Source organism: Callospermophilus lateralis, chromosome 8 (genome assembly GCF_048772815.1).
Source record: "Callospermophilus lateralis isolate mCalLat2 chromosome 8, mCalLat2.hap1, whole genome shotgun sequence".
NCBI classification, from domain to species: domain Eukaryota; kingdom Metazoa; phylum Chordata; class Mammalia; order Rodentia; family Sciuridae; genus Callospermophilus; species Callospermophilus lateralis.
Genome location: NC_135312.1, coordinates 102,063,768 through 102,207,946, shown reverse-complemented (window position 1 = coordinate 102,207,946; position 144,179 = coordinate 102,063,768). Strand labels below are relative to the sequence as shown.

The following is a 144,179-nucleotide window of genomic DNA, read 5'->3' as shown; positions in this document are numbered from 1 at the left end:
CTGAAGTTTGAATTAGCAGTCTGTTTTCTGAATGCATCTAGTAGCTATCTCTTACCCTTTGGAAAGTTGTAGCTACAGCAGCAGTTATATTCCAGGCTGAGAACTCTCTCCTCTCTACTTAAAACTGCCAAAATAATTAAATCCTAGCTCTGGTGTTTGGCATATGAAATTTTTATCTTCCAACTTGTGTGGGTCAATGTTATGCCCTAAGAATGTTAGCCTCCTTTTTCACAAAAAAAGCTAATTTAATTCAACAACAGTTAACAACTAAAGGAATATATTTGTATGACAGTGATAAAATGTGGGGCTTTTCTACTAGATTTCTGAGCAGCTTTGGCAATGCCAGCTCTGCGCTCATAGGTCCTCTTCACTAAGGGGACTGAATTCACTGTACTGCCACTTGGTGCCATGATGCCAGTCACCTGTTCCTAAAACTGGGACCCAGTGAGGTTATACTAGCAGGGACAAACAAGGTAATGCTTTTATCTAATGTATTGACTCAAAAAAAACCCACCACTGTTTACACTAGTTAAAACTCAAGATGTAATTCAAACTGAAATCAGTAGCTTTTGTTGTTGTTGTTGTTGTTGGATAGCAAATGAAGAGGCTATCCAACAATTGTTATTAACAATCAATCCCAAAACATAATGGCTTAAAATTACTACTCTTCATTTATGTCACATATCTCCAAATTGGCAATATGAACTGAGCTCAGCCAAGTGTCTTTTCAGGGCTAATCACATGGCTGCGGCTATATCAGCTGAGCACTGGTTGGACCAAGATGGCCTCAGCTGGGATAACTCTTCTCTCCCCACATGGTATCTCATCTCCCAGAGGCTACATCAGCCTATGCACAGGTGGTGGAGCCTTGAAAGACTGTGTTACAGGGAACATTTAAAAAATCTAGACAGGGCATTCCTACCACTTTTTGTTTACCAGGACAACCTAGATCAGAGGTGATAAAATAAAGACTACTTCTGAATGACAATCAATTGAAAAGTGCATGGATAAAGAATGAGTAAGAATAGTGGCCATTTTTGCAATGTGCCATATTTCTCTTGGTCAGGAAGATTGATTCCATGTCAACACCTAAAAAAAAACCCTGATTTTGGTTGGGAGTAATAACTTAGCTAATATCCCATTTAGGTAAAGGATTCCTTATGAAGTGTGGGGCAAGTATGAGGCAGAGAAATACCTACATGTTGATTTCTGTTTTGTCATCAGATTTTACTTATAAGTCATGGACTATTTTGTTGTTACAGTTTTACTGAGGAAAATAAGATAGATTTCCAAAATGTAGAATCATGGAATTCTATGCCTCAGTCAGCATTTAATAGAAATTTTCTTGAAACGAAGGACAAGAGAGAGAGAGAGAGAGATAATCAAGAGTGTTCTAGTAAATTAACTTTCTCATATCAAAGTCTGTCAATTTTATGATTCATTCAGATAGCACTTTTTTGGGTATAATAACTAAACTGTTGTTTTCATCTACTGCATTTCCTTCTATTATTCTACATTCTTTTCCTTATTATTTTGTTCAAGCAGGATACTGTACTGAATTGAACCATGAAATGAACTGTATTGAATAACATTAACAATAGAAATGTTCTGGGGTGTCATCTGCATTTTCATTTCTAGCTGTTCAATTTTCTCTACAGTTATCACTTTGGTAATAATGTAATGTTTTTCACTGGATATCAAATCATAGAAGAAGACAATTAAAATGTGTTAGCTTACCAGCATCAGTAAAAACAGTGGGCCCTAAACAGATCTTCCATTTGAAATATTTTGCATTACAACATCTGTTAACTCTTCTAGGCATATTGCTATTGATGTCAAGGATCATTCTTCAGTCTGAAAACACACCTTTGAGCATTTCTGGAAGTCAGTAAAGAAATAATCCAAGCAGTTATCAGGGGAAGAGAAAAGAAAGGAAGATTCCTGGTGTCTTCAAGGAAGAGCCATCTGGATATTGTGGCTAGTCTTGTTTTCTTCTAAGTTTATTTCCTGTCCTTCCTCTGACTGGAACTATTTTAGAGATCTAACGCCTATATAACTATATTCCAGGCTCCCTTGATAATTTATTAGGTCCAGTATATATACTATCATGAAGTTCAAGGCACAAAGAAAGGAAAAACCAGGGTATTGCTCCCTTTCTGTTTTGTGGTTGAGCTTCTGTTGTACTGCCTCTGCTCATAGACCAGTCCCAAGTGGGCAGGCCATTGTGGTTGACATTTATACTGAGGGATCTTGGTGCTCGGGTCATAAAAACACTTGCTACCTCTAGAGGTAGTAGCTGCATGTGATAGCTAATGTTCTAACTCTTCCTAACCTTTCAGGTATTCTATTTTTTTTTTAATTAACTGTTTTCTATTAATTTCCCAGAGTAGTTTTTATTATTCCACTGGCTGTTCCACTGGACTTCAATTAATAGAGGGGGATATGAAAATAATATAAACCAAAGATAATGGTGACTTGGAATAGGGTGTGAAAGTGATTAGATTCAGGGTTTTATTTATAGGTTGAATGTGGCATAGTAATAAACATGTGGTCTTTGTCTCAACATATAGCTCCTAATGATATCAGGATTTCCTGAGTGACAAGAATGTCTTTTGTATGCTAATGAGATAACTAGTTTTGGGGGACACTTAGTTTCAATATGGGGACTGGTCATCAAAGAGACCATTCCTTTAGAATGTTGGAATTTTCAGTCCTACCCCCTGATCTCTGTGGATAAGAGAGGGCCTAAACTTTGAGTTCAATCACCAATAGCCAATAATCTAATCAATCATTCCCACATAATGAAACATCCACAGAAACCTCTCATCTATGAGAGCTTCTGGATTGATGAGCATATCAAAGAAGGAGCTGGTAACACAGCAAACCTGGAGAGGACATGGAAGGTCTGTATCTGCTTCCCTTCCTTGTCCTATTCATCTCTTTCATTTGCTTGATCTTAAAGTATACATTTATGTAGTCAATAAGATTTCTGGGTAAATTTTATGAGTGCTATGAGAGAAATGGGAAGTCAAAGATGACTGGTTATCTTTGCCTGAAAAGTTAAAAAATAATCAAATTACCATGAACTAAAATGAGAAGTGTGAACTGAAAGCAAGAACACAGTGAGGAGATCAGGAGTTCAGTTTTAGACATGTATGTTTAAGATATGTATAAAACATTAGATTGAAACTCTCAAATTACTATACACACAAAAACACACACCAATGTGCATCTGGAGTTCAAAAGAAAGGTACAGACTAGAGATATAAATTTAGGAATGAACAGCATTTATGGTTGTCTACTTAATGCTATCAAATTGGATGAGATCATCCCCAAAAGTGAATATTTGTAAGAAAGAATATACTTCCAAAAGTGAATGAGGGGTCCGTTGATTACACCCTCAATTTTTTTAAAACCTTATAATTTAGTGCTGTACAACAGAAATTCCCGAAATGATAAAATATTCTATATCTATACTATCTGGCATAGTAGCTATGTTCATTTTCTATTTCTCTCATAACAAATCATCTTACATTTGATGCTTAAAATTTATTATCTTACAGTTCTAAAGGTCAGAAGTCCAACTCAGTGGGCTATAACCAAGATGTCAGCGCGGTTATATTCCTTTCTAGAGTTTCCAGAGGAGAATGTTTCTTTGCTTATTCCATTTTGGAGACACCACATGTGTTACTTGGTTCCTGGTTTCTTTCTTGCATCTTCAAAATCGGTCAGGTGAGTTGCATACTCATAGCTTAATATTTTGATCTTTTCTTCTGTCTTCATTTTCCATTTTAAGAACCTTTTGATCTCATTGGGCACACCTTGATAATCTAGGTAAGTTTGTCATCTCACTGTTTTCAACCTTAATCACATCTACAGTCCCTTTGCCATGCAAGGTAGTTTACTCACAGGTGCCAGAAATTAGAATGTGGATATCTTTGGGAGTTCATTACTTTGCATGCCATAGAGTGGTCACTATTACTCTATGGTGAATGGGCACTTGAAATATGGCCAGTGCAAATGAAGAATGACATTTTAATTTGATTTAATTTTAACTAATTGAAATTGAAATACCCATATATGGATAGTTGTTACTTTATGGAAAGATCTGGAAGAAAAAGAAAGTGAAGAGAAGGAAGACTTCAGCATAGTTGTAGTTCTGGCCATATTAGCTAGTAATGGCACCAACAGAATTAGCTTTAAGATATCTTATGATAAAGCAAAATGACAAAAATACACTACAAACCAAGAAAGAGGAAAATTTTGGATTCAAGAAATAGTGGTAAGGAAACAGGCCAGAAAAATGTTCACCTAATTCTAAATAAGTATTGAAGTTTTACTCCAAAATATGTATCATTTTTAGAGGTAAATTCATAAAACAGAAGTTACACAATGTACTGAAAACTATAATGCATCAGAACTCAAATGATAAATTATTGATGCTGATAGATAAATGAATTAAGATACTTTGTCTCAAATTCAAGCATAACAAATCCAATAGCAGAAATAACATATATAATTTATAATTCACCAGAAAGAAGTAACCAAGTTGAAGATAGAGGAATTTTATCAAAATGACATAAAAATACGAACAATGAAATGATAACACAAGATGGCAGCAAAAAGTTTAAACATATTCTGATAATTACAAGTTTAGCATCTTTTTTTCTGAAATGTTAGAGTTAGAAGGGTTCAAAGTTTAGAATTTTTTCAGTTTGGAATATTTGCATAGAATTTACCAGTTGAGTATCCCTAATATGAGAATTTGAAATTCCAAATATGCCAACATCTAAACTTTTTGAGTGCAGGCCTATATTGATTAGATAGATTCCTTTATCAGAGACAAAGAATAATTGTTAACCTTCTGTAAGAATCACTTTTTTTAAATGACACAAATGTAAAAGTTAAAAAGGGAAATTAGAAGCCAGACAGCACACAGAATGAAATTTTAGCAGAAGTGAGAGCTGTTCTCCGAGTAGAACTTTCAATTCATAATGCAGGTGGGGGTCAGAAAAGTTTAAGTCAACATTTCATTTAATGGTCTTCAATTGTAGTTTCCCCAAGAAGCCTACCACAAGGAAAAGAAAATCAACTTTTCTTTTTCTTTCTTTCTTTCTTCTTCTTCTTTTTTTTTTTTTTTTGTATGTGTAATATGCTGGGTGCTACCTGTCCCATCAATCTTCTAAAACAAAGCCTATGAATTCATATGCCTTTTTCATATATTCCAGAAATTGAAATGTTTTTCTTTCAAGAAATGCCAGGTACTCATATACTATAAGTTTCTGTGTCATCTGTCAATATTAACCAAATTAGTCTTCCATTTATAATGAAGAAAATGACTCTCAAGCATTTGTAAAAAATGAATTCACAAAAAAGGAAACACAACTGACTTGTTATTTTGGTCAGAGGTTTTTAATATGCTATTTATTCTGAAAATGAATGTATCTACATGCACACACACACACACACACACACACACAATTTGTTAACCACAACCAGAAGAAAGATCAGAAATGCAAAAAAATAAAAATAAATAAATAAAACAATAAAAGCTGAAGAATTAAAGAATGGTCCTAGTATTAAGCAAAGTAAAATGTGTTATGATTTTGAGTGGTCAGCAGAGTATAATAATAATGAATATGTTTGAAGTTGATAATTTCAGAAGACCATGGCATTGGGCCTATTGAGAAGGAATGGGAAATGTAACACATTACTTAGGTGGGGAATGAACAATATCAGTAAGAAAAATTACAGTTTGTTGGTATTTGAATTTGAACCAGCAAAACATTTGACTAAGCACAGATACATTAATGTAGATTTTTTTGTTGACATTATAATAATGAAGGTATCTACATGGAAATTTGAGGTGAGAAGAAAATGATATGGTACGGTAATCCTGTCTTCCTGGTAGATACTGGGTAGTTAAAATACTTGTCTAAAGTTATTGCCATGAGAAAGGATCACTTTAAAAAATTATTTAAAATTACTAAAGTCACCAGAGTTAAAAATACAATACAAATGTAAAAATGACGAAGCCAAGAAGAAATAGTGAGTAATGTGAAGAAACCCTGATCATTCAAAGGGAAGAGAAAATACATAATACGTAAAGTTGTTAATCTAGAAAATAGAGGTATAATTAATTTATTCAGAGTTGAAGAGATAACCAGCAGAACACCACAAAATGGAAGTGGTAGAGTGGTTGCCTCTGGGAGATGTGATTATGGCTATTATAGTATTTTGCGCTGTCAAAATCTGCTTTTAAGAAAGCAGAGACACAAAGAGAACAACTTTTTATTTGAAATTTGCATCCTAAGGGAATTTTAAGAAATTAACGTATCCACAAAAAAATAATAGCTGCTATTTGAAAAGATAGCTTTCTTAAAGGTTAAAATAGTCATAGCTGTCTATTTTTTTTTTCTAGTTTTGATTTTCTCTGTAATCTGAGTTATTTAGAAGAGTGGTTATTTCAAAATGGTAGATTTGTTTTTTTCCTGTCTTTTACCTATTAAGTTTAAGTTATTGTGCCCAGAAAATGTCATGTATAGAAGTTTTTCTTTAGAGAAATTTTAGAGATTTTCTTTGTATCTGAAGAGATTTTTTTATAACTGTTCCATGGGAGTTTTAAAACAATGTAAATCATCCTTGTCATAGATATAAATAGTTTTAAAGCCTTGCTGTGTTAGAATACCATAGAATGCTATAAAACTGTATTGTTTTAGGCTATAAACAATGGTTTCTTAAAACAGTTATGTTAAACCTTGACCCTTGTGGCTTTGCTATTTCTCCCCCTCCATCTATATATTTCAAAGGCATGTTATTTGCAACACCAAAGACCAGATTTAATAAAATAAAATATTTTAGTCATTTAGGTTTCACCTTGAATTTTATCTTCTTGAATATAAATGCTGCTAATTATACAGCCTTTCATTTTTACCAATCACTGGATATATTTTCCTAATCTACTATAATTGTAAAATAAAAGGAAGAGGGAGAAACACAGAATGAGGGGTTAAAACCCTCCCCGGATTGTTCTTTCATAAAAGCAGTGAGAACACTCACAAAACTTAAAATCAACTTTTTTAGAACTCTGAAACCTAACCAAAAGCTTCCAAAAATCTAAGGTTATTTTAGCTTAGACAAATCATGGCATCTTGGTAACAACGGTGAGGTTTGTGGTGTTTAAAACTGTTCCATGCCCATTCCCCTCTCACCGTGGTAGCCTTGAAAACAGTCACGGCCACAGTAGCTGTGAAAAGTGCTAGCCTGGCAGTTTATAGAGGGGGAAAGGAATTTGGACCTCCCGCAGATCCTCATCCTGCTCTGCTGTTACACTTGAACTGTGTGGGAGCTACCTGACATTCTCTGTTCTCAGGGCTCATTTTTTACTTGACCTGATTTAGAGCTTTCTGTGTGAGAACATCCATATCCCAAGTGTGTGTCTAAAACAATCATAGGTAATTGTTTAAACACAGTTTCCTGAGTGAGATACTGCTGAAGACTAATAAGAGGCTGAAAAAGAAACCTGAAAGGCAAAAAAATAGGGAAAGAGGAATTGAGAAGGCTTTGAAAAGCTATAAACATGGTTGGGAACCTAGCAGGCCACATGCATGTTCAGGATTGTGAACATGTGAGGGAAACACCAGAGAAGGCCCTAACTCTCACATCTGGTTGACTTCCAGCTACTGCACAATCAGGAAGTGAGGATCAAGGTACAGTTGTAAACTGTCTGCTGAAGTGTTAAAAGATGTGTTCGAACGTGAACAGAGACCTTCAGCAAAGGCTGAGAGGCTTTTATGGTTCAAGTTACTTAAGGAGATCTCTGTCCGATCACTAGCTGATGACTAAATTAACCAAGTAGACATTGAAGTGGTTGAACATGGAAGAGAATATAGATTTAACAGAATTAGTTCAGGAAGGTCACAAATGAAAGGAAAGTCACAAAATAAAAGAAACAATAATAAACAGCAATAGCAAAATCCCTGGGGGTGATGGAAGTCTGATTTCCATCTCATTTCTAGGGTTGTCACAGCATATTAAAGGACTTTTTTTTTAAAATAAAAAATATAAGGCACAAAAAGAAATGAGATAGAAGTATCTTGCATATACAAATAAATAACTGTCCTCCAGAAAAATGACTGGACTTGTAAAGCATTGGACTTACTAGTTAAAAATTTAAAATCAGCTATTTTAAATATCTTCTACAACTAAAGAATGTCTACTACCCAGATCCCATTCTGGTGGTAACCATGCTGTTCAATATGATAAATATTAGTAACAAGTGGTATTTCAATTTAAAGTAATTTAAATTGAAAAAAATTAAAATTCAATTCCTTAATGCACTAACAAAATTTCAAGTACCAGTCATATATAGCTAGTGGCTACTATATTAGACATCACAAATATAGAAAATTTACATAAATGCAGAAAATTCTACAGGGCAGAGCTCTTCTATAATATTTAACTTAAAGGTATGCAAAAGGGAGACTTATTCACTATCCATGGGAGTGTAAAGTGTCCAACAGAATTAATTCAGGATGGTCACAAATGAAAGGAAAGTCACAAAATAAAAGAAACAATAGTAAACAGCAATAGCAAAATCTCTGGGGGTGATGGAAGTCTGATTTCCATCTCATTTCTAGGGTTTTCACAGCATATTAAAGGACTCTTTTTTTTAATAAAAAATATAAGACTCAAAAGAAATGAGATAGAAGAAAGAACGGCAATATCTATCCAAGTTAAAATGACTTAAGTACTTTTTATAGTGAACTATAACCATATTTGTATATATGTATAAAAATATAGTGTAAGGACACATGCAGTGTTATATATGTAATAGCAAATGATTGCAAATACCAAATTGACATTGATGAAAAATAATTAGCTAATTTAGATTATAAAACAGTATGAATGGTATCATATCATATATGAGTGTGTGTAGGAGTGTGTGTGTGTGTGTGTGTGTGTATGTGTGTGTGGTGTTAGATCTCTGTAACTGGAACAAGTAAGCTTTTTAAGGATATTCACTGTTATGGTTTGAGGTATCTCCCAAAAGCTCTTGTTTGAGACAATGCAGGAAGGTTCAGAGGAGGAATAATTGGATTGTAAAAGAGTCTTAACCCAATCAGTGAATTAATCCCCTGATAGGTATTAACTGAGTGGTAACTGAGGGAGTAGGATGTGGCTGGAGGAGTTGGGAATTGGGGAGTGGCTTTGGAGTATATATTTGTATCTGGCAAGTGGTGACCTCTCTCTCTGCTGACTGATCATCATGTGAGCTGCTTCCCTCTGACACACTCTTCTGCAATGATATCCTCCCTCACCTCAAGACCCAAGGAATGGAGCCTGCTCTCTATGAATTGAAACTGTGAGCCCCTAAATAAACTTTCCTTATTTATAATTGTTCTGGTTGGTTCTTTTAGTCACAGCAGTGAAAAAGCTGACTAAAACACCCACTGAAATTTTAATGATATAATGTTCAACCTTAGAGAGAATTAAAGTTTAAAAGAGAATGTCATGTTTTGCTCTTTTTCTGTGATGTTAGAATTTTATTTCTTTTATTACAAAAAGAAGAAGAAGAAAGGTTTAAAGAAGCTATCATAGTGGAAGCAATGCCCTCCGAATTTCCCCATCATTTTAGAAATTTTTGGTTTTCGATTAACACTGTCATGAATACACGCTTTTCCTCATGCATGCTTTTCCTCAAACATGATCACATTTAGATACAGACCAATAGATAATAAAGAATTGCACGTATTTGAGAAAAAAACATAACATACATAAACATACATTTTCTAATGCAATACTAAATACAAAGAATTGAAATAAAATTCAGTTTTCAGTTTGATAATACATATACTGAAACTACAGCAGAATGAGTTGCTATCTAATTCTTTACTTTTATCTATTGTGTGTGCTATTAGCTTTGAGCTTGATCAATCTCTTGGGGGCTCTTGATAACATATTTATGCAGAACCACTTTAATATATATATAAGAATATAGAAAATAAATCTGGATAATTGCTTTTGTAAAGGTGAAAATATACATATTCTGGTTGGAATCTTAAGTCAACTGGTAGAAAAAGTGAACTTTTCATTGTAATATAAGAAGTTACCGCTGAAGCACTAGAAATGTATCTGAGGCCTACTGTTGTGGCCCACACCTGTAGTCACAGCAACCCGGGAAGCTGAGGCAGGAGGATAGCGAGTTAAAAGCAGCCTCACAACAAATGGTGGTGGGAGAACTAGAAATCCATATGCAACAAAATGAAATTAAACCCCTATCTCTCACCTCGAACAAGACTCAGCCTTCTTGGTCCTGAATGATGTTTTAAACTAAACATTAAAATTAGCATATTTGCAATGCATTTTGTGGACATTGTTGAATTTACCTCATTCATTATATTTTAACAAACAAGAGGATGGATATATTATCATCTAAAACATTTTTCTTGCTTTATGGAGAATTGAATCTGACTCATACAACCTCTCATAGGCATTTCTGACAAAGAGTGCCAGAGGAAAATTGACACCAGAAATCTGAAATTCCAGAAACTTATTCAAACTTGTTCTTGGCATTCTAAGATTATATATCAAAGATGCCATCTTTAAAAAATTACCGTCATGTGACAATTAATGATGGGGACTATTATGAGAAATGCCTTGTTGGTCATTTTCAACACTGAGCTAACATCACAGTGTGTACTTATAAACTGAGATGGTATAGTTCCATTACTACGTGCTGCCTCTTGAAGCAACCAAGAAATGATGCAGTAAACACAGGATGGATGAGGCTGATGTCAGCATAGCATGACGTACTCTTTCAGGATAAGCATTTTTTTCTAATTTAAAATTATAACTGTCTTCTATTAATTTCCCAGAGTAGTTTCTATTATCCTACTGGACATCTCTTAATAGGTAGGAGTAGGAGCACACTCTAAAATAATGTTGAAATGTATGGTATATACCTAACTTGGTAACATAGTCACTATCATTATCAAGTGCCATACACTATTATGTGCTATCCACTATTTTTATGTGCTATATTTTTATGCAACTGGCAGTGCAGTAAGCCATTTCAGACCAGTTTCACCAGGAATTTGTGAGTAATACATTGTACTATGATGATGTTAAGTTGGCTATGATGTCACTAGGTAATAGAATTTTTTCATCTCCACTATAATCTTATGGGAACACCATTATATATGTGGTCTGTCATTGACTGAAATGTTGTTATGTAGCACATGACTATACAACATAAAGTGACTTTGTGAAACTACACATTAGTTAAAAGAAACACAAAGACACTTTTAATGTGTTTAAAAAGCACCAGAATTAAAACATCAAAGATTACCTAGATGTCAAGAAGTCCTGTTAAAAATAAGTGACTTAGGAGCTGGGGGTGTGGCTCAGCACTAGAATGCTTACCTAGCACGTGAGAGGCGCTGGGTTTGATCCTCAGCACCACATAAATAAATAAATAAATAGACAGACAAATAAATAAATAAATAAATAAATAAATAAATAAATAAAGGAATCTTGTCAATCTACAACTTAAAAAATATTTTAAAAAATAAGTGATTTAGTGATTTATATTATCCGGTAAACCTGGAACTAGGACAAGAGCATTTTTTTTTTTTGATTGCTCACCAGAACCATGTGTTACCAAGTCATTTAACTTTTCCCTTACATCACTTGTAATATAATAGAGACTGAATAATTGAATTCTTAATGTTTACATCAGCTGTACCATTGTATGAATTGAAGCTCTCGTCTCCTCCTTCTCACTATATATTTTAAACTAATTTCTTAGATAATTGTGAATTCATATGTAGTTGTACACAGTAATACAGAAAGATCCCCTGTACTTTCTTCTATTTCCAACAACAGTGACATCTTAACAAAATTATAGCACAATATTAGAATTAGAATATTGGCATTAATTGAATTGACATGAAGAATGGCTTACCATAGTTTGATTTCTTAATGTTAATTAGGAAAAGATATTAACAATGTTTGAGAAATTATTGTATTTTTGTTTTATATGCTTTATTTCATTTGTTTTTAATTATAGGTCACTTTGAAACAGGCTCAGCTAAAAATGTAAAAGTCAGATTTGAAGTTTTCCTTTTAGCCCTTATTCTTTCTACTCAGCATGTTGCCCATGAAACAAATCTGAAAGATCTTTATCCTTCTTTAGACAGCATTAAACCATGTCACATATATCATGGGAAATATAGGTGCATTTTATGCATCTGATTTCATCAGAAAAACTTTGCTTACACAGCTTTGCAGAGCCTCAGATTTAGAAAGATTTAAAATACTTCCAGGTCTAGGTCACTCAGCCAGTAAACTATAGCAGGATTAAATTTGTAGTGTCTGTCTTCCTGTCTTCTGGACTCTCTCCTTTCTTTTTCACCTTTTACACAAAATCCTCATTCTCTGGATGATAAATGATGGCAGGACATGGAAGAAGAAAAAGCAAGAATGATTTGAAAGGAAGCATTTATATTTTCCAAGGGAAGAAAAATAATGTCAAAAATCAAATCTGCTCGGACCAATCACTTATTTATATAAATCAAACAAAACCACATGCACTTTCTTTTGAAAATAAAATGCAAAATTGAAAATAATGCTTTTTCTACTATCTGCTTGGTACATTCTAGGATACTAAGCACTGAGAACAGCCCAGGCCTAAACCCTTTGAACCTTGCATCCATTATGAGAGGAAGCTTAGGCTATATGGATAAATAATGTGTAAGAATTCTAGCTGAAGGTTCTAACTTTCTTAACAAGACTCCTAAAGCACAAGAAGTAAAATCAAGAATCAATAAATGGGATGGATTCAAGCTAACAAGCTTCTTCTCATTGAAGGAATCAAAAACCCCTATCTCTCACCATGCACAAAACTTAACTCAAAATGGATCAAGAACCTAGGAATTAAACCAGAGACACTGCATCTAATAGAAGAAAAAGTAGGCGTTAATCATCATGTGGGATTAGGTTCCAACTCTTCCTTCTTTGCCTTCTAAATGAAATGATTCTATTCCCATTAACCCCTGTTTTCTTTCTTTTTTTTTTTTTTTTTGTTATCTCTATTTGCCACTTCACTGATTCCTGTCTGAGAAAACACAATATTATGACTGCAGAAATTGTATTTAGCTGTCCTAACAGAGAAATTCCAGAAAGGAAGATGGAAATAAGCAAAATGAAAAGAGAACGCAGTTAAGCAGAAGTCCATCACTGAGTTTAAAAATGTCAAACCCAGAGACTCAAAAACTGACAGGATCTTTGAAAAAATGTGGGTTTGTTGAGCCATTATAGATGCTACTCAGATAAAGAACCAATCCTGGAACAAGATGCTGAAACTTCCAGTAATAAAGCTAGACAGGAGTGGACCATGGCTTCAGGACCTGGAGCAGCTGGACTAGATAGGCTGCTGGACCAAGAACCAAGAGTATTTTTATTGCCAAATGTGGGTGAGGCAGACACAAGCTGTTCCCAGTGCAACTACACTGGCTCTAAGAGGGCGGAGCACTACCAAGTGGGAAAGATTTAGGATAGAAGGGCAAGTCCTTAAGGTGAAGTAATTGCTGCTTCTGGATTGACTGGGATTGTAAAAAAGGATGTGACGTTTTGGGCATGGTGACAGTATTTGAGGTAAGGTATGGTTTTAATAGACATTCTTGAATGTGAAAAGACCTTGTGTTATTAACCTCCCTCTTTTTTCCTTTTCTCCATCCTTTGGCTATTGCAGTTAAATTTAGCACATCTCAGAATTCTTCTCTTCACAAAATCAAGCTCCAATATTTACTATTTGTGAAACTTTGTTTACTTAACTACTTTTTATTTTAGTTTCATTTCTATGGCATAAGAGTAATAATAGGAGCAAATAGATTGTGTTGTTTAAGTAGAAAGCAAGATAAGTCAGTGGTAAGCACATTTTTAGCCCTCAGGAAATGTTAGCTTATTGTACCATAATTACTTTTATTAACATGAAAAAGTAGAAGACCGACTCGGTGGTGCATACCTGTAATCTCAGTGGTTTGGGAGGCCAATGCAGGAGGATCATGAGTTCAAAGCCAGCCTCAGAAATTTAGTGAGACCTGATCTCTAAATAAAATATTAAAAAGGGACTGGGGATGTGGCTTAGTGGTTAAGTGTCCCTCAATTCAATTCCTGGTACCAAAAAAAAAAAAAAAAAATGAGTGGCATCAGATGATCTTCCCAACAAAGGCAAGCACATAGGGAAATGGGACATATGATAATTACCTTATGGTGTATCCTCAGGCATGTTATCTTCCAGTAAAATAGGTTTAAGGTAGATCTGGGAGTATCATTGGTAGTGTAACAGAGATACAAGTAACATTGGCATCACACTTCTGAAGGAATCTGATTGGATTAACTTCATTATAATGCAAATCCTCTGTGTTTTTCAAGCCAGACAAAGTTACAGTATCTCTGTGTTCATTCAGTTGAGGTCTGTTTTCTTTTGTCATACCAGCCCAAAGACAGAATCATTTGTGCTTTTAGGTGACTGGGGGCCTAGCAGGTTTCTAGAGGGTTGTTTTTTGTTTGTTTGTTTTTTTAACATTCTTTCTGAAAATAGGCATGTTTCAGTAAAAGGGAACATATTCTCCTTATCATAGAAGAGATAAGGAATCTGACCCTCCACTGTCTTTGCCACTTATCAGTCATCATGAAAATTACCCCACTCTGTGTTGTAGCTGCTATTGCTTGGTCTCCATTTAGGAAACAGTTAAATCCTGAGTTGCCAGTCATTCACTATCATGCATATGTTAGTGGCATTGTGTTGCCATGCCTGATAGGAGCAACTTACAGGAGAAAAGGTCTCTTTTGGCTTACAATTTTGGAGGTTTGATCTGTGATCAGCAGGCTCCACAGCAGAAACATCATGGTAGAAATTTGAAGCAGAGGAATTCTGCTCAGCTCATAGCAGCCATAAGGAGAGAGAGAAAGAGGGAGGGAGGGAAGGAAGGAAGGAGGGAGGGAGAGAAAGAAGGAGAGACTGAGAGAGAAGGAGAGATAGAGAGAGACTGTCAGGAAGTGGCCAGGGACAGATACAGTCCACAAGACCATGCTCTCAGAGACTTAGCTTCTCCAGTCACTTGCCTATAGTTACCACTCCACTAGTCCATTAATCTATCAATGGATCAATACAGCAAGTAGATTAGTTCACTGATTAGGCCATGTTGTGGTTTGGATGTGGTATCCCCCAAAAGCTCACGTGTGAGACCATGAAAGAAGTTCAGAGGAGAAATGATTGGTTTATAGTCTCAACCCAGTCATGGAATGATTCCTGATGGGATTAACTGAGTGGTAACTTGAGGCAGGTGGGTGGGGCTGGAGGAAGTGGTTCATTGAGAGCATGGTTATGGGGTATATATTTTGTATCTCCAGAGTGCAGACTCTGATTCCTGTTCACTGTGTTATGAGCTGCTTCCCTCTGCCACCTTCTTCCTTCATGATGTTCAGCCTCACCTAGAACCATCAGAAATGGAGCTGGCCTTCTGTGGACAACAACCTCTGAAACCATGAGCCCTCAAATAAGCCTTTCCTCCCCTATAGTTGTTCTGGTCAGATCCTTTAGTTACTGCAGCGAAAAAGCTGACTACAATAGGCCAGAACCCTAATCATTGCCTGAACCCCCACCTCTGAATCTTATTGTGTGGGGATCATGCTTTCAATATGAGCTTTTGGAGGAACATTCCAGATCCAAAACATGACAATGCATTTCTCTTTGGCACCAACATCCATCTACTTCACATCCTTGTTAATTTCAACCATCGCTCAAATGTAGAAGCTTTTGGATACAAGGCGTTTAATTCTCATATCAGTATTACTTTGGCTTCTGTTCCCTAACCCACCCTATGTCTACTTGTTTTCTAAGTTCCTTCCCTATGTCACCACTCCATGATAAATGAACTCCTGAGATCATCAAATGTTTTTCAAAATATTTTTTATAACCTGGATTATGCAAAAAGAAAAAAACATTATTTTTCTTGGAAGATCCAGGTTAACTTCTTTTCTTCAAACAACGCTCTGTATTTTCCCACTAACCTAGTGTTGTAAGGGAGGATCTAAACACTGTATGCACTTCATGCTCATTTTCAGACCCTGTTTTTTTTTTTTTTTTTTTTTGTTGTTGTTTTGTTTTTGCTTTCTCATAAAAATTGCATCTTCTTCATGGTTCATGACAATAAATTGTACTGTCTTTATCTATATTTGGGCTTAGCAACAATCCAAGCACTATCTTTACAAATGATGTTTAACTCTGCGGCAGATGATATGGTGTTTTTCCAGAACCATTAGGATTTATGCTGTAGAAATACTAAAAGCATTTACAAGAAATTTTATATAACCTATTTCCCACCACAAAAAAAGGATCACATTTTAAAGTTTGAAAATGGATATGAAATGTTATCCCATTTGCAAGGTAACAAGTTAGGCTACCTATCTATCTATTATTTATCTACCTGCCCATATATCTATTAACAGACTTCTGGTTGTGAGAACAGACCATGTGTTTATACAGCATCTCAGCAATGCCCCAACTCCTAATTGGGCAACACAATGAAGTCCATATTCCATTTATGCATGCATAGGATACACTATAGGACAGACCCTAAAACTATGAAAGTCAAATTTCTACAGAGCAGTTAGCACATTTGTCCTCCCTCCTTTCTGAAGACTTTGCTCTGCAATGTAAACAAGTCTCCAGGAAAGGATTAGATAGTCCCTAACTTTTCTTCATTATTTTGGCTCCATGGGCATTTCATTTTTAATGATGCTATTCGACTCTTCTTTACTCAGAAAGCCTAGATCAGACATAAATGAAAAATATTAGTTTTTTCACAACCTGTGGTCCAGCTGGTCAGACTGCTTTCATAGAAACTGGGTTTACTGTAGGCTACGTTTCTCCAGAAAGAAGCTACTCAAGTTTGTTTCCTTCCAAGCCATATGTTAAAGGTTGAAGTACTATACACAAGGGTAGACAATCCTGCTTCTTAGACACAAAGATAGTTATTTGCAGATATGGGATGTGTGGAATGCAATAATTTCTAATTTATTTTGGAGAAGATATTTCAGCATTGCCCATACTTCCTCAGAACTTTACAATGTACTTGTTCTTGATTCTTCATATTGTTTATCTCCCAACTTCAGGAGTTCATGTGGTTAACCAAAGCCATATTTAGTTAATGTGCCACTTCTTACACATTTGGTTCCATTGCACAATATTATCTACATATTGGGCTAATATGATGTTATGTAAATGTTCAGACATTGGATCTATTTAGAGTATGCTAAGAAACAATGACCTAAGAGTTCACATAGTCTGTAGCAAGAACATAAAAGTGCATTGATGTTTATTCCAAATGACTGCAAATTTATTCTGATCCTCTTTCTCAATGGAAATGGAAATTAAACATTTTCCAGATCAATGGTCACACACTGTGTATGGGAGCCCATGCTAATTATTCCACATCCATCTCAGCAAACAGAATTCATCTGATTGACTAGTGAATTAATTTGGGATATATTAGGACATCATGCCTGTGTCTTTTAAGCCTTTAAATGTGGTACTGATCTTTGCCATTTTTTTTTTCCGAAATGCAATATTGTATTTGATTTACTAACTTGACCAGTGGGGAGGGGAATGGTGACAGTTTCAGAGGCTTCCATGTGGCCTTTTTCATTTTAACATGTTCTACCAATCAGGACAGGAACACATGAGGAAATTAAAACAATAACTCTGTATATCAATACAAATTATACATTAAGGGTCAGGACCAGAAAAGTGGCCACTGGGTAGTTCTGGGGACCCAGTGGACTCACTGTGTGACAATATGTAACAATATTGCATTCATTATATGCTCTACATACTTGAGCACCAATGTCAGCATAGACCCACTGTTCAACAGTCCTTAAAATGTTTTTGTATTCCCCTCTTCCTAGTGTATGGTTTGCCTGAGGAAATATTGGGAGGATCATTTTCCTACATACTTACCCATTTGCATGGTAAGGTTTGTTTTCTTCCTCCTGAGGCCCCAGTTTGCCCTTCAGCTCTTACGTTTCAAATATGAAAACTGGTTTAGGTATACAAACTGGAAAGCACTGAAATGTTTTCTGTCCTGGTGCCACTCAGCCTCCTTCATTGATTTATTTTGTTTATATGGTGTTATAGTTTGAATATGCGATGTTATCCCCAAAGAACATGGGCAATGAAGAAATGTTCCGAGGTAAAATGATTAGATTATGAGATTTGTAAGGTAAGCAGTGGTTTAATCCATTTCATGTATTAATAATTTGAATGAATTACTGGGTGGTAACTGCAAGCAAGTGGGGCATGGCTGAAGGAAGCAGATCACTGGGGGCTTTCCTTTGGGTGTATTTAACTCAGCTTCTCTCTCTCTCTCTCTCTCTCTCTCTCTCTCTTTCTGGCGACCTGAGTGAGTTTTCTCCAGTATGCACTTCTGCCATGATATTCTGGTTCACCTCAGGTCCACAGCCATGGAATGAGACCTCTGAAACCATGGAATGAGACCTCTGAAACCATGAAACCAAAATAAACTTTTGCTCCTGTAAGTTGTTCTTGTCAGGTATTCTGGTCATTGATCAAAAGCTAACTAATAGATGAATTAAGTAACTCTTGTTCCTAGGAAAGATATGCTTGCTTAACCATTTCCATGAAACCCTGTGGTTCAGAATCCCTGATTTCCCTGTCAAAATGTTAATTGTATTAATCTTAACCACTTCCTTTTTATATATATTTATTTTTTAGTTGTAGTTGGACACAATACCTTTATTTTACTTATTTACTTTTATGTGGTGCTGATGATTGAACCCAGGGTCTCGCACATGTGAGGCAAGCACTCTACCGCTGAGCCACAACCCCAGCCCACCTTCTTTTTATATGAAGGAACACCACCTGGAATTTTTAAATTTGGGGATTCTGGCATTCTCAACTGTATTATTAAACCCAGTTCTATAACAGAATATTCTGCTATTTTTACTCATGTACAGAGGAAAGATCACTGTTTATTGTTTCAATGATACTGTGCCACTCTCATGAGAACATAATGTATCACTATAAGAGAAGTGTCCTCTATGTATAGCCACAGAATATGGTCAGTTGGTAGAATTTCTAACCTTACATCAATATCCACTCTAGCACTCCACTATTTGCCATTGTAGTTATTCAATACAATAGGCCATTTTTATCTCAAACTTCTAAGCACCAGCCAACTAGCCTATGTGCACCACCTCTTCAAGTCCTTGCCAGGTTATTAGAGCATGTTGTATAGGAGAATATTACCATATTAATAGATTTCCTCTTTATTTATGTTTCTGTTCCACCTGACCTCCAAACTCCCAATGATATTCTGGTTTACCAGCATATCATACAGCATCTACAGAATTCATTCAGTCTCATAACATGATTTTCTGGTTCCTGCTGATATATGTGGGCTAGATCACAGAATTCCGTTGGGACATAGTCCATTTCCTCTCTTCCAGTCCCAGCAGTTCACTGGCCAGTTAAGGTTGTGGCTTGATGTTACTTACTGGTCTGGTGGTAAGGAAGTGAGGTGGAGCTAGTTATTTAGGTGGGGCTGCTCTCTAAAGACTGCTGCCTTATCTTCAGGCAGAGAAAATGGATAGTCTGTAGCAGGAAATGGGACTTTTTGAAATAGACCTAGAGAGTTCAAGAAAATCTGGGGCTTTGACCTTTTTTAATCCACGGCACCATCCACACCTAAGAGTCTCCCTCATTTCCAACCACAGCTGGACAATGCAGGTGATGCATTGGCTTTCTTAGTGGCTCTGCTGGTGGCCCTGATCCTCTGCTTTGTAAAAGACAAAAGTTACTTTAAATATGCTGTCAAGGAGGACCTCTGACTTTCACAGTTTGCTCTTGATCTGTGATTAATTACCCTCAGCCTTTCAGTGTCTTTCCCCAATGCATCAATTATGCTCAGCAAGAGCCATCTGATTCCATTGTCTTTATAATTAGTACTTCCACCAGTCTCTCCAAAGCCTGATAAATTGTAGCAGTCTGTGCAGTTTCATTTTCTGGTGTTTCATTCCAAGAGGGGAAAGTTTAGTAACTGTTGCTCACATCAAATCATCAAATTTCATTATATCTCCTTGTTTTATACCTTTCTTCTTCACTAGACAATATTCAAAATGCGTTGCAAGTCCTTAGTTCAGTGCTTGACACAATGTAGTTACTCTATTTATTGAATATGTAAACATTAGATTTATTTTATGCTCTGTGTGATGATTTTTCACTAAGTCCAATAATTGGTTGCTTGTTAAAATAATGCAAACAGAATGAAGCTAATTCTAATATACTAAAACTGGATTCTATCTGCTGGAGCGAATCAGATTCATAATAAGAAATAGATTGCAGCTAAGCTAATTGTTATCATTTATCTAAAATTGGCTTGTCAGCTCAGTCTGATGTGTTGGGGTCTAATCTAAGTGGCTCCAGACAGTACCTCCTGTTTTGAGGCTTTTTGGAAATAGACACCAGGATTCTTGACAGAGATCTCTCCACATGTAATGAAAGAAACCCCAGTTGTTGTTCTAGGTTAATTTAAAAATCAACTGTGTAAATAGTTGTAGCAATGCTCTTAATTTCAGTGAGAAGTTATCCTCTTTACATACCTTCACAAACACACATGTATATTTTTTTATTAAAATGGAGTCCATTATGACTTAGAGTAGATACCTGCAAAATTCCAGGAGTACTGCCTTAACTAGTGGAACATAATGGGATCAGTTTCACAGCCACCCTTATCCCCTCACCCAAATCTCTGCCTTTCATTCCCAGTGCAATTTCTTTCAAGCTTGTTTTACAGGCTAACACAGAGGGAATGCCTTTGTAGCTTGTTTGCATGCTTGGGGTAAATGTCAAGGACTCCGAGTATGTTTCCTTCTTCCAGAGAAAGAAGGAACAAGAAAGATTGGAGCCTTGTGAAAAAAACTCTGAAGTTTCCACATATGCCACTTGCCAGCATGCAAAAAGCAAAGCTTTCAATTGCCTAAAGGATATCCAGGCTTGCTTCCTGTCATTCCTCCACCACTGGTTTCTAGCCCTGAATCCAAGAGCACTGCTGAATGCACAAAGAATTCTGTTTTGTTTTGTTTCCATTTCTGTTCTTGCTTCAGCTCCCCTGATGTTACTCCAGCTCAGCAGTCAGCTGCTCAATGAGAGCCTGTCTCTTCATCATGCAATTTCCTACTCTCCATTCTCCACTCCCAAGATCCAACAAAAGGAATTCATTAAAGGAGTTAAGTGTTTGGTTATTATCAAAGGGGGGGGGGGGCAAATGTAGCTATTTTTAACCACAGTGATCTTTCACAACAGCCATTAAAGTGACCTTTTTCCTTGTTAACTGCAATCCTAAAGAATCACATACAATTTCTATTGGTCACCTCAGATGCCACTATAGGACGGGTAACTGTGGGTTTTGTTGCTATTTAAAAAACATGGACAATGGCAAACATTTTCACAATAAAACATTTCAAAGTGTGCACGCACACACACACACACATATCAAGGACAGATATGTAAGTATTTGAAGAACTCAGCGTTTTCTTTGTTCTTTGCTCATTTATGTGCCACATGTGAAGTGACTGAATTTTTTGGGAAGTCCTGAATGTTAAAGCAAATATGATTGACATATGATGATCAACTTTCCTGGAGATCAAGTTAAAGAAACTTCTTCTACTACCTTTATCAAGTGCTGTAGGTAACAGAGTAAAATCCTTTAATCTAAGAGTAGTCAAAAGTTCTAATAGCTTGTAAGGCAAAGAAAGAAACCCTAGGCCTCAAATGCATCCATTTTTGACAAATGGATTAGTATATAGAAAAGTTACTTTATTCTTTTATAAAATTGCATTTCAATTTTAAACTTTTAAAAACAAATTCAACAGAGTTGAATGATTACATTTCACATCCAAGAATTGAAAAAGCGTAAAGAAAAAATAATAAAGCTGATTGGGCTGATTTTTTTTTAAAATCTAAGTGTTTATTTATAAAAATAAAATTGAATGCAATTTGCAATGTTTCTCTCTGTGAATTATGAGGGAAGACTGAGCATGTTTCTTAGTTGTATTGTTGAATGAGAGATAATCTGCCTATTATTAGTGAATGAATGTTGGGTCTTAAACATAACATCACAACATAACATCAAGATTGATAATCAAAATTAAAATTTAATTTGGTTAACTATCACATGCTATTCTTTTAGGCTGTGGCAATAGCTTTTGCTTTAGTGTCTGTCAACAGTTGTGCCTGTCTGGGAACTAACTCTGATACATAGGGATGGGGCTCCTCCATTAATGTCCAACCTGTTTTCTCTGCTCCAGTTGATTGGGTCTGTTGGGGACACTTCATTTAAGCTGTGGCAATCAGATGATCCCTGGAATTTAACAAGCTGAACTGATAAAAACAGAGGTTGGGAATTTCTGGTAGCTCAGTTTCACTATGCTAGTGCACCCAAGATCTGTGAATTCTCTCAGGAGAACCTGCTCTGATACATGTTTTGCCTGTAGTACAGACAGAGAGACAGTACAAAATGCATTCAATTTTATTTTTATAAGCAAATACAATTTGGTGTTTTACTTTGGCGAAATTTGCCAGCATATTCCTAAAACATATGTTAATTAGTTTAATTTAGCTCCAGTTGGTGTCTATTCCTTGTAACCATATACTTAAGTAACGCCTGACTTCTATTTTCATCATGCATATACATTTGTTTTCACATTGTAAACATTAATGTTACTTTTCACTTCTCCTGTTTACTAAAGTAGGTAGAACAAGTACTTTTCTCTAAAAATTTGTACTCAGATTAAAATGTTTGCACTAATCATAAGAAACAAAAATTTCAAGTCTTTTCAAACAAAAAATTTCATACTTAGTATTATAGTTTAACAAAAAAAATTGCTGAGAGAATATGCCCTTAATCTAAATATAAAAGGTATTCCGTCAAAATCTAATATATTTTTAAAAATTCGGTTATTATATTTTAAGTCGATTTATTCTTAGAAAGTTCATTTCTGCTGCTCAGTATACTCCATTAATTTTTGATAAATCGGTGTTCTAACTAAGGAAAATATTGTAAAGGACAGTTGTTAAAGGTCACAGTATAATAAAGATCAGCTCAACATTTTAAATATTGTTACTTGTCCAACTTAGGGCTTTTAACAATAGATTTCCTTAAAATGTTGATAATTCATCATTCTTTTTTAAATGTTCAACCTCTTGCCACTGTACAAATGAAGAATAATAACAGCTTCCATAGCAACCCTTATGTAATGTCAAAATAGCTTCTTACAGATGACGAATCAAGTTAGTGATGCCACATCTCATTTACTACTATCACAAAAAAAAGACACTTATTGAAAAATTCATTTTACTCTTGAATAAAATAGCAGTTATTTTTGTCCTTTGCTCCCTTGCAATATTACCAGCTTCCCTGGGTCATGGCACAAGTCTCCCAAACACATATATTCAGTCTTATGGTCATGATAAGTTCTTCATAAATATTTGTTGAATGAAAATTCACCTCCCTGAGAGGCTAATGATGAACAGATGCAGGCAAAAGCAAGATGGTAGCACGAGGAAGAACAGAAAAGGTAAAAAATCATTAGTTGGAGCAGAGGGAATAAAAGAAAAATATAGTTGTCAGTTTGAATGGACAGAGTGGATATAATTGAGCCTCTGATAAAATAGATGAGAAGGAAAAGGGTGACCTACAAGCTTATTTCTTACTTGAGTTTACAACTGTCATTTTAGTGGAAATAAAATATGTCTCCCTTTCATTGATAAAGAATATCAATCTTACAGGGTTTTTATAACATTAGAGGCAATTTCATAGGTTTTTAAGTCTGAGGAAGTATCGTAATGGAAATCCACTATTTTTCAAGTTGAAGTATAAGCAGAGTGTTTGTCTGCTAATAATCTCTGTCTTTAATTTTGTTTGTTCTATTTGGCATAGGCTCACACTAGATTAAAATCCTAGCAATTCTGAAACTAAAACACAGCTCATGTCTATACTTATCACAGTTTGCACAATTTTACCAATGACTCTCTAATTCCTGGAGCTTTCAGATAGAAACATTTTCTTTTTTTCTCTTCTGTTTCTATTATTCTTCTTAACATTTTTCCTTCCTATATATCGCTAATTAGCTAGGAAGAAAATAATAAGGACGCTTGGGACAAAAAAGCCAGGCATTATATATTTTAAAAGGTAATTTAGCCTGATGATTAAAGAATATGTGGGAAACACTCATCCAATGGGGACCTATTGGGCAAGTTACCCAGCTGGGCAAAACTACGGTTATTTCATATTGAAAACAATCTAATGCCAAAGGCACATTCACCATTTTACTCTAAAAATTGCCATATCTGCAGGGTAAGATGGTGCTCGCCTGCAATCCCAGTGGCTGGGGAGGTTGAGGCATGAGGATCACGAGTTCAAAGCCAGCCTCAGCAAAAGTGAGGCACTAAGCAACTCAGTGAGACCCTGTCTCTAAATAAAATACAAAATAGGGCTGCGGATATGGCTCAGTGGTCCAGTGCCCCTGAGTTCAATCCCTGGAATATTGCCCCCAAAAGAAATTGCTATATCTGAATTGAATTATAGATTTGAATTATAAAATCTTCATTTAATTTTCTGTCACTCACTGTTCATTACGAATTGCAGTCTTAAACTGTCACTTCTCCAAGTGTTTTCCTTGGAATATTGAAACCAGTCAATGCTCCCTAGAACAGGAAGTACCTCATGAGGGTGAGCTTTTGAAGCTCTGCCTGTTGCATCTGGATCTTGAAGATGAATAAAGCTCACAGTAACATTAAAAGCTCTGAAAAATAGTGCAATAAAAAAGTTTAATTTAGCCATCAAATTATTTTATATGTAATTCCCTGAGAACTAACATTTTATGAAATATATTTTGAAAAAATAAGATTTAGTTGGCAAGTCTGATATATCTCTAATAATTAACACAATATTTTTCTTTAGATCCATCATCTCCTCTGGGTCAACGTTTCTAGCCAGAAAAATGACATAGACATATGGACATTAAATTTATGTAAAATTCAAAATTTGCATATTATTTAAGTGTTATGCTTAAAATACACCATTGGGCACCATGCTGAGGAAGCCTGAACCTTTTGATTCACTTACAAATTAAGCTTTCTTTTGGCATTTCTGCCATGAGGTGTATTTCAGTGTAATAACTTAAGTTTTACAGATTTTACCCCCACCTTTCCTTAATGAATGTCAGCCTTTCACCTTTCTCATGGCCCCTCTGAGTAATCTGAAAGGAAAAGGATATTATCAGAAAACTAAGAACCAGGAAACCAAGGTCGCTTCCTCCCTGACCCTATTAAGTATTCTAAAATATAGTTTTTAGAATAAAAGTTATAGGTGTATTTATTTTGTGAATAAATTGTTGATATATTAGAATTTCCTTATTCTGTTATATTACTGATATTCAAAAGCATACTACTGAATTAGTTTAACAGTCTCTAAAACATTTCTTAGTGTTCTACTTTAGCCAAAAATAAGAAATGCAGACTGTCCTTAGCCAGTATGCAGACTATTTCAAATATATGTCTAAGGATGTGATGCTTTTAGCTTTTCTATTATTTTCCTTTCTCTTCCATGTAAGTTAGGATGATGTAAGGATATAAATAAATGTTGCTTTACAATCTACTTTAAATCTAAGTCTAGAAGTTCTTACTGAATCAAAAGGCTTTTTGGAAATTATCAAATTTCAAGATAATGATTAGGAAAGTGTTTCTGTATTAGTAATAAAGCTTGAAACTTTATTTCAAACATTTTTTTTCCTTTGGTTTCTTTTTCCCTAAACTCTTATTGTTTGATGGTTTTTGTTCTTTGTGGCTTTTAAATTTCATTCCTTTTTTTATAATACTTAGCATAGTAAAATAAGAAATCAGCACATTATAAATCTAATGGATATATCTATTTAAAATAATATTAATATCACTTGGTTGCAATCTTGATCTTAAAAATTTGATTTTTTCATATGTCATTAGAGATGAAAAAATGGAAATGAAAAAATTCTTGATTTTTTAAGTGTAATTTAATTAATATTTGACAAAGTACTATAAATGCCATTATTCTCAATTTATATCTAATTTTTAGAGGCCAAAATATTTCCTAGAGTCACATAACTAAAAGGTAATAAGGTTAAACCTTGAACCCAGGTTTTCTTATTTAAAAATAGCCAATAATTTTTATTTTTTAATAATTTAAAAATAACTGCTCATGGTAGCTCATACCTGTAGGCCCAGTTACTTGGGAAGCTGAAGCAGGAGGCTAGTTTGAGCTCAGGAGTTGGAGGCCAGCCTGGGCAATTTAAAGATACCCCACCTCTACAAATATAATAATAATGAATAAAATTAATAATTATTATTAATAATAATATAATTTAAAGTCATCAGCATGGCAAGTATTTGGGTGAGCTTGTCAAAATAAATAAGAATAAAAATCTTTTTGAGAAACAAATTCCTTATATTAAAGTCATAGCAACTACAGCCATTCCTGGTTTAAAGATGGGGTATGTGCTGAGGAATGTGTTGTTAAGCTGTTTTATCATTGTGCACACATCCTAAGTGTACCTAGAGAGTGTAGGTCAGTCACTTGTCTGGTCTCAGGATGCTCTGGTAATTTTTAAATACATTTTACACACATACTATAAACACTTGGCATACTGCTTGACAGTAAACTTTTTTCCTAAGTAATAGGAGTATACCTTATAATAATGATGGAAAAGCATGGTATACTAAACACCTAAAGCAGAAACATAGTTTTCTGGTCTTATTATCCAGTATCATATGCTCTACATAATTTTAGGTGCTAGGCTTTCATGAGTGGCAGAGCAGGAGGTGTGTTCATATCAGCATGACCACAGTCATTTGAGAAAGGCGCGTCTTATGATGCTGTGAGGGCCGTACTGTCCAGGAGAAAGGAGCTTCTTCGCCACTTCACTACAGTCTTCTGGAACCACTGTTACATGTGTGGTCTGTTGCTGACCAAAGTGTCATTTTTTGTTTTCAGTTTGCACAGTACGAAGAGTTAGTCTTCTGTTTACTTTGGTGTCCCTTACCTGTTTTCCCTTGCTTATCATCCCTGTCCTAGAATTTCCATCCATGGCATTCCATAGAGAAAAATGCCCTATATTTTTAATGCCCCCCCCCCCCGCCATCTTTTTAAAAGTAAATCTATTCTCTAACCTCAAATGTGAAAGACCTTAAGTGGCTGGCCTAGTTTGGATTCTTGTTTCTTGTATAGTTGCTGAATTCACACCTGCTGCTTCTCCATCTGCTACAATTTTAGATCAGTAAGACCTTCTTGAAATATGTGGAAAATGTCAAACATATTCCCAAAAAAGTGCTGTCTTCTTTAAGTGGATGGTGTCCTGAGATGACTGAAGCTTTCTTTTCTAAAAGATTAACACCCACCTATTTTTTTTCCCCCATTGACCTTTTTTTAAAGAATCAAGGCAACTTGGTCATGGTTTAAAGAACTATTAGATAGCAATTCGAAAGTAAATATCAGTGTACTTAATGGTAAGCGCTTCAAAGGTCATCTATCCTATTTTTAGAATATATTACTCATATACTTGAACAATATGACAACTTTTATCAATGCTTTTTTATTTAGTGAATGTACAAATGAATTTCTTCCTACCTCAATATTAACATATCCTATACAAGAAATTTTATATTTAAGAGCAACATCTAATGGCTTGAGTTACTCATTAAGAGGTTTCTTCTGAGCAAGAGTCTACCAGGAAGTGTTCTGTGAGGGCCCCCAAAATGTGTTCATTAAGGAACTTGATGATCTTGTATTTCAGTATGTAGATGGTTCTTAATATTTTCTTTATTTTTTGTGCTTCACATTTAGGCATGGAATTTTGTGTTCATTTGCTTATTTATATGTAACTTTTATTGTACTTTTTAAGATTGCCTAAAGATGCAATTTCATTTCCACAGGTGTAGGGAAGTTATGGGGGTAAAAATGAATATAGTGGCTCAAAGGAGCAAGAAGTAGTAAATACTGAACCCATTAGAAAGGAGAATAGCCAACGTTCAGGAGCACTGTCATGCTTCCCATTCATGTCAGTTTTTCATGTTAATATTTTGTATTCCTGGGCTCAGTAGGTAGAGTGCTTGCCTTGCATGCACTAGGCCCTGGGTTTGATCCCCAGCCACCACATACACACACACAGACACTCAAAAAATTGTATTCCTTGGAGACATGTACTGGAATACTGTCATGAAGTAGCATGAAATTTTCCAATAATAGTTTTTATAAAAATAAAGCATCAATGGGTGAAAGTTTGTTTTAATTCTATTCAAAATGTGCAATGTTAGCTGTTTGCCTGTTTATGAAGCAAAGGCATTAAGATACTTATAAAGGTAGGTCATTCTCTGATTCTTTACTAATCCAGTTTCTGGTCACACCATGGTAGGGCTTCTTATCACTATGAAGGGCTGAAAGGGGGACAAAGGTTGAATCAATCCTCTGGAATGCTCTTGGCATTATTGTTTAATGGTCCCTGAGGTTGTGAACTACACAGATTGGTTTTTCTCCCAACACCTATGTTAAATCCTAAATCTTGACTTGGTCTCACTCCAATTTTGTTTTTTACCATTTAGCAATCTAGGCTATTTTGAGCTGTTCTGATTTTGCTGTCATTTAGGGAATGTTAGTAGAGCAATCCCTTTCACAGCTCCTTTCTGAACCTAACATGATAAACAAATCCACCACAAGGAACACTAGCTCACTGGGCAGTTAAGATGTCATCTAGAAACCTGACCATTTTCAAATGTGTGCTTTGAAGATGTTTAGAATGCACCACGTCAATCAATTTGCTCCCTGTAATGTATATGTTAGATGACTTTGATTTTTGCTGCCAAAACAGAGAGTAAATTAAAGTGTGCATTTTATCTTAAAGAATGTGAGGCCTAAGTACATGACAAAATAGCATTTTGTTATATTTCTGCTTCACCTTGGCTGAAGATATGCATGAAAAATTTTCACTCTGAACAAATTCTCAAAGGCTACATTAATCATTCTTAATTTTTTTTTAAAAAAAATTTCCAAAGTATCAGGAGTATAGGAAGAGATTTCCTTATTATTTTGCCAAATGTTTGTGAGAAAAGGCTGATATTTTTGACTACTCTCACTGATATGGTGATAAGACATTTCAAGGAGAGCTAATTGCTTAACCTCTTAAGAACCATCATCTTTTATTCTGTAGCCTGACTAGGGTCTTGCCAATTCACTGAAGGCTCCAGAATCCCAAGGCTGGGCCCTTCCCTGTGAATAGTCCGTGTTCCCATGTTTATGTTTCTGCTCATCAGCACACTTCTGGCCAATTGATGTTGGATCCTTCTTGCCCTGTCTTTTGTGAGTGGCTTCCTGTCTATTGTCTATATCTAGACTTCTTCCATTTTCAAACATAAGTAAATTCCACAATGCTTTACCTCCCAACATGTCTCATACTACAAGTGTCTAAGTCTTCTATTCCTGAATATTATGTGATAGAGTCACAATTTGTACAGACCACTAGAATGGTCCTTTTCTTAAGGAAAAGTATGGTCATGCTTTTAATTCTGTCATTGTGTAGGTAGCCCTTGGGACTTGGGATAACTGCTTTAGAAAATGTAGAAGAACTGACAAATTGAAATATCCATTCCTGTGTTTTCCCTTTACTAAAGGGAAAGACAGTGTAGTTGGTTCAGGTCCTCCATTATTATCATGCCCAGGACTCTCAATATCCCTTCCTTAGGAAAGATCCTGTTTATGATTATGTCTTTGACTAGAGGTAGTTGTTTTGGAAAGGTGGCATTTGACCATGCTATGTTTTAAGAGATGTTTGGTAATATGTTCTATTCAATATGAAAAGGGAAAATTAAGTGGCTCTTCTGCACCTCTAAAAAACAATGATAATGACCACAAACAACAACAGTAACAAAATGTGTTCTGCTTATAGATACTGAAAACTATGTAATCTTTGTGTTACTTACTCTCATATAGATTTGACTGCAAGAAACTTAAATTTAAATGTAGTATTTATTATTATTATTATTATTTACTATATTTTTATAGTCTTCTTTACTATGACTTTTCAATTGAAAATAAATTCAGCATTATTTCATGGTCAAGTGTCTTTTTATTTATTTATTTAATTTTTTTTGTGGTTTGCTAGTGTGTTTTATTGTTAAATCAGGCTGTTATTTTGGAATTAAGTTTGATACATATAAAAATGCATTCAGAAGTCAGACACATTACCCAGATATTAAGTGTTAAGGATTAGATATCAACATATTCATCTTTAACACATTCCATAATTAAATACACAAGATGACAGATTGGTCTGTGTTAAGCTGCTGATGGGCGTGAGTGGGAGTAGGATGGAGAAGTTTGTCAGCTAGGAAACTGCTCAAGGAATTCAAGTCAATTACAAACTGTCAATAGGAGTTATCATCTATAAAAAGAGCCTATTATGTGGAAATCATTGTTATTCCAGAAAGAATTACTTTGAGCAAACTGCTTCTAGCACATCCAGGAAGTGCTGCCATGAAATTGATAACTAAAAGCTATGTCTAATGGCTTGGAACTAGGTCTGATTGTAAAAAACTGGCAGAGTGTAGCATTTGGATGTCTTTTCTCACCATGGGCAATGACAAAACAGCCATCATAATATTGATTTATGGAGCTGTTCTTAGATGTAACTTTGGGTTGTGCTAGAGACTCCTTTATAGAAATGGCACCAATACTTTACCAGCAAAGTTTGCTGTGATAATTATGGTTCAGAATAAGTTATTAACAATATGTAATTAACACTTGCTTTAGATTATGTGTCTTTGCTGGGTTTAAATGAAATATTAAAAATTGTAGAGTTATTTAAAAAATCTCAATGATTATCCATTTGCTTACCATTCTCAGGCAATGGCCTGGCTAAAGTGCAGCATGAGCCGCTCAGGTTGCCCGAGACTGACTAGCTGGGAAGTCTGCCAAAAAGACTTGCCAAATTTCTCATTATTCAACCTGGCACTCCCTCTTCAACAGCAGGAGTCAGTGCTGCTGAATTGAAAATATTTGGCAGCCTCTCAAGACTTGCCTTCACAGATCTCTTCCACAGAGATCTGAGAGAGGCTTGATACAACAAATAATATGTCCTAGATGTTCATCTGTCTGTATTGTGGATTTTGGTTACATTTTACAAGAGTTAATTTTCTGCTATTCCAACTTAGTTCCCTAGGCTGTGACAAAGTGTACAGAGAGGAAAAGGGCAAGTCCACACTATCTTGCTGATCATCTTTGAACATTGCTGCCCAGGGTGGTCTACATTGTAGACCATGTCCCTCTTGTGGGCCTTTATCCTGGGAACTCACCAAAGGCATAAAGAAAAAAACAATGCTTTCCCCAGAAAAATAATTGCTGATATCTCTGTTGTTTCTGGAGCAATGTAAGAGTTGTCATGTAAGCCTCCTTTTGGGTCAAGAATGAAATATAACCAAAGGAGAGAGAAATGAGGGAAAATAATGGAAGATGGGGTAGACATAGGAAATTGATGGACATTTAAAAGCCTGTTTTTTTTTCCCCTTAGTTGACAGATCAATGAGTTTTTGATCAGTGAGTTTTGTTTGTATTCAGTTACTATTTTATTCCTAGTGACCTGAACCATAATCAGTGAATATAGGAATATTATTTCTATCTATCTAATCATCTATCTCATGATGATGAGAAGATATGTGATCCAATAAGTATAGCTAAGTCTAAAGATACATATGTTCCATGCACATACTACTTATGTGTCTGGTTCCTAGTGTCTTCTTCATAAGGTCTGCTTTTTTTCGTCCATTTTTGTTTTTCTTTGTGGGTACTTGGTGATATTCTGCTAAGTTTTGCAAATATTGCAACACCGGTTGTCAAACTATTAAAATGCTTCCATAACTATTAGTAATGAGCCTCTGCCTCCAGTGTCCAGAGTGAGTCTACTAAGATCCCAATCTTGATTACTGCTTTATGTTATTAGAAGATATAAATGATATAAATAAATATACATGTTCATTTTATTTCTTATTTACCTTTAAAAATACAATACACTCCACTGCGACTAGCACTACTACTACTATCAACATGAAGGACTCATTGATGATTTACTATCATCCAGGCATTGTCATAAGTATTCTGAGCATATTAACTCACTTATTTCACATAACGATGCTATGAGGTATTGTAGTCAACTGCACTTTTACACATAGGGAAACAGGTGCCCAGAGATTAAGTAACTAGCCCAAACTAACACAGGTAGCAACTGACATAACTACATAGTTTTAGAGTCTGGGCTCTTCACTACTATCCCTGCCCGTCTCATTAAGCAAGCATTGCTTACTATTCTAGATAAAGAGTTTTGTATTATTTTTTAAAGATAAATACATAGACTTGCTACTATATTTGTTTAGATTTGACTTTACTGGAGCCCAGCTTAGCTTTGACATTTACAGACATGGGTTAGCTTTCATCTCACTGCAAAATATAAAGCAACCTGGTATTTAGTTTACCTATAAAAGGCAGTTAGGAAGCCCTAGAGGAAACTAATTAAAATGCAGCACATTTCCAAGGCACCATATCTTGCTGTGTTGTCATAGAAACAGTGGGGACTTTCTGGTCACTGACCTTTGAGGGAATCTGAGGGTACATTTTCATAAGACTCATAAGAGAAGCCAACCCAGTATATTACTCTACAGTTGTAGTCTCGGTATTTGGAAATCCCCTATGTAGTCCTAGTTGATTTTAGAACTAAATTATATTAGCAAAACAGTAGAGACTCAAACTAGAGCTTTTTGAAGAAATGTGTTTAACTGTTTCTAATAAAGGATTGAAAATAATTAAAGATACTTCAGTAGCAGCAAAGAAATATTAAAGGATATCTTTATAATTGTACAAAAAATATTTGAACTAAAGTCATATTTAGAGATAGTTTTAGTGTTACAGCTATTCTATTGTTTTGGATTCTTCAAACCTAACCTACTCAAAGAATAAAATATAGCATTACTGTGTCAAAAAATACATGAGGAAAATTAAAGATATTACAAAATATTAAGGTGCTAATATTATTTACAAATACAAATGATTAAGTCATGCCCTTTACTATTTAATACATTTACAAATTCAGTAATTCCATTACCAACTATTATAATTGAATATCCTGGTTATACTTTAATTTATATTTTTGTTTAGTCATTTGGCAGAGAAGCCAACAACCCATGATTCAATATGGGAAATGACAAAGCCTGCCTTAATGTAGACTGTTGTTATCATTATATTAATATTTTTATTTTTTTACTGAAAATAAGTAACAGCTCTATCACTAAGGTATGCATAGCTTAACTACAAGGAAATATATATTGGGTTCTGGCTAATTTCTCCTAGAATTATGAATATAAATCCACATATATAAGTATTGCTTAAAACACACACAGATGCCTGAAGAAAAATAGAAATATAATTTTTATGCCTAGAAAACCAAGTCTACCACCCCACATGGTAGACTTCTGGAAGTTTCCCTTACATAGTTCCATGTGTTTACTCTGACAGACAACATGGTGCTGGATTGCTTAGGACTATTATCTCTTCCACTTACTAGCGAGGTGACCTTAGTCTATAGGTACATTAGTTTGCAACTGTATAAAATGAGAATAATAATGGGACCTCTTAGAGTTGTTTTGAGAATTAAACAACTTAATACTGATAAATCACTTATATCTTTAGTTGATGTAATAGTAATATTTGTCAAAGTGGACTGAGATCCAGGACAGAGCTAGCATGAAATGCCAGTCCTGTTGCATTTCTGCCCTGCTCAAGGCTGAAAGAACAAAGTGGGATGAACTCATCCCAAAAAAGAAAAAACAAAAACAAACAAACAAAAACACTCAGAGTGCCATCAGTGTAACGGACAGTGGCAATTTGTCAAATTTGCAGTAAGAAAATATTTTTCTTTCCCAGTATAGATTTGGACAGCACTCTCTCTGAGAATTATTGGTTGTCTTTCATGTGTGTGTGTGTGTGTGTGTGTGTTTAATGAAATAGTAAAAAAGAAAATCTACCTGTTTTTTCCTTCTATAGTTTCACTGACAACACTCAATGTTGTCTGATCTTCTGAAAAGAACATCTCACTTCTGTTACCAGATATGTGTATTTTTTTTTTAATGAAAATTTCTCCAGTTCTCTAAAGACACCAACTGATGTTCCGTAGTTCAGAACTGACTTTCTCTCCTGAGAGTTTGCATAAACACACAGGTTTAGGACTTAGTCCCCAAAGACTGCCTCCTCCACTTAAGATGCCGCTTGATAAATCACTTATATCTTTATTTGATGTATTTTTTGTCAAAGTGGACTGAAATCGGGGGACAGAGCTACCATGAAAAGCCAGTGGTTCTCAGTGGTGGGTTCTCAGGTTACCCACAGCTCCTTCCTTGCTTGGTTACAAATTGGAGGTTTCCAGGATTCTCTCCTAAGTTTTCGTAATTTGCTAGAGTGGCTTGAAGAACTCAGAAAAAAACAGTTAACTTACCAGATTATTAGTTTATCATAGAAGGATACAATCGAGGAACAGCGATGCAAGAGTTTGCAGATAGAAGATTTTCAAATAGAGGATTGGGAGTGGGGAGCATTCATGCCATGTCTGGGGATTAGCCTACACTGAAGCTCTCGGAATCCTATCTTTTAGGGACTTTATAGAGGCTTCATGAAAGCCTGCTAGAATATTAACTCAGTCTCTAACTCCTTTTCCTTCTCCCAGATGATCAGCAGTGTGGCTGAAAGTTCCAAAGTTGTAACCATGACTTAGTCTTTCTGACGACCAATGCTGGGACTCACAACACAACACCCCAACATACAGCACTTTGTCATATGCATATTTTAAACTGAAGAATACTGAGAACACTGCAGAAACAAAAGACTCTTTGAATTTCTTCTGCATGTATACCCTCAAGGGACAGGTATACTGCCCCACTCCCAGAAGGAAGGAATATTACACAGACAGGCAAAGAAGAATATGAACAGAAAGGTCCGACAACTTCCCACCCTGTCCTAGTTTATTACTATTAGGTCTCTTAAGGTTTCGGATCTGGACTGTTTCACCAAAAGCTCATGCACTGAAAGCATTCCCCAGTATGTCAAAGTTTGGAGGTGGGGCTTTTGGGCATTTGGGGGCAATGATCATATCATGAGGGCTTATAACATCATCAGTGGATTAATCCATTTGAAGGACTAATACTTTGAACAGACTACTGGGTGGTAACTATAGGTGGGTGGGACATGACTGGAGGAAGTAGGTCCCTGGAGTATGCCCTTGGGGACAATGTCTGGTTTTGGTACCTTCATAATGGCCCCTGGCCTCCCACCTCTCTATTTTCTGGCTGCCATAAGCTGAGTGGCTTTCCTCAGGCGTACCCTTTCACCTTGATGTGTCCACCTTGGAGTCAGCTGACCATGAACTGAATACTCTGAAACCATGAGCCAAAATAAATCTTCTTTCTCTAAATTGTTCTTGTCAGGTATTTTGGTCACAGCAACATAGCTGACTAATATGAGGTCATCCCTTTCTACAGAGCTGTCTATCTTTCATCAAAATTCATCATCAAATTACAGTTTCTATGAATCCTTGGCTCTTCATTTCTGGAGGCTTCTGTATCACATCAAACTCTGGTTAAATAAATTTGCTATACTTTTCTCTTATTAATCTGTCTATGTTATAAGGATGTCAGCCATGATCCTTGTGATGGGAGAGGAAAAGTTATCACTTTCTCTCCCCTATCCCAGGAGGCACTTCATAGGACAACAGATGCTCCTAACACACAGGGAATCCCAAGAAAGTTCCAAGGAACTCTTTCAGGAGCAGGAGTTACAGATCAGCTATTGGCCACAGAAGAAGTATGAAACAATTTTATGGCTCGAAACATTACAAGGGTTTGGCACTCTATGGCAGAAACCGGGGAGCAGAAGCCAAATATATATTTTTTATTATGTTACAAATAGCTACATACTGCATGGCTGGAAGATAAGGAAACATATTTGCATTTCACACTGGTGGCAAGAATTTGAAAAAGATACAACTTGCAATGCCAAACTACACACTAGATTACTCTGCTGCCTATTAGTGTGCCAAAGTCTACCTTGTGCAGTTTTTTTTTTTTTTGCTCAGCCTCTTGTGAAATAGTACTACGCTGAATAGTTCAGAGTTGGATAAAATGCATATCTAGAAAATAAATCCAGGACCACGATAATCCTCAGGCTATTTGTTAGTTTAAGGTCTTGGAAGTGAACATACAACAACAATCATCCTGAAAAGGCTCATATGGCTTATATAATTTTTTGTGTAAGTGCTCAGTTCAAAATAAATTATTAAGGTAGATAAAATAATTCATTGCTTATAAATAACTGCCAGATAAATGTTCAGAGACTAAGCACATTAGAGTAGAATTTCTACCAGTATAAAGCCTTAAATTCAAATTTACACCTTTTCTAACTTTAAACTATTCTCAATTATGCTGTCAATTAAATTCTGTTGTCTTTATTATTTAATGCCAATTCTTTTTGTCTTTTATAACACGGTGTTTTAGTAGATTTAAAATCTACCACCATTTTCTAAGCTGCCTTGACATAGACTGCTCAGTAATGAATTTTTATGTGCTTAAATGTAACTTAAATAAAACAAGAGACTTACCACTTCTTTCCAGGGGAAGAGGACACATGTGTCTGAGAACTCTGTAGTAGTCTCTTTCCAATTAGGCAGACAAGGAAGTTTCTATGGTGACTGTCTTTATGTCTCACATTCCTCCTTCCTTCCTTTCTTCCTTCCTTGCCAATGCCCAATATACATCAAATCACTCACGATTACATATGAACTGCTAGCACATCTAGAATATTCTTTCTTGAAGACATACTTTCTATAAGTGACTTTTAAAAATGCCATTTTTCTTGAATAAGTAAAAAAAAATAAATGGAATAATTTTTCAATTAACTTATTATAGGGTTCTTCACAATTAAGTTTCTTGTCAGCACTCAGAGGGAGTTAGTGAAACTTCCTTAAAGAGAAAAACGTTTCCTTAGGAAATCTCACAGAATTCACATATTTAACCAAATTTAAAGAAACTGATGAGATTTTTACCAGTCTGGGGACCTGGCTTTTCCTAATGTCAGATAAAATCCAGGGGTTTTTATTTTCGATTTTCATTGGGGGTACTGAACCCACAGCCTCACGCGTGCCAACACCTTAAGCCAGAGATGATTTTAAAAACATTTCCCGGGGTGGGGATTGGGGATTTTAGATTTTTTTTTTTAAGCTATTGGTGGTGGTGGTTACTGGTTGTTGTCCTGACTTAGCCTCCTGGGCTGCTAAGATTACATGCATGCACCATGGATTAAGTAAGCAGGTTTTCTGAGCTTCTGCAGTAACATCTTAATGAATATCTATAGGGGATGTAAACAAATGTAATCACATTGGTTTCCGGGGAATCCACTTTTTCAGCACAGCCACCTAAGGCACCAATGTACATCAAAACACCCATGAGGTAGTGTTGTTTCAGGGAATTCTGAGAGTGGGCTTACTATTTCATCTCTTCTAAGTCCTCTCAAATGCCTCCTTCTTCAAGTGGCTGTTGAGAACTTTAAATGTAAGTTCATTATGTCAAAGCTCTCATTTCATATTGGTTATAAGCATGATTTTATTGTTAAAGTGAGATGGGATAAGATAAAATATTTTTGTAATGAGATAACACTTTATTTTCATTTTCACCATTTTATATACAAACACAAATTAATAAAACACATCACAAACAGTAAAATTTCATAGTTAATATTTATAGATGCATAGTTTCATGCTCACATATTTTATATACTGTATATATTAACAAATTTCACAATACATCATTATTCTTGGACAGATCATTAAAGACACCTAAAAATCTTATATGATAGTAAATCACAACTTCTCAACAACAGCAACAAAAAAATAGTGAAGATTTAGAAATAAGTGGTAGTCACTTAGGTGTTTTTAATTTGCTTTAACATTTTAGTTTTGAAGCCACAATGTCCACAGCACACAAGGACCCTGCTACCATATACTCACTTCAGTGAGAGGGAAGCACCGAAATGCTAGGTGGGGGCAGGAACACAGACTTTAATCACTGCTGATGGAAGACTTCAAAGCACACTGCAAAAACTGTGAGGAATGTCATGACTGGGCACATTGGGACTGAGCACTTGTACAGGATGGAATATCTGTCAGCAGATCTCAAGAAACTGGGAACAAGGATATTTCTTAGGCTTCAGGTTCATAGTCTTGATAGCCTTCCTAATGAGGAAAATCAGACAGACAGCCAGCAATCAGTAATCGAGGATTTAGAGCAAATTAGGGCACGGCTCACCATTTTGAGTAAAATTTATACTCATGATAGTTTGGAACTATTCTACTACAAGCAGATAGAATCTTAATTTTAATAATTTGTCTTACTTGTCAGATATGAAAGTCGATTATGGTAATTGTTGGAATTAAGGTCTCTGGTTCTATTCCCAGACGTGCCATTTTAATATCCACGTGACCTGATCCTATAGAACATATTGGTGGAACTCTCTTGCTCTCGGTTTTCTCAATTACAAAATTTGAAAGCCAAATAAAATGGCTTATGAAACCTCTTAAAGGCTAAATTCAGGACTAAATTCTCTAATTCTTAAATGAAATTTAAGACATTTAAAGAATAGGTATATTTTCTTTCCTTTCACTCTCTCAACTGCACATTTCATCTTCACCCGTGGCTTCAATGATTATTTTTATTCTAAAGCCAAATTCCTCAATAAAATATTTAGGTAGTATCCCCAATAAAAATATTATTGTGTTTAATTAAAAGACTCATAGAAGTGCTTTTAAAAACCAACGCTAATAAGATTAGGAGTCTGCTTAAAAATAAACATATCTTTAAAATCTCCAGTTGCTTTCTGAATAAAGTACAAACAAACTACATGGTTGTCCTGATGTTCTACAATTTGTCTTTAAACCATCTCTGTAATATTTCATTTATTTATTTATTTTTGGCACTGGGTATTGAATCCAGGGTTGCTTAACCACTAAGCCACATCCCCAGCCCCCCGCCTTTTTTTTTTTTTTTTTTGAGACAGGGCCTCACTAAGTTGCGGAGGCAGGCTGTGAACTTGGAGTCCTCCTGACTTAGCCTCCTGGGCTGCTACAATTACATGCATGCACCATGGTATCCACATCTGTAATCTTAATTTGCTGCTACTATGTCTGTTTCCTAAACTTGAATCACAATTACTGTTCCTCAGACCTGTCCATATGCACAGACCTACATGCCTTTGCTTCTGATATATCCCTGTGCTGCAATGTTCTTGCCTCATTTTAACCTATTGTATCTCCTACCCCTTCCCACCAGATCAACCTCACCTCCTCAAAAAAAATTTTCTCCTGATGGACTTACACAGATTCTAACATAAAAGAAATCTGACAGTGACAGAGTTTTGGTGCTTCCTATTAAGAAGACTCAACTTAAATTCCTAAACTTTAATTTTGGAGTGTTTTGCATATAACTCTTTACCTCAGAAGGCATTTCATAAGCCTCATTTTCAGGTTCCACTGGCATATCTTCCAGAATTCCTTCCTGTGGGGATCCTTCTTCACTCTAATATTTAAAGTGAGAAACACAAAACAGAATATCATGAGGTACAATTTTTCATCTGAGAAACACATTTTGAAAAAAATCACATTTTATATAGACTATATACAATAATTTTTCAATATATATGTAAATTCCAAAATATATAAAATATTATATATTTATATATTATATATATAATGACTTTTTTCAAAAATCTATACATATTTTTATGATGGCAAGGATGCTGTACAAATTTTTGGCACTCCTTTACATTACTGCTGGCCTTCTAATTATAAAACACTCTTGGGAAAACAACATGGCAACATGGGTTATAGATTCTCAAAGTACACAAAGTTTTTGCCCAAGTAATTCACAATAGTCCAAAATTATAGTTCAAAGATTTTTAGCACAATATCAATGCCAACAGTAAAAAATGCTAAATGATAAATGGGAGATGTGGAGTCAATAAGTTTATCATTCAACTACTCAATAAATTATTAGGAAGACATGTAGTAGGACATGAGAATTATGGAGCAAAATGAGAATGTGTGACATAATCTGTAGCAGGATATAAAGGACTGTATATATTGTGGATACAACCTATGTAGAATTTAGTTGTAACAGTAAAATGATTGCAAGAAAATACAACAAAACATTGGAAGTATTTTGCTGGACAGATATGTATGTTCTTATTTTTTCCTGAAATTTTCTTACACTACTATTTATAACAAACACACAAAGAACATACTTGTCTTACAACTTATTGTAAAGTAATGGCAAACAAGTTATTGCCTGAAATGTGAAGATTTGGGCTACATATTTTTGAAAGAAGAAAATAAAATGCACAATTAGACTATTTTTCAAGGTTATCTCTTCATAGAAATATTACATCAAATTTGGCCTGAAATGGTCATGGCTTTATTAATAGTCTTTGTTAAACATCTTTTGCTTCTAAATGAAAAAATAAAATAAAAAATTCAAAGAGCAGAGAGGCAACGAGAACCTAAATGTGCGTAAAGAGATCCAATGGTCCCTCAGCTTATGTTAACAATATATTTGATGTAAATAATATCTCCCCCTGCCTCCATCATGAATGTAACTGACAGGTAGGAAGGAGGATAATGAAATGGCTCACAGTAAGAAAACATTAAACTAAAGATCACAGGGTACGTGAGCAGAGAAGTTTATATATCATCCTACCCTGTCTACCTTCCTTTTTACACACCAAAAAGTCCAAGTTATTTATAAATTAAATACAATGCAAACTGTTTCTAAACCACATCACTTCTAAATATGGAATAGATATTGTTTTCATAGTGTTTCATGTCTTGGTCTAAGAATACAAGTTCTGTTATGTGGTAGTTAGGCACAAAGACTGTAGTATCACAAGACTTGAGTTCAAGTTTTTAGCTTCCCTCTATTACTGATGTTTCGTGAATTTGGGCTTTTATGCTTTTTAGTGTTTTTTATGCTTCTCTAAGCATCAACTAGACTTAGAAATAAAATGGACAGCAATACTTTCTTTGCATCTGACATCATTAACCTCTTCGTTGATATATAGATAACTGTTAGTGATAGGTAGGTGAAAAATAAGGCAAAATTTCAGTTCTCATGGGTTTTTGTTTGTTTTTGGTGCTGGGGATCAAACCCAGGGCTTCATACATACCAAGCAGACACTAAGCCACATCCCTAGCCCATGTATTTTTAAACTAACAAGTAGAAAATTAATTTTCTAATGTAATTTATTAGAAAGTTTTGACACAGACTGGACTAGTCAATATGGCCAACCTGGTCTGCTTATTTTTAATTATTACAATTGACTTACTTCCCTTCAACTAGGGCTGGTGAAAGTTACTAGATCTGGGTGTGTATGTGTATGTGGGGGTGTCTTTTTTTTGGGGGGGGGCGTGTCTTAATGTACCTTCAATGTACACTCAGGAGATACTGGATGTTGCTTGGTGGTTCTCTGACTAGATTAATCATGTACGGGGATCAACTTTAATCCATTCTTGTTCATTTAAAATATTGCTTCACTCAAGTTACAAATACAGAATGATTGCTTATTTTTAAAAGTACAAAATATGCCCACTTGAATCAAATGTATGAAAGATGATATGTCATGAGCTTTGTAATGTTGTGAACAACCAATAAAAAAAAATAAAAAATAAAAAAATTAAATAAAAAAGTACAAAATATGTACATCTTAACACACATTTCCTAATCCATTTTGATTTATACTCTATAGATATATAGTCTATAAAATAAAATATATCTAACTTATCATGAACTAAATACAGGGGATAAGGGACTGGAATTGTAACTTAGCGGTGGAGTGCTTGCCTGGCTTGTGGGAGGCACCAGGTTCAATTCTCAGCACCACATATAAATAAGTAAAATTAAAGGTTTATCAACAACTTAAAAAAATATGGGGGATCAAAATTGAACTCTCATGTGTTTTATTTAGGTAATTACTGCATTTTACATCTTGAAAAATTTTCCTAATCAAAAGTTTAAAAGTTTAAAGAGTTATAAAACTGTCATAATTTGGGGCAAGGGCTTCAGAGACTATAGAAGAAATGAGTATGAAAGAGGAATCAAATAAGTGATACGAAATAAGTTATGGGAATGAAGAACCATCATCAATAAATGCAAGAAAGAGGGAAAAAATAAAATAAGAAAGGTGAACAAACAAATATTATCCTGGGATGTTTAATAATTGTCAAGCTCACAATTACAATCCTATATTTTCAGACACCTTAACCCACTTAATAAATAAATACAGTTGTCCCTCAATACCTGCTCAATCAAGTCCTTTATATAAAATGAAGCAGTATTTGCACACAACCTATATAAATACTCTAGTGTGTTTAAAATCATCTCTAGAGTCTTTATGATACCTCATACCGATACCTAATACAATGTAAATACTATATAAATAGTGCTGTACTATATCATTTAGGGAATAAAGCTGCTATAGGTTAGATATGAAATGTCCCCCCAAGTTCCTTGTATTAAAGGCTTGGTTCCTTGCCTGTGATGCAATTGGGAGGGAGTGGGGACTTGAAGAAGAAGGGCCTTGTAGAAGAAAGTTAAGACATTGGGGGCATCCCATTAAAGGATATATTGGTACCCCTGCCCCTTCCTATCTGGCTCTTTTATTTTCTGGCCTCTATGATGTAAGCAGCTTTCTTTACTACATTTTCCCACCATGATACACCTACCATGCCACCACAGACCCTAAAACAACAAGTTGCCTAACTATGAACTAAAATCTATAAAACTGTGAACCAAAATACACCTTTGTCCTTCTAAGTTGATTATCTCAGGTGTTTTGGCACAGTTTTTGAGAGCCACAGCTGAAGGGGCCCCAGCAAACTTCCAGCTGCCAGGAAACTTCCAGCTGCCAGCTGATGATTGGCTCACAGCAGCCCCAGCAAACTTCCAGCTGCCAGCAAACTTCCAGCTGCCAGCAAACTTCCAGCTGCCAGCTGATGATTGGCTCACAGTGGCCCCAGCAACTTCTAGCTGCCAATTGATTGGCTCCTCTGCAGTGATGTTCATTGGGCTGTTTCCCCGCCCTTTCAGACCATGGAGCTGCTCATTGGGGGACTTCTTTTGGCTCCGCCCATGCGACCCAGCCAATCGGCCTCAAGAGCAGGAGGAGTGGGGGAGGTTTAGAGGCTTGTGGGAAGCTGGTGGTGGCAGTTGGGCTCTGAAGGTTTTTTCCTGAGGAGCTGTTTTGTTTGGCGTGTGTGGTTCTAAAAATAAAGTTCGTTTCTTTTGACAAGTGGCTCCTGAATTGTGCCCAGCCAGGCTGTGGCACACAGTGACAGAAAGTTAGTTAATACAAATGATAAGAAAATGTGTATACACTAAAAGTGTGATACCAGTCAAGACAAGACTGGCCTGAGGGCAAAATAAGGAAGAAATAGAGAAGGTCAAGATGATGATGGAGGCATTTAGCAGTGGAAAAGAAAGGAATACCTCAGCAATAATTCCTGTAATGAAAATAGCCCACATGCTATAAGAAGAAGTGAAGTATATCAGATATGCAATATCCTATTTTTAATCCAGTCCTGTGCTGCAATACAACACTTCTATCCTACCTGTCCTCTCACACATAACCTTGTTGTGTCTAATTCTTTATTGAAGCTTGACACACAGTTTTAAGTACAGGAAGCTGCCAGATGGAAAAGGTAAGTACAGGGAAGAGAAGGATTATTTCATGGAAACAAGAACTCAGGGCTAGAATTGACCACGAGGAATGTAATCATGGTGTTATGGATTGAATCTGGAATGTCCCCCAAAAGGCACATGTGAGTCAATGCATCAGCAATGTTCAGACATAAAATGATTGGATCATGACGGGTGTAACCTCATCAGTGGGTTAATCCATTTGATAGACTAATAATTCTAAAGGTGGTAAGTGTTGGTGGGGCATGGTTGGAGTAAGTGGGTCACTGAGGACCACCCTTGGGGATTTTATCTACTCCTTGGCATATTTATCTACTCCTTTTGCATATTATGACTATTAAGGACTTGTTTTCAAAATGTAATTGTATCTGAAAATTTGAGATATATTCTCTATTCATTTTTACCACAAAGAAAAGAAGAAACAAAAAATATTAAACATCTTTGAAAAGAGCCATTTCATTTCCAAGATGTCTTCCATTTTGAAGTCTGTGAAAAGCTGCCAAAGAGTCAGGGTTTTCAAGAGACACTGTAAAATAACAAGGTCTTATTTATAATGGAAAGGCTTCATTAATTACCTGGCATTAAGATATTATAATAAGCCAGAATATTTTAGGGCAATAAAATACACACAAAGAAAATTCTGGATTCTGATATAACTCTGCATGTTTGGAAAAAGAACTTATAATACCTCTTTTTCCTCTCTAATATGTCTTGTCTCTGCAAAGTCTATGATCTCCTTTTCAAGTGGGATTATTTTAAGAATGGTGAAATATAGGAGGCTAAGGCAGGAGGATTGCAAGTTCAGGCCAGCCTGGGCCCCTCGGTGAAACCCTGTCTCAAAATAAAATATAAAAATGCCTGAGGATATGGCTCAGTGGTCGATCACCCTTAGTTTAATTCCAGTACTGCTAAATAAATAAATACTAAATAAATAAAAATTTTTAAAAGTGAGAGTAAATTCAGTATCTTATCCCTGCATTCAACCCATGAAAAGAAAAATTGTTATTCAAAAAATTATAGTGGCATGCCCTTCCATTGCTAAAGAGGAGGGCCTTAAACACAGTAACTAAGTGGGGATTAGAAATGATGTGACTGACTTCTCCCACCCTAAAAAAAAAAGACTTAATTTCTTTTTAAATGAATCTATTGTGTCAAATAGATAATAACCAATGATACATAACCAATGACCACCTGAAGTCTGTCTTAGCTGACTTTCTGTATAAAACCAATCTTCAGACTAGGCTAACACTTTATTGGGAAGTACAATTCCAAAGGCGTGAAACTGAGGGAAAGGAAGAAGGACAAGGAGAAACAGAAACTAATTTCAGCTGTGGGAGAGACACACAGCTGACCACTCAGTGTGCTTCAGGACCAGGGTAAGAGTCAGAGCTTGTTGCTGCCTCCCGAACAAGGTGGAGGTGGCCTCCCAGACTTCCGGTGCCTCCCTTGGCTGTGTGAGGGAATAATTCCCTTTGTTGCAAACTTCCATATTTAGAAAACAGAGTGTAGTCTCTTTTCTTGACCAAACTCTGATTCAAGAGGCACATCACATTTAATTAATCCGATTTATAGTTCTACCATTAAATGTTTCACATTGAGCAGATTTTGTTTAGGATACTTGTCTTTATGAGTAGATAATATTTCATTTCATTTCATGTTTTAAATTTTATTGCATTTATATGTCTATTCATACTTTCTTTAGTTTTTGAACATTTTTGATTCCATGACATAATTTAATTTTATTACCTATTTAGTCTGGCACATAAGGAAGATAAAAATGGCTTCCCCAAACCACAGTCTCAAGCAAAGCATAGAATTGTCTGGAGTCCTTGTTAAAGATACAAGTTTCTAGGGTCTTGTAAATGTCTTGTTAAGTACACTCCTTGGAAAACACTGCCCAATATCAGCAACCATTTGTAAACTCTGCGGTGTCATTTAGTTTAAGACTACAGCAATGTACTGTCATTGTGACTACATTAAGGTAAAAGATGTCTTCAATTTTTAAGTCTATGAAAAGCTAGCAAAGAGTCAGGGTTTTCAAAAGACACTGTGAAACAACATGGTCTTATTTATAATGGTAGGGCTTCGTCAATTACCTGTCATGTACACTTTAAGCATTCAAAGCAAGAGATGCACCTTTCGAATCGCTGCTTTTACACTGCAATTTATGTTAATTTATAGCATGCCACCGATTACCTCTGGTGCTATCTCCCAAGACTATCTTGAATCTCCTAATTAAAAAGTGAGATGATAGCATATGATATTCATCAGACATTACTTAAGCCACAACAAGCAATACCTAGCCATAACTTTTAGTCAAAATGTGACTCCTGAGTCAACTGGGAGACCCACCTTATAGGCAAAGTGACTTACCCTACCTCAGCTATGGTATATACCTATTCAGATTGTGTCTCAGTAAATGACACATTACTATGTCATCAACCATTTGGGTCACTTGGGAAGAGTCAAAGTGGTAAGCACTGTAAGTTATATAGTAAATGCATTGTCCACAGTTTCTACTGTCAGGGAGCCTTTTCAGATTAAGAATGCAGATTTTAATTAAATGATGTTTTGAAAGAACTAGTCCTACATAGAAACAGAATGTATTTGGAAGCCTCTAATGCTATACTTTGAATAATGTTACCACATTACTTATTTTCTTGCCTTTTTGCCCTTCTAGCTATTTCTTTAATCTTGGTAATCTTCTCAGAGCAAGAGAAAGATAAAGCGAACCAGTGAAATGAAAACTAGCTTATCTTGTTCCTTTTAAGTTTGGGATGAGGAGAAAGTAAGCCTATGCATTCAACATATTTGAGGGTGATTTATGAAAGCTATTTGTAAGTACTGTTACTGAATCATTTTAAATCATTTTAAATACATTCTGTTTCTATATAGGACAATCATAATTTATAAAAATGACTGATACATAAATTAGGAATCAGTGTAATCTTATTTTTAAGAAGAACTTTTCATTACATAGCAGAGAAGTAGTTCCATCTTAGATTCTAATTCTCCTTGGTAAGCAGCTCAGTGGCTGCCACATTAATGGCAGAACCATGTAATTAGCTGACTCACCTAATAAGACATAACTGCACAGCAATAATTGCCAGCTTTTTTCCCGTTACTTGCATATAGACCTGGTTGCAAATACTAACACACAATGAGAAATCTGAGAATAAACTATTTTTACTTTTCATGTCTAAGGATGGATCGTCTTCTATTGATAAAAACATTTTTATGTACATGTTCAATGTACACTTGAATTTGTTTAAATAAAATTGATTATTGCATGGATTGGATTCCCAAAGATCAATTCCTTGGTTGTGAAAACAGGCTAAGCTGAGGAAGGTTTGCTTCTGTGTTGGGCTTAGAATCAGCCAGTGATTTCATTTTTTTTCAAGTGAATTGATAAATGGAAGCAAGTCTTTAAACCAGCCACTAGGGGATGAAGCTGTGAGGAAATATAGGCTTTGGCCAAAAATGAGATAGGAAGTCAGCTTTTGTATTTTAGGGTAATCTAGGGAATGCTGAGATACTCTTCAGAAAGAGCAAAATCTAAGCAAGCCAAAGCCCAGGTATTTGCTTTAAAAAATAATGGGAAATGGCCAGATGCCTGCAATCCCAGCAGCTCAGGAAGCTGAGGCAGGAGGATCCTGAGTACAAAGCCAGCCTCAGCAAAAGCGAGGCACTATGCAACTCAGCAAGACCCTGTCTCTAAATAAAATACAAAACAGGGCTAGGGATATGGCTTAGTGGTTGAGTGCCCTTGAGTTCAATCCCTGGTACCCCAAAACAATACAAATTAAAAAGGGCATGTGCTTTAATATGTAGCTAGGAGAAAATGCTCAGACAAAACAAGCTTATGTATGAAAGGATGGATAGGACTTATGGCACTCAGAAGAGAATGAAGGCAATACCTTCAAGACCTATGGCTATGCAATCCAGAAAAATCTTAAAAATCAAGGAAAGGATGTGTTTTCTTTGTTTAAGAGATTAAAGGGTGTTAAGAAAACTGGAACAGGAATAATATATAGTAGTCAAGTGTATGTAGTAGCCTGAATCTTTGGGTTATAGGGATCTCCATGCTACTGAGAACAAACACCAAGCATAGTAAGTTCAAGATGTCCTCAAAGATCTGGAAGGAAAACTCAGTCAAGGGGGTTCCAGACTTCAAGGTGGAATATCTTGCTTAGCATCTATCCCAGACAGGAAGTACTGAGGAAACAATGCCCCACAACTGCAGTAATTAATTTCAAAAAGGATTGCAATTACTCTGCCCTGTAAATTCTGTCATTTTAAAGCTTTGTCACATATGGATTTCCAGTTTTCCCAGCACCATTTGTTGAAGATGCTATCCTTCCTCCATTGCATGCTTTTAGCCCCTTTGTCAAATATAAGATAGTTGTAGTTTTGTGGGTTGGTTTCTGTGTCCTCTATTCTGTACCATTGGTCCACCCACCTGTTTTGGTACCAGTACCATGCTGTTTTTGTTACTATTGCTCTGTAGTATAGTTTGAAGTCTGGTATCGCTATACCGCCTGATTCACCCTTCCTGCTTAGCATTGTTTTTGCTATTCTGGGTCTTTTATTTTTCCATATGAATTTCATGATTGCTTTCTCTATTTCTATAAGAAATGCCATTGGGATTTTGATTGGTATTGCATTAAACCTATAGAGAACTTTTGGTAATATCGTCATTTTGATGATGTTAGTTCTGCCTATCCATGAACAGGGTATATTTTTCCATCTTCTAAGATCCTCTTCTATTTCTCTCTTTAGGGTTCTGTAGTTTTCATTGTATAAGTCTTTCACCTCTTTTGTTAGGTTGATTCCTAAGTATTTTATTTTTTGGGGGGATATTGTGAATGGAGTGGTTGTCCTCATTTCCATTTCAGAGGATTTGTCGCTGATATACAGGAATGCCTTTGATTTATACGTGTTGATTTTATATCCTGCCACTTTGCTGAATTCATTTATTAGCTCTAATAGTTTCTTTGTAGACCCTTTTGGGTCTGCTAGGTATAGAATCATGTCATCTGCAAATAGTGATAATTTAAGTTCTTCTTTTCCTATTTTTATGGTTAACTCAAAATGGATCAAGGAGCTTGATATCAAATCAGAGACACGGCGTCTGATAGAAGAAAAAGTCGGCTACGATCTACATACTGTGGGGTCGGGCTCCAAATTCCTCAATAGGACACCCATAGCACAGCAGTTAATAACTAGAATCAACAAATGGGACTTACTCAAACTAAAAAGTTTTTTCTCAGCAAAAGAAACAACAAGAGAGGTAAATAGGGAGCCTACATCCTGGGAACAAATCTTTACTCCTCACACTTCAGATAGAGCCCTAATATCCAGAGTATACAAAGAACTCAAAAAATTAGATAACAAGATAACAAATAACCCAATCAACAAATGGGCCAAAGACATGAACAGACACTTCTCAGAGGAGGACATACAATCAATCAACAAGTACATGAAAAAATGCTCACCATCCCTAGCAGTCAGAGAAATGCAAATCAAAACCACCCTAAGATACCATCTCACTCCAGTAAGATTGGCAGCCATTATGAAGTCAAACAACAACAAGTGCTGGCGAGGATGTGGGGAAAAGGGTACACTTGTTCATTGTTGGTGGGACTGCAAATTGGTGCAGCCAATCTGGAAAGCAGTATGGAGATTTCTTGGAAAGTTGGGAATGGAACCACCATTTGACCCAGCTATTCCCCTTCTCGGTCTATTCCCTAAAGACCTAAATAGAGCATGCTACAGGGACACTGCTACATCGATGTTCATAGCAGTACAATTCACAATAGCAAGACTGTGGAACCAACCTAGATGCCCTTCAATAGACGAATGGATAAAAAAATGTGGCATTTATACACAATGGAGTATTACTCTGCATTAAGAAATGACAAAATCATAGAATTTGGAGGGAAATGGATGGCATTAGAGCAGATTATGCTGAGTGAAGCCAGCCAATCCCTAAAAAACAAATGTCAAATGTCTTCTTTGATATAAGGAGAGTAACTAAGAACAGAGTAGGGACGAAGAGCATGAGAAGAAGATTAACATTAAACAGGGACGAGAGGTGGGAGGGAAAGGGAGGGAGAAGGGAAATTGCATGGAAATGGAAGGAGACCCTCAGGGTTATACAAAATTACATACAAGAGGTAGCGAGGGGAAAGGGAAAAATAATACAAGGGGGAGATATGAACTGCAGTAGAGTGGGTAGAGAGAGAAGAGGGGAGGGGAGGGGAGGGGAGGGGGGTAGTAACGGATAGGAAAGGCAGCAGAATACAACAAACCCTAGTATGGCAATATATAAATCAATGGAAGTGTAACTGATGTGATTCTGCAATTTGTAAACGGAGTAAAAATGGGAGTTCATAACCCACTTGAATCAAAGTGTGAAATATGATACATCAAGAACTATGTAATGTTTTGAACAACCAACAATAAAAAAAAATATAAAAAATAAAAAAAAAAAGCAAAAAAAAAAAAAGCTTTGTCACATGGGTGTGATTGCCATTTTGTTTTGGTAACCAGAAAAAGTTTTCTCTGAAAATCTCTATCCATACTTCAAAAGATTGGAGGTAAAAAGGGAATCATATTACCATATTATCAAGAAAGATGATGGGCTAAGGGTATCCTTAGAAGGTCATTGTAATAAAATACTTTCAAATATTTATTTTTTATCATGCATTATTTGATATTAAAAAGTAACCCTATCTCCATACTGCTTTCTAAATTGGCTGCACCAATTTGCAGTCCCACCAGCAATGTATGAGTGTACCTTTTTCCCCACATCCTTGCCAACACTTATTGTTGTTTGTCTTCATAATAGTTGCCATTCTGACTGGAGTGAGATGATATCTTAGAGTGGTTTTGATTTGCATTTCTCTGATTACTAGAGATGATGAGCATTTTTTCATATATTTATTGATGGATTGTATATCATCTTCTGAGAAGTGTTTGTTTAGGTACTCGGCCCATATGTTGATTCTGTTTTTTGTTTTTTCGGTGTTTAGCTTTTTGAGTTCTTTATATACCCTACAGATTAGTGCTCTATCTGATGTGTGAGGGGAAAAGAATTGCTCCCAAGATGCAGGCTCTATTTACCTCGCAGATTGTTTCTTTTGCTGAAAAGAAACTTTTTAGTTTGATTCCATGCCATTTATTGATTCTTGGTTTTAATTCTTGTGCTATAGGAGTCTTATTAAGAAAGTTGGGGCCTAATCCCATATGATGAGCAATATAAAGATTCCTTGGAAAACTGGGTATGGAACTGCCATTTGACCCAGCTTTTCCTCTCCTCAGACTAAACCCAAAACAGCACAATTCACAATAGCTAAACTGTGGAGCCAACCTAGATGTCCTTCAATGGATGAATGGATTAAAAAAAAAGTGGCATATATACATAATGGAATTTTACTCAGCATTAAAAAAGAACAACATCATGGCATTTTCAGGTAAATGGATGGCATTGGAGAAGATAATGCTAAGCAAAGTCAGCCAGTCCCCAAAAAAGTGAATACCAAATGTTTTCTCTGATATAGGGGGGTTGACTCATAGTGGGATTGGGAGGGAGAGTATGGGAGGAATAGATAAATTCTAGATAGGGAAGAGGGGTGGGAGGGAAAGGAAGGGGGCAGGGTATTAACAAGGATGGTGGAATGTGATGGACATCATTATACAAAGTGCCTGTATGAAGACTTGAATTGGGTATCAACATACTTTATATACAAATAGAAATACAAAAAGTGTGGTACTTATGTGTATTAAGAATTGTAATGTAAAAACAAAACAAAACAAAACGTTACCTTAGATTAGGGAGAGGGAAGTGAAAGGAGGGGAAGGCAGAGGATGTGGGGATAAGAAAAATAGTAGAATGAAACAGACATTATTACTGTATGTATGTATGTGACTGTATGACCAATGTGATTCTACAATATGTATACTCGGGGAAATGAGAAATTATATCCCATCTATGTATGATACATCAAAGTATATAAGTGCATTCTACTGTCATTTATAACTAATTAAAACAAATAATAAAGAAAAGAAATAACCTTATAAGGAAGTTACTGCTATAACCTGTATCTTATCAAAGAACAGAGATGGAAAGTCTGGCTTCATAGGCCACACTGTGGACTATATGTAATAGTATTTGTCAAACTTCTTGGAAAAAAAAATCAAGTTGTGCTGCTTAAACATGCTAAAATTAAGTTTCAGAAATTAATTCTTTCAAAATACATTGTAAATATCTTATGAATAAGTATCTGAGATATCTATTACTTAGAGGTTTTCACTAATTTTGGCAAAAGCAAACAAAATCTCCAGGAGGTTAAGGAGGGGTGTGTGTGTGTGTGTGTGTGTGTGTGTGTGTTTAAAAGGGCAAAAATCAGACACTTATACATATATTTAACGATATGGTAATTAAATCTGGAAACATTAAGTGAATCAACGTTTTTGTTATAAGTAAAACTAGCTTATTCTGAATTTAATGCATAGCATTTTCTAAGTGGCTTAAACCTTTGTATTAGAGTGTGTTCTAACAAAATAAAAACAAAAGTCTCAGAAAAAAATGTTCATATTTCCCCTAAATATGTGGCAAAAATACAACAGTTGTTTGGAGTGGTTTGAAATATCACTTGAGTTCCTTATTTCACTCCTTTTGATAACAAATGAAGTTTTGTTACCTGGGTTACAGACCTTATCTTTCTTAGATTTACTCTGGAAATTGTAATTCCTCCCAAGCCCCTGATCACATTCATTTTTATTATCACAATAAAACACAATGATCCATTAAGTCCATGAAGCAGATGTTACACTTAGTCATGATGCTTATTTATTTGTAACTCTGCCTTTATCTACAGAGAATTGAAAGAGAAATAAAAGATTTGCTCATTATAATAAATAAAAATTCTTTGTTTAATAGTGCCTTTTTCTTTAATCAGGAATTAAATGTTTGTGTTATTTTAATTACTTTTAAAGCACCCATTATTTATGGATTATGTTATTATACTCTCAATAAATCAATACACAGTACCATATTTACTTTTTTTAACATTATCTCCTTTCTATACTTTTGGCTCATATTTAACAAGAATTCATGATTTCTGTATCAGAGGGAGGAAGAACAAACATAAAGAATATTCTGTATTGAAGATGCTATGACTGTCCCTATGGTTATGAGCAGTGGGTGGATGGGTGCATGTATTCCTGTGTAAGTGTGCATGTGTGCATTGTGAAGATGTTTTCAGGGGATGATTTATCACTCTGTCATGCTGCAGAGGAACTGAAATTGTGGTTACATAATCTAAGTACTTTGAATCATAGTCTCTCCAACAGCAGTTCTATACACTATTTGTTGTTAGGAAGCCCAGGAGGAAATAAGCTTGTAAAAGCATGGCATTTGGTAGCAGAATGACATAATAGCAAATGGTACCTATGATATCTTCAGCAATGTGAATATCTCTATGGGAAAATGGTGATAAGAAGATCTCTTCCAGAGTGTTACTGTGAATATCAAATGAGATGATATGCATAAAATCTATAATGACCAGTGCACACATATATCAACACCAAATATTTACTGAGCATCTATTGTGTGCTAGAGTGTTTGAAGCACTTTATTTTTGTTATTTTAAGTATCCCAATAAGTGTATGTCATATGTTATCTCAATAAATGTTACCTCTGGGTTTTATATTTTCACCTTATGGCTCATTTTGTATTTTTAAAAAACTTGTTTCGTAACAAAATCTACTGCTTTTGCCATTTCCATCAAGTTCATTCCCATCTCCAATCTCCAAAGGGCCTCAGGGTTCTGTCTTTCTCACACTAGCACAGGGATCCTATTCTTTTCCTTCCTCTTACCTGCTGAGGAATACAGTTGAAGACTTCAGTATCAGTTGATACACTACATCCTACTGAGGCAGGTAAGAAGTAAATGCTACAAGTATAGTGTTTAAATTGTTCTCAACTTAAGACTTAAAAGTTGAAACAGTGAGCTAGTACTGTGTAGTTCTACCATAGTGAGAGTGAGAAATATTTTCAGGATTGGTACCTAGAGATGAATATGCTTCTAGTGACTTTTGTGATGCTGGTAAGAAAACATCTTTTTTTTTTTTTTAAAGAGAGAGAGAGAGAGAGAGAGAGAGAGAGAGAGAGAGAGAGAGAGAGAGAGAATTTTAATATTTACTTTATTTTTTAGTTTTCGGTAGACACAACATCTTTTTGTTTGTACGTGGTGCTGAGGATCCAACCCGGGCCGCACGCATGCCAGGCGAGCACACTACTGCTTGAGCCACATCCCCAGCCCAAGAAAACATCTTTTATCATTTCAATCACAAGCTTCTCATAACAGAAACAAAATGAGACCTATATTTAAAACTCTGACCCTTTCTTTGTAATTTCTCTTGTCTCAATCTCAGAGAAGGGTCAATTCTACACCTGTGAAACTCTAGACTGCTTTTATTAGTCAGTTCCAACCCCTGTATAAGAAACAGCACATGAAAAAAGATGTAGAAAAAGGAGATCTTAAAAATGGCGCATATCCATCACAATAATTTTAATTATGACAATACATGGAAATAACTAGTAGCATGTTGTCTGGCTTCCAAAAAAATGCCACATATTAATTTATAAAGGGTTATCAAATCTTAGCATGCAAATGTAGACTCAAAATTGTTTTGCACTAACAAATGACTTCACAATAAGCATTTTTGCAATATTATTAATCAATAAAGACCTCCAAATCACAATAAAACAGAAAATGTAATTTTTCTACAGTCTAATTCAGAAATGGTATATATTTTGTTAGAAAATAGGCAATCTTATTGCTAATATCAACTTACCTGATGAATCAAAAAAAGAAAAAAGAGAGAAATTAGCAGTATAAGTTCCAATAAAATACTCATTATTCACAATTTATGATGGCAACAATGGCTGGATGCAGCAGCACATGCCTGTAATCTCAGTGGCTCAGGATAGGAGGATCACAAGTTCAAAGCCAGCCTCAGAAATTTATCGAAGAGGGGCTGAGGCTCAGCAGTAGAGTACTTGCCTGGCATGTGTGAGGCACTGGGTTCAATTCTCAGCACCACATATACATAAATAACATAAAGGTCTATCAACAACTAAAAAATATAAAATAAGAAAAGAAAATAAAGTTAGAGAAGACATAAGAAACTTAGCAAGACCCTGTCTCAAAATAAAAAAATGAAAAGGGCTGGGGATGTGACTCAGGGGTTGAATGCCCCTAAATTCATTTCCTCATACAAAAAAAAAATTATACACACACACACACACACACACATACACACATGTATATATATATATATATATATATATATATATATACACACACATAAGTATATTTTTATATATAAACTATATATTATACATATGTGTATAATATATATATTATATATGTATAATATGATGATAAATGATGTACAAGATATAGTGCCTTAACCTCAAATCTCTTCAAGTCTAGAAACATTAATTAAGAGATATTAAAAGGCTGATAAAAGAAAGTCATACGTGTGACACAATACATAAGGGAGATAAGATTAAAATGCTCAGTATGGGATTAGAATACTTCTGAAAACAACATAAAAATCAGGTCTAAATATTCTTGTCCCAGTGGGAACTTCAGCTATAGGGCATATCTTGGGCAAAACCATGATGGCAGAAAAACTAATTTTGTCTGGTTGGAGAATAGGTAGAGGGATAAATGAGCACCTTGAAAGTCTACCCATGGAGTTTGAGCATTGAAAAACCATTTTTTTTGTTGTTTTAAGTGTTGATTATGTGGTCCAAATTTTATTTCAGGAATAATATTTTGGCAATGAAGTGCAAAATAGAAAATAAAGGGAATCAGAGATAATGAATTACAGGAGGACTAAAGCAATAATCCAGGGAGAGGTGGTAGGTAACTTGGGTATCAGGAGTGGAAATGGAAAAAAAAAAAAGACTGGTTTGTGGGATATTGTGGAAATTAAATGGATAGAAGTTTTATCAACAACTGTTTAAGGGCTGTGATGAGTCCTCTTTTGTGTTACCTGAAAGCTAAAAAGTTTACCAATTATAATTTTATGAATGTCAGAAAAGACAAAATAGTCCTAGGTCAGAAACAATGTCTTTATGACTCACAGTACTAGCAGTTGCTGGAGTATGATCATTTTCTTGCACTGATTTTCCAAGCCCTACTTTTAACAAGCAAGTTCTGGTAAAACCCACAAGCCTAGTGTGTTGTATTAATACAGGACCAACCCAGAGCTTAGGCAATCAATCTTTATAATGGAATAGAAAATGTCCTTTTGCTCCAGAAAGAGACAAAATCTCTAATGAAGGTTGAATGCACACCTGCCTTTTTTTTTTTCCAGAGGGACAAAGTGTACTCTGAGCCCACTAAGCCACATCCCCAGCCCTTTTAATGTTTTATTTAGAGACAGGGTTTCACTGAGCTGCTCTAAATTTATTCTTCTGCCTCAGCTGCCTGAGCTGCTGAGATTACAGGCATGTGCCACCATGCCTGGAAAAGTCATTTTTATCTCACAAAGTTATTTTTTATACAAAAATCTTGAAAATATAGTCCCAAACAAAAGTCAGAAAGTGCCTCGCTCACAAAATAATTACAAAAGTGAAATATATGGTCTTAAATATTATTTGTGGGCAAAATACATGGGGACTTGATATAAAAATGTTGCATTTTGACACTGAGTGACCAGGAAGATGTGACCATTATTATTAACAGCAGAGGAAAAGGGAAAGAGTAGATTTTAGAGGCAGATAAGTAATTTTGTGGATATGGTGTATCTGAGATGCCTTCAGAAAATAGGTTGTAAATATATAAGATTAGAGTTGAGAGATTTCAGAATTATGGATGTATTTTGAGTAATTCCTTCACAGAGATTATGATAGGGTCATCAGAGTTCATAAAATTGAAGGAGAGAAAGGCAAGTGAAAAAAAGCAATACAATATCACATGAAGAACTTCCTCAGGAGGCAAAGCAGCAAACAGAAAACTGAAGGTACTGTCAGACAGAAGATTAACAAAAAGAGGAAATAACAATGTTTTAGAAGCAAAATGAAAAAAAGTCTATTATGTGGAATTGCAACATTACTTGTCAGTGTCAAACACTGAATAAAGAAAATAAGGAAAAGAACCACATGTGTACACTCTTGGAAATATGTAGTTTACATGCTGGGAATACATACATGTTTAATAAATGTTTGTTTCCTTAAGTCTGTATGATGCTCCAGAAAAAGATGGAGAAGTCAGATTTCAGGAGATAAAAGAACAAGGAAGACCACTGGACTCCATAAGGAGAGACAACAGTTTAAGAAGTTGTGAACAGAGAATGTTGCTGTGGGACAGTTCATTCTGAGGGAATCAAGATTTGGGATTTGAATAGAGTTGTTTTTGTTATTTATTTGCTTTGTTTTCCTTTTTTAAAGAAACTATGAGACTTGTTAAGGATTTGGTAGGAGTAGGGTTTCATGAGACGAGGCAAGGCAAAGAGTGATTGGATGACAGAACGAGATCTCAAAAAGAGCGAAAAGATGGAGTCAAGAACACAGGAGATGTTTACATTGGGAAAAGTAGGGCATGTTAATGTGTAGCTAGGTTCCCAGATGCAGCCCAGAGAACTGAAAGGAGCCCATGACACAATCTATTTTCTGAACAAAGTTGGCAATAAGATAATAAAGATGAGAAGGAGAAAAAAAGGGGAGGGAATTTATATTTATTTATTGAATGATCTCATAAAGCATTTATTATTCCATCTTACAATAAGATATGAATGTTGAAGATAAAATGTAAGGCATCAATTTTGCCTAAAGTCACAAAAGATCACAATAAATTACATTTTTTTCATCTAAGTATTACTACATTAGAGTGTTAGTGAAAAAGTTCTATAAATTAGAAGAAAATTAATGGCTGAGACACAATTAAGTGCTAGGTCAAATCTTCCTATCACTTTTTATATAAACCAATTAGCCTATACCTTGATTTTTATTTAACAGGCAAAGGGTTAAATGTAAGTTTTGAACTGTCAAATGGACTGAATTCATTGTGAATTGTTGTTTTACAGCAATAATGTAACAGTGTCAAATCCAACAGACAACCATGCCAAAACCCTCCTGCTGCAGGTAGCTCTGTTGCCAGGGTTTCTCCTCTAGGGCAACTTTCCAGCTAATTTGTAAACAAATAATTCACGTGGTCCTGCTATGTTACATTTACTAAAAGCCAAGAGGAAAGCACACATATGATAACATATTTATATGCAAAGAAATCATCTATTAAATTTGTAAGTTAAATACCTAAATCATATAAATAGATTTTAAAAATAACTATAAATGTTTACAGACAGTCAGGTTACACCTGTAATTCCAGTAACTTGGGAGATTGAGACAGCAGGACTAAAAGTTCAAGGTTAGCTAGGGCAACTTAGAAAGACCCTCAGCAAATTAGTGAGACCTTCAAAATAAAAAGACTAGGGATGTAGCTCAGTGGTAGAACACTCCTGGGTTCAATTCCCAGTACTAAAAACAACAATAATATGTAAATATATACTATACACACACACATATACACACACACAAGAACTGTCACTTTGCCATCAATCTAAGAAATATAGATTACATAAAATGTATATTAAATTGTGATAAAAACAAAAATGTGATATGATTTTTAAAACTATTGAATATAAGGATATTAATTTTTTGAATAAATATTTTGTGTTTTGATACTCTTTATAGCAAATATCACTTTCTTAACATTCTGTTTACTTGTTTAATACTTTTAATTTTAATCTTTGAATTTTAAACAGACTATTCAACCTTCACTAACCCTATCTTTTTTCCAGTGTTGATATTATTTTTTTCTGGAGCTGGGGCTTTACTATCCCATTTTTCACACCTCAAACCATAATTTATTGTGGAGTACCCATGCATCGCATCTCTATGGAAACCAAGATGTAGGCAATGCGAAGATAATTTTATTAGAAAGTCCACTAGAGCGGAAGAGCCAGCGTACACCATTTACTTTCCCACCAGACTCAGCAAATTTAACAGGGGACAGGATGTCTGCCTCTGTTGCAATTTTCCTAGGCAAATGAAATGCTTGAAAACCACCAAATGTTGCAACCCAAACCAAGTAAAAGCCAGGTGGTAGAACTATGTGGTGTTCTGTGTGCTTATGCCTGGAAAATAAGCAGGTCAGAGCTTCTGTATCATTAAATGTCATTGCAGTAGAACAGTTCCTTTCTAGATTGATAATCTAGTAATTTTAAACCTTGGCATCATCATTGTTATCATCATCGGCATTATCAGCATGATTATTAAGTACAGAAAAGTATTTCTTCAGAAGAAATTTAAAATAAAATCTCTGTGTTAATATATAAAAGTGGTTCCTGCTCATCATTCTCTTTCCCTTAGTCATGAGACAAACACAGCAAATAAATTCTTGGGGTTTATTGGAGCAACTGTGAAAAACACAGTGATGAACTATATAAATGTTTCTATCAAAAGAAAGGTACAAACACATTGCATCAGAAAATTCAGTCTGATCTAATAGAGTATCACTGATTTGAAACTTGGGGCCATTTCTAAGCACAATTGATAAATTATTATGACAGTCTTTACCATTCCTGTGTGTCATCTGCATACTGTAAAATGGGAATTTTTAAAGCACATATTCCCACCAGCTACACACAGATGTTGCAAAACAAATATTCTGTGAGCAACCAGATGAGAAAGCTAAGATCTTCAATTTTATTTTCTTCGTGGCTTAGCACAAGCCATATTGAATGAGTTAACAAATTGATGAAATGGGTTGACATGGGTGAGTTTTCATCATATTCAGAACAAGACTCATTTCCTTAAATATTAAAAGATGAACCTGCACAGTATTATTCCTTAATCTCTGGGTAACTGACACCTCACTTTCACAATTAGCTTTTCAGCACTGGGTGTGAAGCGCTGTTCTTTCCTCTAGCTTTCTCTTTCAGCGTCACAGCTATTTCTGGCAGGTAAGATGACTACCTTGGTTAGTGTGAACACATGCCCTTCTAGAGCACAAGGCACAGGAGAGAAAAGATTGCCCTCAAACAGAGAAATAACTCCAGGGGAAAGAGATATGGTGCTGAAAATATAACAGCTATCCATCTGTTTACTTATAATATGATGTCCATCAGTCATAAAAAGAACATAAGGAGTTTTGACAACAGCGTTGCCTATGACTCTGCTTAATGCTGTGATCACATAATACAAAGCAATCTTCCTGCTACTTTCAAGAAGGACAATTTAGAACCGAGAGCTCAATCTCCAAGGACGGTTTTTACACACCATCTTGAGGCAATCAAGGAGATAAAGTCTACCATTTCCAGAAAGCACTGCCATAATTCAAGTCAGAGGGCTGAAGGCAGATTGTTAAAAGATTTTTAAAAAATCATGAAGCAAGGTGGTTCTTAACAAAACCAAAATATTTTCATGCAATTTCCAAGTGACTGAACATAATGTCCCAAGATTTACCTGAAGGCTAAGGTCTTTTTTACAATGGGGGAAAGATGAATCTTATTTGAACTCTCATTTGTGAAGTTGAGTCCAAAGGAAATTTTGTTAATGAATGGTTTCATGAATGTGATGGCTCAGCAAGTTTTCACAAATACTTTATGTCATAAGAATTCAAATTAATAGTCATCTACAACGAGGGAATATATTGCTGACACTTTTGCCAATAGTTAAATAACTTCTTATTTTGAACATATTTTACTATTCAACATTTCTCTATTCATTTTCTGTTCATTCAGTCCTCTTATTCTCACTATTTTAAAAGCTGGTTTATTTAATATTGAAATCCCTCATCTGAGAATTTGGTGATGATTTGAGTTTCAAGGATTCATTTGACATTAGGCTTTGTCGAGCATAAACACCAACAAGAGGAGATTTTAACAATAAAAAGCTTGAATCAACAAGAAAGGTCAAGTTTTTCAGAATATTCTGTGTCTTGAAAATCTTTCTGCTGTAATTATCTAAAACCCTTGGTTAGATAATTATTGAGGGACTCTGCAATTGTCCCTTTTCTCCACATAGATCACTTCATTAATTAAGAAAACCTCACTGGGGATAGGTTGCTGTTCTGCATTGGTAAGTATTTTTAGTCCGTTATTTTCAAAAGGGAAAAAAGCATTAAGAAAAAAATTGCTTCAAATTTTCTGATTCACAGATAGTCTTTTTACAAATATTTCTTAGTTATAAATGGATACATTATCTTTATTTTATCTTATTTACTTTTATGTGGTACTGAAGTTCGAACCTAGTGCCTCACCTGTGCAAGGCAAGCGCTCTGTCAATGAGCCACAACCCCAGCCCTGATTCACAGATATTCTTTAAGAAATAAAAAAGAAAGGAATTTTTCAGTGTGCCTTCACAATCTTATTTCTTCACATTCTTAAAGAAGGTTATTAAGAAATTTGCACATTGTTTATGACCTGCAATGTACTTCTCTGATCTGACTTCATTTGAACTGGTAAAGACATGTGAATCAGGTGCTTGCTGTGATCAAGATGCTAAAGTTATATTCGCGCTACATCACCACTGTAAGGTGTGAAAGCTTTAGGGAGACAAGAAGTAAACTGATAATTGATCAGCTGGAGACTGGTATAATCTACATTGAGGGGAGCCTTCCCGGGTTAATGCAGTGATAGGGAAACCTGGCTCATAGCCACAGAAATGCCAACTAAAGCATAGCCACCCACAGAATTTTGCAAGATGCCTTACTACATTGCACCACACTACAATAATAATATAAGCAAAAGCAAACAAATTGAGTAGTAAGAATTGCTTATGTCCTCACCAATTTCTCTAATACCTTTTCCTGAGGCCAGCTTACATGCTACTAGAGAAGGTATCTGAGAAGAATAACCTAAAAGTGTTCATTGTCACTGAGATCCTAGAACAAGTATGTACCTAGTAAGTGCCAAGCAGTAGTTAGTGAATGAATGCATCTTTTCTATGAATTCTCCCTTGATTATCTTCCAAGAGAACTAATCTATCTCTCCAGTGAGCTTCCATAAGTGCTCTCCCACAGTCCTAGCTCATTATGAAGTGTCATGGTTGGAGACTCCTGGTGTAGGTGAATGTCTTCAACTGGGTGGTGAGACTCCAAGGGCAATGACACATTCACCTGCACCTCCTACAGTTCTTTGTCCAGTGCCTGGCAAAGAATGCCAAGTAAAAGATGTGGCGGGGGCGGCAGGGGGAGAATAACAAAATAAAAAAAAGGAATGCATGTATGTAAAACATCAGTGAGCAAAACAGAAAATCAAGAGTCACTAAGAAATCTAACTCAATTTAATTTCTTTTTTTTTCAATTTAATTTCTAAAGTAGGAATCCATGCATAATTAACAGCTGATATTAGGATTCGGATTCAAATAAGAGACTATTGCTCTGATAATATATCATAATGTGTTGTATTATAGGCAAAATGTATATATTTATATTACATTTCAATTTTCAAAAAAAATTACCACCTTTTTATCTCCGTATAATCATAGAGCATTAAGAACATGTATGAGTATTATCAGAGGTATTTAGTACACAGGAAATGCAAATTCCTAGACTTTAACCTATAACTACTAAATCAGAATCTTGGGGAGTAAGCTAACAAGAATCTGAATCTTAAAAATTAAGTCTTAGAATGTTTCTTATGCATCATGAGTGAACTTCCTTAACACACTTTAACACATAACAAAGAAAACTAAAGAGGGATATTTGAGGTTTATTTTAAGCTATCTCTTTATAGAGGTGAATAGGGACTTTATTTATATTTTTTTACATATGTACTAGAAGGTAAGCCTCCTTTTTTCTGACAAAGACTGTTTTCTATGGAGAAAATTAAAAGATCATCAGCTTTCTCCAAAAGCATATCTTCCAGCAAAGCCCCAGTTCATGTGACTACCAATCAAGAGAGTGAGTGACCTCCATCTCCCAGCCCTTACTCCCTTGCAAATAGGGCTATGAAATCCCATCACAGATGCCCAGTTTCCATTCCTGGTGTCTCACAGCAGCTTAGGTATCTGGATAAAGAAAGGACTGCACAAAATAGACTAATTTAACAAAGCAAAATCAGTGATCTCTCAGAAATATAAAAAAAATAGTAATTATAAACAATGTTTACATGTGAAGTGTCTTGACTATATAGTGAAATTGTAGGTCAGATGATAGTAGTTTATATATTTTTGTTTGATACTCATTAGGAGCTTTACTATAACCTTAGGAGAAATATACTAGGGTAAGGCCCACTCTATAGATATAAGTAATTTACCCCAACCCTTTCTGTTTATGGGAAATGAAATCAGGGAGGTTTGGTTCTACAAGTAACCCTGTGAAATATCAGCTACAACACCTCTCAAACCATACATGTCTGTGTGTGTGGCAGGGGTAAATATGCTCAGCCAAGTCCAGATTCCAGCATGTTACTGTGTTTTGCTGAAACTCTCTAGGAATGTTTACCTTAAAGGCCTGAATTCTAGAAAAATGAGAACATATTTGTAACTCCTAAACCATTAAGAGTTCAGTGAAATTCTCTAACCATCTTTATTACTTTGTATTTCAGCAGTATATTTAAAATCTAACAAGTAGGTGAGAATTTTATAACTGCATCACTTGAACACAAGTTCAAAAAAACCCACAAAAAACAAAAAACTGAAGTTTGCATAGGAAGAAACAGAACTTTAACATCTACTCAAACGACTCAAGTTCCCTCTGGATTTGACTTTAGATCTTGCTACATTTCCCAGAAAGTAATATTTTCTAGCCTAATTCCATTAAAGATTTAGGAAAAAGAGAAAAGATTGAATACAATTGTGAACAATTATTATAATACTGTCATTTTCCAATTATCTCTCTATAGCATGCCATCTCTTCTATCATCAGTGAATAACAGTACAGGTCCAAATAAATGTGTATTTAGATAAAAATAAACATGCAGAAATATATGTGTAAATACATGCGTTTGTATAATGTACAAATGTTTAATATCTAAGTTTGTACGTAGCATATATAACATGTATATGTACATACATAGATATATAACATACGTACAACATATAATTGTACATATATAAAAAACATAATGTATTATATACACACACACACACACACACACACACACACACACACTCTTTCTTGAAGGTGGTTCTTGGGGCCTATGTGATGTCTTTATAGTTACCAAAATCTCTTAGCATTTGTCATTATGAGAAAAATTGAAAGCTTGCAAATAAGAATGAAAACTTGTCTTTAAATGTTATTTTTTTAATGAATTCAGTCAATGTTTATTAAAATATCTAAAAAAATCCGAGTTTGACTTTGTTGTTAATTACTTAATTAGAATCCCAACATCTTAGAGTTATATGTTAATTTATAGATTTCTGTACAGAAGAAAACATAATCCCAGCTCTTTGCCAGGTGAAATGTTAACTAACTTTGTAGCCATTAGTAAAATCACTTCAGAATTCCTTTGTCTCATTATTTCTATAAATATTTAATCTTTGTATATTCCAGAATAAATCAGTCTTACTAGTTATAGGTTCTAACATGAATTCATTAGTTGGGGGAGTTATTTTATACGTGTTCATTTTATCTTTGTATAGAAGTTATGTTCTTTATTTTTGAAAACTATGCTTTAGCACATTGAAGAGAGATCAATGGCTAGAATTATCCGAGGCATTGTTGAAACAGATTTCCTCTTTAAGTTTTAACATTCTATATGATTTTAAATTATTTAAAAACACAGAAAATGTTTTAAGGTCATATTTATAGATGTTCTAAGTATTATAGTCTGCTACCAAATTAGTTAACTAAGCTTTTTTTTGAAAGGTTTTATAAAAATGGTAAATATATAAAAAATGTTGAAGTTATTTCCCAGATCTCCAATCTGTATCATTATAATGATTCTTTAATAGGAGTTCAGAGAAGTAGGTGGATTTAAAAAAAAAAAAAACATATCCCCTGGCATGTTGTTGTAAGTAATTTTTATAAATCATATTGTCTCTTTATGTCTCTTTTTACTTGCAACACATATATATCCTGGTTATTTCAGAGAAAGCATGCAATTTATTCTAGGAATCTCTTCTGAAGAGCACAGGTAAGTAAGCCAAAAGAAGATTAAGAATAATGACTCCTCACTCAATCAAGTAGCCTCTGGGTGGAAAAAAAAAAAAAAGCCAAAGAATCTTAAACAATGGTGGGAGTCTGACCATTGAAGAAGCCATGGGGAAGTGGCTACTCCATTTTCTTTTTAAAAGCCTTTCACATACATCATGTTTGCTTTCCTACAGAGATGAAGTTAACTCTCTAGATAATTACTCACCTTTGCTCAATCCCTACTCTTCTCTACCTACAAACCCAAAGAGATTAATTAACACTGGTTCCAGGAAGAAACACAGACAATAGCATCCGATATTGGAATATTCCTTTGTGAATAAGTTTATACTTATGGGGAGGAAAGAAGTTATTTTGAGAGAAAAAAAAAAGCACTGGACTTTATTGCTTAAAGCCAAAAGAAATAGTTATTTGTGGCAAAAGTAAGGCGATGAAATTTTGTACCTGCAAGTCTGCTGTATTTGTGGTGATGGTCTGTAATCTTAAGATGCTTCATACAATGAATCATTGCGTTTTAAGCACCTACTATTACAGAATGCTCTATGGACTGAAGGACCTTCAACAAAAACATAAGTATGCTACATCCAGCAGCACGTTAGTCAGCTTTCCACCAGTGTGACCAAAACACCTGACAAGAACAGAGAACAACTTGAAAGAAGAAAAATTATTTGGGGATTCCGATTTCACAGGTTCAGTCCATGGTCAGCTGACTCCATTTGCTTTGGGTTCTGGGACTAAGATGAAGCAGAACATCATAGTAGAAAGGGCTTGGTGTGACAGCCCCATGGCAGTCACAAAAGCAGGGGGAGTTGGAGGGAGAATGGGTGGGAGAGGGAGGGGTGAGGGAGAGGGTGAGGGAGAAGGAGAAGGAGAGGGAAGCCAGAGACAAAATAAGATACCAAGCAAGCTACACATATCCAATATACAATGGCAAAGAATAAACATTTCCATTCTAAAAGGGAGAAATGGGGCATAGAAAGAAGGGATGAGATGAAAACTAGACCAGAACCAGTACTGTAGCTTCATGTTCAACATCTGGGGCACATGGCGGCAAGATGTGATCTTCAAATGGCTTGTGCAGCACCACTCCTGTGGCCTTGCTGGTTGCAGCCCACAATGTCTCTCAGGCTGGCTCTACCCACAGTCTGAAGCTTTCCTCAGCAGACATTTCATGTTCCTGGCATCTCTTAATCTCTTGGGTCTCCCTTCCTGGTTTGGCCTCCATCTTACAGTCATATGCATCACCCTCTCAGGGGCTTTTCAACCCTGCTATACTTTGCAGGCCCTCCTAAACCTTTCTTTGAAATCTTGGTGGAAATTTCCATGACATCTTAATGCTCACATCCTACTGAGCCACCACCACATGGGCAAAACCAAGACCTGGCACAGCTTGTACGGTTATTGGGTCCCCTTGGACCTTGGCTATAGTGGCCTCTGAGTGCCTGAGCAACAAAGCATGATGTAGACTGATGTGCATCTTTTAACCAAAATCATCACCATCTTACTCCCATTATAGTTGTTGCTATATTTTATTATTTATTAATTTTTTGGCTGGTTTTTGGCACATTTTTGGTTTTAAATTACATGTGACTTAATAGAACAATATTAATCTCCTAAAAGTACTATTAAGTCTATACATAAAATACAGACTTCTTGTTATAGCTTATGAGACTTACCTTAAAAGTCCTCTCTATAGTCCTCATCTTCTCTCACTATATTCTAGTAAGTCTGGCCTCTTTTATGACATGACACTAAAAACACCTGATCCTCAGATTTTCAAAGCCTTCACATGTATGGCTGTTCTGCCTTGGATACTTCCACTTCACATTCTAATAGCTCACCCCCTAAATTCTCTCTCTCATCACATGAATAGACCCTTTTCACTCTTCTAGACTTAATTTAAGGGTGACTTTATAAAATTTATATAAGCTGTGTTGTCTGAATAAAACCAAATGGGTGATTGGTTTTACTTTCTATTTTATGATGGTTTGTTTGGAAAAAAGCAAGGTGAAGGTGTTTGTGAATAATGTAAGTACAGTATAGTGGAAGGGGAATAGAGCCTGTTCCCCCATCTGGCTCTAGGGTCTGACATCCACAGAGAGGGAGCAATGTGTCATCTGCAGACAGTGTTGATCTGCTAAAGGCAAGTGGAATACTCCAGACACAAGAAGCAAGGTCACTAGCAAGGGTGGCAATGGTGTGAGCTCTACCTTAGTAATGCGAAGGCAACAAATTTCAAAAAGGAAAACTAAGCAGAGAAAAGAGAGCACATTTGTTCTTGAGCACATGTGAGACACCCTTGGAGAGTCCAATAAATCACTCGGGAGACTGTGAGGGGAGGCTCTGACCTAGCAGATGGAATTTGCAATGGAAGGAAATCATGTTTATCCTCAGGCTGTCAGGTCTGAAGATGCTTGGGTAAAGCAAATGACCCCTGGGATGGTAACAGTCAGCAATTATTAGCAGTTAGAGATCTGTCTCTGCACCAAAACAGATACCAGTATCTAGGAATTATCAAAAACTACAAATCAACCTCAGAGTCTTGTCACACACCCACATAGTTCTCTTCCCTCTCCTCCTTGCTACTTAATGGATATGGGCAAGCTGTCAAATAGAGAAACAAAGAAGTGAAGATAAGTGGTGCTCCCCAGTTTAAGGTGAATCATTAGTCAGACTTGGTTTTGTCAGGGAATTTAGTCTGTTTTCTAACTGGCTTTATTTTAGCACAGCCATAAATCTCACTGTAATTGTATTTAACTCCAGTGACTCAATACATTTAAGCATTTCATATGATTCTCAATTATGAAGAATTACAATTAATAGGACAGTATTAACATGCTCTTGCTTGCATACAAGTTATCCTACGATGCTATCGGTATAATATATGCTTTCAATGACTGTTTTTTTTTTCTTGTGATACTTATGGACTTTCATGAATCATATCTCTCCTAGTCTCCAATGGGTCCAATAGGTTGCATTTGAGAGGTAGGTGGATATGGCAGAGTTTCTAGTCAGTGGCTATATTTCTTCTAAATATCAAACAGATTAGCTTGCATAGGAACTGAACAGATCAAGGACATATTTTTTTAATTGAATTTGCCTACTTGAAATATCATCTCAGCCCATGAAGAAACTGTACATGCTTTATAACTGATAATAAGTATATTTTTTATAAAGTTTATAACTGATAATAAGGATATATTTTAACTGAGCTACAACAAATTGCTCTTTTATTCAAAAGGAGTATCATTTGAAGATTTACTTTTTAATCAGAAAACAAGTTTGAGCCATTGATAATGTATTTTAAAATCATATTTAACATTTTATAATGAATAGTAAACCTTTTTAAGCATTAAAAATATGTTTGATACCTGTGGGTATTCTTGCATATGATCAAGCTTTTCATTTTTTCAAGAATTTCATTCAGAATTGTAATAGCAAGGCTTTTAAGATTTCATCAAGTGCTAATTCAACATCTATTCTTTATTAATTAACTTGTAAAGGAGATAATAATGAGATTCAAAGGAAGAGGCATCATCTGTGGACAGCTCCACTTCCAGATTCCAACAACACCATTAAACTATTTATGGCACGGAGACTGAGTCAGACGGCTTTTGTGTACTCTATGTGACCATATTGTGTAGCAGTGGGGGATTCAGAATAATAAGGCTCAGCCATCCATTTAGGCACCATTTGGAGCTCAGATAGCTTCAATTTGTGGTTATAATAAATTTCAAAACAGATGTATTATTTGTAGGCCTATGTTAAAAATTAAGCAGTGAAATTGAAAAGCCACCTATTTTGAAAATACAAAGCACAAAAATACAAACGAAAAACAAATTAACTGGATAATTTTGAATGCTTTTTTCAAATATAATTATCATAAAGTACAAATATAAAGTGATAGAATGTATTTGTTAATATTATTCTTTTGATGCATCCATTGTACTAAGGCAAATAGAGCTGACCCTCCATGTCTGGACTTCATGGCCATGAGTTTCAAAAATTACTGAAAAAAAAAATTTGCAACTATTCATGCAGAGACTACTTTTTCTTGTGATTATTCCATAAATGTTGCAGCATTAATAATTGTTTACATAGCATTCACCTTGCATTTGGTAGTTATAAGTAATCTAGAAATGACTTGGGTTTTATGCCAATATTACACTAATTTATGTAAAGAACTTAAGCATCAGCACCTTTGTAGAGTTTGGTATCTGTAGGTTGTTCTAGAACCAATCCTTCCCAGAGATAGAGGGATGCCATATATGATTTTTTTATATACAAAAGAAAAAGAGGGAGAGAGAAAGAGACTTTAAAAAGGATACTTAATATGACCACTAAGTAAGATTTTTGACTATTAGCATGGGAAAAGCAAGAAAATTTGGATATATTAAATGTATTTGCTACTAATTATTTTAATTAATAATTTAAATTAATTAATTATTTTAATTTAAAACTACTAAATGTATTAAGTTGAAATTGAAATTTCATTTTTCCAGTATTTGCAGTTTCAAAAATATTCCCCTGAATATTTCATGAGACTTAAGATGAAATACAGTTCATGAAGATTCCTGATGAAGGGAAGTAGTAAAGAAGCAAAGATTTTTATCAAGTTCAGGGAAAGTTGCAAGATGGTTTTTATAATACATTCCTTAGATTTATAATTTTTAAGGCATAAGTAATAGAGAGCTTTCTTGGGAGCCTGTAAAACTGCCAAAATTGAATGTTTGTATATAAATGTGTGATCAAGAGGTAGTTATCCTTTTTTAATTTAATATTTCAAAGAAAAATTAAAAGTAAGAATATATTTTTAAGTTACTGATAACTTAATATTAGAAATCTAAATTTATAAATATGATCCATTTAAAAAGCCACAGATGACATAAAATATAAAATAAATATATCCACAATGGAATATTAGTCTGTACTAAAAAAGAATAAGATCATGGCATTTGCAGGGAAAGAGATAGCATTAGAGAAGATTATGCTAAGTGAAGTCAGCCAATCCCCAAAAAACAAATGCCGAATGTTTTCTCTCATATAAGGGGGGTGACTCAAAGTGGGGTAGGAAGGGAGAGCATGGGTGAAAATTACCTCTACATAGGGAATAGGGGTGGGAGGGAAAAGGAGGGAGAAGGGGAATAGCAAGGATAGTGGAAGGAGACGGTCATCATTATACAAAATACATGTATGAAGATGTGAATTTGGTGTCAACATGACTTATATACAAACAGAGATATGATAAATTGTGGTTTAAAGGTGTATTAAGAATTGTAATGCAAAAAAATTATGAATGTAATGCACTCCCCTATTGTCATGTATGTAAGAAAAAAAAGAACAAATCGAAAGCAGAAAATCATGCTAATAATTAAAAATGTAAACATTGGAAAATAAAAATTAATTTTAAAAAAGTACATCTAGATTGCCAAAAAAATAAAAATAAAATAAGTATATCTATATATGATACATTTATTTTTGCTTTAAGTGTTCTGGTATTTTTAATAACCTTCCCCTTTAGGCTTAATTTACCTTGACATTCAGCTAACAGGCAAGCAAAAAATTAAGTGGAACTATTGGAAATAAAAGTTAAATGAATCAGGATCTGATAACCTAATTAATAGTAATGTGAAGTACGGATTTTATGCATATTTAGATTATATTCTAATAATCGACCAAATGGTTTATTCAACTAATTGTTCCTGTCATGCATTATAGCTATTAACAACTCAAAGTAGTGAACTGTAGCTGTGTATTTGTATAGACACTTGTTCTTATTGCTAGTCATTTATTCTTCAAATATCTTTTAGGCAACATCTAAAAGACAACCAAAATATAAAATCTGTGTAGTACAATAGAGAAAACTAACCATTCACTAAAATAAGCTGTATAATACCAGAAAAAGATTTTTATCTTTGGCTAAGGCAATCTAAACTGAACAAATAAATTTCTTTCATGGAACTATTTCAATCTGTAGTCCTGGAAAACATCACACACATTTACACTGTTGGGTTGGTTTATTACTTCTGTTTACTCTAGTCTTTTAAGCATACATATGCACAACTCATAGTAACATCTCTCCACAAGATATTTCTGATGGAATGACAAAGTTGAAAATATACATGCTTATTTCAGAGATGCCAAAACAGTTAACAAATTATTTATGACTATGAGGAATACATCTAGAATACGATATATTGGGAAAGAACAATGTCATTTTTTTAAGTAAAAATAACACTTGTGTTTTGAGAGGTCACTGTTCTGTGTCACTTTTGGGTGTGCTTGACTTACAATAGGCAGCTTTGGCTTGAAATAGCCTTTAAAAGAATTTATATGTATCAATGCAATGATCCCAATAGAGTCTGTAACAGTTGACCCTGATACCAATACAGTCAAAATGCTTTTGGGAGAAATGAAAATTTAAAATTTAGGCTCTAGGTATTGCTCTCATAAGCTATTCTAAACAAGGAGTTCAAAATCAGTATGTCATTTCTATTATCAAACTTTCAAAGGTAACAGACAATTTATAAAAAATAATAAACCATATTTCAAAAAACTCCTAATTTCCTAACATATGCATTGCTTTTAATGTGTTTAAAATTGTAAGATCTTCCAATGTGATGAGCAGATGATGGGCAGGCAGTCTGTGTGATAGTATCAGCCAGAAATCAAAGTCATGGTCTTCTTTTATTTTTTTTTTCATATAAGCTATTTGGGAAGAAGGTATATGTGTGTATAATGGGGAGAAAGAGGAGATTAACTTGTAAGCCATTATCAGATGCAAAAACAGACATTTACTAAGTTATCTACAAGGAGATGGTTCGATAATTGCTAAGCATTTGTATAAATCTTCAGGGACTTGGATTCTCTCAAGTGTGACAGAACACTCATCTCAACTGCCAGCGCTCCTATTTTAAAAGATCACATTTTGCAAATGGTTCTGGCATTTTGAGTTCTGTTCAGTTGATGGGTTTGTTTTCAATCTGATCAACAATATCTGATAATAAAATGACCTATTAAAATCCCTATTAAATTTTGTGTACTTGAGCACTCCCGTGGATGGTCTTTGACTATACCTTAAGAATGAGCCTTAAGATATTCAAGGATGATTATGAAAGGCATGTTTGTGAAGCCAAGAAAACCACCTCTGTTCAATGCTTTCTGTGCACCACTAGTCACATCATAGGAGAGAGTATGTATGTAGTGTGAAGACTATTAGCTAGAAGCAGAATCCAAAATGGAATCTGCAACACATGAAGCATATTTGTGGTGAAAAGCAAGTGATTCTCGAGTGTGTAATATATAAAGTTCTGACCCAATTTGTTTCCATCATCTAATCTAGTCTTTTTATAAGGCAGCATATGAAAAATGGCCCTTTTTACAGGACAGACTTTTTGAGCCTGTATCATACATTTCTTGAAGTATGCTTGTGTAATCACAAATAAGTAGGGAAATGCCTCACTGGTACATCAGCATTCCTGCATTGTCTTCCACATCCCACTTTGCTTCTGTGAATTTCAGTAAACTACATTAGGAATGGCCACTGTATAGAAATAATGCTTATTTAACAGGATACTCTTTGAACATTCCCATGATATGAGAAAATCTAATCAATAAGCATTTTGCAGACTTCTTATATCCATAGAAAAAAGATGTTATTTACTTTGTCTTTTTACAAGAGAAAAAGACAAAGTTTATATCCATTAGAAGAAGCAATCTAATCACTTACATCATTTACTGTTCCATACATTTCTATTTTAATTTACTCTTTCAACCATATTGCAATTATTTGTTAATGCTTTGATATGATTGTTTTAATAATCATTAACAAAATATGAAATACCATCTGTAATCATTAGACAGGAAAGAATTAAAAGATTCCAAACTCTTTTAGGTCAGGGAAGACTGTGGTTTGCCAAGAAGCACAAAGTTTCAAACTTGACTGAGCTGTGTGGCTGCAGGTTCAGGTGCTGTTTTAAGTGAAGAGATGGAGAATGAATGGGTTAACTGGGTGCCTGATGGGTCATTCTTGCTTGAGGTACTTTACCTAGAAGTTTTGTTTTTCCTTACAGAGCTGCAATAATGGACCAACAGCATGGACCTAAATAGGCATGGCCAGTCATTATGCTAAGGATCAGTTGTTATGTCTGAGTCATGTGAATGGGGGAATAGATGTTTTATCTGAAGAATACTGTCATGATGTCTATGAACGAGAGTGGAAAATAGGCTGGATACATGTCTAGGTAGGGCTTGCAGCAAAAGGTCAAGTATTAAGGGCACTCCTGAAATGACACTAATTATTTAGGAACTGGGTCAGAAAAACCTATAAATAATAGTTCTACTAAATTTACTAGCACTTATTCCTAAAAACTCATCCAAATAAATGGCATGACAGTGAACAAAATTTCAGTTCCGATTTTTTCTCAACCCCAAAGTATATAAAACTTGAAATATTTTCCAGCTTAAAAGCAATTACATGTTCTAGGATCAGCTTTAATTTTTCCCACAGCCATTTTCTGCTACAATAAAGTGAGAAAGGCATTCATAATTTGCATGCATTTGTTTCATCTAATTCTTTGTTTTTCAGGGTAAATATGCTTTAGACCTGAGATACTACAGGAAATCCCAAAGCTCAGAACACCACTAATGAGAATGGAAGGAATTAACCATTGTGAAAGCTGAAGCATGAAGCTACTGTGTAGCGCTGTTCAGAGTTCATGTAGCAGTTTAATCAGGGAGCAGCTGTTCTGTGAGCTTCACTGGAACTGGAGTCTCACATCCTAAGTCTGAAATATCTATTCTTAGAAGAGGTGGTAACTTTATGCCTTGCAAAAAAAAAAAAAAAAAAAAAAAAAAATTAGTGCTCAAAAATGTTACTTTTTAAATGAATTAACCCTTTGTCTTTCCTCAGAACTTTTTTTCTTAGTAGACTCAAAAGTACATAAAAGGTAATACATAATACCTTGCCTAGGCTGAGTACAATGTCTCATACATTATAAGCACTCAAAAATATTTATTGAATGAAGAAATAAGTGATGGTTGAATGGGAAATTATATTGTTGAATTTACAATGGGTTTAGAGATAATCTATGTTAGTTGAATTATTTAGTGATATGTTTTCACTGCTAAATTTCATTTTGTTTGTCAAGGAAAGGGAGTTTTTGGAAAGATATAGTTGACAGATTAATTATCTATAACTTCTAATACATTCATACAGTGTGGGTTTTCCTAACATGTAACTTTTAATTTATAAATTCTACAACATGAAGTTATAACAATTTTCATTCTTCTTTTAAGGAATTGCAGAGCAAAACTGTAGTCCCCTAAGTAAAAACCTCTTATACATACAATAAACAAATTTATTACACTCCAAATCATGTGCATTGCTCTTATAAGAAATCTATGAATGCAATCATGCTTATAAAAATCAGCAGACATAAATAAATGAATCATCTTTCAATAAATTTTATAGATACCAAAGACATTGAACTTTTAAAATCCCACTGTGCAAAATCAAATGGAAAATGATAAAGGACCAAAGCTCTGGTTAGTAACATAATTGCTGCCTAACTACAAACTAATTCACTTTAATAGCTTTACTGGAACCATATGTTACCTCTTTGAACTTTAGTTACAGAATATTTATGCAAACCCTACCATATAGAGCTATCTTTAACAGGGATATTGCATTTAAGAAAAAAAGTAAATCAAAAGATATGACAGTTTTTGCCTCTTTCTAATCCCAATAGAATTACTTCACTGATATTCCATTCTCTGCATAAATTCATATACAATTTGAACATTCTGTGTAGCTTAGCTTTACTGACAATTCTATTGCATAAATCATTTTATGCCTATGTGGTATCAAGAGAGCGTGCAGCTCTCTGGCATCATTAAATAACATGTTGAAATTATGATGAAAGAGTACTACCTAAGGCTTGACTGAACATTCATAATCCATATACTTGATCTCTAAAGAGATGGATTTCATCCTTAGTAGATTTTATCCTATGTTATTGATCACAAATTTGGGACATTGCTTTAAGTTCTAAACTTTATGTTAATATTGGAAACTTAAACTATAACTTGAATAGCCTTAAAGATGATTTAAAATGAGATGCTACCCATGGCTGCCTCTTTGGGGAGTGGTGGTGGTTACTTAGAGATTCTTTTTTAGGGGTCAGAATTATGTGGAAACCAAATACGAGTGTTCTAATTTTTAATCCCAATTTTCTCACTTCCAGTTTGGCAAAAGAGGCCAGGAACATGAAAAGCCTTTTTGAAGTGTCTTTTCCCTGTATCAGTTTCCACAGGACCAGTGACTTCATTCTTCCTGCTACTGCAGGTTTACCTTTGACAGTCATTTTTTATTCTATCACTATTTTGAGTCATCCTGTGGTTGATTCTTTCTAGGTCATTTCCTAACCTCTATTTTAAAGCTATCAGAATATGTTAAACATGGCAGTAAAGTCAATCATCTTCCTTTCATAATAATAATCACCACTGAATTGCAACTGCTAAAGGGTAAGTACTAGGCCTGAATACTTTATTTAAATTCTATAAAGTAGGGGTAATTTTTATTCTCATCTCCCATGTGAAGAAATTGAGACCCATAAAAAATTAAGGCATCATGCCAAAGGTCTCACAGCTAGCAAATGATCTTTCTGACAGCAAAGGCCAAACTCTCAACGACATACTATATGGGCCCTTGTGTTATTACCATAGACAGTTCATGGCATGGTCTTCAGCTTCACTTTCATCTATCCTGAAGTCATAGCACAAAGTTTTAACTTGCATTGGAAGTCAATTGCTAGAAAAATAGTCTGCAGTATAATAGAGAACCTGAATGTGTTAAGAGGTTCAGACTTCATTTTGCATGGGATAGGATATTATTAAAGGGTAGTAGCAGGGGATTTTCAGGATTGCATTGTGGAGACATCTAACTGGAGACCAGAGGAAAGATGAGGAGACTGAGCTATTTTACTGTTGGCAAGTGTGAAAGGAGAGACAGAATCAAAAACTATTTGGAAATGGAATAGAGAACCCTTGTGACTGATGGGATTGAGGGAGCCACTGTCTGATAAACCTCCACTTTATGACTATTAATGTAGTTGAGCTAGGACAATGTTTGTTTCTGTTCCTGCTGTTAGTCCCACCCTTACCCTGGACTGAGCCCTCCCAGTGGCTGCTTCCCCAAGATTAAAACTCAAATTTCCTAGTGACCCAACATAAATGGATCACAGGAAGAGGGAGAAAATGATGATGAGACCTGAAGTTTCCAGGCTATGACTGCACAGGTAGGCTGTGTGTTTGCCTGTGCATCTGTGTATTATCAGTCATTGACAGATGTTATTTACAACACTGACAGTGTTATTTATATAAAAAATCTGATCAAAAATAGATTTAATTAGAATTTTAATATTTCCAGATAAAAATCCTACTTCCAACTGAGCAGTGTTTTAACATACTATGGGTGCTCACCAAATTCAAATGAATAATTATTAGGAAGATTATTCTATAACTTAAGGAGATCTAGAACTTACACAAACACATATATAAATCTATAGAATTACAATCATGCAGCTTTCAAGATAGTTCTCAGATTGCAAAAATAAAATAGGTGTCATAACTCTTCACCTCCACTATTCCAGCAGGAATGCTAATTTTAAAATGCACCTTTCTTAGAGCTACTCATGAAATCCCATGGCAAGCCATTCTTCATAACATAAAAGTTTAGCCTAGTAGGACTCTGGAGTCCCATAAGCCTACTAGAAAGAAACAGCAATAACTCAGGTGAGAATCATGATGGGCAAAATAATACAAATGCAAACCATTATTTTTAGTATAAGAAAAACAAAAACATTTGCATGTTAGCATATGAGTCTATATAAGCACACAGAAGAATTTCTGCAAAGGTCTAATCAAAACTTTTAACAATGTTTTCTATTAGGTTGGAATATGAATTAAAAAAAAAATGATGATGAAAAGAAGACATCAAAAAGATTTTCGCTTGTTTTTCCTCATGTGATTGTGATTAGAAGAGAGGAACAGAAAACAGCATAAGAAAAGGCAGATGGGGTCAGGGACTTCAACAGAGACCAGGCACACAGTGCATGCTTTGTGGGAGTCTAGTGAAGAGTGAATGAAGATCAGGTAGCAGCAAGGAGATTTTCTATTTCTATCAATTTCTGAAAGTTCTTCACTTAGGTTGTAGCTTTGACTCTGGTTTCCAACTTTGAAGTATTGTACTTCCATAAAGTACGTACAGGCCTATGGAATAAAAATCCACCCTTCACAGAACTTCTTGGGCTGAAAACTACTTCTACATGTTGTAAGAATTCAGACTTCATAGAGTGACAATTTCTTCTACTTAGCCAGATAACCCCAGCTGTCCTGGTTGACTCTCAGCTGGGAGTAGAGGATATCTACCTCCTCCAGGAAAGCTTCTGGAGTGTTATGGTTTGGATGTAAGGGGTCCCCCAAAGCTTCTGTGCTAATGGTGGAATGTTCAAAGGGAAAGCAATTAGACTATGAGAGCTGCAACCTAGTCAGTACATCCTAGTTTAAACAGACTAACTGGGTTATAACTCTAGGCAGGTGGAGTATGGCTGGAGGAGATGGGTCTCTGGAAGATTTCTTTTTCCCTGAGACCCCCTTCCCTCACCTGCTTTCCTGATACCATGAGCAGAGTATTACTCCTCCCCCACTGACCTTTCACCATGTTCCGCTTCATCTTGGGCCCAAAATTATGGAGTAGGCCATCATGGACTGAACCTCTGAAACCATATCCCAAAATAAATTTTTCCTCCTCTAAACTGTTCTTATTGGGTATTTTGGTTATAGTAATGGAAAATAACTCATGGAGCCAGGTCAAAGGCACTGTCTGCCTCCATCAAAACTTCTTTACATGATGATGTGAGAGGTCTGGCTCTCAGGGGTGACACTTAGATATACGCTCACTGAAAGCTGAAGTTGATCTGTCTGGTCCTAACACACTAGACAGTCCAGCAAAGCTCTCTTAAGTACGCTGGTAGTATCCCCATGTGTGTCACTTAGAAGGATTTTAGGGACATACATAATTCCACTCTCCATTTCCAAAGAGGTGATAACATCCAATACTTCTTCAATGCTCAGTATGTGCCATGCACTTTTCCCAACATTGACATATTATTCCTGGCTTGAGGCAATTACTGTTCTCCATTTTGGATATTTGAGAGAAAGGAAATTGAATCTCCTGATATAGCACAGTTGTAAGTGGAAAAGCAGAACTCTGACACCAACAACAGAAACCAGAGACGACTGTTTTAGCATGTTTATTATACATCTCATTAAATCAGAGGAAATTGAAAATATACCAGGCCTTATCAACTTAGCACAGATGGAGGATATCTAAGAAAATAATAATTCCAATATTTGGCAAGGATCTTTAGTAGCTGTAGAACTTGGATTGCTGGCACAAGTAAACTCTCTATGAACTTTGCATGAAAAATGTTGCCCTCTCTTTTTTTGTTGTTTTTGTTTTTCTATTGAGTTTGTGGCTGAATAAAGACCTCTGTTCACTGGAATATTTCACATGCTTTCTCTGTTGTAAGTGGGTTTTTTTCCTATTCAGAAATCACAGGCCTGTGAGTATCTGAAAATTAACAGTTTTGTTGGTTGTTATGCTCCTCCACCACTGTGAGGTCGCCCAGGAAACAGTTATGTCTCCAACCAGTTTCTTGCATATTTACAAAAGGGGTCTTATTGTATATTTCAGTCAGTTTTTTCACCACTGTGACCAAAATACCTGACAAGAACAATTTTAGAGGAGTAAAAGTTTCTTTGGCTCACAGTTTCAGATGTCTCAGTTCATAGATGGTAAACTCCATTGCTCTGTGTCCTACATGAGGCAGAACATCACGGCAGGCAGTGTGGAGGAAAAGAGCTCAGAACATGGTCATCAAGAAACAAAGAGAGCTCCATTCACCAGGGACAAAATACAAACCCCAAAGGCATACCTCCAATGACCCTCCTCCCCCAGTCATAACCTACCTGCCTATGGTTACCACCCAGTTAGTCCTATCAATTGATTAATACAATGATTAAGACTCTCATAACCCAATCACTGCACCTCTAAATTTTCTTACATCATTTCACATATGAACTTGTGGGGGAACACCTCATATCTAAACCATATATTATATAATGTGGAAATATGCCAAGGTCATTACAATGAGACAAAAACCACCATTTGAAAGTAAAGCTCAGTAAGCAGATACACTACTGATACTAAGTTTATGACTTGATTTTAATATTTGGACTGCAGACTAATTTGGGGGCTAATGTTGAGAGTACAACAATAGCAAAAAACATGGACTTTGGAGCTGGAAACATCTGTGAATACTCAGTATTAAGTTATTTAATGTATCAAATTCCTTACATCACAAGATATTATAAAAATGACATGAAATAATGCATATAAAAGCCAAAATCCAATACCTGGCACATAGAAAATGCTCAGTATATATGAGAAATAATGGTGATGTGCTGCTATTGGGTCAGCGTCAACATGGTAGACTGTGTTGTATTTTTTGACTAAATGATATATATTTTTCATATTTTTATTTCTTTTTTTTATTTTATTTTTTTCATCTTTCATACATTTGATTCAAGTGAGTTATGCACTTCCATTTTTACCCCAAATACAAATTGCAGAATCACATCAGTTACATATTCACATGTTTACATAATGCCATATTAGTGACTGTTGTATTCTGCTGCCTTTCCTATCCCCTACTGGCAGCCATTAGGAAGTCAAACAACAATAAGTGCTGGCGAGGATGTGGGGAAAAGGGTACACTGGTACATTGCTGGTGGGACTACAAATTGGTGCGGCCAATATGGAAAGCAATATGGAGATTCCTGGGAAAGCTGGGAATGGAACCACCATTTGACCCAGCTATCGCCCTCCTCAGACTATTCCCTGAGGACCTTAAAAGAGCATACTATAGGGATACTGCCACATCAATGATCATAGCAGCACAATTCACAATAGCTAGACTGTGGAACCAACCTAGATGCCCTTCAATAGATGAATGGATAGTTTTATTTCTGATATTGCTGTCACAAGCTGTCCATGGGCTGTGTGTGGACTATGTTATACATAGTAGGCTAATAAGGGGATAAGTCTGGCACTGGGAACATCCTGTGGCACCCCCATAAGGATTGACCTCCTGATGTAGGTGAACTTCCCCCTCGAGTTCTACCAGAGATCCCACACAGCACCTGAGATGGGTATGACCTGCAAGATGTCAATCGTCTGACTTATTGTAATACACCACAAACAAGACTCCACCCTTGAATCCTTATCCCTGCCTTTGATGTCCCTCCTCCATATAAATAAATCAAGTTCAGGCACTGTTTGGCCAGAGTATAGAAGCTTCATCTGTCTGATTGGCTTGCCTGTCCTGCCCTTTCTTTGAAAACTACTTTCTGTGTCCTGTTTTTTTTTTTTTTGGGGGGGGGGGTGTGATTGATTTTTCTTAGCTTTTATTACTCAGTTAGCCCATTCCACTGAGGGGGACCCTATTTCCATCACCTGTGCAGGACACAGGTGAGATAGTGTGATACATATTTTAAATTGGTGTATATATTCCCCTCACCTCCTGTCCCCCAGTCCCTTCCAAGATATTACTAAATTCATTTCATATCTCATTATTAGATATCAGAGTCAAGAACATAAGGGAATAGTATCATATCACATGCTTGACTCAATGGCTGAAATCTAAGGGCAACTGACTGACGGAGGAGAAGACATTATCGACTGATGGAAGATTTACCCTCCACAGCTTTTCTTTCCCCTATCTTGTTAACAACAAGGATAATTCCTCAACAAGGATAATTCCTTCCTGGGTACTTCATCTTATTCAACTCTGCAGCAAACATCTCCTATATGACCAACATAGTAAGAGGTGTCAGAAATTCAGGGAGGAGTAAGAAGCTATCCCTCACCTGAAAGGGTAACAAACAAAACTTTCTTGCAGAACAGTGCTATCTGTAGAAATAGGTGGGGATTGAAGGGATGAGAATCAGACAAAGGACAAAGGGACTCATTTTAAGAATTCGCTTGTTTCAAACATAAGTGTAATTAACACGACTAGCCAGTGGTACATGAGGATTTTATAATTTGCAAATTGTAGGATTCCTTTGGTCTTAAAGATATTGAGGATGTTTCTTGACTAAAACTGGTGACATTGTACATTTCTTATCTGAACAAGGTATTGCTCCAATCACAAATCCCCTGCCTCCTGGAATCTCTATGAGTCACAGATGGGAATGTGGAGAGAATAACTCCCTGATTTAAGAACATCAGTTTCAGGGAGGTAGATGGCTCAGTAGTGGTTATCCTGACAGCCATGCTGCCACTTCGGCTGATGAGCACAGTGCCAAGGTGCCAAATCTTTACTTGGATTACTGTGCTCTTTGCGGGTAAGAAGATTGACATTAGAAGTGTTCGCTGAACTAAATTCTTGTTGGATATTCCATCAAAAATCCGAGGGAAAGAAAAATAAGCCTGAAACTATTTTTTAAAGGGAAAAGAATTTATTATAATTCATTTAATTCATTGAAAATATTCTGTTTCAGTTCTCATTGCTTCTCTGTTATTTATCCTTAGGTGCATAAATTATATTCAAGATGCCTACAGTTGGGAAAGAACAATTTGAAAATACAGAACAAAATTAGTTATTCTAAATACAAAGTAGACTTTTTTTGCCTCCCTGAACAACTAGTCTATTTTATGTTAGTTGAAATATGTTTTTAATCATTACTAAAATTTTCACAGGATGAGACTGATGTCACAAACATTTTTAAATGTTTGCTGACTGATTTTTAACAACAAAAAAATCTGAGTAGTGAGATTAAGAAAGAAATGAGATAGACAAATGGCTAGCTGCAGAAGGAACATTTAAAAATATTCTGTTGAGAATGTACTTGATATTTCATGGAGAAGCAGTTGCTTTATATTGTAATTTATCTAAATAATAAAAATATATAGCTTTAAATATATGTGTGTAAAACTTTAAATATATATGTGCAAAACTGGAAAATATCAAAAGTTTAGATATCTTTGACCCTCTGTAATCTTCTGCTCTTCATATATGTAACATCTGCTCATCTTCAGGATTCATTTTTGTTTGGGTGGAGTTACAGGGTTGCCTTGGTAACAGCTACTGTCACCAAAAAAAAAAAAAGTGTTTACAACAGAACATTTTTAAAATGCAGATGCCAAAGTAGGACAGGATAAGGAAAGAATATTTTAAGTTCCTTTTTCATCACATCTATTAAACATTATAAGGTTTGTACTACTTTCAGAAGCTTTCCAGTGTTTAAAAAAATACATATGCACACATGCACATATTGAGAGCACTTCTCACTGAGGGATCATCTTATTGGGACATGTAATAAAAACCAGGCCATTTTCTAACCATTAACTAAGAAAGTAAAGATCTTTATTCTGAGGACAACAAAAGCCATATAATTGTGATGCAAGCTCTTGCTTCTTCTCACTTCTGAACAGAATTCTGTAGCCAGAAGCAGAACATGCCTAGCATTTGGTCTGGAACCATTTTGAAGGGTAACCTAATACTGTGATGTTAAGCACAAACAATTTGGCATTTGGCTTCAAAATATGGCCAGGATTGTTACTTTTTTTCTCAGATACTGGCCATCCGCCAAATAATTTCTAATCAATTTCTGAGCCCAATTTTGTTGTGCTACTCTTTCAGTTGCTGTAATGACCTGGAAGAGTGTGAAACACTGAAACTTGTGAGATAATCAAAACGTAAGCTAAATTCTACAATTTTTGTTTCTGAATTAAAAATTAAAAACCAAAGAAGAATGTGTTATGTTTCCAAATCACTTACTTGATTTCTTCTACCTTGAATCCAAATTACTGTTGGTTTTTTTTTGTTGTTATTACTTGTTTTGTTAAGCTAGAATTTGTAAAAACTAAAGCATAAACATTTTAGGTAAAATATTAAACTGCTAAAAGTGGATCGCTTAAAAAAATCAAAAGTTAAAATTTTCCCTAGGCTAAGCCTATCATTATTTGGAAAAAAATAAGAAAGAGTTGTATAATTTCTAAAAGGCATAGGTTATGAGTAAAAGGTGCCTGTTTCCTAAACTTAATACCAATATCCAATTATTTAATACTATGTAAAAATTCTACTTTTTTTCTTTCCTTGGTTTCCAAATTAAAATAAAATGAAGCACTTTTCTTTGATGGATAATTAGAATAATTTAAGAGGAATGGTGTATCTTTCTACCTCATGGCATATCTATAGATACTACTGGTGGTTTAGGGTGCAATGAAGTATGCTTTATAAGGTTTCAAGAAAAGACCACCATATAAATATGACATTACACATAAAAACAGCATCATGAGAAATAGAAATCAAATTTCAAGTATTTTGTAACCATATCACTTTTTATGAGATATTTTGACCAATAGGTTTTTTTTAAGTGTAATTGCTTAATGTATTTATTTTAACATTTTTATGTTTTTATCTGAATAACACTTTTCCCAGTTGTAAACTTTTCAGATTAGGAAAAAAATTTGTTTACTTGAAGAAGCTATGAAGATAAATGGTTATGCCCAAAATTTATTGAAATGAAGAGATGAATTTTTAATTTCATAGACAAGAGGATACTGGTCACTGGAGGCTAGTTAAGGTAGAAGACAGGAGGCAGAGGGCATTCAGATACCAGGCACCAAAATGCAGCTAGGTAAGAGGATTAAATTCCAGTGTTCTCTATAGAAAAGTAGAGTAACTAGAGTTTACAATAATTTATTATATATTTCATAAATAACTAGAAGAGTAACATTGGATGGTCCCTCACCCAAAGAAATGATGAATGTTTGAAAAGATGGGAATGTTTAGTTACCCTGATTTGATCATTACACATTGTGTATATGTATCAAAATATCACATGCTTCCTGTAAGTATGTAAGATTTTGTATTCACTTAAGACTTATTTCTTCCAAAAAGTTCCAAACATACGACTAGAATAAAGGCAATAGACTTTTCAAATAGTGTTTTTGGGTTAAGTAACATTCACTCATTTCTGCTGGTCTAGGATTGCCATAGAATTTGGTGGCAATGGGAATAGACTTCTTTGTCAAGTCAGACATACGAAATAATTTGCAAAGTGAGAACTTTCATTTTTTTTTTCATTTTTTCGGTCCATGGGTGAAGTGGTAAATCACAAGCATCTTGCTTTTCAAAAGTAAATATTAGGACTGATTAGCCCAAATACTCAAATTTTCATTCACTCCTTAAAAACAGATCCACACTTAATCATTCTTCACACCGCACTCCCTCACTCCTCTCACAGAAGTTATTAACTATTTTCTCCAATCTCACATTAAAAATCTGCTTCAGACCTTCAGTGATTTCTCTTACACTTGTGCTTAAATTTCTTGGCTGGAATTCCTCCCTCTAATCTCTTAACTCTGTGTATGTCATTAGAGTTTCCCTTCTAAAACCCATAAGCTATTTCACTGATCACCTGTTGCAAAGCTGCCATGGTGTCCATATTGCTCATTGGCTACAGCGTTCAGACATGCAGGACACCAAGAGTCATTCCTCAAGTGACATAACCAACTTTCCAGCTCAAATCTGGGGATTCCTCTTGCTCTAAGAATGGTGTTGAGGATGCAATGGTGAATGGGATGGCCATGACTCCCCATGAGCTCATAGTCTGAGGAGAAGGACAAGCAGATCTATATAATAGCTCAGCTAATGTAATGACAGAAATGTGCACAGGTGCCACGGGAGCAAAGAGAAAGAATAAATAAGAAGCCACAATGGGAAGAAGGAAGAATTTATTGGATGCCATGCCTACTAGGAAGTCTTGAAGAACATGCGAGAATCAGCTAAAAGCAGCAGGGTAATGGCAAAAAGAGCTACATGGGTGTAAATACACCATGGAATATTAGTCAGCCTTAAAGAAGAGTGAATTTAGGGCATTTTCAGGTAAATGGATGGAACTAGAGAATATCATGCTCAGTGAAATAAGCCAATCTGTAAAAACCAAAGGCTGAATGTTTAGTTTGGGAGTGGGAGGTAGAAAAAAATGAGAAAACTTTGTATTGTGCAGAGGGGAGTAAGTGCGAGGGTGGGCGGTTGGGGTTGGGAAGGACAGTAGAAAGATACAGACATTATTACCCTATATTCAGGCATGATTACACTACTGGTGTGACTCTGTACCATGTACAGCCAGAGGAATGAGAAGTTGTGCTCCGTTTCTGTATAATGTGTCAAAATGCCTTCTACCGTAATTAGAACAAATTTAAAAATAAAAATAAAAAAGAGTGACACAGGGCATCAAGTTAAGAAAAGACTGAGTAGAAGCATTTGTTTTCGCTGAAGTTCAAATGACAGTTTGTGACGCTTCCTGCAATTTTCTCCTTCAGGGTTTATTTCTTGATTCCCTATTGTCTTGAGTCACCTTAAACCTAATTCCATTATCCTTGAGATGTCCTACCCTTTATTCATCTTTTTATCTCTCACCCCTAGAATATGTCCATAGTGCAACCCACACAAACATTCTGTGAATGTCTGGGTTAGAGAAGATTGGGTGGTTAAATTCCATGACTTTCTATTGTGGAATCATAGAGAAACTGGGAGAGAAAAAAATATTCCAACTCTTAAGAAGCATGTGCTCATGAATTCTCCTTATGAATCACGTTGAATATTATAAACTCTTTTAAAATTAGAGGAATAAAAACTAAAATTAAAAACCCCATATTTCCAACAATTTAATATCTGGAGTCCCAAACTATTGTGAGATCAGTTACACGGTAAACGACAACAAACTACTCCATAGCATTTCTCTGAAATTGCTATACCTGCAGGACCCACTGATTTCCCATGCAGCTTATCCCCTCTTCACATTCCAGAACCCACCTGACTTAGGGTTCTAGGTACTGAAGCAGGTTCAAATGCTTATCTAAAACAGCACTGCAGCGGGTCTCTAGCCTTGTTTCTGTCCATGACAGGTCCTTAATGTCTCTTTGGTCAAGCCTGGTGCACATTAGACACCAAGTTACATTTCTTAAGTACCTGAGAATTGATCGCTTGCCTTTAGTCCCAATCATTTAGAGGGTAGTGGCAATGCCTGGCTCGTGGAATCATCTCCTAGCCATTAGTGTCCCACAACACATATACAACTCCCTGTATGAACACAAGGCTGTGTTCCTACAGAGTGTTTTTAAGGCTATCTTCCAGAGACATAGTCTAGGGAAACTATGCCTCAATTTATACCCTATATATCTCAATTTGTATACCTGGGACTCTGCTTTTTAATCCTTCTTTTCAATGCCAAAAACCTGTATGTACTGAAGTTGTGTTTAGGGACTGTTAATTGTAACTCACTCTTTGATGGCCATGTAGGATGCTTATCATACTATCATGGCCCTCCCTCCCTGCCTCACAGATGTCTCTACTGGTTGTGTACGTGTGTGTGTGTGTGTGTATGTGTGTGTGTGTGTGTGTGTGTGTGTGTGGCTTGTATCTGACTCCCGAGGAAGACCATCCATGGAACTCCATTCATGTGCTCTGCCACCTGTTGGTAAACCCTCTGGTACTATTGATTTTCCTGACTTCTGCTGCGCATCATAGATATTAGTTTTTTTGCTCTTTTGTTATGAGATATACATCCCTACGCCAAACACAAACACAAAGATGACAAATATTTTAAAGAGTTCTCAGAATACATCCACAAGTCTGAATTGTTTGTGTTCAGTACCTCAGAAGAAAGGACAAACCCTCCCCAAGTTATTTATAATGAGGATCTTAAGAAACACTATACCAGCTTATAGAAGTCCATGAATTAGTAACAAGAAAATTACTTTTCAAAACTTTTTCTAAATCCATGGCAAAATAAAGAAAATACATTAATTTTAATTATCATACACGTGCTATGTTAACAGAGTATTTTATCTTTGAGAAACTACCTGTTAAATATTTGACTAGCAGTTGAAATATGTAAAAATCACTCCAAAATCTTGAGGTAAATATTTTGTGACCTTCCAATTATCATTCCTACCTCTGACTTTTTCTCTCTTAAAAGCATTCTTCACATTGTCGTCAGATTAACTGTATGAAACCTTCAATTTTATCTTGTTATTTTTCTTTAAGTTTTCAAGGATTTGATTAAAATTATTGTTCATAATATTCATTAGTATTTACTCTAGTAAGTGCATTAACTATTTGTAACTTCAAAATTATTTTTAGTTGGACACAATATTTTTATTTTGTTTTTTTAGCTTTTTATGTGGTGCTGGGGATCAAACCCATTGCCTTAGTTGTGCTAGGCAAGAACTCTATCACTGAGCCACAACCCTAGCCCAATTATATTGTATCTTATTATTTGACTACAATCTTATTATATTATTTGACCAAGTCGTAATTAAAGCATTAATTATAATTTTAAGTGACCTATTTTTTAAATTAGTGGATTTATTAATATGCCTTATCAATTAGATTTTAAATGCTTAAGGTCAATTGAGTAGAGAACTAGTAAGTGATTACTGAATTGAATCATACTTTTTTATGTAGACAGTCTCATATATAAAGCCTCATATATTCCCTCACATAAAGTACAAGAATCAAGTAGAAATCAGTTATTTGATTAATCAACTAGCTACACTTTGTAAAGTTTGAGTAAATAATACCTTGCTGAGAAAGTATGATAAATGTTTCACTTATCTATAAAAATGCAACTGAAGTCTTGTGGTTTCCTAGTTGGAAAGTCAAAACCTTTACAGACCCATGCTTCACCCAGGGACATCAGTCTTTCATGCTCAAGAAGAGGATCCCTAAGCCTGACTTAGCTGCATTGCAATAAGCTGTGGCCACAGGAGAATTCTCAATATCCTTCGACAAAATTCATGGAAAAGGAAAATTATGTGTCTGAGTGCACAATCCTGATTGCATCCCATGTTTAATCTTCAACAAGACTCCCTCTTTTTATATTTTGTTAAGCTCCTCCCAATGGAGAAAAATATTTTGTGTTCTGCTACGAAATAATGCAGTATTCTACCTAATAGCAGTGGTATCTCACCTTAAGACTATATAACGGTCTTATATATCTTTTAAATCCTTTCTATCTTGTTTCTAAACAAGGACATAAAAAGGAAAACACTTCCTAATATTTATTTTATAAATACAGTTCTCAACGTAGATAAAGCAAAATATTTGGCTTTTGCCATTTTTTCCATATATATATGTACATATATATAACATAAACCATTTAGAACTGGTATTAAAGTAGTATAAATATTGTTTGGTTCTTTTCATAGTCTCGGGGGACAGACAGATATGTGCTTGGGGATTCACTGAAAATAATAATGAAAGGTGTTAATTATACAGTTTTCCTGTATTTATTTTTCATTTATTTGTAAATTTATTTTTGCAGTTCTGGGGACTGAATCCAGAGCATCAGTCACGGTAGAAAAGAGCTCTACCATTGGGTCATGCTCTTAACCCTCTCATCTTTATGTTAAAGTCATTTCATTGATGTAAGAATGAGTGTGATCCAGCAAAGAAACATTCTTCAGATTTGAGAACAGATGATTAATTACTGTGACAGCGAAGAAGATGTTCGAGATGAATGACCAACATGCTGAAATTGTTTCAACTTTGAAAAGGAATTATCAATTGAAAATGCCCTTCTTCAAGAGAACTAACCAATACAAGCATTTTTATTTTAAATTTCTTTATGTCTTTGGAAAAATACTATTGGTATGGTGGAATGCTGGGTGGTCACTTCCTTGTGATTATAAGCATTCATATATTCATGTGAATATAGTTACTTCTGCATGCAGAGGCAAATATATTTTGTCATTTGGCATGCCTTCAATATAAAATTTTCCTTATTTTTTTGTTTTTGTTTTTTCAGTACCAGGGATTGAATTCAGAGGCACTCAAACACTGAGCCCATCCCCAGTCCTATTTTATATTTCTTATTTAGAAACAGGGTCTCACTGAGTTGCTTAGTGCCTCATTTTTGCTGAGGCTGGCTTTGGACTTGAGATTCTCCTGCCTCAGCCTCCTGAGCCCCTGGGATAATAGGTGTGCGCCACCACACCCAGTTCAATACAAATTGTTACAGAATTATTCTATTACTTAGAATTCTGAGCCTAATTCTCATACTATCTTCCATCAGTAAATTCTTTATCTTCTAACCAAGGGCTATTTTGAGTATCCTGTCATTCTGATGTTTGAGCTTAGAAGAGTCAGGTCAAACAAGGAGTTATGCTTGTTTCAGTTATCAACTAAGTGTTAAGAAAGATCTTTAATGATTTGATATATTCCACCAGGGAATAGGAAAGAAATAGATTGGATCTGCAATATATTTTGGGATTGAACTTGTATTTTCCTATTTAACTTCTTTTACAGTGGTGACATGAGAAAATAGATATTTCTTCTTAATTCTTACATTTGCATTTTAATGGATCATATATTCTTACTTGAGCTAAGCAATTTCTTTTCATTACCAATTATTGTTTGTCAGGTCAAGTGGATGGGCCCTTGCTAATCAAGCCAAATAAATTTTATTTTCATACTCTATTTTACCATTAATCTATAGACATAACTTTTGACTGGCAAAAAAGATGCCTTCTGATTTCTTGACTCCAAATTTGATTATAGCTGAGGCTACATTATGGGAAAAAAAATTCATTATTTTTCATTCAACATGATAGGAAAAACTGAATTTAGGCACCTCATTATCTCTAGCTTTAATAAATGCTTGTACAAAATTTTTAATTTTTTACTTTTAAAAAGGAAAACACAATATTTGCCATTAAATTTTAAGAGTCCAACAGCTAAATGGACGCATAGGAAACCACATTTTTAACTCTGAGTTTATTAACTATATAGAGAAACCTAGTCATAATGATAGGCCTTTTTCCAGATTAGATTCTTAAGAAACATTTTTTTTTTTAATATTGGCTTAGAGAATGAAAGGGGAGTAATAAAACCTATTTATACTATTTATATGAAACCTATGTCCTCTTTAAACACCTTATTTGAAACATTCTAAACCATGTATAATAAAAGAATATCATATAATAACAAAATAGACAGCATTTTTGCTTAATGACTGTAATGTGCCATAATAATTTTGGATCATTTTTCTTAGTTTTATATGTTCAACAGCATTTTAAGTGAATGAGAAAATCTCTATGCTGCATAAATAACTTTAGGTTGATTTCTAATGTAATAAATAGTATGATTTCAAATTTTTAAAAAATAATAGAAATTGTTTTTATAGCGATTGTATTGCTTACATACATGTCAAAATTGATCAAATTGCACACTTCAAATATATGCATTTTATTGTACTTCAATTTTACCTCAATAAAGCGATGGAAAAAAAAAATAAAATGCCTTATACAAATTAAAAAAAATAGGAAACCTGAAGTACAACAAAGAGACTATGGTCAAAATTAGATATATTTACAGAAGTAAATATACTTCAAAAGGATAGAAAGAGAAACAAAGAGTATTTTGTGGTTTCTCTCTATGTTCCTTCTTTGTGGAGTGACAGAAACTAAACCTGAGGGAAAATTAACAGCAGTATTTGTTAAGCTGAAGCAATGGTTGAATATGAGGATGAATGAATGGATGATGTATACTTGCACCAGGGGACCCTTTTGTTATCATGTATAAGTAGTGCTGGCCTCTCAGAAACGATCATGTGACATGCCTCCTTCACCTGTGAATAAACAGACTTAAATACACATACCAGAAAAACATGGGTTCACAAAGCTCAGAATTATTTTATGAGGGAAAGAAAGGAATGAAAGTTCCGCATTAAAGAAACACTTTTCAACTCTTGATGTAATATTTTTACTAATGAATAGAAAAACCTTGCTTTAATGGGAATGGAAAAACGTACATGGTATGCCATCACTATCAAGCCTCTTGCAGGTAAAGAAGAGAGGATGACCACTGTCTTAAAAAAAAAAAAAAAAAGAAAGAAATGTTTCTTTTACTATGGGATGGGGATAGGAGGTGAGGAGGTTGTATCTATACTGCTGAAAAAATACTAAACAGAGAAAGGGAGATCTAAATGCTTTTAGAAGACACAGGGCTTCATAACAAATAACTGCAGCATTAGGGAAAGTGGTACTTATTCTAAAGCCCATCCTTTCATGTTGTAGCTTTGTGACTCAATTACTCTGGGTGTGAAGATGAATCTGAACATGAAGGACTATGATGCTCTTTTCAACACCAAGAACAGTGGTTCTGCAAACATAATTCCATCCGGAAACTCAATGGCATTTTTGAATGCCACTAAGAATTCAACATCTACTTATTAAAAACAAAATCAACAACAAAACTATGTAGTAATTCCTAAGCATAATACATATCATGCATGTAAAGAGGTGTCTTTATCAAAATTCATCTTAGGTTGTTGCTTCCAAAGATAGTGGAAGCTGAATAAATCTTAGAAATTCATTTAAAACTGATACCATTCTACTTGATTATAAAACTTAAGACTTTAAGCATTTTCCTTTATAAAACATATTTATATGAATATTAGTCACTTTAATCTATAATATGCATAAATTCAATCTTCAAGTAATTCTGTTTTAAAGTATGGAATGGGAATGTCAACCAGTATTTTTTGAGAAATGTTTATCCTTTTAAGACAGTGTAGGGAAAATAATGTTAAAATCTAGTACAACAAAAGGGACTTATCCCACAAATCATATACATTTGGGGGATGAGGTGGTAAAATCTTACTGTTTGTAAAGAAACAAGCTCTTTTACAAGAGCAAGAACACTGAATTCTCTGGTTTTCTCCTTCTAGTTCCACTATGACCCTGGCATCATATCACTGCTGTCAATCAACTGCATCCAGAAGGTGGAAAAAATGCCAAATGATACTTTTGGCAGGGTTTCAAAGATCTTCAGATGGGTTCCCCCACCCCCATCTTTAAAACGGTACCATATGAGCTATATTTATTTTGAAATGTCCATGAAAAACAAGTCAAATTTTTCTTAAAATTAACCTCTCTTAGGGATGAGATGCTTTGGGAAATGTTTCATAAAAGCTCATTTGTACATTTTATTACATTTAGTCCGGCTCATAAATCTGTACTCTGTAAAGAGCTTCACAATTTCATTATGTCTCATATTACTACATCATATTACTATCTCATGCATTCAACTGAAAGATAATAGTTGATATATTTATTAGTAAAAAAGTACCTTTTTCAATATTCTTAAGAAATATTAGAGGAAATTCAATATAAAGAGAAATTAAAACTAAGTAACTTAATGAAGTTGACCACTGTACCAAAAAATTAACAGTAATAAAATATATATACTGTCTTATATAAAGGAGTACTTTTACAAGTTTCCTTTTGATTCTCATAATAACCCTGCTATGAGACATAAACATGTATATATACATATCACATATAAACCCCTTTTGTTATAAATAAGATTCAGAGAGAGTAAATATCACAAATAAGGTCAGAGGGTGTCTTAAATTATGTGCAGTTAATTATAATTCTAATATTTTTCTATCAGATCAGCTAGCTCCATTGATATTAAAATATTACACATAGGTACATGATTTTGTAAAATTCTGTTAACTTTTTAGCGGCCTTATATGCATTTGTTCAGAAACTATTGCAAAATGAAAAAGGTGAATACATTTAAAAATGAGAAATTTTTATCTTGCATAATGCATTTATTATATATCAGGAGTTCTTAATAATGTTAATGGCAAATATGCTTCTCAGACTTATTTTCACCTTTTCATAAGAAACTGATGAAGATATAATTATTTAAATGTAAAGATGTTCATCAGAACCTGATTTTTAATATGCAAAAATTACAGAAAAATTCAATGTTAAATAAAATAAAATGGATAACATTTTATTCATCAATAAACAGAGCTCAGAAAGGCCACATGATTGATCATAGGCACAGCAGTAGTCAGGAGCAGGACTCAAATCTATGTTAGCGACCTCTAGATATAGAACTTTCCCTACCAGGAACTTTTTATACCATCCGTTAACTGCAGGAATGATACTGTGCCTAACTGTGCTTATGGGTTTATGTTTGTGTATAACTGTGATTAAAGTCATTATTTTTATTAAAAGAAAGAAGAATCTATAAGTGAATAGATTGTGGCAAAAGTAAACAGTATAGATTGCCATACTGCCACATGTACCAAATGTTATGTAACACACTTCATTTTTAAATATATGTCCAAGGTCTTCATCTCCTTCAAAAGCCACAATGTTGAATGATCTTGTCAAACTAAAAACTGTAACTGCAGAATGTCTCATTCATATGACAACTAAAGACTGAGTTTAACAGAGCTTAAAATTAAGTTTATTAAAATTTAGGGATAAACCTAAGTTTATACTTCAACTGATTTTTCTTTTACTTTCTCAAATAACATTTTGGGTTCATTTTTGGGAAGCCAAAGAAGAACAGATGAGAAAAGATAACTAATATATAATATTTAAAGGAAAGTTCTAAGTTAGCATTCACAGAGGTTTCAAATGATCTTTTGGCATTAGATACTGTTAGGAGTGAATTATACCCAAGAAGCCAAGTTCAAGCTGATACACAAGCTGTACATTAATTATTTGAAAAAATTCCCAGTAGGGCAATGTCTAAATATATTTTGATGAGAATAGCATATAGATTTGTTACAGAGGTAATGATCTAGCCAAGAGGCTGTCTGAACTCCAAAATATATGCACTAATAAACAAAAAAATCCTATGGAGTATTTGTACAAGAATAAGCAAGGAAATCTGCAACACAGATGGACTTCTCCATATTTTGGCTCTGACTGAACCCTTGGATAGATCAATCTGTATGATCAATTTTGTACAAAGTCATCAATATGATTAGTTGGTTGTGAAAAATGTAGCAATTGCCTTGCTGACATGTTCTATTCTCATCAAAGTTATAAACTCAATAGTCTTTACTCTCTGAATGTTAGCAAGTATAGATAGGCTTAAACCTAAATAGAAAATAAAAACTAAAAAAAGTTAACTATTTTCAACTATAATTACAAACCCTCCAATCAAAACATTGTCTCCCTCTCCCTGACACAATGACATTCAATGATGACTTTTAACCACCCCACAGAAATTTATAGCTAAATTCTACTGCAAATATTTCATTTTGCTTAAGTGGCAAAACTACTAGGTAGATATGATGATTTAGCATATGTTCATCCTTTGTGGGTTCATTTACAGAACTGACTATGTGTTCTTATAGCATTTCTATATGCTGATCACCTCGCTCAGTTTCAACCAATGAGAAGGTATTCAGTATGAGCATGCTAAAGGGAAGAGAATCTCTTTGTAATGAGCATCTCTCCACACAGAGTGCTTAACAGGTAGCAATGGAGTTTTCTAGTGGTCCACCAATATTTGCAAGGGAATGTGGCTCTGTACTACACTTTGCATTAATTATGGCCAGTACCAACTGAATGAGAAAGAAAATAAATATATGCTACATCATACCATGGTGGATGCATCCCTCTATAAGATGGTGGACTGCAACTGGAAGGAGGAAACTCACCCACCTGCCATAAAAACCTACCTGAGACTTATAAGAATAAGAAATATATTTTACGATATTTAGCAGAGAGTTCAACAGGTATTCACTACTTTTTCAAAATTCAAAACCACAAAAAAAAGTTTCAATAATAGTAACAAGGGGTCCCTGTGTCCATTTCACTCATAATCCCCAATTATTAGTATTTTACTTCAATTGTTTCCCTGCCCAATGTGTGTGTGTGTGTGTGTGTGTGTGTGTGTGTGTGTGTATGTGTGTGCGCACACATGCACACATGTGCCTTTTTCTAGCAAGATGATAAATTAACTCCAGGGATGTGTTCTTACAACATTTCTACATGCTAACCACCTTTCTCAGTTTCAGCCAAAGAAAAGATAGTAAACTAACCCCAGGTATTTTAGCATGCACCTCCTCAAAATAAGGAGAACTCTATACAGATAAAACACTGCCCAAACCAGGAAGCTGGCACAGAAATAACACTACCCTTCAAGCCAAAAGATGGTGAAATGTTCTAGTCTATGTTTGTCCAATTATTTATTGGTGTGACAGACAAATCTCAAAACCACCTAGACTTCCTCTTCCATCCAACATCTCTGCATCCCTCCACTTCCCTCCCACTCTTCTTGCTGCCAGAGACACTGCCCTTGGCCTGTGATTGGCACCCCTTCCCTCATCACCATGTTTGCTCAGACACCAGGCAGTAGGTCTGCATGTCTCCATACCAAATGAGGAGGGAAATGGCAAAAGGAAGAGAAAGGAGAGAAGCTAAGGGAAAATGGATGAACAAATTCATTTTCAACATAAAACTACATGAAAGAAAATGCCAGCAGGTGATAAAAATGTCCTCAGTAATAAAAATGTCCTCAGAGGCTACCTATTGTGGACATCTACATTTCACCCCAAGTTCTGTCTGAATTTCTTAAAAATAGAGGACAGGGCACAAAAAATCATAGCTGGCTGCCAAAATTACAATTCTCTTTGCTGACCATCTTTTTGCTATATTTCAAATTAGCCAAATCGGGCATACCAAGCTGAAGTTTTCACTCAGATTAAAATATAAATCTTTCTTCTCTTGTTCTCTTTGTTGTAAAATATCTTCCTAGACTAGAGAGAGTCTAAAGGCCACCAGAGAACAGTGAACATTCCTTTCATCTGTCCAGTAGCATAATTCAAATCACCAACAAGTTCTTCTTCATGGGGGATTAATATTTTTTATGTTTTTGTATCTTTCACCACATACCAAATACTGCTAACTTATAAAATACGTGTGTAAGTCAACATGATTCTTTTGCCAAAGAAAAGGGTTTTTTTCCCCTGAAATATACTTATAGAAGAGTTTTATGAAAACCGTGTGCAACACATATTCAGAAACATTTTGTCTCATAGATGTTTCAGTAAATACTTGGTTCCTATGTAGGAGGCATAAGATTCCTGCTAAAAATACATTTTCATTATTGAATATTCACAAATCCTTGCCAAATATTCTCATAAAAGAATAAAGACAGGACTGTTCATCAGTTTCTTATTTAATACAATAATAATTGTGATTTTAGACAATTTAAACGTCTATTGATTCTAATAATCCTGTAAAAATCCCATGATTAATATACTATGTATAAAATTTTATCAAGATTGATAAATTAACAAAAAGTAAAGACTCTTCAATATCTATGATAATTCTATTAAATTGGGCTAAAATGAACCAATATGAATAAAATATATAAGAAAACACATGACTTAAAAAATAGCAAGAGAATATTATTACCAAGGGCACTGTCACCTAAACCATGAATGTCTGTCACAACATGTACTTTTTTGGGGACACAGGTACTGGGAATTTAACTCAGGAGTACTTTACCACTGAGCTACATCCCCATCCCTTTTTATTTTCAGTCAGGGTCTTACTAAGTTGTTAAGGCTGACCTTGAACTTGAAATCTTTGTGCCTCAGCCTCCAAATTGCTGGGACCACAGGCATACACCAGCACACTTGGTCCTGGCATATAATTTTTAAGTCTTTGCCTACACAAAGAACTTTGTACCATCAAAACTGCATTAAGTATGTGTTTTGGTTCCCAAGGCAAGTCCAAAGCAGTCTTATTTATTGTGTCAAAAAAATATAACACATTATTAATACTGCATCTCTAACCCAGAAATATCAAAGTTCAAGAGATCATTTCAGCAGCAGCCTTCCTGAGTAACAAAATCCTGGTTTCAGGAAATACATGTCAAGTATCAATTTACTATATTGTCTGGAATATTGCAAGCTAGAGCAAACTAATAGTTGTTATCCAATATATTTAACTGCCCAGATTTAGGATTTTATAGAATGTTCTCTGACATTAGTGGGGACTAACTGCACTGTGCATACTTAACTAATGTTTTGGTACGTAGTTACTGTTAAAGATTTCTGTGCTGTATAACCTTTGTGAGTTCTCATCTATCTTAAGAAAAAAAGCTGACATTATTCAAACAGCTTAGCATGTAGTATAAAAAAACTCATAAAATAAAAGTCAAAGATTAAGTAGGATGGTCATTGAATTAATTTGTTTTGCTTGAGAATATTTCTCAGGTAAAAACTAAAGTCACTGATAGATAGGTCTCTCACACTGTTCTCTGGGTGTGAAGAAAGCAAGTTGTTAATTTCCTTTGGTGGCTTTATTCTTGTCTCACAAAGAAAAGATTAATAAATTCTGCATAGCTGTGATTTAGTATGTGACAGAAATGAAGAAAGTGTTTCTCTGTCTGCAAGGCAAACACAATATGAATCCCCTCCTCTTGTCTCCCTCCCACATCACCACCATTTGGCCAGGTGAAATGTTCTCAGCCCCTATGCTGAGGATACACTGCTGTCTCAAAATCATATTCAGTGCAATTTTCTAGTTTTTCATAAATATACCCACCAACAAATTTCTTGCTTCTATGCTGTACAATAGCAATGGTTTCTACAGATAAAATCTGCAAACAGATAATGATGACCCAGTTGCCTTCAAACATGAATAATAACCCCCTCTAAATTGTTTTTATTGGAAAAAATTAAAAGGACTTCAGAAAAGCAAATCTTTCTAACTTGTATTAACAACCTCAGACAATTTTCTCACCTCTGGAAGGTCTGTATTGTAAACACTTCTGAAAATAAACAAAGATATGTAGACTCTAAATATTATCTGCATTTATTTCTAGAATGCTTCAACGTTTACTTTTTGAATTTTGCTTTTTAAATGAGTATTTCTGATATCCTATACATTTAGAATATTTACAATAAATAGCAAATTTTCACTGTGGTAACAATGAAGAGTTAGACAATGTTAGAGCTGCAGAGATCCACTTAGAGATCTTGTAACACACATCCTCATATTTACAAATGTTAAGGGGTATACTAGTCTAAGTGCCTTTCCTAATCCATTAGCTAGTAGAAGAACAGAATGGGCCACCCAGTTTACCTTCTCCCTGATATAAGCCTAGTCATACAATACCTAGAAAATTCCATCACAAGACTCCGATGTCTGGACTGAGAAAAATTCTGTGAACACACTCCCAAATTATCAGTCTCTTTGGGTTACTTCCAGTGTAATTCATTTCTCATAGCTAATTCCCTGGTCATGACTTTGTCACTAGTATATAAAGAGTGTCAGTGTTGTCTCTTGAGGTTTCCATCATCCTTTTTTCCTAAACACACAGCAGTCAGCATCTAAACTATTTTTGGCTCACATTTTCCTCATGCATACTTGGTTTTTAAATTAAAATTAATCCAATAAAATACTGGTTTTTCCTTGTTTGATTGCTGTTTCCACTGGTACATAGTCTATTATAAACTTCACTTTAGGAAGAAAATTTTCTCAGATCTCCTTACATGTACATTATTTGTTTGAGCCTCTAAATTGTCATGATTATAATGATGATGACATTAAGCATGGATTACTGCAAGTGCTTTGATTACATAATCTTCTTTAGTACTTAAAAAGTTTTTGTAGCTACTATTTGTTACATGTACATTTCATTGTTCTATGATGCAAATTATTTTTATATAGTATCAGTTTTCTGTTGCTGATGTTGTGAATTACTACAAATTTAGTAGCTTCAAAAGACACAAATTTATTAAAGAATTCCAGGTTAAAAATTCAATGGCAATCTCACTGAGTTGACCTCAAGATTCTGGAAGGACTGCATTCCTTCTGGAAGCTTCAGGAGAGGGTATTTCCTTGCCTTTTCTAGCTCCTGAGGATATGATCACTCTTCTTTGGTATGCTATATCTCATACTCATTTTCTGCTTTTTTGCTTGCCCAACCTCTGGGAAGATACTAATTCCCATGCTGATTTGTATTTGTTTGTTCAGAACTATATGTTAGTATCTTAGAATGATATCTGACATACAACAGACTCTCATTCAACATGGGTTAATGATTTAGTGAGCCAAAATTTTGGTTCTATCACTCAGTAACTGTTACATGGCAAAAAATGTGAAGACATTTAAAATCTCATATGTAAAATGGGAATATGAATATCCAAATGCTATTTTAAGGATTAACTGAGGTTATGTTTGTAAGTACCTGGTAGCACAGTGTCTAACACAAGGGATAAACTAATTGTATTATTATTATTTATTAAAATAGAATTATGATTATTTTCTTTAGAGCAACTATAGCCATCCAAATTACCTTGTTTATTTATTTACTAATTTTTAAATTATTCCATGAAAGGAGAATCTTGCATGCTTTGCTTCTGCTTCTCCAATATCTAGAACAGTGCCGGGTACAAAATAGAAAATGAAGAAACGTGTTGAATGGATGTTAGGTGTATGTAGCAAAAGAACCTCAGGGATATTCCATTCTACCACCTATTATGCTACTGTGTCCACTCTTATAACAGTTCTGTCATGTGTTCATGAGGATTCAGTGTAAGAAATCAGATGAGACAGAGTGGTAGTGGTGTTGGTAGTGGGAATGGGAGAAGCTTTGAATTCTCCCTATACTTCTTAACCTTTAGTATGTTATTTAATCCTGTAAGAACACGGTGAAAGCCAGGAACAGTTCTCCAGATACTACAGTCCCTTCCTGCTCACAAAGTGCTACTTCACACACACACATCATGCCCACATGCCACTAAGCAACTGCAGATAACCCAGTGAGCTGCCTGTTGCTCACAGACCTCAGGTTAAGAGCCTCAGAGCAGGCTCTTTCCAGAGGTTATGTTGTGTGACTATTGCAATCTGGTAGGTAGATGTAGCAGGAATACATTATAATGAAAGAAAGAAGATAGAAAGTTATTACTACAGTGCAGGTGATCTAGCATGAAGATCAGAATTGACATTGGATGGTGAAATTAGAAGATTCATGTGAAGCCAAATAAGTAGTGTTGGTACTTGGAAGAGTAAGGGAAGATAAACCATCCTTAAGGACATTTCCATCCTCTATAGAGCTCTACTTTTTATATATTTTTTACTTATAATAAAGAGTTGAAACAATACTGACTGTGAAAAGAACTGATGGAGAAAGAAACAAAAGTTCAGGAGCACTTTAATGTACTTTTCATCCATTGATAACTCATGTGATCATCTTAATGCTATTTTATTTCTCATTGTACTGTATGTAACCTAGAACTCCTTTACCACATGATCATTCCTTGGGGATTTCTTAACCTGTCTAGAGTATACTTACATGTATGCCAGGAACTGCTTCAAATTACCACTGAACAAAGATGTTAAAAAAATAACCGAGTACTGTAACTATAAATATCACTAAGTCATGCAATTGATAGAATATTTCTGTCCTATTGTTAAGAGTGTTAGAGAGGACATGGAGCTACTCAATCATCTTCACATGGAGATCCAAACAATAAAAAACCACATAAAGCAATCAATAAAACTTTAAAGTCAGAGCAAATCTTTTTCACTTTGGATAGAGATTACCAAAGAGGGGTGACACACAAAATTGGCTCAAATATACAGGGAACCTATCCTATTCCTTCAGGTAATATTCCAAAAGAAGAAAAATCCATGTCCTCTTCTCCCTAAAATGTCTAAAATTTGGGAGATTTTTTAAAATCTTATTTTGGTGGTAGTCCAATGAAACTAATTTACATTAAAGTAGAAAAATTTAACTTTAGATCTACCTTTATCACAACTGGATGAGAATTCAAATAATTATTAGAATTATTTATCATAATATCACTTCAAGGATATATATACTCAGACTTTTAATTTGTTTTCTATTTATACCCTTACAAAAAAATATTTAGGAAGACTACAGAAAGAACTTTAAGAAGTGACATCTTCTATTTTCCTAAAATTGTTGTTTATGTAGCATTATTTATTCTACATAATGAAAAAATCATAACTTTTATTCTTTGTTAAAAATAGAGCAAAAAAAGGCAAACCACAAACTAAATAATAATTGATTTCATCTGTAGATCTTCTATGTTCAAGGACGTTTAAAATGCTTAAGATTCTTTTATTTTAATGAGAAAGACAAATACCTGCTGGAGAAGTTCCTTGTTAAATTTTGGAAATAAATTATTAAACAAAGTTACAAGGCAACATGAGTCATAATATTCATGAAAAGATATACAGGGGATATTAAAGAAATCATCAACCAAACAGAAGGTAAAATGTGGGGTGGCAGAGGCAAGAGATGAGGTAGGAGCTGAAACCTGAGCTGCTCTGTACCAGAAATGTATCCAGAATCTGAACGAGGGGGCCACTTTGACAGCTATGGCTCTAGGCACAGAAAGGGACAGACCAGTTAAGCAATTATCCACTTAAGAGACCCTGAAGCCCTGAGGCAAATTCCAGAATTACATTATAATAAAAAGTGAAACTTAGAGACTTTGTGATTAAGTACAGGTGAGGAAGTTGGGTGAAGGAGGAGGAAGAGTTGAAGGTGAACCAAAGGATAGATTCCAGGAGGAGGAGCAAATTTAGGAAAAGGTCAACTCATCTCATGAGCAGCATGACAAGTGATATAAAATCACCCTTCCATAGTCTGCACAATTTTATTCCACATGCTCTGAAAGTTAAATATATCATTTAACAAAACGTTCCTGCATTATTTTACTTCCCTGGACCCCTTAACAGATCTTTAATGTTTTATTCCCCTGGATGAATAATATAATTCCTCTTTATATGTAACACTTTATACTAGGTAAAAACCATAACTCCTTCAAAATGCATGTTATTATTATCCCTTTCATTTAGTATTTTTAAAGTCTGTTAACTTAGGACAAAGTCTATTTCCTTTCCTTTGCCAAATATCAAAGGCTTCATCACCTCCACCTGTATTTCTGGCTCCTGCCTAACCTACTCTTTCATATTTCTCTTTGTTAACTGCACGTTTTTACATAGATACTACATCATCACCTAAATTTCAATAGGCCTGAAAGTTCAACTTAATCTTTCCCCCAGAGAGGAAGGGGGGGATTGTAAAGAAGGAGATAAAGAGTCTTGAATACATGGCACTGCTGAGGAAAAAGGAGAAAAAGGTTAGAGGATGAATCAGGAGTCTATACAGTGGATTAAAGGGTTACCTTGAGAGAATGTGGGAAATGGTATTTGTGGATAATGCTCTTAGAAATAAACTGAAGATGAATAAAAGAAATAAATATCAACTAAGTAGAGGCCATGCATCTTGGTGTATATATACCTATACAGCTGCAAAATGTCAAGTTTACTAGCCTACTGGCTGTATCATTATGCAAACCACAACCTTAAACAGCACACAAGTAAAAGTGATAGAGGATTGCCTGTGTAGTCATGAAATCCTCTGTACACACATCACAGTGTTCTATGACATTCTTGTCCATGTTTTACATAATGTGACTTACTGTAATATGAGAATTGTGTGTGCCCTTTATTAATAAATCCTTGTATAAATCCCACAAGGATTTCTCTAAAGACAAACTTGGCTTGCTAAGTATTATGCACTCCAGGTTGAATTTTAATAAATCTCATAAAACATTACTACCTGTGTTTTGAAATGTCTGCATTTCCAGTACTATCTTTTCCCAGGTCTACTTTCATTAGTTTCTTTTATGGCTATGCTGGTTTCTTCCTTTAGCCCCTTCAGAAACTATCCTATTCTTGCTCTGCCCCAGGAAAAATGAGCCACATTGACAGTATTAGGGTCGTTCAATCTTGGCACTACTGACAATTTGAATGGGTTACTTTATCATGGGAAGATGTCCTCTGCACTATGGGATGCCTAGAAGAATGCCTAGGATACCCCATGGAATGCTAGTGGCACTCTCCTCCCCTCCTTCCCTAGAGTCATGACCACCTAAACCATCTCAGGGAACAAACTGCCCAGGTTGAGAACTACTGAGACCTCAAGGTACTCCCTTGCCTTTTGGCTGCCACGTGAGTTTCGCCAATGGGAGCACCCAAGAGAAGGCACAGAGCAGGAAGAAAGTAAGGTCAGGTGATTTTTTTCCCAGGTATTCACTATTCACTCCTTGTCAGACCACTTCTGGTAGGCAGTGTTACTCTAAAGATAACAGCTCTGGTCAGGAAGCCACGTTCACACAGAATTTGCTTGCTCATTTCTCTCTCTCCTCTTTCACCTAGTATATGGTAACCTTCCCTATTCACTTAGCCTGTTTTAGCCTAATGTTGTAATGTTGTCCATCGCTACCACCCTGAGGGGCTGCACTAGTCCTTCTATTTTTCCTAACTTTGTCCAAACCTTCATAATTGGTCATTTATATAGTCTCCTAAAATTATCTCATTTGTGTGCATGATCTGTTTCCTGCAGGAATTACAATTGATACAGGGTAAGTGCACATCAGAATATTTACAGAAGCAAAATGGCAAATAGTCATTGAGATGCTTCCTCAATCATTGGAACGTTTTGTGCACACAGCACTGTAATAACCACTGATTGATATCTACATTACTCCATATACCTTAATTAGCTTAATGAAGGCTAAATATGAATAACAAGACCAGTTAAAAACACTACTTATTCTTTTTACTATCAGGTGAAATGGGGATGTGAATTTATACTAACAAGTGGCAAGTCACTGAAATTGTTCATAGCACTATATCCAAAGAAAGAAGTATTGAGATGGTAATAAAATGAGACTGTGACCATAGATAATGTGTATCTATCTCAGTATTTGATTGTCACATCTCATAAATAAGCAGGGAAGCAGAAATAGGTGATTGCTGATTCATTTAGCCATGGGTTCATTGAGATGATAAATTCTTGGGGCCTGTTGATTTTGAAGACCTTAATTGTGCCAGATGCAATGGGAGTTAAAGATGAGTAAAATGTGGTCCAATCCAAGGAAGAATTTGCAATCTTCCAACGCATGAAGAAACAAATAAGACTGTAAGTGGAGTGAATTTTGAATGTTAAATCATCAATATCACATAAAGATCTCCCCAGTACCTGTGGAGAGACCACACGATAGGCCCACAATAAAATGTTGAAGGTACAAAATTTCAAGGAAGGAGGCCAAAAACACACAGAATGCATCACAGTGCTATGTGGAATCTAAAGGTATGACATATTTTTTCCAGTTCCTAATTGCATTTCAAGCATATCTTGTGTACATCAATATTTTGTGATTAAATGATCTATTCATGCTTACTTTAGGACTACATTAATTACGGATTATTTTAAAATAAAAATAATTTCCCCAGAAATGTTAATCCAGATATTTGTATACTAAGCCTTAGTAAAGTGAAATTCAATTTTAAAAGGTCAAAAAGGTGAAAGAATCTGAAACAAACTCCCCACTATTCTGGTATTATTATCTAATCTGGGCTTTATATCCTTCTTAAGACTTTATTTTCAAAGGAATTCTAGGTTTGTAGAATAATTACACAAAAAGCACAGAGTGTTCCCATATATTCTATTCCTCTCCTCCTTAAATTCTCATAATAATATAATTATTATCTTGTGTTAGTATATCACATTATTAAAATTGATTAAATAAAATTGATATATTACTATAACTGAAGTCCATAGTTTTTTCATGATTCCCTTTTTAAAAACAGGCTCCCTGCTGTTCTGCATTTCACTTACTCATCCTTCCACCCTTTCCCAGAGCCTCTGGAAACCACTGATCTCTTTACTGTCTCAATAGTTTTGTCATTTCCAGAATGTCATATAGTTGGAATCATATAACGTGTAGCCTTTTAAGACTGGTTTCTTTCACTTAGAAATATGTATTTAAATTCCTCCATGTGTTTCTGTGATTTCATAGCCCATTTCTTTTTATTACTGAATAATATTCCACTGAGCGGATGTGCCACAGTTTATTTATGCATTCACCTATTGAAGAACATCTTGGTTACTTCCTGGTTTGTGCAATTATGAATCAAGCTACTATAAACACTCATGTGCAGGTTTGTGTGTAGACATAAGTGTTCAACTCATTTGGGTAAATACCAAGGACTGTGATTGTTGGGTCATATGTTAAGTCTAGGTTTAGCTTTAAAAGAAACTGCCAAACTGTCTTCCAAAATGACTATATCATTTTGCATTCCCTTCAGCATTGGAGGAGAGTTTTTACTATTGCTCTACATCCTTACCAGCATTTAGCACTATTAGCATTTTGGATTTTAGTCATTCTAATAGATGTGTAGTGATCTTTACAATTTGATAGCTATGTTTTGGACTGGCAAGTGATCAAGGAAAGAGCCAAGAATCAGAAGTTCTATTTTTCTATGGAAGCAATGAGAAAGTAAGTGGCAGCTACAGTAAACCAGTATGGTAAATGTAAAAAAATTCTAAAGATGACACACACAGGATATGAACCTTCTGCTACCCATTCTTGCATTGGTATCAATGTCTCATTTGTAAAGTTTTAGGCAATAATAACTGTCAGTATCTGTTAATTGTTAGCAATTTCAAGTAACAGAATACCTGTTCCGGTATGTATAAAAATTTAGATGAGAATCATGTAATACAACATTAGAAATTTTCCTGGAAGGGGAAATACTTTTTCTGATATATTCAGTTAAGCACTGAGTGTGAAGTCAGTAGATTTCAGTTTGTTTGTTTCTGTGTGGATCACAGGTCAAGATTTTGGTTTTGGTTCAATACTGGCTTTTGCAAGCATTGAAGATGCATTTATAAAATGAAAATTCTCTCTCTCTCTCTCTCTCTCTCTCTCTCTCTATATATATATATATATATATATATATATATATATATATATATATTCACATACACACACACATATATATACATATATATCCCCTTACTAGAAAGCTTGTGTAATAATGTTGAAAACAACAATGATAATAATAATCAGCGCTTATCAACTACTGTGTATTTAAAATAATGGAGAATTGGAAAAATCATAGAGTGATATGTAAAGTACAATGTCATAATAAAGTACAATATCACTAATGGTCCTTACCCCAAAGAATTTAGAAGCATGAAATTAACCACAGTACAATTTGATTCAATTTGGTCAGAGCTAAAGATGAGATATAGCACATTTAATGAAGAGAATAATAGGACAGGACTATAAATATTAAACTTCTTTTTGCCAAGCTCTGGGACCACATTTATATCATTTAATCACCACCACACCTCCAAGATGTGAATTTTATTCTTGTTTCATACAGATGAAGTAACTAAATAATGAAGCAATTTGTTCATAGAAGCATAGCTAATGAAGACAGTGTAGTTCCATCCTTTATAAAACAAACAAACAAACAAAACAAAACAAAACAAAAAAACCAGAGAAGCCTATATTACATATCCTCAACTGCACAGGTAATTTCTAAAATTCAAATGTCTAGAAATCAAGCCGTGCTACAAACATTAACCTTAGCATTGATGATACTAAAATGTGGAATCTCTGTAGAGATCCTGCCTACAAGATTCCTATTTTCTCAACAATCAGGTTTAGACATTGGTTCTGTGTTCATAGTGCTGTTTATTTTTTTCTTTTGATAAAACATATACACAAACACACCACATACACACACGACAACAGCAACAACCTTATTCTATTTCTGACCTTCAATACCAAGTAAGACTGGATAGAATATCAAGATAAATTGGTGACAGATTTAGTATCCTATCACAGTTGCCCAGAATTTAAGAGGCTTAGAATGATTCCAATCTGATAAAGATAAAAAGACAGTGAACTAAACATCCAGAGTTCAAAACAGATCTCAGAAAACCATTCCTTTAGTTTTTTTGAGATTATATGGATTGAGGAACAAAAAAGAAGTCAGAATAACTGTCATGCAGAGATGCCAAGCTCTTGCCTACTAAGATCTAAGAACATGTCTTTACACTCGTATTCCAGGACTTAGTACAGCGCCTGGAACTGCACAGAAATTCATTAAATATTAATCAGATATTCCTTGGGGAAGGAATTAATCATGTAAATAGTATCTAATATAATTTTATGAACTCACTTGCATTTTGTGTTTGCCCTTATGATGGTTTTTAGAGAGTTTTGCTGTTGAAATTATTATTGGCTGCTATGTAGGGATCACCTTTAATTCTCATTGAAAATATAAACTTTAAAAAGAATGAAAACTAAAAATGCAAATGCATTTCTAGTTTAAATCACATAAGGGATCCCAAATGTATAGATAAAAATGACAAATTTTAATATCTATGCAATAATAGATCCTAAAAACAAGTATTGACTCTATCAGCTTGTATGATCTGTTCCTGAATGGAACTGTACAATGGCATACTCAGAAGCCATGCCATTAATATCAGCTTTTTAATATCATTAAAAAAGCATCAGGCTAACTCCTCTCCCAGTGAAATGCATAAAAGCCACACATGAGCTCCAAAAGGAAAAACTGGTGATGTTCTTTAAAATATTTTAAGACATTCCCATGGTAAAAAAATTAAATTATTTAAAAACACTACTAAACCTTTCACTAACCCAAAAGGGAACATAGAGAAAAGAAATCAATAAAGGCATATTTCAGGTTGAGAAAACTTAATGAGAATGCACCTAAAAAGGAGACTGAAAGTCTATTTGTACAAGAAAACTACAGACATAGAATCAAAAGGAATGGGATAAAATGCCTGAGAAACCAGAAGACTACAAAATTTCAAAAGTATATTTTACTGAATTTTTAAAATCAACTTTAAAGGAAGAATTTACCTGGAGGCAGCAAAAGCTATGCCTGTGTGTTTGGGTACAGAACAAGTGAAAATTGTGGGCAGAAATAATTTCATATGAAATAATACGAGTAAATCCAGCAAAATCTGCAATGCAGTTTCATACAATGAATTTCCCAATATTTTTAATGTGGTAGGATGTATTAATTTCAAGCAAATACCCAAATCTATCTGGTAAGAAAAGGTAAGGTGTGGTTGCCTACTTATACCTTCGTGAGGCAAAAAGGGCTGGGCCATTTGGGACTGTTTAGGATTCTTCCAACTTTATTAACTCAGAAGAGGAGACAGACATGAAAGAGAAAAGACTGTGGCCCTCAACCCATCTGACTCACACAGTTTTCACTGGCATCTAGGTCTGATGGAAGTGTTTTGGATTTAAACAAAATTTGCATTGGAAGTGAAGACAATGGCCTTTACCCATGATTCTGCTGTAGGCTATCAATTGACTCTCTCCTAAAGCAGACAAATTATTAACTTAAAATGAATCAAACCAAATCAAATATTATAAGTGACGGAATTTATCTATAGTTTTGAATAGATTATTTATTATAATGAAGACCTGTCACCAAGTTATCTCCTGAAATTAGACCTTTCTAAATAAATCAGTATAGCCTTTAGATAAAGGGAGGTACAGAACCTTCCTTTGGAACCTTGATCAATTTCAGAGATGACAACTCCTTATCACAAATGCTAATTTAACATTTTTCTCTGCTGCTAATGAAATCCTCACTGCTTAAGTGTCCTGAAGAAATGAAGAAGCCCGGCGTTTCCAACACTACATCTCAGAGTTCTGGATGGCTGATGAGTCCAGACAGTGACAAATGACACACTATTCCTCAGTGTGCCACCTTTCTTGCCCTCTCATCTTATTGCAACTGAACACTGCTAATCTTCCCTGCACAGGAATTTACATTTCATAACTGTCATACAGGCATGAAAGGCAGAGGGAGGGGAAAGTCCTCTTTCCATCTGCCTCGACATTTCATTTTATTATTTACATTCCAAGTGCTGTGAGAACACATTGGGTACACTTGTATATAAGACAAGGAGAGTTGTTTTGGAAGACCTTCCTTTTCAAAGTAAAACACATAGTGGAGATTCAGGATCACAGGACCAACATTTTCAAGAGCAATCAGACTCTCCCTGTCTTGATATTCCTAATCTTATTCCTGGCATCTTATACTCACCAACTGCCTGATATTGGATGCATGTGGTTCTACCCATCTGTCCAACAGACATTCTAAATAATGTGTTTACAAAAAAAAATATTTCATAGGATATGAATAATGTATGGTTATAAACCATTTTTTTAAAAATCTCCAAAGGTTTGGCTCATCTGTGAAATGGTTGCTTTGTTTTTAAGAAGAAAATTGATTTTACGTATTAATGCACAACAACTAAAGTTGTTATAAAAGCATGGAAAAGCAGAAATAATTTCGTATGAAATAATATGAATAAATCCAGCAAAATCTGAGATGCAGATTCACACAATGAATTTCCCAATATTTTTAATGTTTAATACTTAGACAGTAGACATAAAAGCCTTCTCAGGGGTAGGTATATATAACACAGGCACAATTAAGTTCATTAGAGCAGGCTCATGTTCCATAAAATGCTAAATTACTAACATGAAGTAAAACCTCATGGAAATCTAAAGTAGAGTGTGTTATCTTTGCCCTTTTACATAGTCTTGCAACTCATCTTTTTAAAATTAAGATCAAGAATTCTTGGCCAGGTTTTTTGTAGAAGATTATGTCATTTATCTGATAGAAGGAAATGGTCCACACTTTACTAGTAACTCATTTTCTACTATTTAGCAAGTATTGAAAATACAGTTACCAGGTCTGAGGAATAGTGAGAAGGGCAGTGTAGCTGGGGTTCATAGAGAGAAAGGCGTGAAACTTAAGAACTTGATGAGGGCCAGACAGAGTAAAATCAGAGTAAAATTCTGGATCTCATTCTTAGTTTTATAAGAGGTCACTGGCTAGTTCAGATCAGGGAAAACATCATCTGCCTTACCCTCTTAAAGAACTGGTCTGTCTGATCAAGAATAGACTAGCCAGGATGTAGAGTGAAGGTTGAGAGACCAGCAGAGAGCTAGGGAAACACACCAGGTGAGAAGTGGTGAAGGCCTGGCCTAGGTTGGTAGCAGTGGAAAAATGAGATGTGATGAGATTATAGACCCAGTTTTGAAATACAGGTAAAATGTTTAGCTTAAGGATGGAGAGTGTAAAAGGAAAAGAATCAAGGATATGTGTAGCATATCTGCCAATGCTTTGAGAATAGAGAAAGATCAAGTTTCTATGCATTTCAGTAGTCAGAAAAAGCTTTTTTTGAGTTTTGGATGTTTGATCTGGACTTTTCAGTATGAATAATACTTAGACAGTAGTCATAAAAGCCTTCTCAGGGGTAAGACACAGTTAAAAGTTGTCTATTCCATTAGGAATTTGGGAGGCATCTTGAAGATACTTGTGTACCTACAGTTAAGAGTTCTGTTGAATACGGAGAGATGAACAATTGAAAAGAGAATCCAAATAAATCAGGGTCTTGAACAAAAGGATCAGGCCTGAGGACTTGATTCTATAAGTTGTAGAAAGCTACTGGATAGTTTTCAAGAACTAAACCTGCTAGAATTTCCAAATTTCCAGTGCACTATATTAAAGAATATACCACTAAAAGCCATTTCATGGATTCCAAAGATAAGAGTCAACTTTGATAGAGATTATCAGTGTGGACCATACTTTAACCAAAGTTTTAAGCACCCATGAAAACTAAAATGACTTTTCTGAATCAGCTACATGAGTATAAGTGGGACCTATGGCACTAAGAAGGAAAATTAGCCCCTTAAATGTCTAGCTGTGGATAAAGGAACAGAACACTTAGATCTATAAACTGTAAATAGTGTGGAATACTACAAAGACCACATATTATGCTTTTGTTATAAATCTGACACATACTTATTAGAGGAAATTGGAGAAACTATTAAGTATAAAATGAGTGCACTCCATGATCTACAAACAGTCCCTGAGTTGCAGTTTCCTCAAGGAAAACGTGGTGGGGGGGCTCTATTTGGTGTTGCAAATGCCCAGGGAGCACTACTGCCATTTAATGAATAAGGCGCCAAGCTCGTAAACACCTTACAGTGAATGAGACAGTTCCCCACAGCAAAGAGCTTTCCAGCCTGAAATGCAAAGTGTGTTTCATTGAGAAAAATCGAGTTTCTGGTGCATTTACTTTAGGTCTTTATACAGATATACAAAACACCACATATGGATAGTTTTAAGAATAAAAATGTTATACTACACAAACTGTTCATATGGTTTTATAACCTATTCTTTCACATAATTCTGCAAGAGAAAACTACCATGTCACTAATTCTTCTACACCAACATTTTATTTATTCAGCATACCCTGAATAATTATAATGCATTTAATAAAGTCCCTACAGTCAAATTTCTAGCATTGTTCATTGTTTCAATTTTGTTATAATCAGTACTATGGTACATGTCCTTTTATTTACATTTATGATGGTTAAAATTCTTACACATGACATTGTTGAATCAGAGTTATGTATAAGTTCGTACTTTTAATATACATTTCCAACATGTCCTCAAGAATGATTTGTGCCAACTCTTTGTACAACAATACTGTTGGTGATTGATGGATGTCTCTAACATAAAGTTGCAGAAAATGTGAAACACCAATTGAGAGCACTGTGTCCTGGGAGCAGGCTGGTCCCTTTCCCATCCCATATCTAAGTGGAAGGTGCAAGGATTATTGTAGGATAAATATGCCTTTGAAAACCATGTAACTCATCTGAGATACAAATGCCAGACCCTTTACTTATTTTTCCAGTTAAAGAAAGAAAGAAAATGAGGTTGTCAGGAAAAGATATTTGATGGGAAAGTAGTAGTGAAGTTTTAGAGCTTGTCTTTTGTTCTAATCCCTCCTCTGTGGAGACAAGTGGTGACTAAAGAAGTTTGGTAATGTCTTCAAGCAGGGAAGTCTTGCACCTCATTCCCTGTTGGGATGCTGCCTTAGGAGCAAGCCCTATGGATCCTTCTCATTGCCAATATAGTGTGAGCCCACAATAATACAGACAGTGAATGCTGACATGCCAATTTGTAGAATGTCAGCTTCTTGCACTCTCAAATACATACCTTGGTTCCTGAGAGTTGAGGTCGATATAATAGGAATGCCTAGGTTTCCCATGGGCTCAGATCCGGGAAAGAAGTGTAGGGAGGAGCTGGCTGACCAAAGGATGGAGGATACTAAGTGACAGGAACATCAGTGTAGTTTCTTCCCTAGATTCTTAAGGTTAGGAAGGGACCATCAAGGCATAGTTAGACCATATGAAGTATGATATAGGAGACTCATGCCAAGACATGAGTTGCCTTGCAGTAAGCATGGTGAATGAAAATCAGACCCTATTGAGAACAAGGATATTCCTGTTCCTCTCTTTCCTCCCTTCACCCTTTGGAGATATACCATCCCATATTCAACTGGAACTGCTCCCATTTAGAAATTTATGCCATGGGAAACTAGGGTAAGGAGAAACTCTATGGTACTCTTCCCTTTAATGACTTTTCTGCCTTGGGGTATGAGAAAAAGGTTCTAAGAAGATGTGCCAGCCTATTTTCACAGCTACCATCTACTTGGACCTTCCATAAATCGGGTCATCAGAGATATTTATCAGGTCATTTATTTGGAGTTGACTCAAGGAATTTTAAAGAAATGGCTACAGAAGAGTGGACTGTGGTTTAGACTGCTGAGTTTTTATGAGAATCTCTATTTATCTTTAATCTGGGATCTAAACCCAGTTACTATTAAGAGAAGGAGGAAGAGAGTAGATTAAAAAAAAATTTCAGTTAACCTGCAGCATCTCAAACCTATGTTCCACTCAACATTAGGAACTAGTCTCCATGTATGGTATTAATGAGACATTAGGAAAGAAAACAGTACCTCAATACTCTTGAAATTTTCCACACATTAAAAGAAAAATATTTTAACTTTATTTATTCCACTGTTTCTCAAAATATTTGAACCAAGAGCCTTTTCTAATTATACCAAGTGCATAAAATTCAACAGAACTGCATGATTTTACAAACTATAAACAAATTTGGAAAAATAAATCTATGATCATGAATCTACTTACCTCTTAGAGGTTGAAATTCAAGCCCTTCTTAGCAAAATGTTAAAATTCATCATTTATCTTTTGTCTGCAAAAATCTCATTTTACTCACACTCCAACCCTGTGCTGGCCAGTTATAGATGAGCAGCTTTGGATTTGCAAAGTTAAATGAGCTGCCAAGGGGTCTGGCAATGCATAATTGAATAAATGGGCCTAAATTTCAAGCCATTAAACAGATTCAAAACATTCTGAACTCATTTAATTCAACATTTTTATTTTATAAATGGGAAAACCCTTGCTCAGAATAGTGTTATGACCTCCTCCAGCATAATGAAGGAGATAAGACCAACTCTGTTCCATTCTGTCTACACCCAGCCATACTTTCACTATGTGTGACCAAATCAAATGGTGCAGGTAGACCAGGTTCTCCATAAGAAGAGCAAGGCAATCTGGGCCTAACAATGGGTCAAATAACACCTATAGAGAAGCTACAGTCAGAACAATTGTGAACTGCTTTTGTTTCAAACTCACATTAGTTTCCCTTTTCAGAAAAAAATACCATGGGAAGATTGCTACTGTAAGCACTTTTAGAATGTAGTGGAGATTGCTTTTTTCAAGGTGGCTACTTTATATATATTATAATATTAGAGATTAATGATGAACTATTCTTAATATAATTTTATGCACTGCATGAAAACTATATTAATCCCAAACTCAGTGACCTAAGTAGAAAGCATATGCCTTTTCCCTTAGAGATGGCAAAAAATACACAATCCACTGAGCAAAAACTGAGGCCTTGAGGCTAAGCTGTATTATGTCCTCAGATACAAGAAATGAAATTGTATTGCTATGGTTTAGATATGAGGTGTCCCCCAAAAGCTCATGTGTGAGACAATACAAAAAATTCTTGAGGTGAAATGAGTAGGTTAGGAGAGCCTTAATCTAATCAGTGCATTCATCCACTGAGACAGACTGACTGGGTGGTAACTGAAGGCAGGCAGGGTGTGGTTAGAAAAGATAGGTCAACGGGGGCATGCCTTTGGGGTTTATAGTTTGTCCCTGGTGAGCAGAGCTTTCTCTGCTTCCTTGTTGCCATGTCCTGAGCTGCTTTCTTCCACCACACCTTTCCATCATGAAGTTCTGCCTCATTTTGGGCTCAGAGCATGGAACCATCTATAGACTGAGACCTAACCCAGGAGCAAGATAAACTTTTCCTTCTCCAGTTGTTCTTGTCAGATCTTTGGTGACAGAAGTAAAAATGCTGAATAAAATGGATAATGTATAATAAAAGGGAAGTTTCCTATCCTTGCATGGATCCCAAATAATCAAAGAGAAAAAAACTATGTATACATGTAAATTGGAGATGATTTGCTTTTAAGCAATATCAGAAGTTTACCATTCCCTTTAAGAACAGATAGTTAAAATATATTTGATTTTTAAGTTGAAGGTTCACATGGTAACTCACAATTCACAAAGCTGCAACTGAATTAATTCATATGAATTGAGTTCCAAATAGATTTATTATACTTTATTAATGTGAAGAATACAAAAGACAAGACAGTTCCCATCTCTAAGCAGAAAGGTGAAATGTATACCTTCTTTTCACTTTGTCACCTTTCAAATTATTTATTTACTCAATACCTATGTGCTAATATATTAATTATTATGTATTAATATACGTTATAGTCTTAATAAGAATTAAATACAATTTTTGGTATATCCACAAATAGTGTTTGGTGATTCTAGAATCACTTGGGAAAGAAGGATATCTATACTGAAACTTAAAAATTCAAATGCTGGTAGAAGTTTTATTAAAGTTCCTTATAAAAGAATTACCTCATATTTGAGTTGACAAACTATTCATTTTCTCTTTGTAAAAGAACAATTAGTTTGATGAACCAATTCTATCAGCCAATTCTAGGACCCATAATTGTATATTTACATGCCAAACAAAACTGATGCCTCATTTATCTTATTTCTATTCCTGTGACTATGAAGTAATTGTATTATACACTAGATTTTTGTGTGTGTTGAATATTTTAGAGCATCATTGGATCATTTTTGCAAACACTACCATTAATGCCTCCTTAAGGTTAGAAACTGAAAGCTTAAAATGGAAGAGGCAAAAATTATTTCTCACTTTTAGAGACAAAGTTGATTACCATTGAAGTATGAGATAACAGTATTTTATATCATAATATGTTAACACATCTTATTTTCTTCATGCCTCTCACCTAAACCTATAAATACTCTCTAGGTTTACCACTTTATTAAGAAAAGGAGTTGGGACTTATATGGGAACAGAGGCAATAAAACCTCAAACAACCTGTTACATAGCATGAACAAGACTATAGATCTCATGTACAGCATGAGGATTTTAGTTAATAACACTGTATTATATACTAGTAACTTGCCAAGAAGAATAAATTTTAGGTACTCACACATTCACACTCAAAATGATAGCTATATGAGGTAATGTATGTTATTTTTCATACACACATACATATACACATACACACATATGTGAAGATAAGTATATCAAAACATGTTATAAACCTTAAATATATACAATAAAATAAATTTAAAAAAAATCATCTATGTTTGAAACCATCCTACATTTAACCTGATATGAGACATTATCAAAAATATCATGCCATCTTTTCAGGTGAAGGGACGCTAGCAATAGATATTAGCACATTCATAACAAAATGTGCTCGTAAAAGTATAGTCATTGCTCTCATGTTGCATTCAGCAGAATTTTAATCTATGTTAAGCATTTATGAAGAAATAAGTCGGTTGCACAAATATGACTTCAACCCATTCACCAGTGTGCCTCAAAGCAATTTTTCTACCTTGTAATACATTTCTCAAACAAACAAGACTAGCATGAATCAGGGTAGTATTTTTATGTCTATGTGTAAATAGCTAAAGTATCATTTATATGGATAACTTCAGTCTACTGACAAAGAATAATATTTATTTAACACAATTTAAAGTATAACATTATTTAATATATTTATTGAGTATGTGTAATATTTCTGAGAGGCTAGTTCTCTCTCATTTTTCACTTTGACTTTCTTGGGATAGAGACCTATTAACAAGGACATGTTGTTCTCAGAGAATAGAGATGCTCCTTTTTTTCTAGGTGTAAGCATGTTAGTCTCCATGCCTGGATTACACATTTCCCAAAGGCAGGAACCCTCCAGTGTGATTCCCTTTTGCATTCCTGATAGGGCCACCAGAATGTCTAACAGATATAGTCAGTAAATGATTAAATTCGATTGAATTATAATCAAAACTTAACAATAAGCCTATTTTCCTTACCATTTCATTTATAAAATATATATTCCCATTTAAACCTTACTGGAGTAAGGGTCATTAAAATTCACAATTCATCCATATTGAACCCAGTGAAATGTTGTCAAATAAAAAGAAAGGTAATAATGGATGTATTTCTAAATGGGGATGATTTATGTACCAACCGTAAACTCACATGAATATAGAATATCTACTTTTATTTACCACACTGCAAATTGTTAATGATTATGTATCTTTTGAAATAAGCCAGTTAGATCACTGTATACTTTAAGATTACAATGTTGTTAGTACACAGTGTTCCCATAACAAATATAAATCAGCCAAGTCACTGTGCCACAACGCTAATTTTAGTTGAGGTTTAAATATACCTAATAGTCATGTTGGTTATTTTCTGAGGTCAAGCACATAGACAAGGATCAAACTTCTATTTATTTGAGACAATATATTATATTGATCATTATTGAACACATAAGAAGAAAGCTTACTATAAATTAAAATATTTTGCAAATCCTGATATTTCTTAGTGCTACCTTGATATTAACAATATTAACATTATACCTAATGATTTGTGTACTTTTTCAAAGAAATTGCAAATGTTTCCTTTGACCTGTGACTTTTTTGTGAAATAGTATTAAATGATTAAGCTCTGGGCAGCATACATCATCTGATTAGTTATTTAATCAGAAGGTTTATAACACTGAAGTATTTAAAATTCATTTGCATGAATGAATATAAAATATTCTGATAAGTCAATCCTGAAAGTCAAAGGGAATAAGTAGAAGGATGTTATAAATGCTATAAATCATAATGTTAATTCTGACATTTTCATTCTGCTTTTATTTTCTTTTAGCACACATTTAGTTACTGATCCTCTTACAAATTAAGTTTGGGTTATAGAGTAGACATGTTTTTATCTATTGAAATCAAGAAGTTTAAAAAGTGTTTATTATATACAGATTTAATTTTTGAAAATTAGCACTGCTTAAGAACTTCATTCTAGTTTGAAAAAAACAAGTAACACTATTGAATCTGGAAATTTTAAGTTTCTAAGGCTATAGATATTTCAAGATTATTTCTTGCATAAAATGATTAATCACCATGTTGATAAGTCAATGCCTACATGGGAAAAGAAAATGAGGCTGAAGAGTATATTATTTGTCAGGCAATGGTTTCACAGATACTAGGACTTTCACACTCTAAAAATTCAGAAAATTGAAAACATTTTAAAAATCTCATAGTTCAATTCTTCTAGAGCATTCCTGATTGCATTAAAGAGAAGCTCATTTGTTTAACAATCATTTAGCAGCAACCACATGCAAAATACTGTTGAGGGGTTGGGATAGATCAAATGTTCCAGTGATTAACTCTATATCATAAACAGTGGCACTACAGAACAACTCTGATGTCAGAAACTTTTTTGTACAAGCAAAAGCAAATCTTGCTACAAGTAAATCTATCTTTCTCAATTTAAGTAGAAAAGGTAAATTTTATCCATATAACATCTCTGTTAGTTTGGACTTGAAATTTCTGCAAATGCATTTTTAGCTTGTTTCTGCTATGACAATCAAAATCAAGTTGTGGTAAATTAATTATATGACTGATAACCTATTATGCACACAAGAAAAATATATATTGAAAATTTATTATTCTAATGTATTAAATACAGAAGCTAACAATGTTTGATAAAACAAATCTTAAAGACAATCTATCTTTTTAATCTAGTGTTTTATGATTAAAAATTATTACTAAGGGTGATTTCATTTATATGCTCAAATCTACAGATATCCATTTTGATTTCCTCTTGAGTGACTGATTAGTTGTTTAGGAGTGTGTTGTTTAATTCCTAGATATTTGTGAATTTTCCTATTTCTTCTTGTTATTGATTTCTGGTTTCAAACTATTTTGATTAGAAAAAAATGCTTTATATGATTTCAATCTTCTTAAATTTGTTGATTTGTTTCGTGGCCCAACATGGTCTATCCTGAAGACTGTTCAATGTCCAATAGAAAAGAGGTGTACTCATTACTGAAATGTTCTATCTGTGTTTGTTAGATCTATTTGGTCTATAATAACGTTTGCTTTATATGTTTAGGGGCTCCAATGTTAGCTGCATATATATTCACAATTTTTATATCCTCTTGGTCAATTGGACACTTTATATAATATTAAAGATTAAGTATCCTTTATCAGAAATACTTGACACTAGAAATCACATAGACTTTTGAATATTTTCAGATTTTGGAATAATGGTACATGTGTTCTTATAAGCTAAAGTGAATTTCTTATAGGTAGCATTAGTTGGGCCTTGATTTTTTTATTGATTTGGCCATATTACAGCTTTTGACTGAAAAAATTTAGCCCATGTACACTTCCAGTTATTATTAATAGGTAAGGACTTCTTACTACCATTATATGGTCATCTCAACAGATGCAGAAAAAACATATGACAAAAACCAACATTCTTTCATTATTAAAAACTCAAAAATTAAGTATGAAAAGATGTATATCAACATAATAAAGTCCACATATGAGAAGCCTACAACAAACACCATAGTTAGTGGTGAAAACCTGAAAGAAAAAGGGAAGAATGCCAACTCTTGCCACTTCTATTCAACATAATACCGGAATTCTTAGCAATCTATATTGGAAAGGAAGAAATGAAATCATCCATGTGTACATATGACAACTTGATCTTATATACAGAAAAAACCCTAAAGTGCCTAATTAAAAAAAAGCTAGAAATAATTGATAAATTCAGTAAACTTGCAGGATACAAAATCAACATTACAAAATTGGTAGCATTTTTATATACTAAAAACCAATTATCTGAAAGAGAAATCAATTATACCTTTTACAATGACATCAATAAAAATAAAACACTTATCAATCAATTTCACCAATTCTTTTAAATACCAGTACTCTGAAAATCATAAAACATGAATGAAAGAAATTGAAGAAAATATGAATAATTGGAAAGATCACCTGTACTCATTGATTAGAATAATCAATATTCTGAAAATGTCTGTACTACCCAAAATAATCTAGAAATTCAATGTACCCATCAAAATTCCAACTGTATTTTTTCAAATAGGAAAAGAAATCTTAAAATTTATATGGAACCCAAAGAGTCAAAGCAAAATATTTCAAATAGCCAAACCAATCTTGAGCAACAAGTAATGGCAAAGCCATATGATATCTTTGTAGATGATTTAAAAAAAATACTATAAAACTGTAGTAGTCAAAATATCAGTGCACTATCACAAAAACAGCATAAACAGTAATGGAAATGAAAAGAGAATCCATAAATAAGTCCACACATTTGCAATCTATTGATCTTAAACAAAGATGCCAAGAACATGCAATGGTAAAGAGGTAGTCTCTTCAGTATAAGGTATTGAGAAACCTGGATATCCACATGAAATTTTTTTAAAAAATGGACTCTTATCTCATACCATAAACAAATATCAACTTAAATGGATTAAAAACTTACATAAACACAATACAACAAACTTTAAAATTAACTAGAAGAAAATAAAGCAGAATCTTCCAAGATTGATTTGGGCAATAATTTGGGGAGTTATGACCCCCAAAACACAGACAACAAAGCAAAACTAAGTACACAGAATAGTATCAAGCATAAAAGCTTCTACACAGCAAAGAAAATGATCAACAGAATGAAGACACAACCCATGCAATAGGAGAAAATGTTTGTAAACCATATATCAGATGGGAATTATTACAGAAGGAACTCGAAATATAGAAGGAACTCAAGCAACTCAGTAGCAAGAAAATAAATAACCTGATTTATAAAATGAGCAAATAATCTGAATAGACATTTCTCAAAAGAAGTTATAAAGATGGACAGTAGGCATATGAAAATACGCTTAACATCACTAATCATCAGGGAAATGCAATTCAAATGAGATATCACCTCATACCTGTTAGAATATCTTTTATAAAACAGACAAAAGAATGGCAAGAATGTGGAGAAAAGGAAACCCTTTTACACTGTTGTTGAAAATGTACAAAGGTACAGCCATTATGGAAAAGAGTATGGAAGATTCTAAGAAAATTAAAAATAGAACTATCACATCATGCAGCAATCACAGTTCTAGGTACATAGATCTTGAAAAGATATCTGTACTCCCACATGAACTGTGGTATTATTTTCTATAATCAAGGTATGCAACAAACCCAAGGGTCAATCCACAGATGAATGGATAAAGAAACTGTGGTGTGTACACATACAATGTAATATGATTCAGTGTTCAAAAAAAAAAAAAAAAAAAAAAAAAGAAGCACTTCCATTTGCCACAATGTGGATAAATCTTGAGGACTTTATGCAAAGTAAACTAAGCCAGGCACAGATTGACCAAGGATGCATGATCTCTCTTCTATGTGAAAGCTAAAAAAAGTCAAACCCAAAGAAACAGAATATAACAGTGGTTGCCAGGGACTAGTGGATGGAAAAGAATGGGGTCAAAGGTATACAATTTCAATTAGGTAGAATGAAGCAAAAATAAATAAATAGAATAAAAATAAGTTCTGAGATTTAATGTATAGCAGTAGGTGCTGCAGTTAATACTACTATATTATATACTTGAAATGTACTAAGGGGGTAGGTTTTAAATGTCACCACAAAAAAGAAAATGATAGTTATGTTAGATAATGTATATGTTAATAATGTTGACCCTGGAATCATTCAGGATGTACACATACATCAAACTCAGGGGTCAGAATGCAGCTCAGTGGAAGAACCCTAGGTTTATTCCCCAAGTCCACAAACAAAAACAGAACAAAAGGACCAAAAAAAACCCTATCATATCATATTCCATAAACATATAATTTTTATTTACCAATCATACCTTAATAAAGCTGGAGAGAAACCACTTTAAGTAGCTGTGGTTATATCTTTCTGTTAACATCAAAAGTAGGTAGAATACATCAAAGCAAGCATTTGCAAAGAAATAAATGCACCAAATAAAAAGAGGAAAATAAAAATGAACTACTAAACATCTTAGTTTCAAATAAAACAAAAAAAGGGGGGGGTAAGGAGGGAGGGAGAGAGAACATCCAGTTATAAGCCAGATACCCTTCAAGGGCATAAAGGGGGAAACCAATGCCATCTCCTACTTTGCAGCATTCCTGACCCTAAAGAGAAATACCAATAGCCAAGAGAATGGCACAGCCATTCATCTCCTCCTGCAATCCAGATATCTAATAGTCCTCATTGTCACATTCATATTTCTCCAAATTTCTAGCATATAGCAAACCATCATTATTTCTAAAATAACAAGTATTCGAAGAAGAAAAAAGAAAGAAAAGAAGAAAGGAAAGGAGGGAGGGAGGAAGAGAGGTTGTAAGCTTTTCATTTCTCTGACCAAAATACCAGACCAGAATGATTTAGAAGAGGAAAAGCTCACACTGTCAGAGGTTCATTTCAGAGTTGGCCAACTCCATGATTCTGGGCCCAAGGTGATGCAGAAGGGCATGGTAGAGGAAAGCTGTTTAGCTCATGGTAGCCAGGAAGCAGAGGGAGAGAGATCAAGGTGCCACGGATAAACATAATCCCCAAAGAAACTACCCTAGTGACCTACTTCCTATAGCAACACCCAACCTGCCTCTAATTACCACCCAGTTGGTCCATTCAACTCAGGATAGACTGATAAGGTTATAGCTCTCATATTTTGATCCTTTCACCTGTGAACATCCCTGATTTAACCCAGGAGCCTTAGGGGGACCCCTCATACCCAAACCACAACAGAAAGAAGGAGAAAAAGCAAGGAGATGGGGAGAGGAGAGGAGAAAAGAAAAGAAGGAAGTGAGAAAAAGAGAGTTATTTCTATTCACATGGATCATTCTAATTAGAGTGTAAAAGATAAAATTAAGCTATTTCAAATTTCTTATTGAATAGCTCAATAATTTCATTTATACTCTTTAGAATTTTTGGCACTCCAAAGATGTGGCCACAATTATGGGTGTTTATATTAGAATGTTCCTTGAATTATTATAGAAACTTGTCATGTTGTTGCTAAATTTGGCTTTAACAATTTTCTAGTAGAATTCACTAGTAAATGAGTAAGGGTTTTAAGGGATCTGCAAAAGGTCATCCAGTCAATTAATGACCAAGCAGGACACAAAGATCAGCCGTTTTGGTTCCTAGTCCGATGTATTTTTCCCATAGCCATGCTACAATTTCTAGGTCTTATGACTTCATTTCATTTTAGAAACTTGTTAGAACCTGTAGTACCCATTAGAGAAATATCTCCAAATGGTTTTCTTATATCATTTAGATTTCTGCTTTAAACTATTAAAATAAGTAGCAGTGTTTTTAAAAGGTGAAAAAAAGCAATTTTGAAAATGATAAAGCACTTTCACACCTCATTTGCAATTTGCATTATATATTTTAAATAAAGTCAAAAAGTAGAGGGTGTATATTTGCCTGATTTCTTAATATTCTGAGGCAATGAAATTCTCCAGTTAAATCTGGCTGTCCACATTTCAGTTTATAAAGACACAGAGAAGCTTCACTATTGAGGTATTTGTGGGGGGAGTGTTAAAGTAGATGGATCAACATTCTGGGCACTCAGTTCACCATGCCTGGTTGTGCTACCTTGAATACTTAAGTCTCCTCTGTGAATTTCAGTTTTCTCATCTATACAATCAGGAGATTGTGCTAAATCATATTTGTCAATGGATGACTCCTTAGGCCCTCCTGTGTCTATATGTGAGCATGCATTTTTCTGAGAAGAAGTTCTATAGCTTTTATTAGATTGTCAAAAGAAACTGGATCAAAAAGCAAGTTAATTGCTTCTGTATCAGTATCTGAAGTCCCTCGTAACTTCTGAATATAACAAAGCTATGAACATAATTTCAAATGGGAAATAGGAATCAGTATAAGTATTAGCACGAATAAGATTATTGGAAAAAAAATTCTGTACACAGGTGCATGACTATGGTGAAGCATACATTTAAATGTTAGCTGAAGGAATTCTCTAGAAGCCCAGTCCAGATTTTCCATGATTACCATTAATTGCTCAGACAATGTAACTACATATGGAAAATCTAAATATATCACCAATTTCTAGTCCATCCTCTTTATTATCAATATTTTAATGGGCCACCAAGGTAGTACTGCTACTTAGGACTATTCGGGCGAGGGGATCAGTTATACACTCGCACACACACAGACAGACAGACAGACACACATACACACTCACACACACACACACACAAAATACCCCAGTCTATCCATACAAAGCTCCTTTCTCACAGTTATCAAAACATCCATCTCCAAACCACTTTGATTATAACCTTTGAATGGATGGCTGAATAACTGATGTTCTTATAGAATACACATGATTACAAAAGATTCAGAAAGTCACTCTGCTTATTCACATATTTTCTTCCTTTCATCTATCCTTAGTTTAATAAAATTCATTAATCATCTCACATGGCTGGAAATTCTCCTGGACCCCTGACAATTATCAGTGAAAAAAATAAACACATTCCACTCTCATAATCCTTACTTTGTGCAAGAGGAGAAATGAAATAAACAACATATGTAAAAATAAGTAAATTATTATTTTAAAAGACAATAAACACTTGGGCACAAAAAGGGGGGATGATGAGACAGAGTAGAGAGATGGAAAATATCACAGGAGAGGTTTCCAATTTTAAATAGGTCAATGCAGGCTTCACCAAGAAGGTGTCATTTCAAAAAGTCCTGAGGAGATGAGGGAGTGAGCCAAGTATGCAATCTTGGGGAAGAGCTTTCTAGGCAGAGAAGGAAACAGAGCCAGGGTATGCCTGATTGGTTCAAGGAAGAGCAAGGAAGCCACTGTGCTGGGGGTAAAGCAAAAATCATCCTGATGTTGTGATCATGAAATACGTAAAATTTCATCTTTGGTTCACATTTCATACTCTATTATTTCTGTATTAAAGATGAAAGTTATAAGACCTATTTTATAATCTTACTAGAGTCTTGATTATCAAGGTATGCAAAGTTAAAATTCTTCTGAAAATTTATGAATCACTCCAGAACCATGATGTGATTGGTATGTATTTTAAGTTTCTCTGTTCCTACCAACATATATTTGTGAAAAGCTGTTATTTGATATGCAAATATGGCATTTAATAGGAGATGATGTCACTGTACAGTAATCAGCTAAAAGATCTTCATTTTAGAAACTGAGAGCTCAGGCACAAAGAGATTTGTTATTCCAACAAAGAGAAATTCTAAGATTCATAGTTAACATGAAAGCACCCATTCTTTATGAAATGTCACTGATCCTTTTGGCATTTACTACATTGTTCGTTTCATTAACTTTCTTCCAGAAATTGAAACAATCATGATTATTGTGCAATTTATATGGCATTTCTCTGGGTTATTACTGCAAAGAACAAAATCCATGTAAAGATAGTAATTTTTTTTTTTTTTTTATGAAGAGAGGGTCAGGTAGCCATCCTTCACAGGAAGCATCTTATTCCTGCCTCTTCCCTCAAGGGAAAATGAACCATAACTTCACAACCTTATAAATATAGCATAAAACGTAGGCAACCATACCTTGCCCAGTTGGTCCTTTTTGACAAAGCCAGTGGCAGCTGCAATGTTCCCTGCTCCCTCCACCGTCTTCTGGGCTACTGCTGTCACACCGGTCACCACTGCCCCTCCAACATTTGTCACTTGCTCTTTGGTCTTCTCAGCCACTTGAACAAATCAAAAGCAACACCAAATTAATGCATGGTGGGATGACAGTGACTTTAAATATTTTCTACTGTGAACTTCTACACATCTGTATTGACATAAGCCATAGATGATGTGATGAAGGAATCAGAAGAAACAAAATCTACCAAGATTCAATCTTTGAATCTTTGCTGAAGCATTTCATCATTGTACACAATGTTAAAAGGTGCTTCAAATTTAATTATCATGAACATCCACTCATTAGCAGTTTGGGTTGGATTTATATTGAGGAAAGTGTTCCTAAAGCCATACTACAGGATTAGTTACAGTTGAATCAGTCTCAGCATGAAATGCATTTCTTTATTTCATTTTCAGTACCAATTCTTTGATCTCACTCAGCAAGTTCATTTTCACCACACCTCCAAAGTAATATAACACTTACTGCTTACAGGTGAAGCATTACTAATCCAATGATCCAGGGCACCAACATGGAACCACACAATATTATTTAAAATGTCATATAAAATTATTTCCAAGATTCATAGAAAAGGTATATGAAACAAAGAAATTGTGTTTACACTTGGATCCCATCAGTCCCTTTCTTAAGATATCTCATTATTTATATGTAAATATTCCAGAACCCAAAAAAGGAAAAATTGAAACTTTCAGTTTATCTTAGTAAAACAAAATAAAATAAAAACTTAAGAGAAGACAGTGTTAATAGTGTAGATTGGATTTGTAAGTAGAGATCTTAACTTCATATCAAAAATTCTCCAAGATATTCAAGAATTATATCTAAGTGCTGAATGATATTTCCATATTATTTCCATAAGATTGCATAAAGAAAGCTCCAATTTAAAAAAGGTTTTTTTTTTGCTCAATTAACCAAAGGGTTCTTTGAAAAAAAAAAACCTAACCAAAGAAAGAGATTCTGCTTTTTTAATATTTCCAAGATCAGTAGAAAAATGAAACAGCTCCTCTTCATCCAAACTTCTGTCAAAGCCTTAGGTCTTGCATCTCATCTACATGTATGTCATGTTTGCCTTTCATTTTGACTCACAAACTTATCCTTTGTTTTTCCCTCCAAACTTAAGAAATCTTTGCTTTTGAGGGATACTCTTCCTCAGGCAGTCTCCTAAACAAATAAAAAGACCATTTTTTATCATGCTTTATACTTCTCCAGATAAGCCTCAGTATGGTGACCCCAAAGAGTTACACTATGTCAGCTCTGAAGTGTTATTCACATGATTATTATACCATGCAGAGTTGACATCATTAGCTGGAGAGGCCAATAGTTAAGCAGGACGGACAATGCAATTTGTTTTGAAATGGACTACTGAGGTCATAGAAGCCAACACGTTTTGTAAGGACTCTTTAGTCCAAGCAGTATGGGGAAGCCTGACATGGATCACAAAGCTTAAAGCCAAAAAGAGTCCACAGCTGATGTTGCTCTGTATCTATCTGCCTTTTAGGCTAAAACTTTGTAGATTACCTACTGTCTTCCCTTCTAGGTCATGGCTGATACCTCTTGAAGAATCATTGCTAACCACAATTCTAGTTCTATTCAAATGCCAGTGAAAGGCTGTCCTGGAAATTTTATGTTCTTTAACATTCCTGGAATGTCGATCCTTTAAAAATAGTGAATTGTATGGTTTAAATTGTCATTGCTTTTCTTTTCCAAGAACACGAATAGAAAGTTTTGCTCAAGATGAACATTTTCTTGTCATAAAATCTTAAAGCAAGACAAAAATAGGTTTTGATTTTTTTTTTACAGACTCACGTTTTTTCTGCCAGCCATGAATTTTACAGTATGCAGATAATCCTTTACGTATGTATAAACTTTAATATATTGTTTTAACACACATAAAGTTCACAGTAAAATGAACCTTGTATGTTATTATAATTTCACTAGCTTTATTATTTTAACAGCAAATAAATTAATTCCATTACAAATGGCAGAATGGTCAGATAGCAATAACAGACACAACTGAAGAGATTTTTCTAAGACTGATTATTCCAAGAGGATCTCCCCTGACCTTGACCTTAGTATTTCCCCTTTGAGGTCTTTCAGACTGTTTCTCTACTCACTGAGATGCCAAAACAAAAGGAACCCAGAGAAATGCAAATAAGCAGACTTGGATTTAATGAATGGTATTTAATTTTAAGATAAAAGAAAAGAACATCTAATTGGGACCACAAAGGATTAGTTTCCTCCCAACCAATAGATACTATAATATTTTGAATTCACTTATCTCCTTCCCAATGTGCCAGTCTTTCCCATTTTTGTCCACACAGCCCATCTGGCTTGAAGCCTTTATCCCATTCCTGTTCACTAAGCAGACTCAATTGCTTTTGCTGAAACTCAGCTCATATGTCATATTCCATTAAAAAAAAAAAAAAAAAAACCTTTTCCCAAAAAGTACCTTTTTTCCTCACCACGTGACCTCATAAAGTTTTAGACATACTCTGCTATTGAAACTTCCTTCAGCCTTGCCCTATAATTATCCATTAACCACTAGTCAGCTCCCTTTCACCTGCCCTATTGTGAGATATTTCAAATTAAAGGATCCTGCTTTATTTTTGCTATATTATCCCTTCATAGACAGTCAACACATAATTTGGAATGCACTAAAAGGAATATTGTGTCTGTCTTAAATGTTTACATTAATTTCAATCATTAAATTTACATTTTGTTTAGCTAAGTTAAAATTCCAAAATGGAAAGATAGAAACAAGTTTTAGAATAAGGTAAATATAATCTTTGACATTAAACAAAACTATAAAATAAGAAGTTCTAGTTTGAATTGGTATACAAATTCTAGATTTGGGGAAAATAAATTTAAAACAATTTACTGAGGAATATTATTAAATCATGTTGAAAATGAGTTTTGGTATGTTTTATTGTGATGTAATAAATTTCTGTTGATAAGAATCAAAACCTTCAGAAAATATCCAGTGTTCGACATTTCTTTATACCATACTTATATATATAAAAAAATATACATATATGTGAGGTGTGTGTGTTTCTGGGTTTTTTTGTTTCTTGGTGCTAGGGATTGAACCTATGAGTGTTTTACCATTGAGTTACATTCTAGCTCTTTATGTCTTTCATTATGAGACAGTCGCTTAGGGCCTCCCTAAATTGTTGAGACTGGCTGGACTCAAGCTTGCAATACTCTTGTCTCAGCCTCTCAAGTCACTGGGATTACAGGCACTACACCTGGCCTATCCTAATTTATTTTTAAAGCATCTCTCCAAAGACATGTGTTTCATGGGCTGTGGCTGTGGCTCAGCAGTAGAGCCTTCACCTAGCACATGTGAGGCCCTGGGTTCAATCCTCAGCACCACATATAAGTAAATAAAATAAAGGTATTGTATCCAACTACAACTATTAAAAAAAAGACATGTGTTTCAGTTAGTCCAATTTAAAACATTCTCATATATTCCTTTAACACTAAGCTTTGGTTGACAACTTAAGTATAATTTTCTGAGGCCCAAATGCCAAGATGTAAAGTGAAGCTTTCTTTTTTTTTACCTTGAAATTATCTACTTGGAGAATTTACTTCCTTTAGATTTTATTGATAGAAAATCCCTGGCATAAGTTGACTGAAATCTATATTTCTGCACAAGCAACTCACAAGCTCAATCTTGGGGAAAGTGTTCTTCTAACAATATTGGATAATGTATGTACTATAAAATATTTTCTTGCTTTCCTCAATAAAGACAATAATGAACAACATTTTTTAACAGTTATGATATTCCTATATAAACATTTTAGACAAAGTATAATAAGCAATCAGTTCTCTCTCTCCTTACACACTGAAGTGATTATCACAAACTTACTTATCCTCATAACTGGAATTTGGGTTTGATAGTAAATACAACAAATTAATTAGTGTGTTTATCTGATGTGGATGAGGATTGGCACTTATTGCAGCTAGTTACTTGAAATGTCTTCTCAGAGTCAGAGTAATTATGACATCTTTTTGATATTCTGCTACTTCCAGGGTCATGAACTGGTATGGTGACTGTACTACTGACCAAGCCTAAACCACTATATCCTTGCTACCTAAGGGCCTTTCCCATAGTTTTCTGTGAAACACTAGTTTCTCTTGACCCTATAACTATTGAAAGAAACTTTCAAGAGTCAAATAAGGTTGAAAAATCCTGGATTAAACTATGTTATGGAAATTTATTTTACCGAAGAACATTTCTTGTTCTTTAACATGGTAAAGGAAGGATTACATTATACAATTTTTACAACATTACCAAACCACATGATTTACCCTTGACTGTCATAGTGGAACACCATTAATCTAGGCTGGCTGCCTTCAGATAGTATAGCCTCCTCCTGTCTGCTATCCAGTTGTTACAAAAATCAAGGTTAATAATATTTACAGAAGGCCCCAAGAAGGTAATCAATGCAGTGCCTTTACTTGCCTAGTTCTCTGCATTATATATTGGATTACAACAGAGTAAACGAAAGCTGCATAATTAGCTTTTAATAGAATCAGTTGTCAAAGAGGTCTGTTTTATTTTGTATTTTCATTTTTATAAAAAATATAAATTCTAAAGGCATATGAGCTGGGGATGGTGGCCCACGCCTGTAATCCCAGAGGCTGGAGAGGCTGAACAGGAGGATCGAAATTTAGAGGCCAACCTTAGCAACTTAGAAAAACCCTAAGCATCTTACTGAGATCCTGTCTCAAAATAAAAAATAAAAAGGGCTAGAGTTGTAGCTCAGTGGTAAAGTTCCTCTTGGTTCAATCCCCAGTAGCCCATCACCTGCCCCCCCCGCAAAAAAGACATATGAAATGCTTTTATTCACATGCTATACAATTGTTGCTTAAGAAAGATCTACTAGAAAGAAATGATACCTGTATAGTACATACTATTTGCTTTCAGTTTTCTAATGCTTTGTGTATATCGGTTCACTTAATTCTTTTACAGATGAGTAAATTAAATCACACAGAGGTTAAGAATCATGCAGAACATCACACAGCTGGTGTGTATAAGCAGAAATTTGAACCCAAGAGGATTGACTCTAGTGTTTGCAGTCGTAACCAACAACTGATTTAAGATTCCTGTTTCATTTTCCCCATCTCCATTTTATAATTTAGTGACACAAAACACGTTATTTTGGTAAGGCACTATTATATTTAAGGCTTTCTGGTGATGATTCATGTTTCTGATGGTATCTCATCTCAGCACACCTGTCAGGAAAGGGAGTCATCACAACATGGAACAATGGCAGTGAGTCTATAGGATAATTTGTTAAATTTTTATTCTCCTTTGATTTTTCTATTTCTATCATTATTATCCTCATCCTCCGGATGCTCATCATGACCATCATTTTCACTATTCTTTTTACTTTTTAATTATAAATCTTCTTATAGACTTATTCAAATTATTGACACAATTGGGCCAAGTAGAGATAAATATAGTAAACAATTTATAATCACCTCAAGGGCATTTTCTATAATGTATTCTGAATCATAAAAGAAATACTATAATCAGCATAATTTATGGCCAGAATATTTTATTGGACTTGAAATTTTATGTTAATATTTTGACAAATAATAACCTTCACATTTTGTTAATGCTAGCAGTTTGCCGATTTTTGGTTGGAATACCCGAATGCCCAATGACTATAAATTAAACAGAGCAAGTCAATGCAAAGTCTTAGCAATTCTTGGCAATTAAATCTATGTCTTTCTTGTTTTTCATGAATATATATAATTAAAATACTTCATAAACAAGTAAGTTTAAATTAGGCTAATACTTCCTTAGAATGCTCCTCTATAGGCACAGTAGTTGCTTACAATTACATTCTAAATGATCAACGCTAATGCCCTATGGGTTACCCAATATTGACAATGTTATCCCTAGATATAAGCCTGAGAGCTTACCTGTTGTCACACCATGAACCACTCCCTCCTTGGTTTTGGAACCTATAAAACAAATAAATTCAAAACATAAGTCTCAAACCATCTTTAGAAGACTAGTTAGCCAATTTTAAAAAGAACCAAATTCAAAAATCTCAATCTTCAGAAGTCCATGTGTCAAGATATTCCTGAGGATACCAAAAATAAAAACAAAAGGAAACTGGAGGAAATTGAGTAATTACTACCACAGATAGAAGAAAACAAAGCTAACAGGAGGGAGGTGAGGTAGGGAGAGGTTGATCAGTGGACCCTAAGTTGCAGTTATATAGCAGTAGGAAGTTCTGGGGTGGTCCTGCACAATGATTACAGAGAGCAACTGTGCACTATATATCTCAAAAAGCCGGAGGAAGAGATTTTTGGGCGTTCTCACCATAAAGAAATAATAAATGTTTGAGATGGATATGTTTAAGCTGATTACACAATGTATATGCATATCAAAACATCAATGGTACTCTATTAATATAAACAATTTTGTGTTTTTCTATATAAGTTAATAAAATACACTTAATTTAAAAAATAAAAGACTTGGGCATGAAATGACCTTTTATTCCCTTGCTTCCCACTTCACAGTTCCACATACAGAAAGACAAAAAGTGAGATAACACTGGAGTTAGTGAGAAAAAGATTTTAGATTCAGAACTGTTGAAGCCACAAAAGCACAGCCCAATAGATGAGATATCCCAGGAAACACAGATGGAAGGCAAAAGAAGGTGGTAACATTTGTCGAGCAGCTATTATGTAAAAAGCTTATTAAATCTCATTTAATCTTTATGATATTCATGTAATCGAAGTGCATTTTGCCCATTTCATACCTGAGGAAATTAAAAACCACAGTGCTTTGCCCAGTGTTACATACCAACAGGCTACAAGCACATTCAATCTTTGTTCCTATGTTAGATAAGAATTTCCTTCAAACCTTGACCATTACTAAATTTAATAAAACTAAACGGTTTTTTTTGGCCTAAAAGAAAATAGCAAATAGATTTGAGATTCATTTAAAAGCTATTCTAAACCTCAAATAATGTCGCTCTATCAAGACCTAGAAAATAAGGAAATGAGGACATAAAAGCTGAAAAGGATTTAAACTCATATGTAAACATTAAGATAATTATTAAGCTTCATTTACAAAATGCACTAAAATTTGTTAAGACCCTTCCTGAGCATACAAGAAATAACTAGCAATGCTTTTTAAAACAAACCAGAAAATTGTAAGGGAGCCTCAGTTTCCTTTTCAGCAAATTTAATAAATAAATTAATCAACTACTCTCAAAATAAAAAGGTTTTTAAAACCACGGGGACAGAATATGATTACTTAGTGGTTGTGCTGGTTTTAAAATGCTAACCATCAAGTCAGAGTCCAAATGATAAGAAAATACATTGTACAGATATTTAAATTTTTAATAATCTTCATTATCTCTTGCTCGTAATTCATGAATCAAACTTTGAAAAATGTTTATCTGAGGTTGTTTCTAGATCCAAATTTATTTAAAATTTAGAAGACTTTCATGATTTAATAATATGATTGATAACATGATCTAAATAAATACATAAGATTATACTGAAAATATTTATTGAATATGTTTGAACATATAAAAATACGGCATTAAGTGAACTGTGCATGCATCATATCTGAATCTATGGAACCTTGGCTATTTTATAAGAAATAAAAATAGCCAATGGAACTTTCCAGATTTAATAAAATAGGTATACTTAAGAATTTTCAATATCAATGTAAAGACCCCCCCCCCAACACAAATAAAACATAAACTAAAGCTTTATAGTTAAGCATGTAGTCTTTGGATTCAGAATGTCTTGGTTTGAATATTCATATCACCTCAAAATAGGCAAATACACATTACTGGTCTACATGATGTTAAAAGGAAATAATTCATATGAAGTTCTTAAGGCATGTTTAGTATATAGCAAATACTTAGTAAGTGATAACTATTATTCTTCATAAATAATATTTGCAAAGGGATTTGCAGTTTAAAGCAGAGGACAAAGCACCAAATTTTAAATGTCATAAAAATGAAGATGTACAGTTGTTAAACATGTCAAAGTATATATTATAGCATTATATATAATACAACATCCCAGACAAGGTTCATTTTTAAATGGTATTGTGACATTGTGAGATGCACTGAGCCAAAGCTGTGTAAGTTATCTTAATAATTAATGAGTGGAAAATTACAAGTAGTCAGTAGAAAAACCTGATTGTCTTATGACCTTTATTGTTGAAATAAGATAATTTAATCTTATTTATAAATACATAAAGAAATGAAAAATGTTAAAATTAATTTAACTTACTCTTAAAATGCTATTTATTTAGTATACTGTAATTCAAAATATTAACAATGAAAGTGTTTTATTGCTTCATAAAAATTTTATCAAAAGTAGTTTAAGTTGGGCATGTTGGCACATTCCTATAATCCCAGCAACTACAGAGGCTGGGGCAGAAGGATCACAAGTTTGAGACCAGCCTCGGCAATTTAGTGAGGCCTTAAATAACTTAGCAAGACCCTGTCTCATAAATAAAAAATAAAAATGGCCAGAGATGTAATTCAGTGATAAAATACCCCCAGGTTCAATCCCCAGTTTTTAAAAAAAGAAGTTTAAAACAGTGTTTGCTTTATCATTGTATAACTTTCTATTTGGGCACCTTTTAATGTTTTTTTTTTTTTTAAGAGAGAGTAAGAGAAAGAGAGAGAGAGAGAATTTTTTAATATTTATTTTTTAGTTTTCGGAAGACACAACATCTTTGTTTGTATGTGGTGCTGAGGATCAAACCTGGGCCGCACCTGGGCTGCACGCATGCCAGGTGAGTGCGCTACCACTTGAGCCACATCCCCAGCCCCACCTTTTTATGTTTTAAAGAACCATCATCTAGTTCTTAGAAAGAACTTTCTACGTTTAGATCAATTTCCACAATATTATCCTTTGCACTTTTGATATGATAATATCTCCCTGATAGTTTCTTAAAGTTAAAGTGTTTTGTGATATTACTTCCTCTGATAACACTCCAACCAATCCAGCCCCTCCTCCCTAATGTTGATATACTTTACTTTCACAGAGTCTTCTTGACAGCATACCTAGAGTCTCTGAACTATACTAGTAATCATATTCCTGTGATCAGCTATTTCTTCAATAAATCAACATGTGTTTGATTCAAATTTTACTTCCAGCATTTTCCACTTCACATATTTGTTTCATCTTTGTGGGCCTCTTTGCTGTGCCTATTGTGCACTTCTGTGAAATATCACGTGGATTGATCACTAGAAGACAAGGAGGCTATACAACTACAGGTGTTGCTTCTGCATGAACAGCATGACAAATGCAAAGTGACAAATCACTGACAAACTTTAAAGGTGATGTAGTTTAGTTGTTGAGTATAATGCAATTCTGTTATTTGTGTAATGATATGGGGGCTGAAGAGCTAGCAGTAAAGTTTATGCCTTGTGCAGTTACTCTCAATTTATGCCCTGTGATAACAGAAATTTAAATTGTGCTGTTAGGGGAGAGGTGTGACTTTGTGTTAACTGTAATCTGTGTATACTGGGCAATGCACAATAAGAACACCTCGTATTTAAAAGAATGTCTCTCATCTCTATCCCTCACCCCCACACTCTGCACTCCACATTTTAAAAAGTAAATAAATACTTGTGGAAAAGTTTAATGGCTGATCTGGTTTTCCCTCTCTGCCTCGGCAGTACCTGAGAATTTGATCCTAGGTTAAATTGTGGAATGCACCTAGAATCAAAGACAAGAGTCCCTATGAAGTTTATACACACACACACACACACACACACACACATCAAGCCAATGACCTGTTCTTTGCTGTCATAATTGTTCATTGGTAATTTAATTTAATTGATTATTAACCCTTAACTCATGAGCAATCTCTAACTGATAAAACATACCACAAAATAAGTACCAAAGGGCTACGTGAAGCAAGATATCAAAGCTGAAGGGCTAGCAGAGCTGATGACCTCTTTGAGCTAAGGTAGCCCACTCCTTCCCTATCTCACCTCTCTCACCACCTCACAGGGGTGCAGGGTAGACAAGATCACAAGTAACACCTGGGATTTGCAAGAGCTCCACTGTACAATTTTTGCACATGCTGTGTTGACTTTCTCAACCTGTGAGGTGAAAGCATACTGTGACTTGAGCATTTGAGATCAGTCACACCGGTGACCACATGGCTGGTTGAGCAGGAAGCTAGAAGAATTGTGAAGATCATCATTTTCTTGCACTTATTTTTACAATCCTTTATATTATATAAAGATAATTAAAGTTTTCTGCTTTTGATTTTTGAATCCCAGTTTACAATTTGTGAGTCATGTGATTGAGGAGATTTGTATCTGCTAAACTGAAGTAGGCTGATTGAAAATTTCTGTACAAAAGATTTCACCAAGGGAGGAAAAAATACATAAAAATAACACTGATTGTTATGATAGTTCTTCAATCATGTAAAGGGTAGTTTTCAAATACGTATTTTAAAAAGAAATGAGATTTCTATTGAGGCTTCTTCCAAACTTCTTCAGACAAAAGTGAAATTATACATTTTTCTTTGATCACTTCTAGTCTTTCAAACTTGTTATTAGCAATGGTTTTTGTAACAAAGGATGAAAAGATAAGAATAAATCATATTGGCAAAGTAATCGCTCTCTTGGAGAATTGATCTGATTGTAATAACCATAGTTCTTATAACTGAGAATGTGCTCAATTACTCATATATCCTGTTTTATTATTCCATTCTCACAAAGATTCCACAAGGTAGTTGTGTTTTTCTAGATCATATTTTTACAAATGAGGGAAGTAATACTCAGAAAAATTAAGTACCTTCACCAAGACACTAAAGGTAAGAAGTGATATAAAACTTAGATCTGTATAACATCAAGTCTGTGTTCTCTCCACTTTATGAGTAGTTCAACTATGGGCCTATGGTCAATTTCAGTCTACTATCCACTTAGGTAAAGTTTTTTTTTGAAACACAGACATACTTAATTATCATCTATGGTTGCTTTCACTTCAACAGCAAAGTTGAGTAGCTGAGACTGGGATCTTAAGGCCAAAATAATTACTATATGATCTTTTATCAGAAATATTCACCAAAACCTGGACCATGTTCTCATGTCTTCAGTTGGTCATTTTTCATCCTAAGTCCAACTTTTAATTGGATTTCAGAACATAACCAATAAATAATTTGTAAGATATACTATGTGTTAGATATTACAATAGCATTGAACATTATTAGAACATTTGACACATTAACATATTACAATATTATACAATCACTTAACAGCAAATAAGAGAATTAATCTCTGAAAAATAAAAACATTTTATTTTCCCAAACTCATAGTTAATAATGAAAACACATAAGTATTCTAAATAACAAGATCTATTCATTAACCGAAAAAGAGCAATACATTACATCAATATGCAATAGTTTCTGTGTTTATTACAAACTAAGGGAGTAAGTCTTAGCATTCTAAAAAAAAATAACATTAGAGAACAAAGTTACTGAGTAATTGATATCAAAGAATAGTTGCAAGCCTGAAATTGCAAAACATCTAAAAACTGAGGATAGACAGAAAGACAGCAGTTACCTGGATGTCACTAATTCTGTACTTCAAATTTCATTTAAAATACATAATCACACTTCACAAAAAATAAGCTGAAATTAACTTATCAATCTTTTCCCTCTTGTTCACACTCATTTTAAGATTTTCTGAAAATATCTTAAGGTAAAGAAAGTATATTTTAAGAAAAAATTTGTGGAGAGATTCAGTCAATTAAAAAAAGAGTCTTTGAAGAATAAGTAAAAGTGATCTGCTATAAACTTTGAAGAGAAGCATTCATAAAATGGTTTCAGGCTATAAATGTTTGCTCACTTACCGTGGATTGACACCATGCTTTCTTTAATTCCATAAACCTAGAAGTAGCATCCATGCTTTCTATACCACCCCATATGCTCATCCTCTACCTTAATTGCTCATCTTCATTTAGGAAGAAATAAAAATCCTAGTTTTCTAGCAAAATGATTCTGGAAATACAAAAGATTAGCCTTATCTTTTACTATTTGTTAAAACACACACATTTGCATTCACCTACCTATGGACAGCTATGACTCATACCATCCTCTTGAGAAAGTGATCACGCAAAAATGAATCAAGCAAGAAGCACCAGCATTTAGAGTATCAATCATTCTGAGCCTTCAGTCATGAATAGAGATGAAATGACATTTGGGGTTTACATACCTACATAGAGAACACCCTCTTTTGTCTTTCCTGCTGCTTCTGCCACACCCTGTTTGGTTTTTTCAGCAGCTGCCACAACTCCCTCCTTGGCCTTTGAAAGTCCTTTCATGAATACATCCATGGCTAAAGATTTCCTTCACACTACCCTGGAGAACACAAAATACACTTCCAATGAGAACATCTGGACAAAAACAATCAAGATTAAAACATCCAAGATTAAAAAAAAAAAAAAAAAAAAAACACCCACTAAAGAACAACAGTAGAAATCCCCAAGACTGAGAGACTTTAAAGTACCCCCATTTCACCCATGGGACAGACCAGTCTTTTTAGCTTTTGTATTAAAAATTTAGCACTTCCCATCCACATTGGCTAGTAAAAGTCTAAACATAGATTAGGATGAATTATCTGAGTTGTTCTTCCTGCATTTCAGAAGTGGAGTTGCTTGAAAAGATAGACCCTCTTTTTCAACTTCCCAGGGTCCAAAAGGTAATGGTAAAGTTAGAAGCATGCTTAGAAGAAAGGGAGCTGGAGGCTTGGGGTCAGGGGAATCCTTAAAATGAATCCAAGCAGAGGGCTTATAGGTTGATCCAGGAGAGGGAGGGAAGAGAACTAACTACCCACTCCAGATGTGGCTGAACCTTATGTTAACAGTTAACCCCAAAGTGCTGGTTTTAATCCTGCAGACCATCCGCCCTGGGCTATCTACTCAGAACAGGTCCTCTCCATCCTAAGGGCAGACTCCAGTCGAGTGCCAGCCAACCCAGAGAGCATCTTCTCAGCTAGAACGTGGTATCTGACCTTGAGCCTCGCACTTGTTAACCCCTCACCACCTGTTGACTTGTCTTCTCTGCACTTCCATTTAATTATTTACCAAACGCAGCTTCCTCACTTTCCAGAGAAAACTGAGTAAGCGGGCTGCGGGAGGGGGAGCGGGATGTGATAAGAGAAATAAAAGTTGAATGTTCACGCATCCATCATTCTAGCGTTTCCGCAAGCAAAAGCATATTCCGGAGGAGCAACCTGACCTCTCAACCTCTGGGAAGGAGAAGCTGGGAGTGTAGGAAGCAGGAGGAAACCCGGGTCAATTTACTTTCCTTAAGCTCACTAACCCACAAGTACCCAAAGACCCGACGCAGCTGGTCGCCAATGCTGCACCAAACCACCTCCCAGGAGTCCACGGTGACTCCCCTACTACCAGTCCCCCCCTCCCCGCCCCAGGATTTCCGAAGCTGGGGGGGGTTATATCTACAGGTACTCACCTGTGTCCCTCTGCGTCTCCAGAACTCCAATTCCTCCTCCTCCTCTTTTTTTTTTTTTTTTTTTTTTTTCCTTTTTAAATCTAAACAATTTCCAAATGTTATTTAAATAGGTGGAGGGAGGAAAAGGAGCACGTAGGAAGGGCGGAGGCGGCACCAGGAGAGAGGATGGTCCTCAGTGGAGGCTGCTGTCAGCACAACACAGGGACTAGAGAGTGGGGGCGTGGGAGGCAAACCCGCGAACCTGTCGTCGAATTGCCACTCCCCGTCCCCCCACACAGGAGGATCAGAGAAAAAGATACAGAGGGTCGAAAGGGAAGGCGGCAGAGAGAGCAGAGGATGGAAAAGGCGGGGCTGGGTCCCCGAGGGCTCCCTAAAGCCAGCACGCACCTCACTCCACGTCGCCGCGCTGGGTCGCTAGCCCCCTCGCTCCGGCCCCCTTCTCGTGGTCTCGGTCTTCCTCCCCCAGTCCTCTTCCTCCTCCTTCCCCGAGGCTCACCGCCTCCACAGCTGATTTGTCAGCGCCTCTCCCCGCCCCTCTCCCCGCGCTCCCTGCTTTTGCTGCCGCGTGCGCTTCGCTCCTTTTCTTGGATGGAGATGGGGATGGGGGTGGGGGAGCAGGTTGCACCTCCAACTGCAGCCCGCCCCCCCTTAAGGTCCGGGCGGCGAAGAGGCGGGCTGTTCCGCGCTTCACCTCGAGTTCAGGGTCATGGGGGCTCTAGGGGTTATCGGGTACAATTACGCTTGGGCTCCAGTCTCCCCCGCTTCCCCACCACCTGCTTCCCTGACTTGGGCTTTCCTTTAGTTCCTCTTGGGGACCCTCCCGTCAGAGTCACCACCAAAAACAGTGCCTAGCTCTTGGGAAGAAGCTGAGGGAGTCAGGCGGCTTGGCAAGGGTGCTCACAACCAGTCCATCAGGAGCACGTTTCCTGGCATCATTGAGATCGATACGGTCTAAGACACAATGTTAAGGGTCGCTTTTGTTCAAACATCCTCAAGATTTTCATTTGCTCTTAATCTGGCAAGAGCCCGAAAGGGTCCCGCGGGTGGAAAGAAGACGACTACGGAAGAGTTACAGGTCCAGGAGGCTGGGCAAATCCTCTTCCCACCCCACTATCACCATTTTCTTTTCCACCAATCAGCGGATGCCAGACGCTGATTTTTTTTTTTTTTTTCCCATCTGTAGAGCAAGAAATAAATATTCCCCAGCCGTCGAAAACAAACGATCATAAGACATTCCCTCTTCGAAATGGGACATTATTTCTAGACCCAAGTACATGGTCTAGGAGATAAATCCGGTGTGGTTTTACCCTCCGGGAGCATCATATCCAATTTTTGAAAGGCAGATTCTGCACACCACTCACCTTTCTGACTTCTGGTTCTGGTTGCACTCGGAGCTGACAGCCCCCTCTCCAGTCCCCAGCACACACACGTACACACTCAGACAAAAAGACGTACAAGCGCAAGCTTCAAGACAATCTTTGCATAGGTTAATACATTTTCACCTCTTTCAGAGCTGAGTGGAGAACAGCTGTTCCCAGATCCCACCGGAATGGAGAACCAAGCTCCTCCCTCCAGCAGAAAGCCTTTGCTTTCTTTGCCTGGATTCTGAACAGTACTAGAAGGAAAAACAAGTTTTTGCTGCATTTTAAAATTTTGTTTTGTTTTTATTTTTATAGGAAAAAAATGTTTTCTCTGACTCTTATACTCATTTAGGCTCTAAATGTTGTGTAAAATGAAGTTTAAGTTTTATTTAAAATTTAAGTAAAGACATTTTAGATATCCTTAGACCAAATACAACCTTTTGAAACCAGGAGGGAAAAGAATTAATTATGTATTAAACATATAGAAAAGTACACACACACACATACATACATATATGTGTGTAAGAGAAAGAGATTTATTGCTTGAACTCCTTCACTCTTAGTATGCCTTTTTTTTTTTTTTTTTTTTTTTAAGTAGCCTTTGTAATGCAGTGGTTTATATTTTGTTTCCTTGGGATCAGAGAAAGAAGGCTGGACTTGGGAACTGATTGACTGCCTGGCTTTGAGAACTTATGGTCTCCTGTCTCCAGTTTCCCCTTTTGTAAATGAAGACAAGAACTTAGAGAATTCCTCTCTTTCCAACCTTTTACTACAGAAAATATTCAAACCCATATTAAGGTAGAGAGAATAAAGAACTCCCATATGAATTTGACTCAACTGCGAAATTTTTCAGTACATGGTTGATCTTATCCCATCTATATGTCTATCCACTTTATCACTATCAACCCCTCTTCTTTTTAGCAAATTCTAAACTTTACGTATATATTTTCAACTGTGAATAATTCAGCCTACATTAATAAAATGCAACAATTTAAAATAACAAAAACATTAGATGATATTTTAAATGAAAATACAACTTATATATTGAAATGTTCATTTTTAAGTGCATTTATATCAGTTTTGAAAAATCCATGAGTTAGTGTAACATCTCACTTTGGAGACATAGAACATTTTTATTAGCCCAGAAAGTTACTTTGTACCCTTCCAAGTTATGCCATTAGCCCAGAAAGTTACTTTGTACCCTTCCAAGTTATGCCTCTTCTAGTTGTACATATTCCATAAAAACAAAGTCTCATACTATGACCTTTGTTTTGTACCTCTTGGATGTTTTTTCATTCCGCATATTGGTTAAATTCATTTATGATGTTGCATGCTTTGTCTTTTTCTAAAATTTGTTCTTTTTAGATGTACCTGATAGTAGAGTGTATTTTGACATATTATACATATGTGGAGTATAACTTGTTCTAATTAGAATCCCATTCTTTTTGTAGTACATGATATGGAGTTTCACAGGTGATGTTATGTCTGATTCATTCTACTGTCTTTTTTATTGATTTTTATTGTTTCATTTTATTATTGACAATAACATATGCTTTCCACTATGACACATCACATCCAGGTACCTTGATAGATTATGATGTCAATTATTCAATGTATTGTTTAATATGACATTTCATACTTCAACAGGAACCTCCTCAAGACCCAGTGCATTAAATTAAAGAGGTAAAAAATATTTTAGGTCCCATTAGCAGACCAAAGAACGAATTATTTGGGGTCATTCATGCTTCTTATAACAGCAAAATTCCACACCCTTGTATGACATTTTATGGTTGGTTAAGAACTAACATGTCATTTAATAATAACAAGTGGGTAAGTTAAATTTTATGTAAATTATGTAGATAGGTGATATGAAACTCCGAGTTCACTCTTAAGAAGCAGCTGAAGCAGAGTACAGTGGCATACCCTATAATTCCAGCAGGAAGTTGAGAAGGAGGATGACAAGTTTGTGGCCAAACTGAATAACTTAGTGAGACTCTGTCTCAAAATTAAAAATAGCTGGGCACAGTGGCGCTCGCCTGTAGTCCTATGCAGCTCAAGAGGTTGAGATAAGAGGATCACATCTGCAATGTAGGGAGGCCCTGAGCAATTTAGCAGATCCTGTCTTAAAATATAGAATAAAAAAGGCTTGGGCTAGAGCTCACTGATTAAGAGCCCCTGAGTTCAATTTCTGTTTTTTTTTTTTTAATAAAAATAAAAAATAAAAGGACTGTGGATATAGTTTAGCTGTAGAACCCTCCTGGGTTCAGCCCCCAATACTGAAGGAAAAAAAAAAAAATGAGGCAGAGTTGAGATAATCTCTCTCTGAAGCCCACAGACTGGGTGTGGCATAGGGTGGGTAGGAACAAGGGGAGATCCAGCTGTGGTTAGACTTGCCTTTAAACTTGACTATGACAATGGAAATCAAGAATTTATGTTCCTACAATACAGTACATTCATACTTGAAAATTAGGCTTGTCTCTATTAATATTCCTCAGTGAGGAGAAATGATTTCTCACTACCCACACAAAAGAAAAAAAATTAAATAAATTTTGTTATTTTGAATTAATTATAGTTCTTTTCATTCCTCAAAGCACTTTGAATGTAGTAAGTGTTCACTAAAGTTTTAATTATAGATAATATCAACAGTGAAAGACCCACCGATTCCCTGTCCAAGAAAGACGCACGAGGCACTGGCTGCAAACGCAAGAGGTTTATTCAGACACAGACGCCTGTGGGTGCTCAGCAAAACCTCAGCCGGAGCTTTGGTGAACTGGCCCACCGGGCTTTGGGGTACAGGTCTTTTTAGGATAATGGGGCAGGTTTCGCGCGCGCGCGGGAAGTGAAAGGTTTCTTATTGGTTATTTTGAACCCAACATATAGATTACCTAAAGGGCAAAGTTGTTTTTCACTTTATGTTCCTGGATAAACCTCATGACAGTTACATATTAACACTCTGGTTTTTCTGTTCCTGCTTATCATTATCAGTTCCTGTTTGTTCAGGCATGCCTTGGGATCTGCTTTTCTGTTCTTCCTCAACCATCCTGTCCCCTTAACTGATTAACAGAGAGACCTCTCTTTACGTGGGTTAGCAACACACCCTGATGGTTTCACAATGGGGCCTGGGGTTTCTGGGCTGGGGTCTTTCAACAGGATGTTATTTATGTTCTACCTAAAGTCAGAACACAGAGATAAGAGGCAGAGCTACTCAAAGACAAAGAGGGCAACTGGAAGTTAATACAGTTTTCTCTTTCTCTTTTCATCATGGCCTTGTGTAAATCTTTAGCCTCTCTGAATATAACATTAAAACGTAGAGCAATTAAAGCACCTGTACCTCATAAGAAACATGGAAGAATAACCTCCTGGGAGCATTAACTACCACATTCATGGTGGTTTTTCTCTTTTGTAAATGGAATCTAAATACTTCACCTTTCATTTATAGGACTGTTTTATCTGGGTTTAATTCAGTAATTTAGCTATGGATTAACACTCACCTTTTTATCTCTGTAACCAAAATACATGACAAGAAAAATTTCAAAGAAGAAAACTTATTTGGTTTCACGGTTTCCAAAGTCTCAGTTAGTGGCGGACCAACACCATTGCTTTGGCCTGAAGTGGAGCAGAACAGCAGGGCAGAAGGGCCTGGTGGAGGAAAGCTCAAATCTTGGCAGCAGAGAAGTGGAGAGAGAGCAGAGCCAGGAACAAGATATACTCCACAAAGTCATGCCCCAGTGACCTACTTACTCTAGCCACATCCATTCTACATACATTGACCACCCTGTAGTCCATTCAAATTATTGATCTATCAAATTGATTAATACACCCATAAGGTTATATAGGTCTTATAATTGCCTAAAAACTCCACCTCTGAATTGCATTGCTTCATTGGAAATGGTGCTTTCAAAACACAAGATTTTGAAGAAATATCTTTAGATCTAAACTAAAACATTAACATTCTATGAAATGCATCCTTAACTAAAACTTCCTTTATTGTCCCCATAAGAAGACTGAATTTTTAGGATAACATGATTAACAAGAAGAGAGAATTGATTTTGTGTGTTTAAATGAGGAAAAAGTAATCTTTATATTTGGATAATATTCCATATTTGTTGTGAACACAGAACCAAGGTAGTGTTAAACCTTGGACTATCTGCTTTTTATTCTCTGTTTGCACCTTCCCCTCATCTTCTGAAGTTATATGAGAGACATGAGCTAGAGCTCCAATAGGCTTGTCTTGTAATCTCCTGTTTTGGATGATGCAGGAGAGAAAAAATATTGCAAAGTTTTGGGATGGCATTGTGTATGATTTGGGGAAATGGGTGCACTTAAGAGAGAGCATTACTCCAAATAAGAATAAAGTATGATGAACAGGGAGTGTAGTGTCCAAAGTTTATCTTA

At 35.0% G+C, this 144,179-nt stretch overlaps 1 protein-coding gene across 2 annotated transcripts; it reads right to left on the bottom strand.

Annotated features, from left to right (window-relative positions):
- Nucleotides 1-37,908: 37,908 nt before the first annotated feature.
- Snca (synuclein alpha) lies at nt 37,909-138,885 on the bottom strand. 2 transcript variants are annotated; one of them, XM_076864585.2, is made up of 6 exons: nt 138,811-138,885; nt 137,165-137,310; nt 130,872-130,913; nt 124,844-124,986; nt 39,683-39,766; nt 37,909-38,427 (listed from the first exon to the last, which is right to left on the bottom strand). In XM_076864585.2, the coding sequence occupies exons 2-6, from the start codon at nt 137,283-137,285 to the stop codon at nt 38,395-38,397; spliced, it is 423 nt and encodes a 140-aa protein (XP_076720700.1). In that variant the 5' UTR covers nt 137,286-137,310; nt 138,811-138,885; the 3' UTR covers nt 37,909-38,394. The 2 variants fall into 2 exon arrangements, with proteins under 2 accessions (XP_076720700.1, XP_076720701.1); XM_076864586.2 differs by lacking the exon at nt 138,811-138,885 and adding an exon at nt 138,424-138,635.
- Between the last annotated feature and the right edge of the window lie 5,294 nt (nt 138,886-144,179).

What these genes read in the sequence shown, in the direction of transcription:
- Snca (XM_076864585.2), bottom strand. Translation starts at nt 137,285, where the DNA reads ATGGATGTATTCATGAAAGGACTTTCAAAGGCCAAGGAGGGAGTTGTG. An exon ending in GGTTCATGGTGTGACAACAG is followed by an intron (nt 124,987 to 130,871) that starts GTAAGCTCTCAG and finishes GATTTGTTCAAG; the next exon opens with TGGCTGAGAAGACCAAAGAG. An exon ending in AAAAGGACCAACTGGGCAAG is followed by an intron (nt 39,767 to 124,843) that starts GTATGGTTGCCT and finishes TTTAAATATTAG; the next exon opens with AGTGAAGAAGGATCCCCACA.